The sequence below is a fragment of the Ranitomeya variabilis genome, chromosome 1 (genome assembly GCF_051348905.1).
Source record: "Ranitomeya variabilis isolate aRanVar5 chromosome 1, aRanVar5.hap1, whole genome shotgun sequence".
Taxonomy (NCBI): Eukaryota; Metazoa; Chordata; class Amphibia; order Anura; family Dendrobatidae; genus Ranitomeya; species Ranitomeya variabilis.
Genome location: NC_135232.1, coordinates 43,467,359 through 43,589,254, shown reverse-complemented (window position 1 = coordinate 43,589,254; position 121,896 = coordinate 43,467,359). Strand labels below are relative to the sequence as shown.

At 42.3% G+C, this 121,896-nt stretch overlaps 1 protein-coding gene across 1 annotated transcript; it reads left to right on the top strand.

Annotated features, from left to right (window-relative positions):
• The first annotated feature begins 1,518 nt into the window (after nt 1–1,518).
• ALPK2 (alpha kinase 2) lies at nt 1,519–116,215 on the top strand. The gene is made up of 12 exons (XM_077280479.1): nt 1,519–1,744; nt 2,183–2,312; nt 17,466–18,633; nt 40,525–43,309; nt 53,276–53,423; nt 69,242–69,369; nt 69,609–69,644; nt 77,476–77,750; nt 82,420–82,508; nt 97,059–97,276; nt 102,172–102,220; nt 115,434–116,215. The coding sequence occupies exons 1-12, from the start codon at nt 1,519–1,521 to the stop codon at nt 115,645–115,647; spliced, it is 5,466 nt and encodes a 1,821-aa protein (XP_077136594.1). The 3' UTR covers nt 115,648–116,215.
• Nucleotides 116,216–121,896: the final 5,681 nt, after the last annotated feature.

The window sequence follows — 121,896 nt, the reverse complement described above, 5'->3', positions numbered from 1 at the left end:
CGATAAAAATATTAAGATCAAGAAAATTAATAGATGATGTGCTGGTGGTTCCCATACAATTTAAAAAATATTCATTTTTATTTAAATTAATGATAAAATCGGACAATAAGTCGGGACCACCAGACCAAATAAAAACAATGTCATCTATAAATCTTTGCCAGAGTACCAGGTTCGCACCCCAAGTAGTGGCGTCATGAATGACGTCCTGTTCCCATTTCCCCACATATAGATTTGCGTAACTTGGTGCGAACCTGGTACCCATAGCAGTACCCCATTGCTGGGAGTAATAGTGCGCCTCATATTTAAAATAATTATGGGTCAATATAAAATGTATACAATCCAAAATAAAAGTGACCTGTGCCTCTGGAAGTATACCCTGTTTATCTAAAAAGAATTTTACCGCTTCACAACCTTTATCGTGTTGTATTACGGTGTAAAGGGAGCTAATGTCTAACGTTCCCATAATGTAGTGGTCTTTCCATTCAATTTTTTCCAAGATTCTGAGGATGTGTGTAGTGTCCTTCAGATATGATGGAAGCTTCGGAACCAATTTTTGTAAATGACAATCTATGTATTTAGACAAATTAGCTGTTAGACACCCCACCCCCACCCCGGATATGATAGGTCTTCCAGGGGGATTTGTTGGGTCTTTGTGGATTTTCGGTAAGTAATAAAAATAGGATACTTTTGGATCCTTTATATTAACAAAATCCAGTTCACGTTTGGTAAGGATACCTCGTTGAAAACCATTTTTAGTCAGAAAATTCAGTTCCTGGATAAAGATCTCTGTTGGATCCTTTGGTAGGAGGCTATAGGTATGTTCATCTCCCAATAAACGTAATGCTTCCTTGGTATAGTCTTCAGAGTTTAGAATGACTATACCACCCCCTTTGTCTGCTGGTCTAACTGTAATCATCTTATTAGCTTGAATTTGTTTGATGGCCTTTAATTCTTCATTTGTCAAATTATTTTTAAATTTTGAGCACCTTCTGTCAGATATTTTTCTGATATCTCGTATCACATTTTTCTGGAAAGCCTCAAAGGATTCTGAATATTCCTGAGCCGGGTTAAAATTAGATTTGGCTCTAAGTGAAGTGTGTAGAAAAGGATCGGTTTGTGGAGATGCATTGATTGCCGTAGTAATACCCTTATTTTTTAAAAAATGTTTTTTAACGGCTAATCGTTTCATGAAAAGTTTTATGCCAATAAAGGCCTCGAATTTATCAAATTTAGTATTGGGAGCATATTTTAATCCTTTATTTAATAGGGAGATTTCTTTCTTATCTAGTGTATGTCTGCTCAAATTAAATATTTTTTGTTCTTAATCTTAATATTAATATCGAAAATGGAGTAATTCACACCAAAACATTTCACAAGCCCACGGATGCTATTAACTATATTGCCCTGGACAGCTGTCATCTCCCCAGCTGGCTTTTGAACATTCCGAAGAGCCAGTTTATTCGGGCACATAAAAATTGCTCCCAAGCCCATAACTTTAATAGGGAGGCTGAATCTCTAATGAATAAATTTGCCCAAAAAGGCTATTCTCGGACCACTTTGGCGACAACGAAGCAATTGGTGGATGCTTTACCCAGGTCTAATCTTCTTCAAAATAAAGATAAAACCAATGGGGATCCATCATTTGATGAGGTCCCTATTATTACACGGTTTAGTGCCAACACTTACCTGTTAAGAAAAATAGTAAACAGGCACTGGGATATTTTAAAAGAGGACAAAATTATTGGTGAGAAGCTCCCTGAATGCCCCCGGTTTATCTACAAGAAGGCTAGAAATTTGGGGAACACTATAGCCCCCACTGTCCCACGTTTTAATTTTCCAAAAAAATATTCTTTTATAACCAAACAACCTGGCTTTTATCCTTGCTCAAAATGCAAATCCTGTAAATTGTTGAGAACAAAAAAACAATCCACATTTTCCAATGGTACTATAGACTGGCAAATTAAGGATTTTATATCATGCAACACGAAAGGGGTCATTTATTCTATTAAGTGCCCCTGCGACAAGATATATATTGGGAGGACGAAGCGTTCTCTCCAGATCAGGATTAATGAGCATATGAGGAACATAAATAAAAAATTTCAGGGACATCCACTTTCAAAGCATTTTCTGACCCATCATGGGGGTTCCATTAATGGTATAATTATTACTGGCCTCAAAATAGTGCATGAAAGTTGGAGAATAGGCAACTTTATTCAACAAATGTCTAGAGAAGAAACAAAGATGATTTTTGAACTTGACACTCTAGTTCCAAAAGGCCTCAATAGCGAAATTGAGCTATTTGCCTTCAACATGTAATACAGTCAGGTGATCGCTGCATGCTATATAGGGACATCTTACTCAGTATGGACCATCCCTGAAGAAGGTATACGTTTGATACCGAAACGCGTAGGAATTGGTCCCTCTCTCCCTCTGTAACCTTCCATAAGCCAGTCACGTGTATCTACACGTGACCGTGACGTCACGAAAGGTCCTGCGCATGCAGAGAACCTAACGGCTGATACTAGCAGCGTACCTTACTGCACGGAGGAAGCGGGCGCGGGACAATTTGCTACCGGCCGGGGCAGTGTCCACAGCTCGCTCCTCAGGAGGCATCGTTCACGATCTACTGTGGCCATAAACTAGAAGGATTGCCTGGAGGACTACAGACCTACTACCAGCATTATATCTACATAAGGTATTTGCCTCGCATGCATCTTTCTCATTCCAGCCACAGCACTTCATCACGTTTTGGCAACAGATTTTATAGACATTGGACACGTTCTTATTAGCTTTGTATTGTTTTCTTTGGTCCTCATAGGGGATACTGTATTTTATCTACTTCCAGCGCGAGTTACATTGAATATATCTTCCTCGTATCTCATTGGCACAGACGTGGTACTGTACCCATACTCGCTGCAGGACACATCTGATTTGAAGCGCTACTGGCACGTGCATATTAGTTGTAGAGATGTGTCTGCTGCTAGAACTCTGTGAGGCATTGACCTGGTCTCTAATCTGAGCTGCTGTTAACCTGCGATTTCTGAGGCTGGTGACTCGGATTCTTATCCTCAGAAGCAGAGGTGACTCTTGGTCTTCCTTTCCTGGGGCGGTCCTCATGTGACCCAGTTTCTTTGTAGCGCTTGATGGTTTTTGCAACTGCACTTGGGGACACTTTCAAAGTTTTCCCAATTTTTCGGACTGACTGACCTTCATTTCTTAACGTAATGATGGCCACTCGTTTTTCTTTACTTAGCTGCTTTTTTCTTACCATAATACAAATTCTAACAGTCTATTCAGTAGGACTGTCAGCTGTGTATCCACCTGACTTCTGCACAACACAACTGATGGTCCCAACCCCATTTATAAGGCAAGAAATCCCACTTATTAAACCTGACAGGGCACACCTGTGAAGTGAAAACCATTTCCGGTGACTACCTCTTGAAGCTCATCAAGAGAATGCCAAGAGTGTGCAAAGCAGTCATCAAAGCAAAAGCTGGCTACTTTGAAGAACCCAGAATATAAGACATATTTTCAGTTGTTTCACACTTTTTTGTTAAGTATATAATTCCACATGTGTTAATTCATAGTTTTGATACCTTCAGTGTGAATGTACAATTTTCATAGTCATGAAAATGCATAAAAATCTTTAAATGAGAAGGTGTGTCCAAACTGTATATCAGAAAATTGCCATAGCAAAATATTCTGCATCTTTATATTTTCAAAAATAATAATGTTTCAAAGTACAGAAACCACCGGAGACTAGATGGAGGTGGACATGACTTGGGGATGGGTGGACCGAGAACTCCTGCAGCTTTTGTTTGTATTGCGGTGTAGATTTTAAACAGGAGTGTTGTTGCTTTAAGAGGAAGTTTAGATGTTTGTGCCTGGTGTATTACTGTGAGGAGGGTGGGGCTTATATAGGGGAGGCAACTCTGGCTCTCCCTCTTTCTCAGACAGGATGGACAGGAGGAAACATTACCCGCCCTCCCGCCCTGTTTATAATCTTTGTCCTTAAACTTTTTAATTATTGCTTGTATAATGATAAATGTTTTATTGTATTTTTGAATTTGTCATTGTATATCTTGTACCATGTTCAATTGTATATTGGCTAGAAAGATTTATTATTTGCGGTAACCTTCTAAGCCCAAGGGAAGGGCAATCCTTCAGCCATGGTTCCCTGGAGGTTTCCTCCACAGGGGGTTTTTCCTCTCCTGAGTGCTGTAGGATGACTCTTTGTGAGTCGGGGGTTTGCCAAGTTTAGTCCCATTAATGCTTTTGCAGGGACTTCTAGTTTTTAAGTTTACAAAAATGTTTTAATTATTTAAAAAAAAAAAAAAAGAAAAGAAAAGTGTCAAATGAGACTTGGAATTTATAACCCGTCACGGCTTTGCGGTTTAGGAGTCAGGTGGAAGTTGCAGACAAGTTAAGGTGGACTCATTTTAACTAATAGAGGATGTAAAACCTCATGGTGGTGAGCAGGCTCGGCTTTGGTGGCCAGCCTCAAGGACGTTGTAATGGTAACATCAATCAGGGGCGGGCACAGTGGTTAAGCACAGGAGTGAGGATAATAGGGTCATTGGTGCCCTGAAAGTTTACTGGCTCTGCTTGAATGGCAAGCCAGTGCGTGCCGCCCCTTTATGGCTGTCTGTCCTGGTGCTGTATGTCAAACAGCTGGGGATATCGCAGTACTTGTGAATCCCAATGTACTAGCACTCCACCTGACTCCTACTGTGATTATTTAATCCTGTGATTTGAATAAAAGCTGTGACCATTTTGACAACCAAAATAATGTGTTTTGTGTATTTATTTTAGTACCTAGATTTACAGTAGTTATGGTGGTTTTAAGAAGGAGTGGGGTCCATCCCATATCCAAAAGTCATGAAAGTTTTATGCATTAATTGTATGTAGCAGTAAAAGGAAAACTTTTTGATATCATAGAAACAAGAGCCAACTAAAAATGGTCATTGTCAGATTTGAATTCAGGAAGTGAAAATCATTAAGAAATGGCTCATTTCATAACTGAACCTGACAAATTTTGAAAATATATAGAACATAATAAGACAGTATTTGAGTCCTCTGTTTTTTCCCTCTAACAACATCGAAGCGACTCATGAAATAGAGAAACGTAGACAATAATGTAGAATAAATGTCCAGGAAAGACAAACAAAAATTGTCACGATATCGCATAAAGGAATTTAACCAATTTTGCGTTAATTTTCCATTTTAAGAACAAACTTAACCTTGGCTGACCTCTTTTTGTCCTGCCCATCCTGAACTGACTTTTAATCCCCAATACAGGTTTATGTATACAACACCGTAATTCCGACAGCAATGTCATGCTTTTTCCTAAAGCAGCTTTGCTGGCTATTTTGACGCTGTTTTTTGTGATGGTTTCTGAACCCTGGAGTGGTATGTGATTGGGCAACAAATAACAGGAGACCCACCGTAACCACCGTAAGGAGTAGTGTCATGATCCAGACTGGGTTTTGAGTCCTGTCTACCTGGTCATGTCAAGGGCTAACTTTGCTCTGCCTCATTCTGGGTTCAGGTTTGCTATTTAGCTCCGCTGCACCCTGCAGGCGGTGTCAGTTATAGTTTCTGCATACGGCATTAGTATCTGACTTTAGTGTTACTCTGATTTGTCCTGCTGCCTTAGCTGACTTTGCTTGTGTCTGTTCCTTCCTCTCACCCCGTCTCGACTTAGTGTTTCCTTTTGTATTTGGATTTCACGGTGTTTGACTTGACTTTGGTTCTGACTTAATTTCGTCTCCTGCTTCTGGTACTGACCATCTGGCGCTCCCCTGACTCTGTATTTGTTTTTTTCCTCTGTACTGTTTTACTCTTTAGGTTTTGACCCGGCTTGTTTGACTATTCTGCTGCCACCTGGTGGTAGCCACGCTGCAGTGCTGCAGGTCTGCTTTGGTAGACTTGCTGTCCTCCCACCACTCTATTGCCATCTAGTGGAGCTTGCATCATCCTCCATAGCTGCAACGTGGCAAGTGGCAGAGGATTAAAGAATTGAGCATAGCTGATTTTTTATTTATTTAATTCTTATTTAACCCATTTCCTCTTATTACCTAAATTTGTAAAAACTCCCCCAAAAAAACTTTAAATGATTCCAATGAAAAAATATTTGACGTAATCTAAATATAAAAGAAGGTAATAATAGTATAACAAATAAGAAGCATGATCACTTTGGACAATCCCTTTTTTAGTATAAGGGACCTTCGCAAATAAACTAAATACATAGGGCCTGAATGTTTGCATTTGCACCTTTCATGTATAGCTTTTGGTATTTTTCACCTGCCTTTAACTTGAGCCACATTATTCTTTTAATTTGCATCTTCATTTTTAATTTATTTTATATGCGTTCATGTTTTTTATTCGCCAAAGTGAGCATGTTTTTGGTTTTCCTAGATATTTTCGACTGATTCATAAATTGTGAATATTTTTGCTCAACTGTACTTCCACTCCTTTGCGTGATTTTATGAACACCTCCATTTTTTGCTTCATTTTTTGCCACCTTTTAGCAGACCACACGACTATTTGCTTTAAGAAGGCACAAAAAAATAAAAGGAAAGTAATAAAGAGCAATTTGAATGTGCTTATCTTATTAACTACGTGCGCAAAATTCAAGAATTTAGTGCAATAAAACATTAACGAATACTACAAGACAAAAAATAAACAACACAAATGATGTTATAAATGTAAGAGATCCTGGAAATAAATGTTCAATTAGCCAACAGCTCCCCCGCAGGTGAAATGAAGTATTACATGGTGCTAATTAAAATAATTTAATGGAACGTCATGCCAGGTCCTCCACATCTAGTTCTTGTCTTAGAACTGATTTTTATATTGTGTCTAATATGCCAAAATAAAGTTATTGCCCACTAGTGAGATATTTCCCAAGCTATGTGGCCGAGCTCCATAGTAAAATTCTCCTAATGTTGAAATGTTGCGCGGGTGTGTAAGCTTACACTCCGAGAGCGCGCATGCTGCTAGTCTCAGTTACATTTACTTGGCAAATAGATAAAAATAGATGAAGGGGAGACATTAAAGGTACGAGCGGGCATCACAAGCTTTTCATCAACTCTGTCTTAATATTAAGGTAAGGCATAAATATTCACTCCTTAGATATTCAAGTGTTTGCTGCTGGAGAAATACTTGAATCTTGGCTTGTTAACATGAACCCTGCCAGGCACTTAACGATGAACTTCATTAATGGAGGAATTAAATACTCTCATGTCTGGCTCTAAACATGGAGAATATATAATCATTGCGGACGGGCTCAGTCGAGGGAATAAAATGTTTCGTGCCACACGGGGGTTGTTGCATTATCCAGCGATAACATTTTGTACATTCAGTTGAATTTTATAAGGGCGGAAATAGTCATTTATTGTAGTTAATATCCATGAGAAGAAATACTCCTTCAATGCCTTGATTTTCATTGTTTTTCTTTGCGACATAAATTGTATTTGGTAATGTCATCAATTTTGGGTAATTGTATTAAAATATAAAATAAAACTTATACTGTCTTTTTAATAATCAGGATTGATAACTGTTCAGTGACCAGCCAATTTTGCCTTTCCAGATTTCTTTCTTTTCTTTTTTTTTTTTCCTGCTGTGGATTTATAATATTTTTTGGCTCTGTTCTGTTTTGCATTACTGTGTAACTTAGATAATTATTTTTTTTGTAACTCAAGTATAGAATAAAAAACAATATTTGGTGAGGTTTTTTTTACTGTTCTCATTTCACACTAAATACATTATTATACTCATTTTCTGAATGTCTATGATAGATCTAAAATATAATAATAATTAATATTCTAATATAATAAAAACAATAATAATTATAATATGGAATTTTTCAAGTTTTTTACAGTCGGGTGGATACCTAAATTGTATAAGCTTTTTTGTGATTACTATGTAATAGGCCAGAGTCACCAACTATATTTTCTCTCATCCAAGAGAATGGGGCCAATTTTTACTTACCACAGAACACAGGATACAGATCAGAATTTGAAAGTTGGGCATTTTTCCATGTAATTTGAAAAAATTACTCCTATTAGAAATGAGATGGCACCAGTGCAGGGTTTAGACAGGGTTAACATGCGCAGATCAAGATCTCGAGAGATGAGATTTCAGTGCTGACATCTCATCTCCCGAGATCTTGGTCCCGAGATCACCACCACCAGGAAAAATGTCCAACGTTCCACTTCTGATCTGTGTCCAATGTTCTGCCGTGAAGAAAAAATGGCTATAAAATTTCAAATCATTTGATTCTTGCTTTCTTAACATCTTACACAGTGGCCCAACTTTTTGGGAATCGTGGTTGTGCATGTATGTGTGTGTGTGTATATATATATTTGTATATGGCAGGAGAGTACATAGAAATCACGGGTCCCCATAACGCAAGTCTTATTTGCACCCCCCTCCATTATGATGGCTCAGAGTCCCCCAACACCATATGATGGTTGTTCTCACAGTACCCCAACACCGTCTGATAAAACCCACGGACCGTTAACACCATATAATAGCCCTAACAGTTCCACAACACTGTATGATGGTCCCCACAATCCCCCAACACCGTATGTCGTTCCTCACAGTCTCTGAGCACTTTATGATGGGCCCACATTCTGTGAACACATTATAATATCCCCCTTAGTCATTTGACATTGTATATGTGGCCCCACAATCCCCCAACACTGAATAATGATAGCACTCACAGTTCCCCAATGTAGTATGATGGCCTACACAGCCCTCCAGACAGTATAATGGCCCACACACAGCCCTTCACAAAGTATAATGGCCCAACATACTCCTCCAAACACTATAATGGCCCCCACACAACCCTACATGGTATAATGGCTCAATAATTTTGGCCACTGCAGCCTTTAATTAAACAGACAGATAAAAAAATTAAAGTTTAATATAATAATGGTAGGGTCCATGAAGCTCCGAAAATCTGGTGATTACTAAAAACCGAAACCATAAACCATAACTACTTGGAGCCGTTACCCCACTTGCTCGGGAGCACCATAACCCAAAGGGTTCCATTGTACATTTAGACTTCCAGGGAACCGACAAGTCCTCCCCAAAATCACCATATCAAAAAACACCTTTTCTCAATTGAAGAATCCATATCCTGATGGATCCCCCAGATCAATTTGGAACCAACTTCAAGGACCCCCCAACTGCCAAATTGACACAAAATTGTCCCAGACTATCAGCAATGCCAAATGCTAGCACCTAAGTGAGGGCGGGCGGGACTGTTACTGACCCCTGAGAGCTGGATTATGCTTGACATGTCCCCTTGCTAAAGCCCCTAAATTTGGGCACACCCCTCTCTAACTGATAACTCCCCCAACTCCCTCCATGTCATGGAGTCATGCCGGTGTCTTGCTCGGTGCCATGCTGGCCTCTTCCCATGCTGGGGAAGGGTACAGGTGGGTTCTGGCCTCTCCTGTGTGCATGCATGGTGGGGCAAGGCCCGACGCCGGTACCACCCTTCCCCAACTCATGGGCCCCATAGTGACCTCCTGGCCTGCCGCTATTAGCGCTATGCCACTGGTATATAGTACATATTCTACATCATTCCTCCCCTAAGAGAACAGAAATTATCACTTGGGAGTGTGATTTTTTTTTAAAAACTTATTGTGCTTTTCTTTCTACCGGCATTCAAGTGATCACCGCCGATGTTTCTATTCTGTACATAGTGCTCATTAAGAGCTGTGTAGATAGTCCATGAGCCAAGAACCAAATTTGACGATATCGGTACCAAGCGGAGTGACTAATTCTCTTTGGTATTTTTAGGTAGATGCATGTCTGTAGTTTATTTTTTGATATGATAGCCCTTACATATACGTAGCTTATTAACCCCTTCAGCCCTAGGCCTATTTGTACCCAAGTGCCTAAGCCAATCTGACCTGTGCCACTTCATGGGCTAATAACTTTGGAACGCTTTCACCTATCCAAGCCATTCTGAGATTGTTTTCTCGTGACATATTGTACTTCACGTCAGTGCTAAATGGGAGTCAATATATTTTACCTTTCTATATAAAAAAATGCTAAATATTCGGAAATTTTGGAAAAATCGGCAATTTTTTAACTTTGAAATTCTCTGCTTTTTACAAAAATACTGATACCCCCCATAATAGTTATTAATTTACACTCCCCACATGTTTACTTCATATTGGCATCATTTTGAAAATGAAACCTTATTGTTTTACGACGTAATAGGGCTTATAGTTTTATGCGCAATTTTTCACATTTACAGCAAAACCCACTTTTCAAAGGACCAAGTCACTTCTGAAGTCACTTTAAGGGGCTTACATAACAGAAACCACCCATAAATTACCCCATTTTGCAAACTACACCCCTCAAGCTGTTCAAAACTCATTTTTAAAAACTGTTAACCCTTTAGGTGTTCCACAGGAATTTTAGCATGAGCCAAGAACCAAATATGACGATATCGGTACCACCCGGAGTGACTAGATGTAGTATTTGTAACAAAATTTAATCCAAGTTATGTAAATACACACTGAACATGTCATGTGCATATATATATATATATATATATATATATATATATATATATATATATATATATATATATATATATATATATGTTACTCCATAATATCTTCAACATCGGACTCTGAATCTGACTGTTGTTCTACTGGCTCGTCTTCAGTACCCTTGTTCTGGCATGTCTGTAATCTGCACATGTCTGTGCACTTCAGGCCATTGCTGAGGCAAGTACACTGAGGAAGTTCACATGACCGCACACACTTGCAGGACAGTAGCTGTATAATAGCTTCTGGTGCTGGTGCCCCTTGCATCCACTTGACAACAAGCTTTCCGTCGTTATCTATCATCCAACCGCAGTCTGTTGGGTTTGCAACCCATGGCTGGCTCTGCAGACTTCTCCTCCAGATCGCAGCCTGGTAGTTTGCACGCAGTGCATGCATGAAAAGGCAGTCCTGGCAAGGAGGGAGTTGACTTGACTCTACCACTCCACGTCTGGCACAGAACAGCTGATAACGGAGCCTGTTTACCTCAGTTGTTTGGGTAGTTGGCAGGTACATGTGGCAGGTGATTTCCTGTAACTTCTCAAAAAGTTCGGTAGACACTTCCCATGAACGACCAACTTCCTGAAAGGCATCCTGGTATGTCTTGTTCATCTTCAACTGCTTGAGTGTCGTCATCTTCCCACGGCCAGCGAATGCACTGACGGTGTCACAGCCTGTAAATGCATGCATACCAATCAATGAATCACATACGCTGCCTCCCAATGTTCGGCTCAGAGTGGTGATATCCAGGAATCTTGTCCGGTTCTGTGTACCGCATTTCTGGAACAGGTGGGATGGGATTTTGTGGCACATGCCCAGACACAGGACCATGACATCAGTATCCTCCGAAGTGATGATGACCGACTTGTAACCAGATTCTGCTGCATGAAGAGCATGGAGAAGGAGGCGTGTGTCTGCTTCTTCTTGATTTGACTTAAGGTCAGCAGCCTCTTCCCACTGTTCTTTGGTGATCTTAAAGCAGAGCTGCTCACATGTGACATACAGCTCCTTCTCCTCAAGCTTCTCCCTGTGGTGTTTTGCCTTCCATTCTTCTACCAGAAACTTTATGAGACTTGCCTTGTTGGAGGAACTACTTAGAAGCTTTTTCCACTGCTGGATGTTGTGCCCATGTTGAATGTTCTTGAAATGGATCCCTGTGCCTTCATATCTGTTGACTCTTTCTGTATCTTTGATGGATGTCTCCTTGTAGACGTCAAAGACAATATCAATGCGCTTGCTCTTAGCACCCTCATGGATAGCGCGACTCATTGCTGTGCCTGCTAGCTGGCCAAATGTTGCATTGTTTCCCTTCAGTTTCTGAACCAGGCTCATCCCATCAATGATGGTTGCAGAGGGCTCGGGGATCACTTCTGCAGGACGAGCATTCCTCTCCAACTCCCTTGCGAGGGCAGCCTTGTTGGTCTTGCGGATAGACCCATCACCATTGGCAAGTGCCCATGGCAATGGACCCAGGGGATGAGTCAAGACATCACTCATTTGTAGCTTTCTGTTCTCAGCTACAAGTATCATCTGGCCAAATAGGTTTCTGTCAGCCTTCAAAATTACCTCCTTGCCAAGACCTTGTCTGCGTGTCTTCATTTGGATGTTAGAGAACGTTTTAAGTTTGTTCTTCGTCATCTTGTCATGAAACAATGTAGTTGGCTTATCGGTACCCAAACGCTCATCCTTGAATGTTTGATATGCATCCTCTCCTATACTGTATGCCCCTTGAAGGTCTTTGGCTACATCTGGTGGTGCTACAGTCGCTGTTGACAAACTGATAAGTTCACCATTATGCTCTTTGTTGAAGGGGTTCACCCAACCTGTCTCCAGCAGTTGAACGAAAGATTGGACATCGGCTTCATCTCTTCTAATCCTAGACACCTGTAGGTCTGAATGGCTGAAGTCAGTATATTGTTGGCCTACCAGGGCCCTCAGCTGCCTCAAGTACATACTGCGGTACTCTGATGTCAGGTAGAACCTGGAAACAGCTCCAACTTTGAGGCTGAAGCCTTTTGTGCCCCCTGGTGTCTGGGTGTCTTTGTTGATTGTCTCTTCAATGGTCTGGTCCACAGGAATTCGTCCAAAAGGATTCTTGCTACCGATCTGGACCGAAAAGCCACCTTGCATGAAGTATTCATGGACCTCTGGGTGTTCTATGGGCAGCCGAGACATTGTGGCATAGTAATAGGTTAGGTATCGGGCATAGTTGACCTTGTCATAGGCAAAACACCATGGTATCATCTGTCGGATTGCTCCTAGGTGAAGCATCCAGTTGCCTTCTCTTGAAGCTCGAACCAGGGCCAGCATGGTCTCGACCATGTATGTGTCAGTGTGTACGTGTATGTGTCAGTGTGTGTGCGTGTGTTGGGGCACCTCAGGGTGTCTTCAAATGTGACATAGCCCCCTAGATTTCTTCCAGTAAAATTTGCACTCCAAAAGTCATTTGGCGCTCCTTCCCTTCCGAGGCCTGCCGTTCCCCAATACTGCAGTGTACGACAACATATCGGGTGTTGTTGTGTTCGGGAGAGATTGGTGAACAAATAGTGGGGTGCATTTTTTGCTGGTACACCTCTTAAAAATAAAAAAATGAGCCTAAAATGACACCTTCATGTAAAAAATGCACTTTTTCCATTTTCTCAACCAAGTGTTTCCAACTACTGTGAAACACTGGTTGGGTCAAAGTGGTCACTATACCCCCTAAAAGATTCCTTGGGGGTGTAGTTTCCAAAATAGGGTCACTTTTTGGTGTTTCCACTGTGGGGGTACCTCAGGCAGCCTTCAAATGTGACATGGCCCCCTAGATTTCTTCCAGTGAATCCGCCACCCAAAAACCACATAGCGCTCCTTCCGTGTTGAGCTGTGCTGTGTGCCCATACTTTAGTTTACGAGTACATGTGGGGTGTTTCTATAAACTGCAGAATTAGGGTAACCAAGTTTGGGTTTGCCGTTAACCCTTGCTAGGTTGCAGGTAAAATTGGATTACAATGTAATATCTGGAAAAAAAATGAAATTTTGAAATTTCGCCTTCATTCTGCTAAAATTCCTGTGGAACACCTAAAGGGTTAACAGTTTTTAAAAATGAGTTTTGAACAGCTTGAGGGGTGTAGTTTGCAAAATGGGGTAATTTATGGGTGGTTTCTGTTATGTAAGCCCCTTAAAGTGACTTCAGAAGTGACTTGGTCCTTTGAAAAGTGGGTTTTGCTGTAAATGTGAAAAATTGCGCATAAAACTATAAGCCCTATTACGTCGTAAAACAATAAGGTTTCATTTTCAAAATGATGCCAATATGAAGTAAACATGTGGGGAGTGTAAATTAATAACTATTATGGGGGGTATCAGTATTTTTGTAAAAAGCAGAGAATTTCAAAGTTAAAAAATTGCCGATTTTTCCAAAATTTCCGAATATTTAGCATTTTTTTATATAGAAAGGTAAAATATATTGACTCCCATTTAGCACTGACGTGAAGTACAATATGTCACGAGAAAACAATCTCAGAATGGCTTGGATAGGTGAAAGCGTTCCAAAGTTATTAGCCCATGAAGTGGCACAGGTCAGATTGGCTTAGGCACTTGGGTACAAATAGGCCTAGGGCTGAAGGGGTTAATAAGCTACGTATATGTAAGGGCTATCATATCAAAAAATAAACTACAGACATGCATCTACCTAAAAATACCAAAGAAAATTAGTCACTCCGGGTGGTACCGATATCTGGCCCGGCTCATGGACTAAGATGTCAAAAGCAGAGACAAGAGCGGTGCTGAAGTGCTTCTATGTTCTCCTGTCTATGTCCTGCTTGATTTGAGGAGTGTTAATCCTGTCCTGTAAATGTGCGATAGCACAAAGTCTTTGTGACAGTCCAGTGCAGTGAGCCCAGGACTCTGCACGTGAAGGGACTGCCTCTCGGACACTTGTAATTGCTGCGCTAGGGGAATGTAACCTACATGACTATGACATGGTATGTTTTGACTGCTCTACCTATTACAGTATATAGCATTGTCAGCAATTTTGGGAGGGAGGGAAAGACAGACTTTAATTTGTGCACATTTTTTAGGAATTGCATAAATGCTTTTGTTTTTTAGTGTATTATGCCTGTGAATATAACTTTGACGGGCATAAAAAATAGAATAAATAATAATAATAAAAATAATAATATTGAAAGCTATTTTACAGGGCCATTATCTGAATGTCTATAAATAGATTTAAAATAAAAATAAAAATAATATACTAATATAATAAAAATAATAAAAAATAATATTTTATGTGATGTATATACGTCATCCTCAGTGTCTCCTATGTGATATATAAACAGAAGTCCCAATGTCTCCTATGTGATGTATACAACATTCTCGGTGTGTCCTGTGTGATGTATAGAGGAGAGTCTCAGTGTATTCTATGTGTTATATACAGCAGTCTCATTTTATTCTATGTGATGTAATGAGTAGTCTCCATGTATCCTATGTGATGTATACAGTATTTTCTGTGTATCCTATGTGATGTATATACAGCAGTCACAGTGTCTCATGTGTGCTGTATAAACAGCAGTGTCAGTGTCTCCTATGTAATGTATATACAGCAGTATCAGTGTATCATACGCTATGTATATACAGCAGTCTATGTGATGCATATACAGCAGCCTTAGTGTCTCCTATGTGATGTATATACAGAAGTCTCGGTGTCTCCTATGTGATGCATATACTACAGTGTCAGTGTCTCCTATGTGATGTATATACAGCAGTCTCCTTGCATCCAATTTGATGTATGTACAGCAGTCCCAATGTCTCCTATGTGATGTATATACAGCAGTCTGTGCCTCCTATGTGATGTATATACAGCAGTCTCAGTGTCTCCTGTGTGATGTATATACAGCAGTCTCAGTGTCTCCTATGTGATGTATATACAGCAGTCTCAGTGTCTCCTATGTGATGTATATACAGCAGTCTCAGTGTCTCCTATGTGATGTATATACAGCAGTCTCAGTGTCTCCTATGTGATGTATAACAGCAGTTCAATGCCTCCTATATGATGTATACACAGCAATCTCAGTGCATGCTATGTAATACTTTGGATAGAGTCATTAGTGATAGCTAGTGGCCGAACAATTGCTCCAGTGCCCTCTGTTGAGCACTCTATTTCTCTCTCTGAGATAGACAATGTTAAAACCCTTCTGATGGTGGCATAATTCACCAACAGCAAAAGGATCAGAAGTCCAAAAATGAGCAGACTGTCTATTGAGCCCGCTGATATTGGGTTTGGCTGACATTAGTCTAATCTGCGTGGGGACCTTTAGGCCAAATTAAATGGGTTGTACAGTGTCATAGTATAATGAATTAAAAAGCCAAATTATAATAAAAATAGTGCATGCTCACCTCCTGAAGTGGCTCTGTTCCAGAGTGACATGATGTTGTCTTACGTGATGGGACGGCTTTAGCCAGTGATTGGCTGCTCCTCAGCTGCAGCCCATCATTATTTTTTCAGGGCGGACATCTGCTTTGATGAAATAAAGAAAAGATGCAGCTGGCCTGTAACACAACAATGTCACGTCACACTCCGGGAACAGCGGGAAATCATTTGACTGTTCAATAGTGGACGACCCCTTTAATGGAAGCCATAAAATCATGGCCGGTGGTCATTTAGGGGCTAATGTCTCCTTTGACTTTGCTGGTATTTTCTGAAGAATCTTAGTGTGCTGTTACAAGCTAAGAAGCTTAACAATGTGCACAGGAGCTGCGTGTCTGATTGCTTATAATACCACAGTGACTGATTTATGTTGGAAAATACATATCGGTAAAGACGCTGACACGGCGCAGACAAATCCCCGGAATCATATCTGCCCTTTGTTTTATTATTATTTATACTGAGGTCAGAATTTTAGGGCCCAATTCTATATCTGGTACACAGTCCCCACCTCTGCACCTCCACAGCTGAGTCCAGCATTTGCCTTTATAGTGTCAGACAGAGTTGAGTTTGAAATATCATTGACGAGTTAAGTGTTTGCATAGGACTGCAAAATAATGTAACACATTTTCTGTGTCCAAATACGTCCCCGGGATCATGATTATTATTTTCCTCAGCACATGATTTTACAAGAAAAATCAGTTTCTTTCTCCACATATGAGCCACTTCTCCTCCCACCATCTCTTGAACTCACCATTCGCTTTGAAAACCTTGTAAAATTCATATCGGTCCAAACAAATATGTATGCCAGGTCACTGAGGGATCAGATTACGGCTGCACATTGAAAAGGGAGTGAAAAGAGGAAGGACATAGTGAGAGAAAAGATTCATTGTGCTGCAATTTAAAAGCAAGTGTTTTATCTCAGAGCAGTCCTGGATTCACAGCTACACTGCTCAGTACTTCTGTATAATGTAATCCCATGCTGCTGCTTCTTCTGAACATTAGCTACATAGAGACAGTAGAGCAGGAGTCCCTCATAACTGTGTGTTCTGTGTGTGGGAGACATTATAGCAACTAGTCTCCTCCCAGTAGCTCAGAGACAACTGGAAATTAAATGTAGATCCTGAAGAGAGGAAACTGGTGAAAATTGCATAAACTTGTGATTATAGTTTGTATACCTCTGAGCCTACAATTTTTACTTTTTCATACTAAGTTACTATTCTATTTCTAGGTATTCTCACCAGATAGAATATGAAGATCATCAGAAGTGAAACATTTTAGCATTCGAATTCCAAAGATTTACAAATCTTCATCTCCTTATCAAGTTCTAAGCAAAACAAGGACACCTTTGTACGCATACATTTTCCAAACAGGATCCCAAGACTTATTCAAGGGCAACCTTCCATGATTAGTCCATGTGTTAATTAAAAAAAAATCTAAAGATTGACTTTTTATTACATCCCTTCTTGACAGTGAGAGGACTTGCATTTTTACAGATATCAAGGGTTAGGTCCTGGGAAAGACACCAAATCTGACCTCGAAGGAATCAAACTCTATGAACCTGCTATGGGGGCAGATGAAAGTTTATTTATTTTGGAAAAAGATGATCAGGTTTCGGAACATTCCAAAATAGAACCTGGTTCTGAAAAATGTAATACACAAACAAATTCGTATCAAAATGGTGACTTGGAAGGACACGTCAAGCCATCCGATAGGGTTAGGTGCCACACGAGTAGCATTGATCTTGTCTACTGCATGTGGCATGGTTCTAAATATTGTTGCAGAGCCCAAGAGCCAAAGTTGGATAAGCAACGGACCATAAGAGAGGACCTTTTTGATGATTGTCTAAACTATTTGGAATGCTCTGATGTCATGACGGATTACGAGAATGGTATGTGGCAGCATGTTCTTCTAAGCTATGAGCCAGTCTTTTTACTGGAAAGTGACCAGGATCATGAGACAAAAGTAAACCAGGATTGCCTAAATGAGTGGGATAAGTTCCCGAGTGGTGAGACTGGGGCGAATGAAGGATCAAATAACACTTTATCTATGGATGCCTTAACTGGTCTCTGTGTCAGTCACTCACAGCCACCAGGACTAGATGTAAAAGGAGACTTCCCCAGAGACAATCTAAAAGCATTGCAACCAGAGATGGTGATTACAGCCGGACGCCAAGAGGACAATACTTCTAGTTTGAAAAGAAAAGAACAATGTAAACTTCCTCTATCTGCTATCCAGGATGAACGAGCTGGAATTAATGAGGAGGACATCATGGAAAATAATCTTCGAGGAGATATTTCTGCATGTATTAAGCCAAGAGTCAGCAGCCCTTACATGGAACTGTATCTTGTTAATGTATTAGACAATTCGGCCAAGGGGCTCACCACCACGATGGAGGAACCAACAGAAGATCTAATTGATGACTTCTCGAAAGAAAGAGGGGTTTTCGACCAGATTGATATGGAAAGTCCAAGAACGTCAGATGCTATAGAAGAATGGGACGTTGACCCATTTTCTATGAAGGACCTGCCTGAAGATTATGGTCTTGAAGAAGAAGACCTATCCCCCGAGAAGACATCAAGTGATCCATTAGAAAGTTCTCTTTTTGTGATAGAAGACATGGATGAAGAAGATCCCATGGAAAATGGAGGGAAACATAGTCAGGTAATTACTCTGGGAACAAAAGTTGAGTGTGTGAACTTTGAGTAGCGAAGTTCAATTTGTAAATCACTTTTTGGGAACTGTACCATGATAATCACATGCACCCACCCATACTAATGAGCTGGGACACACTCAGCTCGGCTAATTGTTTCTGCTGATGTGTCTCCTGCTCTACAGTTTAGGAATTCCCATGATACCATTTAGTCAGTAGAGTGAGTGGCAGCTACCGCTGTTCAGGGGGGGACCGATTTGTAAAAAGGGCTTTGGATAAACAGTGAGCATTCCTAATTATAGAAAATGGCTGATAATGGCATGATAAACTGGTGGAGGCGCAACAGCTGTATCAAGAAATGTGATCTCCGCATGTGCTCACTTTATGGTGCACACATTTTAACCCCCTCCAGATGGAATAAATGCAGAAACAACAAGAACTATCACTTTTAAAAGTGAAAAAGCAAAATGGATTGCAGCTGCTTAAAAATGGAAATATATAAGGGCCAATCTATAGAAGTGAAGAATTATTATTTATGTATGTAATACATAATAATAATATATAATAATTATACAATGCATTCACTATACACCAAATATTTTCAGGGGTGACACGCTTGGGAATAGAGTGTGCACACAGTCCATATACAATCCATAAACAGTCAACAAACAGTGCACACTCTGTCCGCATTTTGTATACCCTAGGTAAGCTACATTGCGTATGTATACACTGTCCAAATGCATTGAGTACACAGTCCACTTACAGTGCGCAGGTTAAGTGCATACTACAATCACCAGTGGTTTCATGGCTTTCCTCTGGGTTTTCAGATGAGCCCCTGATGAAGCCATTCATTGGGATGAAACAAAAAAAGTTCAGATGGATTCTGTTTCAGCTCTATTTTGTCAGTGTGTCTGTCTTTTCAGAGGTGCACAAAAGTGTAGCTGACCACACTCTTTTGCCCATCTGAAAATATAAGGAGAGCAAATAGAATTAGTGTGATCTTCTTTCCAATGAATGGCTTCATCAGGGGTAAATCTAAACACATACAGAAAATAGAGATCATATGTGGCCCACATACAGTACATGCGCATACAGTGGAAACACCGTCCACATGCTGCACACACTGTGCGTACTTGGTCCAAATTCATTGCACACAGTCTGCTTACAGCGTTTAGGCTATGGGCACGTTGTGTCTGGTCACAGCCAAAAGTATACGCCAGGAAAATATCCTAGTAACATTGTCATAGACTCACTTTCACCAGAAGGAGGCCAAAAGAGATTTTTAGTAAAAACTTCAGTAGATTGCAGAGAGTATATGCTTTGTTTGCATTGTATTCCCAAGGTGGACAAACGCCACCGATGGGCTGGGACTCTTGTACAGCACCAGTAATATTATTATTATTATTATTATTATTATTATTAACAGTCTTTAGCTTGATCATCAACCATGGTGACTTGATGGAGGAAGCCTCTGTAGATAGGTCCACCAGGGTCTTCTCCACCCTTATCTTCATAGAATCGAGCCATTGGGTTTGCCGGTCTTCCTCTTCCATGTTCCTTCTATTCTTCCGACCATGATGTCCTTCTCCAGTGATTGCTTTCTTCATATGATTTGTGCAAAAAGGAAAAAAAAGAGCATGAACCGCACATCCCAAAATCATACGTTGATCTAAAGCCGCTAGGCAAAAATTTAAATACTGAACATGAGGTTTTCAGTTTAACATGCTGGTGCTGGTGCTGTGTGGCGGCCATTGTTGCTGTGGCTTTGTGCTGGTGGGGCGGCGCGGTCTGGAGTCATGGGGGCTCAGTCTCGCAGCATGGGTGCTGTGGGGCAACAGGCCGTCCGCCCTGCTGGTGCATGGCCGCTGCGGCGGTGGTCGCCGCACGGCTCCGCTCCGTTAGGGCGTTAGGACCCACTACGAGGTTTGCCGTGAAGGGGCAGTGGGCTTCATACAGTCTGATCAGAATGTTAAACTGAAAACCTCATGTTCAGTATTTAAATTTTTGCCTAGCGGCTTTAGATCAACATATGATTTTGGGATGTGCGGTTCATGCTCTTTTTTTTCCTTTTTGCACAAAGCTTTCTTCATATGATGTGGCCAAATTGCCCTTCATATATTGATTGGTAGAATAGGTCACCAATGTAGACCCCGGGCACCTCCCCTGATCGTCTGCTTATACTCTCCAGTGAATGTCAGACGTAAAGACTTTGAACATTGCTCCAAAATTCAATTCCGTTCAATGCGTGGTGGTGGCCGCCGCTACTGTGGATCAGCTGCTTTCAAAAGAATACTGGCACTGAACGGGTTACGGCCCAGTCCAAGGAAGACTGCGGGAATGTCTGAAGACAACAGGTGCAAGACTGTAAATGGCAGATGCAGCTTTTATGAGGGTCATCGGTGGCTAAAGTGCTGCCCTGGGAATGCTGGAGATGAAGGTGTTTTTCCATTCTTCAATACAAAGGAAGCACTGATTGCAGAGACCCTTAATTTACTAATCACTAGTTGTCAGGAAATGACCTCTTGTTTAAATCAGGTTTTTGTGTTATATGTTTTTTGTTTAGCTTTTTTTTTTTTAAATATATCATGATTGATTAAAAAAAAACTAAATTAGTAATCTTGTACTTTTCACAGTAGCCACAAGTGCTATTGTAGACTCGTGAGTGTTTTCTGCAGTTTCATTGTCATCAGAGTAAGGATTACAGTGACATGTAACACCTCTATACACCACTGATAACACAGGATACGCCAGTCACAAAAAGTGATGTCAAAGCTCATCTTACTTCACCTGACCTTTTCCCACGCTCATTAGATGCTTTAGTACAAAATATAGGGCCGGGGGTGTGACCATTGTGCCTAATGTGCATGTGCATTTCCTGTAACAACAGGAAGTTAAAGTCTAAACGAGCCCCAGTGGCCGCTGTGAGAATTGCATTTTTTATTTTTAATAAAGATCATTATATAGATAAAAAACATTGCAAACAAAAATAAGTTTAACAGAAAAACTGATTTAAACAATAGGTCATTCATTCTCCAATAAAATATTCCCATTAAAAATGATAATATGTACACCCTTGCATGGGAGAGCGATTTGCTATTTCTAAATAAAAACCTATTGAAACTAAAAATGTAGATATATTGAAAGTATCTTGTCCCCAGGCTTTTGTTAATTGAACTGATGCTGTAGCGCTTGTAAATTTATTTCCAGACGTGCCCCTGTTCTCATCACATTATTATCAGATTGAAAAATAATTAATCAGTCAGCTTGGCAAAATATATAATGGCCCTGGAGTCATCTGGGCAGTGCTGGAGGGATGAGCAGTCATGGAATTTATCATCCATCCTCAGGCCAGAAAACTCATGCAAAAAAGTAACAGAGTTTGTTGGTTTTATAAAATTTTGAGAGTTTTCGCCTATTTTTTACGTCACCCAACACTTTTTTCAAAATCTTCACGTGATGTGGACAAAAGGGCAGCGGCCTAACGCTGCATAATAAATCTACTGTAATGTATGTCAGAAACCTGCTGTATATTATAGTTGACATTTCTGCGGGTTCATGGCCGGCGTAGATGCACACTGTACTACAGGGTGTTAAAGGTTCAAGACTGGCATCATCATTATTGATAAATAGTGTCCTGACTGTGAATGGTGGATCCTGTGTTACCGACTGTATATAGAGGTGTTATCAGTCATTGTACAGGAGGAGGTGAGCTGTGACATCACCTATTGTGAATGGTGGATCCTGTGTTATCTACTGTATATGGAGGTGTTATCAGTCATTGTACAGGAGGAGGTGAGCTGTGACATCACCTATTGTGAATGGTGGATCCTGTGTTATCTACTGTATATAGAGGTGTTAGCAGTCATTGTACAGGAGGAGGAGGGGAGTTGTGACATCACCTATTGTGAATGGTGGATCCTGTGTTATCTACTGTATATAGAGGTGTTATCAGTCATTGTACAGAGGAGGAGGTGAGATGCGATATCATCTATTGTGCATGGTGGTTCCTGTGTTATCTACTGTATATAGAGGTGTTATCAGTCATTGTACAAGAGGAGGAGGTGAGCTGTGACATCACCTATTGTGAATGGTGGTTCCTGTGTTATCTACTGTATATAGAGGTGTTATCAGTCATTGTACAAGAGGAGGAGGTGAGCTGTGACATCACCTATTGTGAATAGTGGATCCTGTGTTATCTACTGTATATAGAGGTGTTATCAGTCATTGTACAGGAGGTGAGCTGTGACATCACCTATTGTGAATGGTGGATCCTGTGTTATCTACTGTATATAGAGGTGTTAGCAGTCATTGTACAGGAGGAGGAGGTGAGTTGTGACATCACCTATTGTGAATGGTGGGCCTGTGTTATCTACTGAATATAGAGGTGTTATCAGTCATAGTACAGGAGGAGGTGAGCTGTGACATCCCCTATTGTGAATGGTGGATCCTGTGCTATCTAGTGTATATAGAGGTGTAATCAGTCATTGTACAGGAGGAGGAGGTGAGCTGTGACATCACCTATTATGAATGGTGGATCCTGTGCTATCTACTGTATATAGCGGTGATATCAGTCATTGTACAGAAGGAGGAGGTGAGCTGTGACATCACCTATTGTGAATGGTAGATCCTGTGTTATCAGCTGTATATAGAGGTGTTATCAGTCATTGTACAGGAGGAGGAGGTGAGCTGTGACATCACCTATTGTGAATGGTGGATCCTGTGTTATCAGCTGTATATAGAGGTGTTATCAGTCATTGTACAGGAGAAGGAGGAGGTGAGCTGTGACATCACCTATTGTGAATGGTGGATCCTGTGTTTTCTACTGTATATAGAGGTGTTATCAGTCATTGTACAGGAGGAGGAGGTGAGCTGTGATGTCACCTATTGTGAATGGTGGTTCCTGTGCTATCTACTGTATAAAGAGGTGTTATCAGTCATTGTACAGAAGGAGGAGGAGGTGAGCTGTGACATCACCTATTGTGAATGGTGGATCCTGTGTTATCTACTGTATATAGAGGTGTGTCAGTCATTGTACAGGAGGGGGAGGTGAGCTGTGACATCACCTATTGTGAATGGTAGATCCTGTGTTATCTACTGTATATAGAGGTGTTGTCAGTCTTTGTACAGGAGGGGGAGGTGAGCTGTGATATCACCTATTGTGAATGGTGGTTCCTGTGTTATCTACTGTATATAGAGGTGTTATCAGTCATTGTACAGGAGAAGGAGGAGGTGAGCTGTGACATCACCTATTGTGAATGGTGGATCCTGTGTTTTCTACTGTATATAGAGGTGTTATCAGTCATTGTACAGGAGGAGGAGGTGAGCTGTGATGTCACCTATTGTGAATGGTGGTTCCTGTCCTATCTACTGTATAAAGAGGTGTTATCAGTCATTGTACAGAAGGAGGAGGAGGTGAGCTGTGACATCACCTATTGTGAATGGTGGATCCTGTGTTATCTACTGTATATAGAGGTGTGTCAGTCATTGTACAGGAGGGGGAGGTGAGCTGTGACATCACCTATTGTGAATGGTAGATCCTGTGTTATCTACTGTATATAGAGGTGTTGTCAGTCTTTGTACAGGAGGGGGAGGTGAGCTGTGATATCACCTATTGTGAATGGTGGTTCCTGTGTTATCTACTGTATATAGAGGTGTTATCAGTCATTGTACAGAGGAGGAGGTGAGCTGTGATATCACCTATTGTGAATGGTGGATCCTGTGTCATCTACTGCATATAGAGGTGTTATCAGTCATTGTACAGGAGGAGGAGGAGGTGAGCTGTGACATCACCTATTGTGAATGGTGGATCCTGTGTTATCTACTATATATAGATGTATTATCAGTCATTGTACAGGAGGAGGAGGTGAGCTGTGACATCACCTATTGTGAATGGTGGATCCTGTGTTATCTACTGTATATAGAGGTGTTATCAGTCATTGTACAGGGGAGGAGGTGAGCTGTGATATTGGATCGCCCCCAGGCACAGGGCAGTGGGGTACTCGGTACCGGGTCCCTCTGTCTCGGTTCTGGGGATGTCACGGTGGCTCGACCCGGTCCGTGGCCCTGCTAAGGTGCGCCCAATTAAAGAATGTAGTTTGTCAAGTGTTCGTGACGCCACCTGTGCTATTCGGTCAGGGTGACCGACGCTGCTTAGGGGTCCGCTGGGGTGATGTGATGGCAGCTAGATGGAATACCTTCCCACAGGTGAAGTATGTCCCCAGGGCTTCCCAGTAAGGCAGATGATGATGGTGTAGGTTGCAGTAAATAACGAGGACACAGGGTTGCAGTCTCTTTACCTTTTACTGTAGACTTCAGCTTCCACAATCCAGAGCACTGCTAACAGGGCTGGCTGAATCCGGCCGGTCCGAAGGCACATCCAGAGTTCCCTTTGCAGGTGGAAATCAGTAGCCTTCCTACTAGCGCCTGTGTGTTGTAGTACCTCCCTGCTGAGCACCACGGGATAGTCCTCACAACTGTCGTGTATGTTTCTGATATTCTCTCTCTCCGTCCCCCCAGATGGTATGGATAGGACGCACCCGTATGACGGGGTAGGCCTGGAGCTATTTTATAGGGACCCCAGAGACGCCCCTCTCCCACAATTTGCCTCCGATGTCTTCATTAGGTTAAAGGTTGGGCAGCCAACTTGGAATTAACTGTCCTGCCGTAGTTTGAAGTAATGCGTAGAGCCTATTACTCCCTCGGTGTTCCGGCCGCCGGCTACGCGCCTCAGAAGGATGTTGCCGATCTTAAGGCAGGACTCCTGGTATTATCTCCTTGTGCTGTGATCTCGTTTCTCACTTCTCCACAATATACTTTGCTTCTTGTCCTTTCTTAGGATGCCGCCGCAATGAGGTACAGGCGCAGCTCCGTAACGTTCTATCTCTTGCTATGTCTCTGTCAGGATCCCACCCCTGACAGAGACCTCTGTCTGCAGCTCAGATGTTCCTCCTACTCTTCCTGTCTGCCTGACAGGTCTTCTCTGGGTCGAACCCAGGTAGCTTTCTCTCTAACTTCCTATTAAGCCCCCAGTTTTACCCGAGTGTGAGGAGTGGCCTAATACATAGAACCCTTTGCTCCCCCTGGAGGCCGGAGTGTGAAGTGTAGTGTGTCTGTGATACCTGGTCAGGTGAACTCCTTTAGTGCCATCAGACGTAACATCACTCCCCCTGGTGGAAGAGCGACAATACTGCAACGACCAGGACTCTGGGGCGCTGTAATATCACCTACCGTATTGTAAATGGTGGCTCCTGTGTTATATACTGTATATAGAGGTGTTATCAGTCATTATACAGGCGGAGGAGGTGAGCTGTGACATCACTTATTGTAAATGGTGGATCCTGTGTTATCTACTGTATATAGAGGTGTTATCAGTCATTGTACAGGCGGAGGAGGTGAGTTGTGACATCACCTATTGTGAATGGTGGATCCTGTGTTATCTACTGTATATAGAGGTGTTATCAGTCATTATACAGGCGGAGGAGGTGAGCTGTGATGTCACCTATTGTGAATGGTGGATCCTGTGTTATTTACTGCACATAGAGATGTTTTCTGTCATTGTACAGGAGGAGGAGGAGGTGAACTGTGACATCACCTATTGTGAATGGTGGATCCTGTGTTATCTACTGTATATAGAGGTGTTATCAGTCATTGTACAGGCGGAGGAGGTGAGCTGTGATGTCACCTATTGTGAATGGTGGATCCTGTGTTATTTACTGCACATAGAGATGTTATCTGTCATTGTAATCTTGTCTGTGATTATAATGAGACTAGTGAAAAGTTATCTGTATAAACTGGAAGTATGAGTCTAGTGTAGTGACAAGTGTGAAAATTGTAAGATTTCTGCTGTTCATACATATATTTATTGTATTATCAACATGTCTGAATTAAGCTGTAATTAGCACACACAGCAAGTGCGAGATTACGTATAGGAGTGAATAGTTTTGCATTACACTATTTCAATTGCCATTATGAAGTTGCTGTCCTAACCAGCCCTTCCTGAGCACCGTTGCACTGTATGTAAAGGGGTCTCCCATAGCTCACACAGACGTACAGCATAAATCCTGACAGGTCCCCTTTAAATTTGTCTCCATCTCTTCTATCGATAATAAAGAAAGGACAATCCTCTTGGAAGGTCGCGGATCCTTTCCATACTCTCGTAACTGTGTACGATGACAAGGAAAAGTTTTGATGAGAAGGGAAACGCCATTAATTGTAGTGTTTGATTTATGCAGTGAGGTGTGCTGTGACATCCAGTGACTGCAGGCGGCAAGTAATCAGTGGAACCCTGGGGATAAATGAGGATATCCTGCACCTAAGACAAGACATGAACAGATACATTAATAAATACCCAGGTATAAACAACACAAAGCAGAAATCCATCCATACACCGGTGTGTGACTCTACATATAAATAGATAAACACACATATACTAAGAATGTATATAAACCAGTACACTGCTATACATCGGCCTCCGCAGGGTTACAGTGTTCTCAGCGCCAAGGATAAGGCGCAGTACCTGGCTGTGGCCACTAAGCAATGTGTGGGGCTGCTGCACTCTGCTTGTGTCCAGCTATCAGCTGACCTGTGGGAGGATGACCCAATATGACCCCAACATGGAAGGCCCCTATAAAGAGGATCTGTCTCCAGGTCACAAGTGGATCGTTTTCACTCTTATTTTATTCCCACAGCGCCCTTGATTAGTTTGCTTTTTTGTTTGTTTTTTAATCCGCCATACGATTCCAGTGCTATGGACCTTTTTTTAGTGTTAATTTTTAGGGGTTTTACCAAGGAGGTGTGTGTGGCTACAAATACTGTACAACAATCTACCTATAATACATGTACTGTACTGCTCTCTGCCTGTACTATATGTACTGTACTGCTCTCTGCCTGTACTACAAGTACCGTACTGCTCTCTGCCTGTACTACATGTACTGTACTGCTCTCTGCCTGTACTACAAGTACCGTACTGCTCTCTGCCTGTACTACATGTACTGTACTAATCTGTACTAATGTACTAATCTGTACTAATCTCTGCCTGTACTACATGTACTGTACTGCTCTCTGCCTGTACTACATGTACTGTACTGCTCTCTGCCTGTACTACAAGTACCGTACTGCTCTCTGCCTGTACTACATGTACTGTACTAATCTCTGCCTGTACTACATGTACTGTACTGCTCTCTGCCTGTACTACATGTACTATACTGCTCTCTGCCTGTACTACATGTACTGTACTGCTCTCTGCCTGTACTACAAGTACCGTACTGCTCTCTGCCTGTACTACATGTACTGTACTAATCTCTGCCTGTACTACATGTACTGTACTGCTCTCTGCCTGTACTACATGTACTGTACTAATCTGTACTAATGTACTAATCTGTACTAATCTCTGCCTGTACTACATGTACTGTACTGCTCTCTGCCTGTACTACATGTACTGTACTGCTCTCCGCCTGTACTACATGTACTGTACTGCTCTCTGCCTGTACTACATGTACTGTACTAATTTCTGCCTGTACTACATGTACTGTACTGCTCTCTGCTTGTACTACATTGTACTGCACTGCTCTCTGCCTGTACTACATGTACTGTACTGCTCTCTGCCTGTACTACAAGTACCGTACTGCTCTCTGCCTGTACTCCATGTACTGTACTGCTCTCTGCCTGTACTACAAGTACCGTACTGCTCTCTGCCTGTACTACATGTACTGTACTGCTCTCTGCCTGTACTACATGTACTGTACTGCTCTCTACCTGTACTACATGTACTGTACTAATTTCTGCCTGTACTACATGTACTGTACTGCTCTCTGCTTGTACTACATGTACTGTACTGCTCTCTGCCTGTACTACATGTACTGTACTGCTCTGCCTGTACTACATGTACTGTACTGCTCTCTGCCTGTACTGCTTGTGCTGTACTGCTCTCTGCCTGTGCTACATGTACTGTAATGCTCTCTGCCTGTACTACATGTACCGTACTGCTGCCTGTACTACATGTACTGTACTGCTCTCTACCTGTACTACAAGTACTGTACTGCTCTCTGGACTTTTTTTAGTGTTAATTTTTAGGGTTTTTACCAAGGAGGTGTGTGTGGCTATAAATGTTGTACAACAATCTACCTATAATACATGTACTGTACTGATCTCTGCCTGTACTGCTTGTACTGTACTGCTCTCTGCCTGTGCTACATGTACTGTATTGCTCTCTGCCTGTACTACATGTACCGTACTGCTGCCTGTACTACATGTACTGTACTGCTCTCTGCCTGTACTACATGTACCGCACTGCTCTCTACCTGTACTACATGTACCGCACTGCTCTCTGCCTGTACTACATGTACTGCACTGCTCTCTGCCTTTACTACATGTACTGTACTGCTCTCTGCCTGTACTTCATGTACCGTACTGCTCTCTGCCTGTACTACATGTACTGTACTGCTCTCTGCCTGAACTACATTACTACATGTACCGTACTGCTCTCTGCCTGTACTACATGTACTGCACTGTTCTCTGCCTGTACTACATGTACTACATGTACTGTATTGCTCTCTGCCTGTACTACATGTACTGTACTACTGTACTGCTCTCTGCCTGTATTATATATACTGTACTGCTCTCTGCCTGTACTTCATGTACTGCACTGCTCTCTGCCTGTACTGCATGTACTGTACTGTTCTCTGCCTGTACTACATGTACTGTACTGTTCTCTGCCTGTACTACATGTACCGTATTACTCTCTGCCTGTACTTCATGTACCGTACTGCTCTCTGCCTGTACTGCATGTACTATACTGCTCTCTGCCTGCACTGCATGTACTGTACTACTCTCTGCCTGTACTACATGTGCCGTACTACTCTCTGCCTGTACTACATGTACTATACTGCTCTCTGACTGTCTACATGTGCTATGTGTACTTTTTGCCCTCCTCCTGTACAACATGTACTGCACTGCTTTCTACGTGTGATATAGACTCCTCAACAACGAAACAACAAAAAGGAAAAGTTGTGGAATTATGAAAATCACAGGATCAATCAGAGACAAGCCCGCAGATGCTGTTAAGACATTTAGGCCACAAATGTTGCTCATAGTAGTAACCTTTTTTATCACAACTCCATGCCTCATGTTGCTCGTGCTCCTGTGAGCAGCCCGTGTGGCCTAAATGTGTTCCCATGGCTGCAGTGTCTCCGGACTTGTCTCCCATTGAGCACATCTGGACGTCATTGGTCTGTGATTAGACAGGAGCTGCCAGCAGCGGATCTTGATGATTTCCCCAAGTATTTTCTGCGGCAGAACCTTTCTCGGACGAACATTAATAAATAATAACCTCACTGATAGCGCCCGAGGATGTCAGTGCCGGGATATCTGTGCTAATATTTGATACTGAATTAATTGAGATGTTTTGAAATTTATTTTTATAATTTTTCATCATTTTCATATCATTAACATGTCTGTTGATCATGTAATTTCCATAACACCATGACTTTTCCTTCTTGGTATTGCAATTTGAATGTTGAGGAGTGTGTGATCTTTAAGGCTTGCTACCTGTGCTAAGTGTACTGTGTAGCTCTCTACCAATACTACATGTACTCGTCTACTCTCTACTTGTACTGTATGTACTGGATTGTTTTATACCCATACTCTATGTAATGTACCACATTTCCTCTACTGCTACAGTATCTATCTATACTAAAATTACTCTACTGCTATCTTCAAGAGATGACCAAATCAATTTGACGCAAATTTAATTTGCATTGAATTTCCGCAAATTTGCTTGTGCAAGTAAGTTGGAACAATCTGCATTTTGACAACTGCAGCACTGAAGAAGATGAATGTAGATGTCTGCGAATAATTAAGACATGTAATTGATAGAGGGAGAGAGAGATAAGAGATAGCAGTGCCAGTGTGATTAATCACACAGTGATATAGTATAGCTAGGCTCAGGGCCGGTTTCAGACAAAGTGGAGCCCTGGGCAAAAGGTTAAACTGGGGCTCCAAATGCTAACATATTGCACATCACACAGAAGCATTTTGTTTGTATTTACATGCACTGAGTTCAGACCGTTAAACGAGCTTGATCAACAATATTGAAGTCGTTCGATGCTTGTTTCCCGGCCTCTTTACACCAGCTGAGGAAGAATGATGGGAAAATAACCATCACTGGTTGATCAATCTGTCCCCATACAGTATCATGTTATCAGCAGCACATCTACAGTTTACATCGGCGATTTGCTGCTGAGAACAAGGATTTCTGTTCCGGCATAAACAATCCAATCACTCACTGAATGGCCAGCATATTGCTTGTTTAGGATAATGCACACCATAGTCCACCACATAGTATACTGCACCCTATAATCATCTGCATAGTATAATACGTATCCCATAGTCTTCCCGATAGTATAATGTGCCCCATAGTCCTCCACATAGTATAATACACTCCCCATAGACCTCCATATAGTACAATACACTCCCAATAGTCCTCCATATAGTATAATACATACCCCATAGTCCACCATATAGTATAATGCACTCGTGATAGTCCTTCATATAGCATAGTGCACACCTCATAATCTACCATATAGTATAATACACTCCCCATATTACTCCATATAGTATAATATAATACACTCGTCATAGTCCTCCCTCTAATAATTACATCCTTCCCATAGTCCTCAATGTTGTATAATGCACCCAGTAGTCTTCCATATAGTATAATGCATTCCCCATAGTCCTTCATACAGTATAATTCAGCCCCCATACAGTACACAGAGTATAATGCTCTCCCCACAGACCTTGATAGAGTATAGCTCAGTCGCCATAGAGTATCGTGCATCACCCATAGAGTATAATCCAGCCCCCATAGAGTATAATGCAGCCCCCATATAGTGAAACCACATATAGTGCAGCAGCCCCCATAAAGGTTAGCAAAGTCCCCATAGTCTGTAGCGCAACCTCCATAGAGTATAATGCAGCCCCATAGAGTATAACTCAACCCCCATAGAGTATAACACAACCCCTAAAGAGTATAATGCTGCCCTCTAGAGTATAATGCATCCCCAGAGTGTATAATGCAGCCTCATAGACAGAGGTGGATTAAGAGAAGCCAGAGTCCCAGACAGTTTAGAAGGCATGGGCCCTCTCAGGTACCCAATGTATCACGTGACATGTCACATGATCCCCTTTGATAAATCATGTGATGTGATACGTTATGCAAGTAACACACAGGTGCTCTGGTGCACATCCTTACATGTAAAATGCCAGAGATAGCGGAGCGGTTAGTGCTCAAATTTTCCCCTTATGTACAACACTATATGGAATGCCCCGCCAGGGCAGCGGGGTACTCGTTACCGGGTCCGGTCTTAAAGGGGATGTCACGGTGGCTGCGACCCAGTCCGTGGCCCTGGGTGCCCAATTAAAGGGAAAGGTCTTTAAAGGGGTTTTTAATGTCTATTGTTCGTGACGCCAACTGTGGTATTCGGTCAGTAGGGACCGACACTGCTTAATGGGGTCCTCTGGGGTGATCTTGTTGCTGCAAGATGGTAACGCTTCCCACAGGTGAAGCGGGGTCCCCAGGGCTCCCAAGGTATGTAGCAAAGATGGTGTATGCCAATGAATAAGTGGAGGACACAGAGTTTGCAGTCTTTTACCTGGTTTACTGATGGTAGCAGTCCTCAGTCCAGGGTGCCAGGTGTAGGGTAGCTGTAGTCCGGCCAGCTTGGAGGCAATAAGGGATCCCACTTCAGGTGACGTCCGTAAGCCTTTCCTACTTGCGCCAGATTGCGAGGTCCCTGCGGCTTAAAGATTGCAGACAGGGTCCCCTCACTCCTGTCCTAAGACAGATGTCTGTACGATAGGCAGTTTGAGCCTGTTTATAGGATCTCTTAGATGACCCAGCTCTTAAGGTCACTGCTTCACCTCAGACTTGTTACAGGCAATTGACATATAGTACTATGCCCTCCGGTTCTGTTGTGCGTCCTGGAGAACAACACGACCTCGGGCTCCCGGTACCCGGCTTCTGCGCTCTGGCTCTGAGGGTGTCCTTCCACTGTTCCCCTCCTGAGCCCTTTCCTCCACTGTTCTTCTTCCCTATAAGCTCCTTCACAATTCAACTCCTCACGTTATCTCTCTTTCCAGAGGCTGCAGCTCCCTCGTGGCTGCTGGGCCTCTACGTCTGCTCCAGACGTCCTTCTCCTCTCCTCACTCCTCTACAACTTGCTGACTCCTCTTCCAGACCAGGAAACATAAAGTCCAAGGAAGCTCCCCTGAATCCGGGTCCTGAGCTTCCCCTCCTGGCCTAGATTCAGATGTGTTGAGTGTAAGTGCCTTACCTGATAGAGAGAATCCCCCTTGCCTCCAAGCGAGACATCACCATCCCCGAAGGGAAGGCAACATCACTGCAGCAACCGGCTACCTGGGGTGCTGCACTATACATAACAGCACTATACAAAATAGAGCAGGGGTGGGAGATAACCGACCATGACTATTGTGGAGGCTGAACCAATAGGCTAAAATTAATTTCGCTCGATATTAATATAATATGAAAACATAACTATTAATAATGGTATGAATTAATATTGAGCAGAATTAAGTATGCTGACATCCCCCTATATGACCCACCATATAGTCCCATACATACAATATGACACAGCCCCCTCAATCAATAACCAAAGCGATCAAACTATAGGGCCCTTATACATGTGAACCATAACAAACAAACCTAAAAAATTCTCTATTTAGTTAGTTTAAAAACCCATAAAATAAAAACATAAAAGCGCACATTACACAGAAAACCAGTGATATAAAAAAGAGCAGAAATTAGGGGAGATAGGGACTAGTTTTGCCCTTCACAATTCTCTTCCATTTTGGCACCCTAAATTGAAATGGTATTGCACCCCCACTCCTCGTCAACTGCCCCTATGTAGCCCTACCACTACTCTGACAGACCAGGCATCCTCTATAGGTGATTAGATAATACGTAGTGGACATATATACAATATAGATACTAGTGGGCTGAGGGGTATATACAGCTCTGGCAAAAATTAAGGGACCACTGCAAAATGTTCAGTTTGTCTGATTCTTCTCTTTATATGTATATTTTTAAGTGAAAAGTAAATTGTTCTTTTATTGTATAAACTACTGACAACATGTCTCTGAATTTCCAAGCGATAAATTTTGTATTTATTTTCTGAAAATGAGAAATGGTCAAAATAACAAAAAAATGCATTGCTTGCAAACCTCAAATAATGCAAAAAAAAAAACAAGTTCATAATCATTTAGAAACAACAATACTAATGTTTTAACTCAGGAAGAGTTCAGAAATCAATATTTTGTGGAATAACCATGATTTTTAATCACAGCTTTCATGAGTCTTGGCATGCTTTCCACCAGTCTTCCACACTGCTTCTGGTGCAAAAAATGTAAGCAGTTCTTTGTTTGATGGCTTGTGACTATCCATCATCCTCTTAATTACATTCCAGAGGTTTTCAATGGGGTTCAGGTCTGGAGATTGGGCTGCCCATGACAGGAATCAACACCTGGTCGTCTAATGGTTAGACGGAGACCTGGAGAAGCGTACAAGCCATAGTGTCTTGCATCCACTGTGAAATTTGCTGGAGGATCGGTGATGATCTGGGCATGCTTCAGCAAGGATGGAATTAGGCAGGTTGTTCTTTGCGAAGGACGTATGAATCAAGCCGCGGACAAGGTTATCCTGGAAAAACAGTTGATTCCTTCTGCTCAGGCAATGTTCCCCAACTCTGAGGACTGGTTTTTCCAGCAGGACAATGCACCATGCCACACAGCTAGGTCAATCATGGTGTGGATGAAGGACCACCACATCAAATCCCTGTCAGGGGCAGCCCAATCTCCAGACCTGAACCCCATTGAAAAGCTCTGGAATGTAATCAAGAGGATGATGGATAGTCACAAGCCATCAAACAAAGAAGAACTGAGTACATTTTTGCGCCAGAAGCGGTGGAAAGCATGCTAAGACGCATGAAAGCTGTGATTAAAAATCATGGTTGTTCCACAAAATATTGATTTCTGAACTCTTCCTGAGATAAAACATTAGTATTGTTGTTTCTAAATGATTAGGAACTTGTTTTTTTTTTTTGCATTATTTGAGGTCTGCAAGCAATGCATTTTGTTGTTATTTTGACCATTTCTCATTTTCAGAAAAATAAATACAAAATTTATTGATTGGAACTTCGGAGACATGTGGTCAGTAGTTTATAGAATAAAAGAACAATTTACATTTTACTCAAAAATATACCTATAAAGAGAAAAATCAGACAAACTGAACAAAACTTCAAATCAGCTTATATCTTGCAATGACCCTGCTGCAGCCCCCCAAACCACTGTCCCTTTCTCCATTATCCTGCAGACTGTAAGCCCGCATTGCAGGGCCCTCTCATCTCTGTACTAGTCTGTCATTGTTAGTTCATTCATTGTAATTTATATTTTCATTTTGTACATAACCCATTTTCACATGTAGATGTTAACATGTAATATAATTGAAATAGAATCAATGGTGCTCCAAAAAAACAAAAAATAAATAAATAGTAATGTACTTGTGTATTTATTCCTTTATACCAATATAATCTATTTTTATATTTGTCCATTTTGGACACATCATCCCCCTCCCCAAGACTGATTGTCCAGGCTCTATTTGCCCTCCAGTTTCCATTGGAACCATCCCTTTCAATTCAAGATCATGCACCTTAATGTGCGGTCATGCGTGGTGCAGTATCTCTCTCATGGATTCCTGCTTAGATAGTTTTATTGTGCCTAGAAAGGAGCTTGTACTGTGATTTATGATGCCATGGAAAGTGGAGAGAGCTCCTAACAGTGAAGAGGAAAGACATAGTACAGGAAAGATTGTACACAAGGGCTGTGTAGAGATATACTGCAGAAGGGCGATAAAAGTAGCAATGTACTGCAGGATGACTCTCTGTATAGAGGGGCTAAGAACAATATAATGAAGGAGGCGGCTGTATGCAGGGGATAGAGAGGAGCAAAGTATTGTAGGATGGGGTTCTGTATACAGGGGCTAAAAGGAATAATATTCTGCAGGAGGGGGCTTTGTATAGAGGGGCTGATATTAGTTTAGCTACATTTGTTGCCTGCTTCTGAGAGATTAGTGATCTGAAACTGCAAATGTCATGATATCGATGCATATGGCAGATAATTATCTTCTGCTTTATTCATCAATTAAAAGGTATCTTCATTTTCAAAAAACTGATCTGTCAGCAGCAGGTAAATACAGCTCAGCACTATTGTTGTGGAAGAAGGCAAGACAGTTGAGCTCGGCTAGAAGCAGCTAATGAGCTAATGATGTAAAACTGCACTGCAGCTGTAACGCTGTAAATGGCAGAAGATAAAGAATAAGGTGAATTCTACACTTCGATTAAGTTGATGAGCTAGAGTTGGGGCTAGTCAAGAATAAACAGGAGAGCGCAGGAAGGGGTAAGTAGCACTTAGGAGAAGCAGAGTGCTGCTGGGGTATGTAGTTTTAGCAGATTTTGTTATGTGAAGTTGGATGCACAGAAGGGCTGAAATAGATGGGAAAAATACACAAAGGTACAAGAAATAAACTTTATGCAGGACTTAGTCCGTATATTAACAATAAGTATGCATTTACTGCTCTGCTTTGTGAATAATAATTAGATGTAGAATTAACCATTTCATTTTTCTCGTATTGGAAAGCCGCAGCTGCAAGCAAGCACAATAGTTTTCAAAGAAAAAATAATCAGAACTCAGTGTTCGAGAACGTGTGCTGGCCACAAACTAAATACTTTAATGAGTTTTTTTGCATTTCTGGTGCAATCCGTTTGTTAAGGGGGAAATAATTGTGTTTTAAAAATTTTTTAAAAAAATGAAAAATCGGACATTGAACTGCAACTGTGTCCTTCACAAAGTGTGAGTGTCGCAAACAAGGTTTTACTAGTCAAATTTCACATCTATACACCCAAACTAATACAGTGGCCTGACACAGGAGTTCACTTTTTGGATGTGCTTCTACCTCCTTTTTGGTAGGACTGGGGGTGAGAATTGTTTATAAAAAAAAATCACTGAACATTTTTGCAAAATATCCAGATATATAACTGAATATGCCAGTTTTTACATATCTGTTTTACACCTCCAATTTGGCACTCGTACATGCCACACCAATACAATGGCCTGTTGCAGTTGCTAACTTTTTGGCTTGACAGCCAGCTCAAGGAACAGCCAAATCCAACTCTAGGGGGGGCGGCAAAATGCAGTTGCCTCGGAGACAGCTCGCACTGCCACATCAGGTGGCCCTATGGCACCCCCCCTGCTGGTTGCACCCAAGGCAAATGCCTTGCTTGCCTCTCCCTAACAGATACAGCCCTGTACATATACTGACACTGGTTTTCCATTGTGTTCTAGAGCTATAGTGCACTGATTTTTCTGGGGCTGCAAGTCCTGACCTAAACAGCTGTAAATATCCTTGCCTGTCACTGTTTTTGCCACTGCCAATAGACAGCCACACACATCTCCTACTTCTCCACAGTGTCCAATACATTTACTGTACTGCTGCTTGGAATCCTACCCCTTAGAGGGATAATAAATTTGAAACAGCTCCCAAAAGGGCTTCCTTTTGCTTGGCTGTTACTTTCTAAACAGCAAAACAATTACTGCTCCCAAAATAGGGCTAATTTTTGTAAGGCTTAGTAAAAAATGAAATTCCATAGCGTCTTCAATTAAACAAATAACAAAACTGTTGCTATTTCCCAAACAGGGATCATTTTGGGGCTACCACTTGTCAAAAAGCCGTGACTTCTTTAGCTTACACTATCTATGGATAAACACCAGGACAGCAGTCCTCTGCCCCACAAACAGGGATAATTTTTGGGCTACTACCTGTCAAAAAGCCATCACTTTTTTTGTTTCCACCATCTATGGATAAACACCAGAACAGCAGTCCTCTGCCCCACAAACAGGGATAATTTTTGGACTACCACTTGTGAAAAAGCTGTGACTTCTTTTGTTTCCACCATCTATGGATAAACACGAGGACAGCAGTCATCTGCACCCACAAACAGGGATAATTTTTGGGCTACTACTTGTCAAAAAGCCATCACTTTTTTTGTTTCCACCCTCTATGGATAAACACCAGGACAGCAGACATCTGCCCCCCAAAAGGGATAATTTTTTGACCATTAAAAATTCTGTCACTAGTTATCATCCATTTACCCAAAGCCAAATATGTTGAGATCACTTGAACATTACTAAAGTTGTGTTAAAGTTTACAAGGGACTGGATACGGTCCTAGAAGATCTCAGAGTGTTACACATGTCTTTTGGACAATTGGAGTCTTTGCAGTATTTAAAATTTGCAGGGAATCACATTTTTTAGAAAAATTCTACAACGTTGGTGAATTCAAATTTCAAAACATTTGCTCATCTCTATTATTTGACTGCACTAAATTTACTTTTTGCAATGAACTGTTCATATCCTGTAGTTTATCAGCAGGAGCAGAATGTGTTGTGGCCACCCAGTGTTATAGGATCTCATTGAAATACCCTTTTACCCTTGTCTTCAATATCATTTTGACCTTTTATACATGAGCCAGGAAGGTAAGGAAGACATTTACAGTACAGACCACGGTGTCACATTTTTAGCAGAGGTGCCAATTAAAAATTGCTACAAGCCATACTTTCTACTTTTCATAAAATTATTTAATGCAAAATGGCAAATAAGTCATTTCAGGCATCGGTGAATGTCAAGAAAATGTAATAACACCGAATGTCTCCTCTCAGCCAAAACTGATGAGAATCTCTGTGGATGATGAATTACATTGTGATAATAAACAGACATGGATAAAAGTTTTAACTTGGTGCATGACTTTGACAAAACATTTCTATTTTTTTGTTTTTGTTTCACAATGCGAAATTTTGCAGAGTGTGAACCAAATATTGAGGCTTCTTAAAGAGGGTTATCTACAGGATAGATTTCTGATATATCTTCCTATCCCAGGTGTTGATAGACCTCATTATTCATGTAAGAGGTGGGAGTCCCACTCAAAAAGAATCTATTAGTACGATCAACCTTCCTGAACCGTCTATATGGGCTCATTGCTGATAGAAGGTTGAATAAAAGGATACCTTGATATCTGTGATTTGATGTCTCATTCCAGAGAAATCCACATTTTTCTTAATATGTAATGAGCTATTGAGATCTATTGTTCGGACATAGATCTCCCCGAGAATCTGCCTCCAGAGTTTATATTAAATGAAAGGAGGCGTTACCAGTGTGAGATATTTAACGACTGACAGTCTGCTCTAATCTATTGTTTATGAATTTTAAGTTGCTTGAAGCAAAAGTAAATCTTACATAAACTGACAATTTATTTAAGATGAAAGTATTCCAAAATAGGTAAACACTTTACTATTCTACTCTAAAATGGTCTCTTTGTTTTCATCTCTTACCATGGAGGTAAATGTAGTAAAATTTAAAGTGTGAAATAAAGGCCACAGTTCATCAAGACCATCTTGATGAGGGGGCATGTTGGCGTCAGACACATTGAGAAGGACTAGGGTAAGATTTCTGGTGCAAGAAACTTGTCACTAATTAGATGGCTTGTGGTGTAATTACCGCTCCATACCCCGCCCCACCCCAGCCAAAAGTCCCAACATTTTTGCGCAACTCTGAGTAGAACAAACATTTTGCAACTTGTCCAAGCACATATAGATATTCTAGATATGTACAGTACTGGTCAGAAGTTTAATTGAAATGTGCACATTGTAGATTCGGACTGAAGACAAGGAGTAAAGAAACGCATGTGGAACAAACCAAAATGTTTGTTAAGCCTTAGATTCTTCAATGGGCCCCCTTTGCAACTTTACACACCTTAGATTCTTTTTCAAGCCGCTTCATCCAGTTGTCACTTGGCCATGATGAGTCAAAGTTTGGGAATTTTGGTACCTACCTCCATGTCTTTGTCAGGTGCACAACAGATAAGCAGATGGTTTCTAAAAGAGTGGTGCCCACCATGAAGCACAGAGTTGGTGTTGTGATGGTGAGGAGTGTATTGCTGGTGAATTTTACTAAATCAAGGCACACTTACCCAGCATTCTGGTTTGCATTTAGTAGGACCTTCATTTGTGTTGCAAGACGACAATGATCCAAAAATATTTTTTTCAAGCAGCTTCATCAGGTGATCACTTGGCCTGATGAGTCAAAGTTTGGGATTTTTGGTGCCTACCTCCATGTCTTTGTGAGGTGCACAACAGATGAGCGGATGGTTTCTACAAGAGTGGTGACCACCATGGTGTGATGCTGAGGAGTGTATTGCTGGTGATTTTTACTAAATCAAGACACACACATACCCAGCATTCTGGTTTACATTTAGTAGGACCTTCATTTGTGTTGCAACAGGACAATGACCCAAAACACATCTCCAGGCTATGTAAGGGCTGTGTGTCCAAGAATGAGAGGAATGGAGGCTGTGTTAGATGATATGTATCCACAATAACCTGACTTCAACCCAATTGAGATGGTTTGGGATGAGTTGAACTCAGAGTGAAGGCAAAGTAGCCAACAAGTGCTTCACACTTCTGGGATCTCCTTCAAGACTGTTGAAAGCAATTCCACGTTAGGACCTGATGAAGCCAAAGTGGTGTAAAACTGTCAACAGAGTAAAAGAGGTTAAGTGAGGAATCTAAGGCTTAACACATATTCTGGTTTATTTCACACAAGCTTCTTTACTCCTTGCTTCCTTGTGTGTTCCTTCATGCTGCCGTCAGTCTGAATCTACAATGTGCACAATACAATAGGAACAAGGAAAGATGCATCCAAACTCTAGACTTTTGCTTATTTGCAATGTTCAATATGCCAAAATGACTATGTGCTAATATTATTTTTTTGTATTTACCTTATAGCTAATTGAATTTTTGAAGGAAAACATCCAAAATTCTGAAAGTTGCGAAATAAAAGACAAAGAAAGCTCAAAAATTGATGCAAATATAGACAGCCATCAATTAGAAGACACCAAGTTATGCCTTTTAGAAACTGAAGATATCAATGAGTGTAATAGTGGTGCTAATGAAGACAATGGAGCAACTGAAGCTCTTTTGTCTTTTGAATATAATGAGGAAAATGAAATTTTGAGTTGTAGATCCCAAATTCTGAATAGTGAACTTGAAATAAATTCTGTATTGGAGTTTGAGGATAACGGACATGATACTGATATTGGGTCACAAGCTGTGCGAAATGAATCACATATTTTGGACAATGAACTACAAATTGTGGATAATAAGTCACAAACTATAGAAAAAGAGTTACTGGAAGGAAATGAATCAGAAATATTTCACTTTGAAGCAGAAATTATGGGAAATGAATCAAACATTTTAGACAATGAATCACAAATTGTAGAAAATAAATCAGAAATTTTAGAAAGTGAATCACTAATAGCAAAAAATGAACCACTGGATGGAAATGAATCACAAATTATGGAATTTGAGACAGAATTTCTGGGAAATGAATTAAACATTTTGGATACGGAATCACAATTTGTTGGAACTGAATTGCAATTTTTAGGCAGTGAATCCCAAATTAAGGGAAGTGAATTGCAAATTCTGAAAAATGAATCACAAATTTTGGAGGATGAATCACAAATGGGGGACAATCGATCAGAAATTTCAGAGAATCAGTCACAAATTGTGGAAAATGAATTACAAAGCGCGGCGAGAGTTTTGCAAATTTTGTACAATGAATCCCAAATTAAGGAAAACGAACAACTAACTGTGACCAACGAATCACAAATTTGGGATGATGAATCACAAATTTTGGGAAATGAATTACAAATTTCAGATGATAGATTAAAAATTGTGGAAAATTTGTCTCAAACTCTCCACAATGAGTCAAGAATTGTAGATTACGCGTTACAAAATGAGGAAAATGGATCACCGATTGGGGAAAATATATTACAAATTTTGCACAATGAATCCCATATTAAAGAAAATGAATCGGTGATTTTGAAGAATGAATCAGAAATTTTAAATGATAAATCTGAAATTGTGAGAAACGAATTGCAAATTTTGGAGAATGAATCACAAATTGCAGAGAACGAATCACAAGTTGATGAAAATGCATCACAAATTTTTCACAATGGATTACAAACTCTGGGAAACAAATTGAACATTTTCAACATCGAATCACAAATTGTGGATCATGGATCACAAAGTACGGAAACCGAGTTACTAACTTCTGATAATGAATCGCAAATTGTGAAAAATGAATCACAAATTCTGGATTATGAATCACAAAGTACGGAAACAGAATTTCGAATTTCTGATAATGAATCGAAAGTTATTAAAAATGAATCACAAATTCTGGATTATGAATCACAAAGTACGGAAACAGAATTTCTTATTTCTGATAATGAATCGCAAATTGTGAAAAATGAATCACAAATTCTGGATTATGAATCACAAAGTACGGAAACAGAATTTCGAATTTCTGATAATGAATCGCCAGTTATGAAAAATGAGTCAAAAATTCTGGAGAGTGGACCCTACATTTTAGATAATGGATCACAACTTGAGAGCAATGGATCAGAAACTGCAAATTTCACATCACAAATAGAGGATGATGCATCCCAAATATTAGATATGGTTTCAAAATCAGTGATTACTGGAGCTCAAACTGTAGATAGTGAATTATTCTATGATGCTCTTGAATCCCCAGCTGTTATTATTGATGCGCATTTTATTGATGAGAGATTACCAAATGAAGATGTCACACCAGAAAAAATGGACATCGAATTACAAACTCAGATTGTAGATAGCTGTAATTTTTGTATCACCGACAACAAGAAGTTTAATGACTATGAGCAAGAATGTGAAATCCTACATATTAATGGTGGCACTCATTTAGTTGACCTCAGCATTACACAATCATCAGGAGAAAATCAATTGCTCTTGGATAAAATGTATGATGGCTTCGCTAATTCCAGGATACTTAAGGAACAATCCAGTGATTCCATTCTTGATAGTAATACAACAATAGAAGACTTCAAAGGAGCCAGTGGAGATCAAAATGAGTTGGGTCATCAAGTTAAGGAGGTATTTAATATCACGAAGGAAGCCAAAGAGCATTCCTCTGTCCCAAAAAAGAATAAAGGAGATCAAGAAATCGATGATACATTTCATATGGAAAATTACCAAGGAAATGTTGCCGAAAGAGCTTTGGCTGGTTGTGTTGAGAAGATCGAAAGCCCTGAGAAGACAACATCAAACATACACAATAATATAACTAAAATAGAAAAAGCACATTCACTGCATGTCAAGGATTACATTCCAAATTCCAATGAACTGTCACAAGTGTGCAGAGATCCTCATACAATTAGAGCAGGAGAGGGAGGAGGAGGAGGAGGAGGTGGTGGTGCTGGTGGGCCTGGCCAAACTCACACGAGAACCCTTGACCAGACTAGTAGAGGAGTCAGCTGCTCAATACATTTCGTGGGCTCTACAAACCTGTGGGAAAAGAGCACAGAAGGCAAAATGGTCAAGAAAAAATTTAAATCTGCTGGAAAAGAAGCGAGCAAACAAACTAAAAAAGAGCAGGAGTCATTAGATGTCAATGAGGTCTTCACCCCTGATGAGGAGAAGAGACTTAAAAGGGAAAACAGCATTGAGGGAACTGTCCCCAAGGATAGCAAAAAAGGTAAGAAAACTTAAACTTGTGTTCACTTGAAGACAACCTGCGTGTATGTGTGGTCAAGTATGAAAGTCGTTATAACCTTAAGTGTCACACCGAGTTTTTTGATGTGGGTAGAAGTAGACTTGTAGGAACATTAAAGGAACTAGATTAGCCTTAGGGACTCTGCTGGCTATAGATAGATGTTCTATGCAATATTGTAACATGGGTAATGCTATATATCTTTAGGAACATTATGTCTCTTAAGTTTGTACAGTAGATGACTAATTTTTACCACCATGGAATTGTCAAAGGATCTATTTCATGCCTACACCAAGACATCACACGCAAAAGAATTTTAGGAATTTAAGAAGATCATGTTATCTGGATCTTTAATGCAATGTCCAAAGCCTAGCTGGGCTCCTTTTGTAAATCAGTATTAATATGGAGGTACATGGAGACTTTTTGTCATTATCTTCATGAATAAAACACCTTGGTATACTTATGCGACGTGTTGTGGGCTCAACCTGCACAAGATTATTATTGCTAAATCGTTATTGATATGGTTCCAACATATCCAGCAGCGCTGTACATAGATTGTCAGTGATCACATGGGCCCTTATTGGTATTAGAAATCACAAAGAAAATTCCAAATAAACCTATTAGAGACCGGTTTAAGACTGATTGATACTTGCCTAGAATCGTACAAAAAAAAGATTCGCCTGGATCCAAATGTTTTTTTTTATTTGCTTTCTACGAATCTAGCAAAATGGCTGCCATTTTGCTGGATTGTAGAGGATTGGGCAAGGGGTTAAAAGATTTAAAAATAATAGTATAGTCACTTCGCCACTCACCTGTCCTGAAGCAGCAAGTCCCCACCTGATCCTTCAGCTACTGCATTCTTAGGAAGCAATATCTTCTTTTTTTCACTGTGTGCCAGGGCTTCCTACACTGAGTAGGCTTGAAGCAACGCACGTCGTGATATTATGACACTGTGACATCATGACGTACGTTGCTGCATCACGAACTATATTGCTCGTGGATGATTCAGAGGAGAAAGCTCAAGCACACAGTAATGAAAGGCTCAGAATGATATGTTTCCTGCCATAGAGAGTTGAACAAGACAGATGAGCAGTGACATAAGTTTGCTATTTTTACATTTTTTAACTCCTACATTAATTATGCATTGGGGCCCGGAAAGTACGAGCATAATAAACCTAATAATAAGGCACATTTAATGCCAATCTGATTTCTTGACAAAATTTGAGTAAATTGCTAAATTTGAATTTCGTAAAATTTGCTCATCACTGAAACCTACTTTTTTTTCTTTGTCAAGTGGGTGGAAAAAATGGAAGATACCAACTCAAATACATGTAAATTATATAAAATCCATGTGGTTGTTGTCCTTGATTTATACTCAGATCCCCAATGCTGCATCCAAACAGTGCAGACCATCATGATCTAAGGAAGACTCCATTGTCCATTCAAGGACTCCATTGTAAGACTTGATCATTAATGACACCACTCTAGTAATCCCACAACAATCTGGTATATGGCTAAAGATTTATTTACATGGGAGATGGTTCAGCTTGTGGGATATATATATTTTAAGGCGTTGTCCAGTACTTCCATATTGATGACCTGTGCTTAAAGAGGTTGTCCATCACTTTTACATTGATGACCTATCCTTAGGATAGGTGGTCAATATCTGCTCGGCCGGGGTCCGACACCTGGCACCGCTGCTGATCAGCTGTTCTGGGTGTCCACGCCAGCCTCCGGTGCTCACTTGCCCAGCTGCTCCATCTACTTGTAGTGGCCTGGGCTTGTTACTGCACATCCACCTCCTATTGATAGGTCATCAATGTAAAAGTAGTGGACAACTTCTTTAAGATAGGCCAATATCGGATTGGTGCAGGTCTCACAATTGGCACCCCCACCAAAAATCTGTTACTGGTGGCAGCCAGTGCACAGAGTCGTAACAGCACAGCTCCTTATGTAGTTCTCGGCCCCTGTTGTCACAATCAGAAATGAAGGGTTACAGTACTTAGCTGAATGCTTTTGCCCCTTCATTGTCCGATTGTTACTGTGTTTAATATATAATGTATATTCTGATTCCTAGTTCTGTATAACCTTAAAGAAAAACCTCTACCAAATGTATACACAGACATAAGTATGGATTCTATTTTCAGATGTGCAACTGAAAGGTAATATGAAGCTCTGTCCTTGTAGTCTCTGGAGCTTTCTCTTGCCCCTCCAGTACTTCAGACACAGAAGTTTATTACAGAGTTGGAGAAAATTATCTTTTTCAAGGAAATCTGGGTGTCATTATGACCAATGGTCATCACAGCTCCCATTGGGGGTTTAGAGGATGCCAATGAAATTTCACCATCTGCTGAACGACGGATGAGGCCTTTGGAGACTTGAGAAATGTGTTATTAAACCCCTAGGAAGGAAGATTTGTAATTCATGAGTTTGGGTGATTGACAACCACAGTGAGAAATGTAAGGACGGCCACTCAACTTTCCGACCCTGATAAGAATAGTGACATGAGGACCTAGGGATCTAATTATCTTAGAATTGTTTTTTTTCCTTTTGTGGCAAATCCCTATTGAATGGGAAGGTCAGAAGAGTAAAAATCTATCCAGGTCATAAGCAGCTCACATGGGTGCACGGTTCATTACTAAACAGAGTTCCGACAGCTGCACCTGTGTGACCAATATGAATATAGACAACAAGAGTATGTATGTTTTTTGGAGCTGGTCTGCTCCATGAACACGCTTGAAAAATCACTTAAAAATACTTGAAAGACTCTTAAATTCAATTATAAAACCACTTTGCCACTCATATGTTTAATGATTTACATTTTTTTTTCCTGGTGGAAAAAAAAAGAATTAATTGAAGCTGGTTCCATCTAAATTTGATCCAAAAGAGGTACTGTCCAATCAAAAGGCTGCAAAAAAGGAGTAGAAAAACCCCTCCAAAAACTTCCCAATAAAGGAGCGTTTCCTGAAACAATTTCTGCTTACTTTTTTCAAAATCTCAAAAAACTGCAATTAGCCTTAGGGCTAGTAGATTTTAAAGGACAGACAAGATGAAGACAGTTGCAATCAGGCCCACGTAGAAGTTTCCGTACCGTGTTGGGTCATGACAGTGAATTAGTGAGGACCATCTGACCGGCTGGTTTAGGGTCTGTATAACACAAGGCAGCGACAGCTTTATGATATGCTATGAAACAAGATGCCATAAGCAGTCTTAGAAGATACATCAAGAAGTAAGGTTAGCTACATGGATCGACACTTTCCACTGAAGAGCAAGAATACGAGAACATGAAAGATGCTAACTTCTACTGGGGTTTGAGCCGGTCTGGATGATAAAATTGCAAAAATTAGATTGTAATTTTATAAAATGAATATGAATTAAATGAAATTAATTTTATAATTTTTTTTTTCCTAAACTACAATATTTGGGAGCACTTTGTAAAAGCAAGGTGTAAATTTCATCAGCTACAAGATGCAGCATTGTGGGTAGCAGTAGGGAGAGGCGATTGAATAGTAGTGGACTAGTAGATACTACACGGTGCCAAAGATGTGTGGGCACCAAACCTTATTGAAATTAGTTATAGCTGAAAAAGGTCTTCATGGTGATCTGGGCCAAGTGGAGGATGCAATATAATGCTGGACATTACAACATAGATGGCCAAAAGGTAGTACAACAAAGAAACAACATCTTTCGTGTCGAGGGGCTGAGTCTGGTACTGCAGCTCAGCTACATTCAAGTACATAGGGTTTAGTTGCAAGACAAAACACATTCCATGGACAGGATGGATATAGTAAGTCTAGAAGGATTCTCACTGATGGATATTTATTAATACAGGACTATCATGGAACCGGTAAATTTGTAAGGCCTCATTCAGACATCTTTTTTTTTTCTTGCACGTGAAATAGTGAATTTCATGAGTGTGCTTGATAACATTTTCATCAGTGTCCGGTCAGTGTGTTAGGTTTTACCATCAGTAATTTTCTAGGATGGAGAAAAAAAAATGTTAACGCTTGTATTACCCAATGCAATGTTAAAAATGAAAATCACAGATGGAACACAGTGTTTTCAAAGGACCCTGTGACTCGGATCAAAAATGGACATCTCTGTGATTTTTTGGTGGACACGTGATCCACAAAAAAGTGGACATGAACACCCCGATAGATTATAACAGCCTTGGGTATGTGTTCGACCCTCGAAAAACATGGATAGAACATATACGTGAAAAACGGATGTCTGAATGAGGCCTAGTTCTCTCAGTGCAACATCTGCCAAATTCATCAACAAGATGCTGGACATCAATCTGGCATGGGATAAAATAATAACTAGGATGCAGAATTCTGCTTACCAGAGAGCAAAGCATTGAGGGAGCTCAGAAGACAATCACACCTAAAGAGATGGTCCGTGAGTAAAATAAAAGCTTCCTTCAACAAATATTGTGCAATAAGAAAACACCTGTTAAAGGTCAACTATTTCATTGAATTTAATATGTAATCTGTGGGCAGAAAGTGATACAGCAGGACGACCTGAGCAGAATAATTATATATCGCTTTGAGCAAAAAAAAAAAATCAGTGCAACTTGTACTTTATTCATTGAAATCCCTGCTCTTTCTGTTCTTAGGAGTCCAGTGGGTGGCCCAAATAAATGATTGACAAACGTCCGTATAGGACGCCCACTGGGCTCCCAAAGGTAGTGAAAGTAAATATTTAAAGAGAATCAGTCAGTAAGATCAACCATGCAGGTCATGGAAAGTTGAATAATATGATACCTTGGCATCTGTGACTCTATGTCCGAGAAATCCATGTTTTTCTTAATATGTAAATGAGCTGTTAAGATCTATGGGCCGGACATAGATCTCCCTGAGAATCTGCCTCCAGAGCTTATTGTAAATGAAAGAGGGCATTATTAGTGTGAGACATGTAATGACTGACAGTCTGTTCTCCAGATCTACTGTACATGTCTCACACTGGTAATAAGCTGTGGAGGCAAATTCTCAGGGAGATCTTTGTCCGTCACATAGATATTAACCGCTAATTTACATTAGACATAGGATCACACACATCAAGTTCTTATTTAATTCAGCTTCCTATGACCTGCGTGCCCATATGGACGACTTAGGAGGGTTGAACCTACCAACAGATTCCCTTTAAAGGAGTATTCTCAAGTTGTCTCTTGAGCAGTTCAGAACAACGCATTCTCCTTAGCTCCTTACTTTCTGGTTTCTCACAGGGTGGGGTCTCCTCTTTGAATGGCAGTTCTGATGAATACTAATATTGTTGTATTAGTAGAACTATAAAGCTCATCACAATTCTGCTGTAAGACATTTAGCTATCAGTGGTTTGTTCTGAAATGTACACTTATGATTATATTTACACAAAGAGCAAACAGGGCATTTGAGTGATCCAAAATGAGCAAGTGTGAAGGATCATTGGCTGGTGATTTATAACTACATCTCTTCAGAAGAGGAAAAGGAGGGGGAGGAGTGTGAGCAACTAACTGCTAAATCGAAATAAATGGGCTGGAGAGAGCTGTGATGTTAAAAGTTAACCACTTTCCTAGAATGTAACTAGTACACCGCAAAGGTTTGGAGGATGGGCTCCTTGGAAACCAGCTGTATACTATAAAAGATAAAAGCTTTTATTGCAGCACAATAACAGCAGATAGAAAAAGCAAGTCAATTGCAAACTTGCTTATTTCGTGCTGTGTAACTAATTAAAGCAATTTCAAAACATGAGAATACCCATTTAAGTGAACGAAATACAAGATACATCATATACTTTCCTGCAAAACTGTATATTAATTTGCTCAGCTCCTCCAGCTCTATAATATGCAGAACACAGATAGGACTGCAAGTAGAACATGATAGGTTTCCTTTAAATCCTTTGCTGATGCTGCGGTGGTTCTCAGAGCTTTTGTCTCAGTGGTCACGTGCAGACCTGATTTCTGGCATCACCACCGCCCACTAACGTCACTAACTTCGACATCTCTGGCAGGGACGGAGGTACCGGCACATAGTGTGAATGGTAATCAGGTCATTATAGGACAGAATAACAAGTGATGACTAATTAGCGTTGGGTAATTTTACTACAGCGACCCACGGCAGGATGCCAGACTGCGGTGTGCTCTTACTAATTGACCAGTATGTAAGAGGAATGCCCGTTACCTCATGCTGAAGACCAAATGGAAGAACATGGCCACCTCATGACCACTGTATGCTATTGTGTGCAGATATTTAGCTACAGACTGAATACAGATTTGTCTATAGGTGCTTTTACACTGCGCTATTAACAGGAGCGAGTGCAGGAACCTCGTAAGAACATTCATTTCCCGATAATTGTGCAAACTAAACAGCTGCCTTTCATGAGCAAAAAGCTAATTTCTTAAGGTGTAATAATTTTTAAGCGTGCCTAAAAATAATTGTTCTCGCCAGCACATTGTCTAGCGCTGCAGAGAACAATGACCATCTAAATTCATAGAATGATTACTTATCGTTCTGTACACATTCTAAATGCGTTCTGTCTGTCTTAACAGGCTATTAAGTGACCTCCAATTGGCAAACATGTAGTCGATCAACAGTAGTGTTGAGCGATACCTTCCGATATTTGAAAGTATCGGTATCGGATTGGATCGGCCGATATCCAAAAAATATCGGATATCGCCAATACCGATACCCGATACCAATACAAGTCAATGGGACACAAATATCGGAAGTGATCCTGGATGGTTCCCAGGGTCTGAAGGAGAGGAAACTCTCCTTCAGGCCCTGGGATCCATATTCATGTGAAAAATAAAGAATAAAAATAAAAAATATGGATATACTCACCCTCGGACGAGCCCTGGCTGTCACCGCTGCAAGCGTCTGCCTTCGTTCCTAAGAATGCAGAGTGAAGGACCTTCGATGACGTCGCGGCTTGTGATTGGTCGCGTGACCGCTCATGTGACCGCTCACGCGACCAATCACAAGCCGCAACGTCATCGCAGGTCCTACACTCACTGCATTCTTAGGAACGGAGGCTGCCGGTTGCACCACTGAGGTCCAGGGTCTGTCGGAGGGGTGAGTATATCCATATTATTTATTTTTATTCTTTATTTTTTACATGAATATGGATCCCAGGGCCTGAAGGAGAGTCTCCTCTCCTCCAGACCCTGGGAATCATACGCACCGCACACACCTGGGAACTTATAGGAACTTCCGATTCCGATTTCCGATATCACAAAAGTATCGGAACTCGGTATCGGAATTCCGATACAGCGAATATTGGCCGATACCCGATATTTGCAGTATCGGAATGCTCAACACTAATCAACAGTTATATAATGCTTCAGTGTAATTGCACCAATAAGGTGAGACCATATGCAAAAGTTGAAAAAATCTAAGAAAGAAAGAAAATGAACATATACCCTGCTATAAGTAAAAAGCAATGGTGCATATCAATAACATTGGATACTTAGTAAATACTGCTTTTGAACAAAAAAAGGGTGAAAACCATCCCACCAGCGACGAGGTGACCCAATCGGGATGGTCCTAACCTCTAGTATTAAAACCTTACCATGTGTCAAAGTGATGTCAATGTGAATAAGGGCCGAGCAGGATGGGGGTCCGACTAAGCATACCCAGCAATGGGAAGCTTTATAAATGTAGTGCCCAGCTCAAACAAAGGGAGGCCAAGACCTACCTTGCACTGGGTGCAAATGCAACAGCTAGCAGCATGTGGCTGAAACTTCGGCAGCAACGATGCAATTGACCCGCCAGAGGTGGGAGGAAGCTCCGCTGTGCACCAACCGTAAGGTGTGGTCACACCTTGATTCTGAATAATTATATAGTAACCCACAGGTAACGGTGAAAGGACATAAGATAACAGCAAGCAGAAATATTACAAACAATGATGAATTGAATCATAACATATAACAGGCTGAATAAACTTTATTTGCTAAAACCGATATAGGAAAAATAGCCTTTAAAGAGAACCTGTGAACCCACCAAAAGAATGTAGTGTTTGCACTTAGTTTATTCCTGCTGCTCCCCTGAGTATTCTGCTTTTTTCTTTTTTTTAAATCTACCATATGGTTCCAGAGATATGTGCCATTTTATTTTGCCATACTGTTTATGGTTTTTAAAAAGGGGGCGTGCATACAGGGTAACAAGGCGGAGCAGCCTAAAGGCAGCCCCCAAAGTCCTGTAAGACATGCCCCTGCAGTACTGAACATAAAAATTTGAACAAAACAAAAGGCCAATATCTCTGGAACCATAACACTGGGATACTCAGGAGAGCAACAGCAATAACAAAAACTGTTCCAAAGACAGGTCCTCCTTAAGTCCTCCCGGGCATGAGGGCAAGCTCTACACCCCCTACACACCATTAACCAGCTGTACCTTATAGGGGCCATTAATGTAAACAGTGGAAGACACATCATAATTTGGACTCACTACTAACTATATGATATAAAATTGTGATGTTCTTCAGTTGTTTCAACACATGACTTCATGGCCCCATCTGCCACTGGCAGGAGGTAGACAAAGACAATTGGAGATATGTACTATGCATCTGAACTCATAATGAAGCAGCCAACAGTATGTGTGCTGTTGGGAAAGGGTTGACTCAGCAACACTTGCTCAGATGAGTAATTCTGTAACAGAAAGTATTACACATCCCATAAGCACAGCAGCTACCCAAGACTCGGCAGTAGACAGATTAGAGCCAGTCTCAATGACAGTATATCATGCAATCTATGACTGTTCAGTGTGAGTCATCCTGTTCTGTCAAGTTGTTAAATTTGAACAGTGCAGGAACCTTTTGACCATCAAAATAGAGTAAAAAATAATGTAATACTGCCCCCCATGTACAGCAACATAAACTATGATAATACTGCTTGTAGGTTCAATAATTTAACTACTATAATACTGCCCCTATGTACAAGAATATAACTACTATAATACTGTCCCTATGTACAAGAATATAACTACTATAATACTGCTCCTATGTACAAGAATATAACTACTATAATACTGCTCCTATGTACAAGAATATAAGTACTATAATACTGCTCCTATGTACAAGAATATAAGTACTATAATATTGCCTCCTATGTACAAGAATATAATTACTATAATACTGCCCACTATGTACAAGAAAATTACTACTATAATACTGCTTATATGTGCAAGAATATAACTACTATAATACTGCCCCTATGTACAAGAATATAACTACTATAATACTGCTCATATGTGCAAGAATATAACTACAATACTGCCCCTATGCACAAGAATATAACTACTATAATACTGCTCCTATGTGCAAGAATATAACTACTATAAAACTGCTCCTATGTTGAAGAATATAACTACTATAATACTGCCCAATGTGTAAGAATATGACTACTATAATACTGTCCCCTATGTACAAGAATATAACTACTATAATACTGCCTCCTATGTACAAGAATATAAATACTATAATAATGCCTGCTATGTACAAGAATATGTCTACTATAATACTGCCTTCTATGTACAAGAATATGACTACTATAATACTGCCCCTATGTACAAGAATATAACTACTATAATAATGCCCGCTATGTACAAGAATATGTCTACTATAATACTGCCCCCTATGTACAAGAATATAACTACTATAATACTGCCTTCTATGTACAAGAATATGTCTACTATAATACTGCCCACTATGTACAAGAATATAACTACTATAATACTGCCCCTATGTACAAGAATATAATTACTATAATACTGCCCACTATGTACAAGAATATAACTACTATAATACTGCCTGCTATGTACAAGAATATAACTACTATAATACTGCCCCTATGTACAAGAATATAACTTCTATAATACTTCCCCCTATGTATAATAATATGATACTATGTTGAGATGTACAGATGTATAATAAATAATTCAGCTGCTGACTTTGATAACTTATTCATTCTGTCTACAGCTCCCCAGTTGTTAAATGGCATCCAGGCAGAGCTGTTCCCTGATTGCTCGGAAAACTTGAAATTATTCTGTCATTTTGGGGATATTCACGCTGACTCCACCATTACATGGACTAAGGATTCCAAGTTATTGGCCCGGCTGCACAGAAGGTAAGAGTCACTCTCAGAGGTTAGAGGGTAATAGGATTTGGTACATATTCTATAGTTTCATTTTGTTAAAAACTCTAATTAGTGAATTCTAAGTTATGTACTTCTCTTTGAGTGACTCGTAGAGGTTAGTGTTCCTAGTAATGCAGTGATATCTTCCATTCTTCCATACTGTCACATAACTAATCCATAACTACCAACTTTGAAAGATAAGAAAGGGGTCCATTAGTATTCCCATACAGTAGGGTTCTCCTTTCATGGTCCACAGTCCCTCACACAGTTTTATGCCCCAGAATTATGTCCTCTATACAGTTTGATGCCCTCACCTTATATTTCCCCACACATATTATGATACCTCTCACAAACTCTCTCTAACAGTATGATGGCCCCACACCCTCCACACACAGTATGATGTCCCCAATGTCCCCACAGCTGCCACACATAGTATGATGTCCCCAATGTCCCCACAGTCGCCACACATAGTATGTCTCCAATATCACCACAGCCCCTTCACACAGTATGATGTCCCCAATGTCCCCACAGCCTCCACACATAGTATGATGTCCCCAAAGCCTCCACACATAGTATGATGTCCCCAATGTCCCCACAGCCGCCACACATAGTATGATGTCCCCTATATCACCACAGCCCCCTTCACACAGTATGATGTCCCCAATGTCCCCACAGCCTCCACACATAGTATGATGATCATGTCCCCAAAGTCCCCTTCACACAGTATTATGTCCCCAAAGCCTCCACACACAGTATGATGTCCCCAATGTCCCCACAGCCGCCACACATAGTATGATGTCCCCAATGTCCCCACAGACGCCACACGTAGTATGATGTCCCCAATGTCCCCACAGCCTCCACATATAGTATGATGTCCCCAATGTCCCCACAGTCGCCACACATAGTATGTCTCCAATATCACCACAGCCCCCTTCACACAGTATGATGTCCCCAATGTCCCCACAGCCTCCACATATAGTATGATGTCCACAATGTCCCCACAGCCCCCTTCACACAGTATGATGTCCCCAATGTCCCCACAGCCTCCACACATAGTATGATGTCCCCAAAGCCTCCACACATAGTATGATGTCCCCAATGTCCCCACAGTCGCCACACATAGTATGATGTCCCCTATATCACCACAGCCCCCTTCACACAGTATGATGTCCCCAATGTCCCCACAGCCTCCACACATAGTATGATGATCATGTCCCCAAAGTCCCCTTCACACAGTATTATGTCCCCAATGTCCCCACAGCCTCCACACACAGTATGATGTCCCCAATGTCCCCACAGCCGTCACACATAGTATGATGTCCCCAATGTCCCCACAGACGCCACACATAGTATGATGTCCCCAATGTCCCCACAGCCTCCACATATAGTATGATGTCCCCAATGTCCCCACAGTCGCCACACATAGTATGTCTCCAATATCACCACAGCCCCCTTCACACAGTATGATGTCCCCAATGTCCCCACAGTCTCCACATATAGTATGATGTCCACAATGTCCCCACAGCCCCCTTCACACAGTATGATGTCCCCAATGTCCCCACAGCCTCCACACATAGTATGATGTCCCCAATGTCCCCACAGCCTCCACACACAGTATGATGTCCCCAATGTCCCCTCAGCCGCCACACATAGTATGATGTCCCCAATGTCCCCACAGTCGCCACACATAGTATGATGTCTCCAATATCACCACAGCCCCCTTCACACAGTATGATGTCCCCAATGTCCCCACAGCCTCCACATATAGTATGATGTCCCCAATGTCCCCACAGCCCCCTTCACACAGTATGATGTCCCCAATGTCCCCACAGCCTCCACACATAGTATGATGTCCCCTATATCACCACAGCCACCACACATAGTATGATGTCCCCTATATCACCACAGCCCCCTTCACACAGTATGATGTCCCCACAGCCTCCACACATAGTATGATGTCCCCTATATCACCACAGCCACCACACATAGTATGATGTCCCCTATATCACCACAGCCCCCTTCACACAGTATTATGTCCCCAATGTCCCCACAGCTTCCACACATAGTATGATGCCCCCAATGTCCCCACAGCCCCCACACATAGTATGATGTCCCCAATATCACCACAGTCCCCTTCACACAGTATTATGTCCCCAATGTCCCCACAGCTTCCACACATAGTATGATGTCCCCGATGTCCCCACAGCCCCCTTCACACAGTATAATGTCCCCAGTGTCGCCTACATGGAGTATGATGCCTCATACAGTATATTCCCCCACAGTCCCCCACATAGTTTGATGTCCCCAGTGTCAACCACATAGTATGATGCCCCTATATAAGCTTCCCTCTTGCTTCTCTGTCGATCTCTGCTGCCGGTCACTTGACCTGGGAATGTCATAAGACTTGAAGGTTTATACAGGTCCTTCAGTCCCTTCCCAGACTGAATGGTGGAGTAGGGATCTGACGGTTCCTTGTTTCACCATTGAATTCAGCTGTATCTGTCTCGCTGACCTTCCGGGACAGTGGGACAGCTCCCCAAATACAAGACTATCCCTCTGGCTCTGGGATGGTTGGAAGATATAACTAAACTCTAAAAAATTTCTACAGATGGTGGTGGAAATCATCTATTAGATTTGCAAGACCAGCAATATTGGTATATTACCGTAGTTAGTACCCGGAAATAGTAAAATTCCTTCTTTCTGGCATCCGATAAAGCAAAAAAAATTCTCGGGACAGTGATCTAATATGGAAATTTACAAGACCTATCCACTATCTCCTGTGACCACTGTTGTCCTCTGTAGACCTGGATGTGGACAGTGTACGAGTACTGACAGCTGCATGTGAACATGAGCTTCATCTTCAGGGTGGGGGTAGCATTTCTGAGACCACCCTGTCATCAGCTATACATAGGTTAACCTGTGCATTCATCCTAGGCCTCATTTAGAGTATGTCTGTATGTGAAGCAGAGCTTTTGTGTACTAATAACATTTTACCTGTGACAACTACTGAATTACTGAAATGGATTACCCACTACCTGGACATTCAATATATTAGGGATTTTAGCTCGTCCGAGCACTGTAGAGAAATCTGCTGCGGAAAATCTGCAGGTTAAGTCCCAATAGACGTGCCGTTAGTGTTCTGCTTTCTTGGTGACATGGCTTATATGAATTCTGCCCTAGAATAGTTTATAGTCTGCATGCTGTAATGTTATAAAGCAAACAGGAAGACTGTGTAGCTCCACCTGCTGGTCATATGATTAATTGTAATGCTTGGTTTACTATTAGGGTCTGTGGCAAATACAGAATAATGATCATCATGTACCACTTTACTTCAAAATAAGTATGGATTATGCTGGCTGGAAAGACCGCACTGTGTGTGGTGGGCTGTAGGGACCTCATACTTTGTGTAGGTGACTGTAAGGGCATCACACTGTCTGAGGGGGACAGTGGAGGCATCATATTATGGGTTGAGGCAGCATACAATATGTAGGGGCATCATGCTGTATGTGGGGGATGTGGGAGAATCATGCTATGTGTGGGGGCTGTAGGGGCATTATACTTTATGTTGGCTGTGGCAGTAGATGGAAACCGGTCGTCATCATAATGCACCCACAGCCCCCCACACACAGTATGATGGTTCCCACAGCCCCCCATACATTAGGATGCCTCCACACAAAGGATGATGGCACTACAGCCACTAGCACACAGCATAATTCCCCTCAGCCACCAACACACAGTATGATGCCCCCTGAACCCACACAGAGCATCATGCCCTCACACATACTATGATGCACCGACATCACTCACACATAGTATTATGCCCCCACAATCCCCCTCACCCATTATTATGCTCTAACATCCTCCTACACAACGTATGATGCCCCTATAGCCACCAAACACAGTATAATGTAACCCACAGTCGCCCCTCAAACATTACCCTGTGTGTCAACGGTTGTGGGAATGTCATAATGGGTGATGGACTGTGGTGTGCATCATACTGTGTGAGTGTGGACTGTATGTGGCATCATGTTGTGCATCAGGGCTGTAGGGGCATCAAACTTTGTGTAGGTAGCTGTAAGGGTATCAAAATTATGAGGGGGACTGTGGGGGTATCTTGCTTATGTTTGAGGGCTGTGTGGGAATCACACTGTGTGGCGACTGTGGGGGCATCATACTGTATGGGGGTAGTGTGGGTGCATGATACTGTGTGTGGGGCTCAGTGGAGGCATCATACAGTGTAGGGTACACTATGGGGGATCATAATGTGTGATGGGTACTGTGAGTGTCTAGTAGAGATTATCACACTGTGTGGAACTGCTAATGGGTTTCAATAGGAGCAATATGTCTGTGTAGGCTGAGGAGAGATTAGCTAAGTGGCTTAGCATAACCTAAAAATTGCCAGTGTGTGTCCTTCTTTGTTAAAGCTCACATTTGAGAGCAATAGCCAAAGGGATCTTTTTGGCCCCCAGGAGTCCAGGTGTGAAGGCAACTATAGTAATGCTCCTGTCTCAGCTCTTAGATGCCTAGTACTAAGATAAAGGGTAACTTCACTTTCAGGCTGGATTCCCACACACTAGGCCTCATTTATCAAAACTATCTGGGTCGCCTATAGCAACTAATTAGAGCTCAGCTTTCATTTCTTTCATTTCTCAGGAAAAATGAACGCTGTATTGTGAATAGTCATTATGGGAGGCAAAATCAGTTTATCTTTTAGCCAATTTGGGAAACTTGCCGCACCTCTTTGTGAAAGCCAACAAAAAAGCAATTTAAACAGCTTTTTTAGGCTGCTGAAAATACTGCTTCAAGGTCTATATCGAACAACAGGCCTCATTTATTATTGAATCCATAAAAGAAAAGAGAGAGCACTCACCATCCGTGTGTTCAAGTCCGGTCTTTATTAAAGTGGCTTTACGATAAAAAACAGAGCATGGCAGGGAGATGCAGTGGAGGGACGACAGCTGTTTCGCGCTCCTGCGCTTCAACAGGTCCGATGGTGACTGCAGGTGGGTGATACCTTTACTTATACACTTCCGCTCTGGGAGTGCAAACCCAGCTGGAGTCATCACCACTAACCATACTCCTACTAATGGATAAAAACAATTAAAAACAACTTAAATAGAGCAACACTGAGATTGAATCCTTAGTGAATACAGAACACACCATAAATGATTATAAAAAGACAGACAAGTCGGTTCTCTCATTGAGCCCCAAGGGACCCGTAGCATTAACCCTTAATATCCACCTTCCTTCACTTCTTAGCAATAGTCTATTGTGGTCTCCTCCCTGTTCCGGTAACTCGATTTTTTCTATTCCCGCAAATCGCATGCAAGTCGCGTCACCGTCATGAACAGAACGTATATGGTTAATGAGTCTTGGGACTCCTTTACCGGTACTAATAGATCTAAAGTGTTCCCTGAATCGGACAAATAAGGGGCGAATGGTTTTCCCTATGTAATAGAGACCACAAGGGCAAAACAATACGTATACCACATATGTGGTCCTGCAACAAAATGAAATCTTTCACTACTTTGCGTATGGGGCCAATTTGTAGAATTTTACCTGTAAGATGATATTTGCAGAAATTACAATGGCCACACTTTATATTGCCCTGTGGAATCCCCCGGGATAGCCAATTTTCACGATTAGTTTTAACCCTATTGTGCACCAGAATATCTTTTAAGTTTGTGCCCCGACGACAGGCAAACAGAGGACCTGCATTTACCGGATCATTTAATACCGGATCACTTTCTAGGATATGCCAGTGCTTGCGTATAGCCGTTCTGATACATTTGTCCATAGGGCCATATTTAAAGCTGAAAACAAATTTTCTAGATTTGGCTTCTGGTGCAGTGTCCTGTTTCCTTTCCCTGTTTGCCCCAGTATTAGCTCCTTCTGTTCTCGCCAAAGCCTGGTCTAAAACGGGGGGAGGATAACCTCTGGCTCTAAATCTAAAATTAGGTTTTATGGTAGATCCGGTGGAAGACATAGAGGCGCATAATGATGCTCTCTTGTTACTTAGTCTCACAGATTTGGATATGTCTAAAACGAACACAGCCCGTATAGCCGATATTCCTTTCACAGGAGGCGTATCATCCACCTTCATGCCACCTATTACACCGGGTAATGCCATAGACATCTTTGAAAGACAAGTAACGAAAGAGGTGGAAGCTCTGATATACCGGCAATCCCCTCCGAATCTCACACAAACAGAAAAACGTGCACTGAAAGAAATCAGTAGTTGGGATGATGTCGTAATTCGTGCAGCAGATAAGGGGGGCAATTTAGTACTTCTATCTAAAGATTATTACATGTTGGAAGCGCACCGACAGTTAAGTAAAATAGAAACGTACTCCCCGTTGAGATCGGATCCCACAGTCAAATTTAAGAATGAGTTGCGATCATTCCTAAGACCTGTCATTGAAAAAGGGATACTGTCGGTGAGACAGGCAGAAAAACTTTTTCCTGCCTTCCCACAAAAACCACATTGGTACCACGTACCTAAGGTACATAAATCACAATCAGCCCCACCGGGCCGCCCAATAGTGTCGGGGGTGGGAGCAGTAACGGAACCCCTGTCGCGTTACCTGGACTGGCTTTTACATCCTCTCCTTCCTGACATTCCCTCTTATATACGAGACACCAAACATTTCTTAAAAACACTGAGAGGTTTTAATTGGCAGGAGGGGTTTTGCCTTACATCTATAGATGTAGAAAGCCTCTACACGCGCATCCCTCAACAACAGGGTGTAGAGGCAGTAAGAAACGTCCTTTCTTCTACCCCCACGGACGAAAAAACGGTAGCGTTCATATGTGATGGCCTGCGGTTTGTCCTCACGCACAACGCTTTAAAATTTGATTCCTCATGGTTTCTTCAAACCGAAGGTACAGCAATGGGTACGCCCGTAGCTTGTACCTTCGCCAATCTGTACCTAGCGGTCTTTGAAAAGCGTTACGTATATACAGAGGACAACCCTTTCTTAAAACACATAAAACTTTACATAAGATTTGTGGATGACATCCTCATTGTATGGGATGGAGACCAATTGGCCTTTCAATCATTTGTAATGCACCTAGAGTCGACGAACGATATGAACATGAAATTTACATCAGTATTTGGGGGTTCTAGTTTAGAATTTCTAGACGTTAAAGTTTGGATTAGCGAAGGCACCATCCAAATGGAGATATTTCGAAAACCTTCAGCAACAAACTCTCTCTTACATTTTAAAAGTGCGCATCCCCATTACACCAAGACATCACTCCCTTATAGCCAGTTTCTCAGGGTGAAAAGAGTCAATAGCAGTCAGGAAGGTTTTACACGTCAGTCACGCGAATTATATAACCGATTTAGAGCCAGAGGTTATCCTCCCCCCGTTTTAGACCAGGCTTTGGCGAGAACAGAAGGAGCTAATACTGGGGCAAACAGGGAAAGGAAACAGGACACTGCACCAGAAGCCAAATCTAGAAAATTTGTTTTCAGCTTTAAATATGGCCCTATGGACAAATGTATCAGAACGGCTATACGCAAGCACTGGCATATCCTAGAAAGTGATCCGGTATTAAATGATCCGGTAAATGCAGGTCCTCTGTTTGCCTGTCGTCGGGGCACAAACTTAAAAGATATTCTGGTGCACAATAGGGTTAAAACTAATCGTGAAAATTGGCTATCCCGGGGGATTCCACAGGGCAATATAAAGTGTGGCCATTGTAATTTCTGCAAATATCATCTTACAGGTAAAATTCTACAAATTGGCCCCATACGCAAAGTAGTGAAAGATTTCATTTCTTGCAGGACCACATATGTGGTATACGTATTGTTTTGCCCTTGTGGTCTCTATTACATAGGGAAAACCATTCGCCCCTTATTTGTCCGATTCAGGGAACACTTTAGATCTATTAGTACCGGTAAAGGAGTCCCAAGACTCATTAACCATATACGTTCTGTTCATGACGGTGACGCGACTTGCATGCGATTTGCGGGAATAGAAAAAATCGAGTTACCGGAACAGGGAGGAGACCACAATAGACTATTGCTAAGAAGTGAAGGAAGGTGGATATTAAGGGTTAATGCTACGGGTCCCTTGGGGCTCAATGAGAGAACCGACTTGTCTGTCTTTTTATAATCATTTATGGTGTGTTCTGTATTCACTAAGGATTCAATCTCAGTGTTGCTCTATTTAAGTTGTTTTTAATTGTTTTTATCCATTAGTAGGAGTATGGTTAGTGGTGATGACTCCAGCTGGGTTTGCACTCCCAGAGCGGAAGTGTATAAGTAAAGGTATCACCCACCTGCAGTCACCATCGGACCTGTTGAAGCGCAGGAGCGCGAAACAGCTGTCGTCCCTCCACTGCATCTCCCTGCCATGCTCTGTTTTTTATCGTAAAGCCACTTTAATAAAGACCGGACTTGAACACACGGATGGTGAGTGCTCTCTCTTTTCTTTTATGGATTCATGTGGATTAGCTTTTTTTCTGTATGAGCACCCTTGGTCCGTAGTGGTAGTGAAACGTTCCTAAGCCAAAGGGAGGTGAAACAGGAAGCTCAGGCTGAACAGTGCGCACGTCTTTTGTTTTACTGAGTTTATCTCATTTATTATTGTTTCTCATAGCAACCAATCAGAGCTCAGCTTTCATTTTTGAAACTGCGCTGGAAATATGAAAGCCATGCTATGATTGGTAGTTACGGGCAACAATGACTGTCTCACTTTTAGGGCTCATTTCCACATGCGAGGCACACGTCCGTATCTCGCATGTGGAAACCAAGCTCTGGCGCCGGCACTTTGGAGCGGAGCTGTGCAGCTCCATGTGTTCCTATGCGGCCGCACGCTCCGCTCCTGAGTGCCGGCTCCACAGCTTGGTTTCCACATGCGAGATACGGACGTGTGCCTCGCATGTGGAAATGAGCCCTTAGACAGACTGTTTTTTATAAGGGAGGCCTATTTTGCTTTTCAGTAGTATGATTGGGGTTTGTATGGTCTGGGGTTTTTCTTTGAGTTTCTTCCATAATCTTCTCTGTAGGTGGTGGAAAATGCACGTCTCTAAGTAAAAAGAAAAACGCTAGCGTAAATGCTTATACATATATATAAAAAAAACTCATGTGAAATTCATTCTCTGAAATGAAGTGTTAAAAAAGTGTGAAGAAGGCGTAAATATATACTGTATATACCGTATATATTTATGTATATATATTATATATATACAGTATATATATATATATATATATATATATATATATATATATATATATATATATATTTGATTTTCTTTTCATGAAGCAGTGCTATTTATGTCATTATGTTGTGTCTGGTATTGCCTGGTATTGTGTCTGGTAGTGGATTGGACACCATCCACTTTGCAGTCATTGTATTTAGTCCATATGTGGCCGCCTGCTTACCCCATGAGGTCAGGAAAGAAAATAGAGTCCTGATTATCCAGCTCACTGCCAGCTGCTCATGGGCTTCTACCTCTGCTTCCTTTCCGTAATAGCCTGTCAATGTAAACATGTGAGGGAAAGAGGAGGTTGTATTCTCATAGGTGGTGTATACAATCATGGCCAAAGTGTTGGCAGCCTTGAAATTGTTCCAGAAAATGAAGTATTTCTGCCAGAAAATTATTGCAATGACACCTTTTCTTATACACGTGATTATTTACCTTTCCAAAAATGGGCCAAACAAAATTGTTGGTACCCTCAACTTAATATTTGGTTGCACATCCCTTGTAATAAATAAGTGCAATCAATCACTTCCTATAACCATGAACAAGCTTCTTACACCGTTCATGTGGAATTTTGGACCACCCTTCCATTGCAAACTGCTCCAGGTCTCTCATATTTGAAGGCGCCTTCTCCCAACAGATCTCTTCACAGATGTTCAATGGGATTTAGATCTGGACTCATTGCTGCCACTTCAGATCTCTTCAGTGCTTTGTTTCCATCCATTTCTGGCTGCTTCTTGAGTATGTTTGGGGTCATTTTACAGCTGGAAGACTCATGACCTAGGATGCAAACCGAGCTTTCTGACACTGGGCACTACATTGCCACCTAAAATTCTTTGGTAGTCTTCAGATTTCATGATGCCTTGCACACAGTCAAGCCACCCAGTGCCACAGGCAGCAAAGCAACCCCAAAACATCTTTGAACTTCTACCATACTTAACTGTTCTTTTCTTTGTGGGCCTCGATCTGTTTTCGGTAAGCAGTAGAATGATGTGCTTTACTAAAAAGCTCTACCTTGATCTCATCTGTCCACAAGACACTTTCCCAGAAGGATTTTGACTTATGTTCATTTTGGCAAACTGCAGTCTAACTTTTTTATGTCTCTGTGTCAGCAGTGGGGTCCTTCTGGGTCTCCTGTCATGGTGTTTCATTTCATTCAAATGTCGGACCGCCACAAGACATGCAGCCACGGCGACTCAAACATAGTATTCAAGCACACCAAAAACACTCTATTAATGCACGAGCATGCTCGGATAACACCTTTATGATGAGCGAGTATACTCGTTGCTCGGGTTTTCCCGAGCACGCTCGGGTGACCTCCGAGTATTTATGACTGCTCGGAGATTTAGTTTTCATCGCGGCAGCTGAATGATTTAAACCTACTAGTCAGGCTGAGTACATGTGGGATTCCCTAGCAACCAGGCAACCCCCACATGTATTCAGCCTGGCTAGTAGCTGTAAATCATTCAGCTGCCATGATGAAAAGTAAATCTCCGAGAACTAACAAATACTCGGAGACCACCCGAGCGTGCTCGGGAAAACCCGAGCAACGAGTACACTCGCCCATCACTAGTAGATATATTACAGAATAGACATTGCTCTGTGAAATAAATACTGTGAACCCCACACTGATACATTTTGGTACATTGTAAGAAATGATCACAATGCTGTTGATGTATTTAGATCACAGATTTGTGCAGACTGGATACAATTGAATTAAAATGTAGACTATAATGTTTTAATTTAATTCCAATAAGCAGAAATCTTGAAAAATGTTGCATAATTAAAAAACAATTTATCATTTGCATCTTTTTTCCCCCCCAAGTCATTTTTCTTTATTTGTTTTGTGTTTGCTTCGCTGACAAAATTATTCAAAATGATGCACATGGTTCATGAATTTTGCGCAAAAACAAACATGTTATTTATTTTTGTCTTTAACCTCTTGTTGCAGCTTTTTAAAGTAAAGTCACGTGTTCCGTTAAAATGTTGAATAATGTCCGCAAAATGTCAAGAGTACATAAAATCACTCCTTGGGGGAATGGAATATATTTGCAAACAAATATGTGACTTTATAAAATGTTGCAATTAACGATTCAGCCAAAAACATCTAGCCACAATGACACACAAAAAAAACCACAGGTGGACACATAAAATAGACTTTAAAAACGTCCCAAATTAAAAGAAGAGTAAGGCTCAAATGAGCAACAAGCGAAACACCCCCAAAGTCTATTGGAAAGTTGCAGTAGGTATTATACAGAAATTAAAGGAGTTATCTGTGAAAAGAAGTTATCATCTATCTGCAGGATAAGTGATAACTTACTGATCTGTGGGGGTCCGACCATTGGAAATAGCAAATATAATTTTCAATAACCAGAATATGTCTCTAACAGCAGCGGCTGGAGCTCAGCTCCGGTCGCGGCTGTTACCCAATTAATGCCACTGTTAATCTGGTGCTTTTCAGCTCCCATCAGCCCCTTGTGATGTGATCATGGGGGAATCACTGGGTTACTCATAAAGCTGGGGGCCTGCTGTAGGCCCCCTTCACTGCTTGCTTGGTCCTGCCCCTACACACTGAGGTTCAGAGGAGGACAAAAATTTTATACTAATATTGTATATTAACTCTATACAAGTTTGGTATCGCCATAATAGTAATTTTTACGCTGTACAAAACCCCAAAAAAACAGACTGACAGACTGCTAGATCAGCTGCTGAGCTGTTAATGGTAGTGTCTGGCAGAGAGGGGTGAAAGCACGTCTATATAAACGCCTAGTTGGTCTGCAAGCAGATTTTTCACACACTGTGATCCAAAACTAACCAATGTGAATATCTCTGTAATGGAGTGCTGTAGCCCAAAATGGAAATGGAAGGCAGAATAAAGGTAGATCAAGTATGTTTTGCATGGTATTTAATTCAATTTCTAAGCGCAAGGTCTTCTTAAAGCCCTCCTTAGATGCCATATTCGGTATTCCATCTACTATGATGATTACTGCATCTAGAATGTTAAAATGCTTGTATCAGAGCTAGCACCATCGCTGCCGATACAAGTGTGCGTCACCATGCTAGGATTGGGCTCCGCTCTTGAGCTCACTCATTATAACTCCTTCCAACTTTAGCCATACATACACAATATGTTGGATATCGGGAAGGGATTGAGGTGTTGCCCAAATGGATAATCCGTCCTAAAGGGAATTTGATAGAAGATTAATGCTTTCTAATCCATAGGCAGCATAAATCAGACATTGGCTGCGTTCTTGCAGACAATGTCTTGAAAAGCTGGCTGGGGGCCATGACTCTTGGATGACTAGTCCAAAATCAGTCCCCAACTCCAGTCCTCAAGAGCCACCAATAGGTCATAGGATTTCCTTAGTATTGCCCAGGTGATAAAATGCAGTATTTGGACAGGCAGGATTTCCATTACCTGGACAATACTAAGGAAATCTTGAAAACATGACCTGTTGGTTGCTCTTGAGGACCGGATTTGGGGAACACCGATAAGGGAATGGGGAGAAGTCAATGTGGCCTGGCCTTGGACTAGTCATCCAAGATTGGAGTTGTGGATCACTGCCTTAGATGGACAGGTCTCTTCTTATGTACATACATAGAGAGAGACCTGTCAATTGAGATTTTGGAGCGTTGAAGCCACTGGGAACTTGCCTGACCACATATTCCTAGCCAGCTTTCAAAGTATTATTTATTATGCTTTGCTTATATTGCAGAAACATATTTGGCAGCTCTATACAGACACCGTCATCACTGTCCCCATCTACGTTCCCTATCAGTATGTCTTTGAACTGTCAGCCGAAATCGAAAACCCAGAGGAAGGCTACGCAAAGACCATTAAACTCTTTGCAGATGTTGTCCTTGGTGGGATTTACTTGAACCCAGGATCCCAACATTGCAAAGTAACAATGCTACCCACTGAGCCACCGTTCTGCCCATGCCCATACACATGCCCATACAGAGCAATGTTTCAGAGTAAAGCATATAAATGAGGGAAGCTGCAGGTGAATGGTGGAACCACTAATTTCAGCAGCTCTCCACGGGAAGGTTGTCCCTAGTCAGATGGCCTCTGTTATGGGGTTCTCCATTCAGATTGTGTAGTTTGGATGGCATATCAAGGACTCTTATTTCTGGGGGATTTCATGGTTTTAGGGTGTATTTCCTCTTTACACTCTGCTTTCTAACTCTGAATGACCTCTGGAAGTTAAAATAGACAGTGACTGATGGGATATTATAGATTCCACAGAGTTAGCTGTGATTACTAGTCATGCATGCTCAGTTGGACTCACATACCAGGCAGCAGAAAGTAATAGCAGTGACAGTAATGACTGTCGGAGATTACATCAACCCACGTAATTAAAGTGCTCACACTCCATTCACCATTTGTCAGCGGGGGTTGGGTTGGGAGTGGCCTATCAAATGGCTTGTGATTGACAGATAAGTAGGATGCTAATGAAACCCAATAGTCAGGACTGAAGATGGGTTATCCATCTGCTGGAAGGGTTCTCGGGGACATCCAATGCACTCAGGACTCAGTCTCCTCAGATCATCACATGTGCCGCCAGAAGTCACTCATGTAATTAGGCAAACCCATCCCAAAGACTTTGTTTTCTGACACCAGCATTCAGACTAGACTGAATATTGAGAAATTGCTGAAATGATGAAACATCTGTCAATGCTCCTGTTGGACTATTGCCTCAGTCTTACTTATCATATGGAGCCATTTACAGTACAGTGAAGTATGGGGTAAAAGTTTTAGGCAGTCATGGAAATGATGCTGCAAAGTAGAAAAAACTTTTTGAAATCAGAAGTGTTAGTTTACTTGTATTAATTAACAAAATGCAAAATGAATCAACCAAAAAGAGATATAAGTCACATCAATATTTTGGTGACCGCCATTTGCCTTGATCTATTCTTCTAGGTACCTACAAAAAATTCAGGGAGTTTTCAGGATTATAGTCAGGTGAAATGAGTAACCAATTAAATCAAATATGGGACAACAATTATCATTTTCATGTATGAACTGAAATAGAAACAGCTGTGTAGAAGGCCACTCCAGCGTTTTTTTTTTTCTTTTCAGTGCTGGAGTGGTGCTTCTACTACTTCATATTAGCTATGCATTTGTACTGGTTCTCTCTAGATCATGGGCGCACAATATTTTTTTGTCCAAGTGCAACATTGTCATACTGAACCAATCCCAAGAGCCACAATTTTTGTAAAAGTGGTAATCACATGAGTACATTACCAGAACCACTGTTAGTACATTTATACATTGCCAGAACCAAGTTTTGAGTATTCGAGGATTTGGAGTTAAGCATGTTAAGGATTGCTACATGTATACAAAATCAGAACCACCATCAGCACATGAGTGTGGTGCTGGAACTGCCATTAGTACATAAATGCAGTGCCAGAATCATCGTCAGTACATGAATGCAATGCCAAAACTATCATCAGTACATGAATGCAGCACCAGAACCACGGTCAGTATACAAATTCAGTGCCAGAACCAGCATCAGTAAATGAATGGAGGACCAGAAGCACCATCAGTACATCTATGCAGCAGTAGTTTAGTATATCAATTAATTGCAACATCAGGACAGCCCCATATACAATTGCATAACATGAACCTGCAACCCCCAGTATGTCCTTATCAGTGGTAAGGAGATGCTGGGAGTTGCTGTTACCAGTCATCATCAGACTGTAAACCATAGAGACACCACAGTACTAAAGAGATGGAAGCACTATCACAAATATTTACATCAATGTATGTTATAGGTGACATCTGTTCTTATTGAAGTTGTTCTTCTTTTCTTCTCCATTTTGTCCAAACGCCCTGGTGAGATTTCATGCCCAAAGCTCATCTTTGCAGACTTCCCTCTTCTCCATATTCAGCAGCACTTCTCCATATTCAGCAGCACTTCCCAACATTGTGCCCTTAAATATATAAGTATCATTATACTGCCCCATACATATAAATATCTCCTATTCTGTGCCCCTCAACAAATAATTGCCCCTCCTTGTGCTTCCTACACAAAATATCCCCCCATACTGCCCTTTTCCATAATAACCCCCCACGCTTCCCTTCTCCATAATACCTCCCTAATCTGCCCCTTTCTATATCTCCCCCACAATGCCTCTCTGCATATTGTCCACACTGCCCATCTATATACTATGCCCCCTTTCACAATCTGCCAATTGCCCAATTACGTACCTCATACTGTGCCTCATAATGTCCTCCATTGCCCCTTTATGTGCCCTCTCAGTAAACCTAACCCTTCCCTCCCCTGGTTCCTTGATCAACTCTTCGATGGAGCGCTTACCAGTACCCGACGTCTCCTCTGCCTGTACCTCCCCGGCAGTGTCGTGATGACATCAGCAGAGTGCTGACCTCATCACGTTGCTGCGCGTCGGGGCCGGGGTTGACAGGCACTGCTCTGTCTAAGTCCCGACACTGCACTGTTCAAATGTACTGGATCAATAAGAAGGGAGCGGCATCTCCCGGACAGCTGCGTGGGCCGCACAACATGTGGGCCGCATATTGCGCAGGCCTGCTCTAGATAAAGTTTTAGAAACCATTATAAATTATTCTCTCATTCCAGTTCTAAAGATGACTCTCCGGTATCTCTCGCTATAGTGCAGACCAGCAAGAAAGACCAAGGCTTGTATAACTGCACCCTGAAGAACGTCCATGGAAAAGTGGTCACTGAATTCCACTTAACAGCAGAAGGTAATCGTCCTACGAAATAGACTCCTATAGGAAGAAGTCATGGGATTGAGGTTACACATCCCAATATCATTGTGACACAAAAAGAATGGTTCTGTTATATGAGTCCAACTGACTGTAGTGAAACTAAAACTCAGATCATGTAGATAGATCCACAGGTTGCTAACTACTGTCATCATGTAGACTACTGCATGCCATAGGAGGGCTGCATTCAATCACTAACCTGTATTCTCTCTTTATAGTGTTGGACCAGCTGACTCACAGTCAGGATTCGGAGGGTAAGGCAATCACTTAATGACATATCTATGTATCATGAGACAACTAGTGTATAGATTTATACTTGATGGCAATTTTTGTAATGTTAGGGTGAATAATATCAAATATATGGAGAAAAGTATTGGGACGCACGTATTAATCATTGTATTCTGGTCTCAAACATCCGGCCCCATTGTCCCCAATGTATAACAGTCAATCCCATTGCCCCTTGGTATATAACATCCAATCCCATTACCTCCAGTGTATAACATCTAGCTCCATTACCTCCAGTGTATAACATCTGGCCTTATTACCTCCAGTGTAAAACATCTGGCCTTATTACCTCCAGTGTATAACATCTGGCCCCATTTCCTCCAGTGTATAACATCTGGCCTTATTACCTCCAGTGTAAAACATCTGGCCTTATTACCTCCAGTGTATAACATCTGGCCCCATTTCCTCCAGTGTATAACATCTGGCCCCATTTCCTCCAGTGTATTACATCTGGCCCCATTACCTCCAGTGTAAAACATCTGGCCCCATTTCCTCCAGTGTATTACATCTGGCCCCATTACCTCCAGTGTATAACATCTGGCCCCTTTACCTCCAGTGTATAACATCTGGCCCCATTTCCTCCAGTGTATAACATCTGGCCCCATTTCCTCCAGTGTATTACATCTGGCCCCATTACCTCCAGTGTAAAACATCTGGCCCCATTTCCTCCAGTGTATTACATCTGGCCCCATTACCTCCAGTGTATAACATCTGGCCCCTTTACCTCCAGTGTATAACATCTGGCCCCATTTCCTCCAGTGTATAACATCTGGCCCCATTTCCTCCAGTGTATTACATCTGGCCCCATTACCTCCAGTGTAAAACATCTGGCCCCATTTCCTCCAGTGTATTACATCTGGCCCCATTACCTCCAGTGTAAAACATCTGGCCCCATTTCCTCCAGTGTATTACATCTGGCCCCATTACCTCCAGTGTAAAACATCTGGCCCCATTACCTCCAGTGTAAAACATCTGGCCCCATTACCTCCAGTGTAAAACATCTGGCCCCATTACCTCCAGTGTATAACATCTGGCCCCATTTTCTCCAGTGTATTACATCTGGCCCCATTACCTCCAGTGTATAACATCTGACCCCATTACCTCCAGTGTAAAACATCTGGCCCCATTACCTCCAGTGTATAACATCTGGCCCCATTACCTCCAGTGTATTACATCTGGCCCCATTACCTCCAGTGTATAACATCTGGCCCCATTACCCCCAGTGTATAACATCTGGCCCCATTTCCTCCAGTGTATAACATCTGGCCCCATTTCCTCCAGTGTATAACATCTGGCCCCATTACTTCCAGTGTATAACATCTGGCCCCATTACCTCCAGTGTATAACATCTGGCCCCTTTACCTACAGTGTATAACATCTGGCCCCATTACCTCCAGTGTATAACATCTGGCCCCATTACCTCCAGTGTATAACATCTGGCCCCATTTCCTCCAGTGTATAACATCTGGCCCCATTTCCTCCAGTGTATAACATCTGGCCCCATTTCCTCCAGTGTATAACATCTGGCCCCATTTCCTCCAGTGTATAACATCTGGCCCCATTTCCTCCAGTGTATAACATCTGGCCCCATTACCTCCAGTGTATAACATCTGGCCCCATTACCTCCGGTGTATTACATCTGGCCCAATTTCCTCCGGTGTATAACATCTGGCCCCATTACCTCCGGTGTATTACATCTGGCCCCATTGCCTCCGGTGTATAACATCTGGCCCCATTACCTCCGGTGTATTACATCTGGCCCCATTACCTCCGGTGTATAACATCTGGCCCCATTACCTCCAGTGTATAACATCTGGCCCCATTACCTCCAGTGTATAACATCTGGCCCCATTACCTCCAGTGTATAACATCTGGCCCCATTACCTCCAGTGTATAACATCTGGCCCCATTACCTCCAGTGTATAACATCTGGCCCCATTACCTCCAGTGTATAACCATTATTTACAGCTTTATGTAAGCAGCTTCTTTAGACTATGTTCACAGTGGGCATTTTTTCAACGTTTTTTTCGGCAGCAAAACCTCTTTTCTTAGCAGAAAAAAAAACAGGTTTTGCTTGCTTTTTCCTGTGTTTTTGTTATGCTACATTTATTTCTTGTGGATGCTGATAAATTTTAGTGCCCAAAAAAGAAATCTCATTCTTTTTTAATCAGGTTATGGCACAATAAATGCTGCAAAACCTGATACCTGCGTTTTTTGGTGTGGATTTTCAGCATTTTTTCACCACCTATTACTTTCAATGGGTGAAAAACGCTGAAAAGGTGGTGGAAAAACGCTGAAAGAAGTGACATGCTCCAGTTTGCAAAAAACCATGCAAAGCACAAAAGACCGATGATAAAAAAAAACAGTGTGTGCATGAGATTTCTGAGATATCATAGACTTTGCTGGTACTGTAAAATGCTGCTGAAAATTTGCATTGAAAAAATACATTAAAAAAAGCCTAGTGCGAACTTAACCTTACTGCCAAGAGAGCCGGTTTTGCAACATGTGAACATAGCCTTAGAGGATTTTATCTCCAGTGAAGCTATAAAAGTAGCAAAAATTCTGTTTAAACAGAAAGTCACTGATTGTTCCTTCCAAACATGAACCTATAAATTCCCAAAGAATTAAGATCATTGCAGAGAAATGAGGGAGATGTGTTGTCGCCTGATTTCGTCACGGTGGCAGTGATTTGGGATAATAATTTGGACAGTATTTCTAAAACATCCACCTATCCATAAAATCTGATACTCCGGTGTTAACCCAGAGCATGCACGATTTACTGGAACATTAGCGAGTGTATATGTCAGCCACCGGAAAATGCAGAATAGATGTTTGGAGAGACGTAGGAAAGGACATTTTACAAGGTGACAGATATCTCTGCCAAACAAGTCTCATAACCTCTCCAAGAACATAATTTCTCCATAAGACGAGCGTGATCGCTCCGTCCAGATATATGATTAGCTTTCATCTTCCAGTCTCCGCAGTGAAGCGACTCCTAAATATAGACAGCCCTCACGTCTTCGGTAGTGGACAGAATGTTCTCCTGAGACACCTCAAGTATCTGCTTCATTTCATTTTCCGAAAATTAGTCATTCACCATAAGTGCGATTAACAGAATCACTGGATACAGCGGCATCATCCTGGGGATGATCAGACAAGTATAAATAATGGTTGACGGAGAGGTCTTCTGTTTAGAGACTTTCCTTCAGATTCTATGATGGTGCTGAAGGGTTCGCCCAGATAGGTCTGCTTGTTTTCCCAGAAATCGCACCACTTGTGTCAGTAAGGCTATATTTGCTATTTCAACTCTAAAGCCGGAGTCAAGCTACCGTGGAATACTGGCGAGTGCTATGCGAGAAAACATCGCATAGCACTCAGCCCAGTGTTTTTTTTCTCAGCCGTATTCAGTGTGCGTGTAAAATCGCAGCATGCTGTGATTGACACCGAGACTGGTCCGAGACTCACGAAAGCAAGCATATGGGTATGAGAAAAAAAGTCGTGGAGCACTCAGACCATGCAAGTGCTGTCCAATTTTTACGCACCAGTGTTCTGTGAAAAGCGAGTGACAGGTTAGAATAGAATAGATAGAATAGATATATACACATAGAATAGATAGCTATATAGATGTCAGTGACACACACATACATATATGTATACATATATTAGATAGATAGATAGATAGATAGATAGATAGATAGATAGATAGATAGATAGATAGATAGATAGAAAAGCCAGCAATTCAGCAGCCATATACAGTAAAACCACAGCAGGAGCCAACAGGATAGAATAGATGGATTACACATAGTATATACACATAGAATAGATAGATATATAAATGTCAGTGACGTATACAATCAGTACAGTGTGTGTACAGTTTACTGTACATGTATTTAATTCATTAAAGATTATTTTTCTGAAAAAAAAGGCATGAGCTCCTGCATAATTTTTTTAACCAGCAGAGGGAAAGCTGATGGCTGGGGGACGATGTTTCTAGCCTGGTAAGGGGGTAACACTCATGGAGCTCCGCAGGCTATTATTAAGAGCTCCCAGCTGTATATTTACTGGCTATTAAAATTGGGGACCCTAAAATGACGTAAGGTCCATCTATAATTAATAACCAGCAAAGGCTATGTTGACAGCTGTGGGATAATATTAATAGCCTAGGAAGGGGCCATGGAAACTGCCCCCCAAACTAAAAACATCAGCTCTCAGCCACCCCAGAAAAGGCGCATCTCTAAGATATGCCAATTCTGGCACTTAACCTCGCTCTTCCCATTTGCCCTGTAGAGGTGGCAAGTGGGGTGATAGTTGGGGGGGTTGATGTGACTTTTGTATTATCAGGTGACATCAAGCCAAGAGGTTAGTAATGTAGAGGCTAGTGATGAGCGAATATACTCGTTACTCGAGATTTCTCGAGCATGCTTGTGTGTCCTCTGTGTATTTTTTAGTGCTCGGAGATTTAGTTTTCTTCACCTCAGCTGAATGATTTAAATCTCTTAGCCAGCTTGATTACATTTGGGGATTCCCTAACAACCCGGCAACCCCCACATGTACTTATGCTGGCTAACAAATGTAAACAATTCAGCTGCCGCGATGAAAACTAAATTTCTGAGCACTAAAAAATACTCGTAGGACCCCCGAACATGCTCGAGAAATCTTGAGTAATGAGTATATTCGCTCATCACTAGTAGAGGCATCAATAAGATGCCCCCATTACTAACCCCTTTGAAAACAATGTGTAAATGGAGAACTGCTGTATGTAAAAGCCCATGTTAAAATCACGTTGCAATCGGATGTAAATCAGATGCTAGGTGTGAAAAATCAGATTGTACTCACATGACACTTGCATTACACTCTCGGCAGTGAGAATCGGATCTATATGTTTAGTGTGACTCTAGCCTAACTTTCAAGATTTTTTTTTTCGCAGTCCCGCATGATTAATGGATAGTCATAAAGAAGCCTAAATGAATTTCCGGGCACTAAAATATTGGTGACCTTTCCTTAGGACAGTCCATCAATATCTGATCAATACTGATCACCATCACCCCCATTGCTCAACCGTTAGCGCAGGTCCCACGGCCGATGGAAGTGTACGGAAACAGAACACCGAGTTGTGATTGTTCTCGTGTTATGCAGGTGACCAGATGCAAGTACGATGGCACGAGGCGGACACAGACAACAAACTATTTATTTCCTTCCGATATGGCAGGAACTTACCGTGGTTAGGAAACAGTTAAACAATATGAAACAGCGTAAGCACAAGTAAATTATACAATACGGAACATATAATAGATCTTGAAGTTCAACTTGAATGACAGGTAAGTCTCTTAGGGATTATACTTGTATCCCTTCGAGAGGGGTGGTACTCCCATTAATGGGAGAGCTACCACATTAGCCCTCCAGCAGCAGTGGCCCTACCGAGGGTCACCAGGTTTTCCCACTAGGCCGCAAGTCCTTCTAACAAAGTCTATCAAGGAATGTTGAGCCTCCTTTGCTCCAGCCGGCCACCACCCCACCTATTGTGCTAGCCCAGTCCGACTCCTGTACTATACGTCAATGCTGAAAGCAAGTGCCCAGATCACTCGTGTCTTCCTGCTATCACCACAGGCGTCATCCTCTGGTCGAAGTCACCTCATGGATCTTCAATGCTTGACCAACAGCGGGTATCTCCTGAGTGTGAGGAAAAGAGGGCTGGGCTACGGCTCTTGACTGTTTTCATTTGGGCTCCGGATCTTGACTGGCATAGGAGGGAGAGTCGGGCTTTGACCGGCGCACTCCGGGCTCTGGGTCTTGACTTGCGTACTTGGGTCTTTGGATCCTATCGGGCACTATCTGGGCTCTGCCTGACAGTGGCCAGCACCCTGCTGGCACACACTTCTCGCTGAGCTTATCACTCTGGCTATAGTGTCATCTCTGGTCCACATCTGCACCTCTTGTTCCCTTGGTTTGGAGTGCAGAATCTTTACATTCGTGAACTTTGTCATCCGGGGGAACCTTACTGGGTGACGCATTTGAACTCGTCCCCCCTGCAACTCTTCCTGTTCCAGTTGGTTCCGCCGCATGGTCCGGTCTGGATTGTAGGTGGCAGCCTTATTGCAAAAATGATACATCCCTCCGGGGTTCTTCAGGAGTATCATCACCTCCTCTTACACTCGAGTACACATTAGCACAGACCCCACTAAAGTGCAAGACTCCTCTCTCCGGAGGGGGCAAACATAGGGATGAGGAATGGGCCAAAGTGACATGGAACAGAATAAACAAACAGCAGGGCAGCTCAGTCCTGGCTGGCAAAACATAATGCTATCATTTTAATCTTCGCTAAGCAACCCTCTGTGCACGTAGAAAAGCTGAAGCATAAACTCAGGTTGGTAGATCATGAAGAGTACAGATTGGGGCAATTCAAAAAAGGCATTTTACCAAATATATCAAGGTATAAATGTATCTAACATGAAAAGTGAGCTTTATACTAGTCTGTGTGCATAGATATGAGTAATTGGCACAATCTTTGCCAACATATTAAAAGGATTATTGCCAACATTAAAAAGTTATCTTCTATTCCGGGCGGGTTCACGTAACTGAGCTCTGAAGGCTCTGTCAAAATAAAGTGGTGTCTGCGCATGTGTAGCCACCACTACATATATTCTCTATGGGAATACTGAGAAAAGCTCAGTGGTGAGCTCCACTACATCCCAATCCTTTAGAAGATGGATATAGTGATGGTGTGCATATGCGGCTACGGCTCCATTCTTAAGGAGCATTTCAGGGCCTTGTTCTCGAGATCGGACAGGGTCCCAAGAGTTACAACCCCACTGATTCACAGAGCCAGGTGATAAGTGATCAATTTTAATATAGGAACAATCCTTTAATTTAAAGATCCTGTAACACTATTGATGTTCCTCCTCCAATTGGTACAATGACTGTGTAAAGTATAGATTTGGATGCCTATAGGGTAATACCCAAAATTCTGGTTTGCAAAGATTTATAGTGGTATTAAACTAGGATTAAGGGTACATGCTGAAAATTTATTTGCTTTTGCTGCTGCTGTCTGACATTGAGTGCTGGTGCTTTATCTTTCTTGTAATACACAAGTCCTTGATGATGCTATTCTCCCTGGTTTTATTCCATTTCTTAAAATGAAGTAATATGATTGCTATGGCATAGATTTGAAATATTAAGTCATAGAAGGACACAGGGGGTGCTGAGTTCATATTGGGCACAGTTGGGTTAAAGATTACAAATGAGAGATAGTTGGTAAATTCAGACGTGTAGCTGTGGGCATAACTAATATAGGTGCAGGGGTTGCAATGGCACCAGAGCCATGGAGCCCAAGGGGCCCAAAAAGTCCCTTTGACCTATATGAAAAGACTTGCAATAATTGGGGGCCTCAATGGAGCTTTGGTATTGGGGCCCATGAGCTTCAAGTTAAGCCAGTGGGGGAATGCATGGGTGCACTCATCAACAGGCTTGGCAGAATTAGGGAGTCTAAAAAGATTCAGCTGACCGTTTGGATGTTCGACTGTCAATAATTATTATGACGCTTTTGTAGGATCTTTGACCGATTTTGCATTGGTTCTGAGATTTCAGGCTTTACCTGTCTTGTCTCTGGACAGGTACATAATAAAACTAGTGAATATTTGGTGTTACAAGAGTAAAAAACACACAGTGGGGAGCCATAAGAAATCCCATGTACAAAAATATAAATGAAAAACTTGCAAGACCCCTGGCACCATATGTAGCAAGGTATTGACATTTCCAGAAAATTCCTTCTATTGTTTTATGGATAATTCTCTGTTTTTCAAGGTGGAGAAGAGATTGAGTTTAACCAGCTCTTCTTCAGGGAGGATTTCATCTCTGACATGTACTTTGGAGGAAATCTTCATGGGCGGATCGCTACAGAAGACCTGCACTTTGGAGAAGGAGTCCACCGAAAAGCCTTTCGGAGCAAAGTCATGTGTGGACTGCTCCCCGTCTTTAACCCAGGTCACTTGTGTGTACTCAAAGTGCACAACGCTATAGCGTATGGGACGAAAAACAATGACGAACTGGTGCAAAAGAACTACAAGCTTGCCGTGCAGGTAATTTATATGTCTCACTTATAAGCTGAACTGTGTATGTACACAAAGAATAACATTATTTTTGGCCATTGTATTACATGTACCCTGCACTGTCACCAATTTTCCCTTTTTCAGACTCTATTTCGAATTTTCAATTGTCTCTGAGCTAGTGGGTGCAGACTGGCTGCTATGATGTCTCCAGCTAGGGTTTTGGTTCAGGGGGGCAAAGCTTCTGAGTGGGCCCCTAACCAGGTGTCCTTAATTACAATTCGGTTACGCACCCTAATAGTGGAGGAGAACCTCAGCAGATGACCGCGCTGTTACTGAAGATAATCTCTATATAAAGACCAACATGGATATTACCGCCATATGGTCAGTGGTAAATACCAGTCCCACAGAACATATAAGAGACAGGGGGTGATGGGAGAAGGAGCGCAGCGCTCCGATACAGTTACAGAAGCATAGCTCTGGGTGGGCCCCCTCTGAGCACCGGGCCCGGGGCGATGGCCCCCTCTGCCCCCCCCCCGGTAGCTACGCTACTGGATGTCTGCCATACACAGCACACAGACATGAGGGATTCCTGCTCCCATCTCTCTGTAGCTCATGTTCAGGAGCAGCAGCAGCATGGAGGACTTTATACAGCAGTACTGAGCAGTGTAGATGTGAATCTAGCTTTGGTATAAGATAAATGATTAGTAGAAAGCTTCGGCACCATCTCTCTGTGTCTTCCTCTGCCTATTTTTTTCACTTTACCTCTACATGGACTTTAATAAGCTGCTGTAATCTCCTGCTTCAGTTAGCTTGTGGTCAGCCTTGTTTTGACTTAGACACATTTTGACAGTTTCTAAATTGAATGATGAGTTGACATAGTGGTTGGTTGGGGAGAAGTGGTTCATAAATGAAGAACGCAACACATTTTCACAGGGAAAAAGAAGCATCACCAATCGCTCATTAGTGGACCATTTCATCCAAAACAAGTCGGCCACTCTCTGCCTTGTAGATAAAGCATATTTGCATGTCAATGTCTGTCTGGGCACTTGCCAACTTTTTTCCTAATCAGTTCTCCTTTCAGGTCATACCACCTCTCCTCTTTACGCACACCTTAAATTTGCAGGAAACTTTATGGGGAAGTGTTGGAAAAGCTATAGTGGCATCTGCGAGAATTGCTAAGCCTTCTTCATCAGACGTTCCAAACATTTTGAAAGGGTTTGCAAGTATGAGATAAGAACCGCAGTTGTCATCTTAAATGAGGAAGCCCAAACTCTTATGAGGCTAAAACCAATTGCTCATATTAGGTAACAACATGGTGCAACTGCTAAAGCTTTGCAGGCCTTGGAGAAAAAAAACTTCTTTCTTTATCTCCCACTAGTAGGAGCTCACTGTATACAACAATGATTATAAAGGGTTTGTCTCATCTTCTGTCTTCAGGAGCACACAGCTCCTCTGCCACATGGCTTCCTGCTCCCTGGGGGCAGTGTGCTCTTGATGAATGACAGTTCGGACCAGTGGCATACTAGAGACACTGGTACAAACTGTGCGTACTTGAATGCTTTGAGCAGAGGCAACTTTGTCTTTGTAGCATTAGAGGAATGCAGGGGGACTGAAGATGGCCAGATCCAGCATGCTCGTGCACCTTGCTTAGGAAACCGGCCACCTCTGAAACACTGCCGATATGGCTATTACTCTAGGCCAGGAATGGGGAACCTTTTTTCTGCCAAGGGCCATTTGGAATTTTATAATAGCGTTTGGGGGCCGTATAAAAATATTAACTTAAAAATTAACAAACTATATTGATTCAAAGATTTAAATAAATTGCAGCTCCCCCCCACACACAGTATAGTGCAACTCCCTCCAACACACAGTATAGTGCAACTCCCCCCACACACACTATAGTGCAGCTCCCACACACACACATAGTTTAGTGCAGTTCTCCCACACACAGTATAGTGCAGCTCCCCTCAACACACAGTATAGTGCAGCTCTCCCCAACACAGTATAGTGCAGCTCCCCAATACACAATATAGTGCAGCTACCCCCTAACACACAGTACAGTGCAGGTCCTCCAACACACAGTACAGTGCAGCCTCCCACCACACACAGTATAGTGCAGCTCCCCCACACACACACAGTATAGTGCAGCTCCCCCAACACACCATACAGTGCAGCTCCCCACCAACACACAGTATAGTGCAACTCCCCCCACACACAGTATAGTGCAGCTCCTCTCAACACAGTATAGTGCAGCTCTCCCCAACACAGTATAGTGCAGCTCTCCAATACACAACATAGTGCAGCTCCCCCAGCACACAGCATAGTGCAGCTCCCCCTAACACACAGTACAGTGCAGGTCCCACAACACACAGTATAATGCAGCTCCCCTCAACACACAGTACAGTGCAGATCCCCCAACGCACAGTACAGTGCAGCTTTCCCACACACACACTACAGTGCAGCTCCGCCCAACACACAGTACAGTGCAGCTCCCCCCAACACACCGTACAGTGCAGCTCCCCACCAACACACAGTATAGTGCAGGCGCAGCTCCCCCAATACACAGTATAGTGCAGCTCCCCCAACATACAGTACAGTGCAGGCGCAGCTCCTCCAATACACAGTACACTGCAGCTCCCCCCAACACACAGTACAGTGCAGCTCCCCCAACACACCGTACAGTGCAGCTCCCCACCAACACACAGTATAGTGCAGGCGCAGCTTCCCCAATACACAGTACAGGCAGCTCCCCCAACACACACTACAATGCAACTCCCCCTAACACCCAGCACAGTGCAGCTCCCCCCAACACACAGTACAGTGCGGCTCCCAACCAACACACAGTATAGTGCAGGCGCAGCTCCCCCAATACACAGTATAGTGCAGCTCCCCCACACACAGTATAGTGCAGCTCCCCACCACACAGTATAGTGCAGCTCGCCCAAACACACAGTATAGTGCAGCTACCCCAACACAGTATAGTTTAGCCCCCCCAATACACAGTATAGTGCAGCTCCCCAACACTCAGTACAGTGCAGCTCCCCCACACATATGGTACAGTGCAGCTCCCCCAACACACAGTACAATGCAGCTCCCCAAAATAGTACAGTGCAGCTCCCCCCCAACAAACAGTACAGTGCAGCTCCCCCAACACATAGTACAGTGCAGCTCCCCCAACACACAGTACAGTGCAGCTCCCCACCAACACACAGTATAGTGCAGGCGCAGCTCCCCCAATACACAGTATAGTGCAGACACACACAATATAGTGAAGCCCCTGCACACACACAGTATAGTGAAGCCCCTGCATTCACACGCAGTATAGTGCAGCTCCTCCCCACACACAGTATAGTGCAGACACACACACAGTATTGTGAAGCCCCTGCACTCACACACACACACAATAATGCATACACACATGTGCACAATACTCACCCCTCCTCCATGTTCCCTCCCTGTTCCAGGCTCTGCTGCTCCGGTCTCATCGGCTCCACTGCAGGGCACGATGAAGTGACGTCATCGCGTTCCCTCTGAGTCACAGAGGGGGATTGATGGGAGAGGCAGCGTCTGACACTATCTCCTCCATCACTGCTTTCAACTGTATCAGCGTCTATGATGCCGATAAGTTGAATGAGTGATGGGGGTGGCACCGGGCCACAGAGCAGCCGTCCGTGCGCATCTCTGCAGAATTAAAGGGCCCGGGGGCAATAACAGGCAAAGTGACTGCGGGCCGCAGCAGATGATATCGCGGGCCGTATACGTCCGGCTGGCCGGACTTACTCCACCCCTGCTCTAGGCAATGAATAGTAAGAATGAAAGGATGTTTAATTTTTTAATTTGAGAATAGAGAAGATTTTTAAAAAGAGGTAAATTACAAAGTTGCTTGTTTTTACAAGAGCTTTGCAATTTTACCCATGTTAGAAGATGAGAAAAATACCTTATAAGTTTTATTAGTCCATATGTAGGCAGCTCCATCTGGTGGAGACTGTAGATAATCTCAAAGTTATCATTTCAAAAGTAACTTAAAGAGAACCTGATAGCTGATACATGCTACCTGATCTACAGGGAGCAAGTCTCAGACACTGCCAACACGATTTTAGCCGTAAATGTTTATCTACGAAACACTGTGGTGTTTGAGAGAAAAACATGGTTTATAAGCCACAGATGATTGGTGGAAGATGGAGCCAGCGGCCCCATCCTCCCCCAGTGTATTCACCGCTGTCTGCATCCTGAGGTGGGGGCGACGGAGGGCATGGTGCGGCCCATGGGTCACTGTTTCAGCCCTTCTGCTGTCTCAGTCCGCAGACCTGACCGAAACAGGCAGAGGGCCGGATGTGGCCCGCGGGCCGCAGTTTGCCCAGGTCTGCTCTAAGTGCATAAAGAAGGCGGCTGAAACAGCTTTTTCAATGTGGAGTTTGGGAGAAACAGCTAAAGAAGATAAATTCATGGAGTATAACAAAAATTCATAACTTTGCAAAGACTGGTTAATAAATACCAAAAAAAGTTCAGCTCCTACTTTAACTCCTTATTAATATAAAGCAGAGAATTTACAGCTTTTTGTAAAGAATAAAAGAAGAGCACCACCACTCATAGGGATATATTTTAGACTTCTTTGCTCTTTATTGTCCCCTATTCTGAGATCTGTCGTGAGATCATATTCCTTCTGTATTAAATGAACATATGCTACTTTACTTTACAGGAATGTTATGTACAAAATACGGCTCGGGAATATGCCAAGATTTACGCGGCAGAAGCTGAACAGCTGGAGGAGTTTGGGAAAGTTCCAGAGTAAGTGATATCCTAATCTTGAATATAATGACAGCGGGCGTGTGTGCAAACCAAGCATTTCTGATCTCCGCCCAGCGCTAAAGTACCAATACCACCCCGCGGCGTCCAGATAATGAGCGGATACGTGCAATGTCAGAACAAGAGGGTGCCTCAAAGGTAACCACAAAACGGTATGTGAACACGGACGCTGAATAATAAAAATGAAAAAACCTGGGACTGATATTCATGGCACGTCATGTTCACATAAACTGTTTGCAAAATGTTGCAGACAAGATATACAGTGTCCAGAAAAGGAAGAAAACTGAACGGAGAGACGATTCACGTACTACAGAAATCAGGGAACTGCGAGAAAGAAGTGCAGCTTGTGAATACACAATATGATCAGTAATGGATCATACACAGATTCAGTCTGGATTCAGGGTCAACCATCCAAAATGCCTCTCTAGATTACCACCTAGGGGGGTCTTAACCCCTTCACCCCCAAGGGTGGTTTGCACGTTAATGACCGGGCCAATTTTTACAATTCTGACCACTGTCCCTTTATGAGGTTATAACTCTGGAACGCTTCAACGGATCTTGGCGATTCTGACATTGTTTTCTCGTGACATATTGTACTTCATGTTAGTGGTAAAATTTATTTGATATAACTTGCGTTTATTTGTGAAAAAAACAGAAATTTGACGAAAATTTTGAAAATTTCGCAATTTTTCAACTTTGAATTTTTATGCCCTTAAATCACAGACATATGTCACGCAAAATACTTAATAAGTAACATTTCCCACATGTCTACTTTACATCAGCACAATTTTGGAACCAAAATTTTTTTTTGTTAGGGAGTTACAAGGGTTAAAATTTGACCAGAAATTTCTCATTTTTACAACACCATTTTTTTTTAGGGACCACATCTCATTTGAAGTCATTTTGAGGGGTCTATATGATAGAAAATACCCAAGTGTGACACCATTCTAAAAACTGCACCCCTCAAGGTGCTCAAAACCACATTCAAGAAGTTTATTAACCCTTCAGGTGTTTCACAGGAATTTTTGGAATGTTTAAATAAAAATTAACATTTAATTTTTTTTCACACAAAATTTATTTCAGCTCCAATTTGTTTTATTTTACCAAGGGTAACAGGAGAAAATGGACCCCCAAAGTTGTTGTACAATTTGTCCTGAGTACACTGATACCCCATATGTGGGGGTAAACCACTGTTTGGGCGCATGGCAGAGCTCGGAATGAAAGGAGCGCCATTTGACTTTTCAATGCAAAATTGACTGGAATTGAGATGGGACGCCATGTTGCGTTTGGAGAGCCCCTGATGTGCCTAAACATTGAAACCCCCTACAAGTGACACCATTTTGGAAAGTAGACCCCCTAAGGAACTTATCTAGATGTGTGGTGAGCACTTTGACCCACCAAGTGCTTCACAGAAGTTTATAATGCAGAGCCGTAAAAATAAAAAATCATATTTTTTCACAAAAATGATCTTTTCGCCCCAAATTTTTTATTTTCCCAAGGGTAAGAGAAGAAATTGGATGCCAAAAAATGTTGTGCAATTTGTCCTGAGTACGCTGATACCCCATATGTGGGGGTAAACCACTGTTTGGGCGCATGGCAGAGCTCGGAAGGAAAGGAGCGCCATTTGACTTTTCAATGCAAAATTGACTGGAATTGAGATGGGACGCCATGTTGCGTTTGGAGAGCCCCTGATGTACCTAAACATTGAAACCCCCTACAAGTGACACCATATTGGAAAGTAGACCCCCTAAGGAACTTATCTAGATGTGTGGTGAGCACTTTGACCCACCAAGTGCTTCACAGAAGTTTATAATGCAGAGCCGTAAAAATAAAAAATCATATTTTTTCACAAAAATGATCTTTTCGCCCCAAATTTTTTATTTTCCCAAGAGTAAGAGAAGAAATTGGACCCCAAAAAATGTTGTGCAATTTGTCCTGAGTACGCTGATACCCCATATGTGGGTGTAAACCATTGTTTGGGCGCATGGCAGAGCTTGGAAGGGAAGGAGCGCCATTTGACTTTTCAATGCAAAATTGACTGGAATTGAGATGGGACGCCATGTTGCGTTTGGAGAGCCCCTGATGTGCCTAAACATTGAAACCCCCACAAGTGACACCATTTTGGAAATTAGACCCCCTAAGGAACTTATCTAGATGTGTTTTGAGAGCTTTGAACCCCCAAGTGTTTCACTACAGATTAGAACGCAGAGCCGTGAAAATAAAAAGTCTTTTTTTTTTTTCACAAAAATGATTTTTTAGCCCCCAGCTTTTGTATTTTTACAAGGGTAACAGAATAAACTGGACCCCAAAAGTTGTCCAATTTGTCCTGAGTACGCTGATACCTTATATGTGGGGGGGAACCACTGTTTGGGCGCATGACAGAGCTCGGAAGGGAAGGAGCACCATTTGGAATGCAGACTTAAATGGATTGGTCTGCAGGCGTCATGTTGCATTTGCAGAGCCCCTGATGTACCCAAACAGTACAAACCCCCCACAAGTGACCCCATATTGGAAACTAGACCTCCCAAGGAACTTATCTAGATGTGTTGTGAGAACTTTGAACCCCCAAGTGTTTCACTACAGTTTATAACGCAAAGCCATGAAAATAAAAATTATTTTTTTTTTCACAAAAATGATTTTTTAGCCCCCAGCTTTGTATTTTTACAAGGGTTACAGAATAAATTGGACCCTAAAAGTTGTTGTTCAATTTGTCCTGAGTACGCTGATACCCCCTATGTGGGGGGGAACCACTGTTTGGGCGCATGACAGAGCTCGGAAGGGAAGGAGCGCCATTTGGAATGCAGACTTAAATGGATTGGTCTGCAGGCGTCACGTTGCATTTGCAGAGCCCCTGATGTACCCAAACAGTACAAACCCCACACAAGTGACCCCATATTGGAAACTAGACCTCCCAAGGAACTTATCTAGATGTGTTGTGAGAACTTTGAACCCCCAAGTGTTTCACTACAGTTTATAACGCAAAGCCGTGAAAATAAAAATTATTATTTTTTCACAAAAATGATTTTTTAGCCCCCAGCTTTGTATTTTTACAAGGGTTACAGAATAAATTGGACCCTAAAAGTTGTTGTTCAATTTGTCCTGAGTATGCTGATACCCCCTATGTGGGGGGGAACCACTGTTTGGGCGCATGACAGAGCTCGGAAGGGAAGGAGCGCCATTTGGAATGCAGACTTAAATGGATTGGTCTGCAGGCGTCACGTTGCATTTGCAGAGCCCCTGATGTACCCAAACAGTACAAACCCCACACAAGTGACCCCATATTGGAAACTAGACCTCCCAAGGAACTTATCTAGATGTGTTGTGAGAACTTTGAACCCCCAAGTGTTTCACTACAGTTTACAACGCAGAGCCGTGAAAGTAAAAAATCTTTTTTTCCCACAAAAATGATTTTTAGCCCCCCAAATTTTTATTTTCCCAAGGATAACAAGAGAACTTGGACCCCAGAAGTTGTTGTTCAATTTGTCCCGAGTACGCTGATAACCCATATGTTGGGGTAAACCCCTTTTTGGACGCACAGGAGAGCTCGGAAGGGAAGGAGCACTGTTTTACTTTTTCAATGCAGAATTGGCTGGAATTGAGATTGGACGCCATGTCGCGTTTGGAGAGCCCCTGATGTGCCTGAACAGTGGAAACTCCCCAATTCTACCTGAAACCCTAACCCAAACACACCCCTAACCCTAATCCCAACGGTAACCCTAACCACACCCCTAACCCTGACACACCCATAATTCTAATCCCAACCCTAATCCCAACCGTAAATGTAATCCAAACCCTAACCCTAACTTTACCTCCAACCCTAACCCTAGCCCTAACCCTAGCCCTAACCCTAACTTTAGCCCAAACCCTAACCCTAGCCCTAACCCTAACCCTAGCCCTAATGGGAAAATGGAAATAAATACATTTTTTAAATTTTATTATTTTTCCCTAACTAAGGGGGTGATGAAAGGGGGTTTGATTTACTTTTATAGCGTTTTTTATATCGGATTTTTATGATTGGCAGCCATCGCACAATAAAAGACGCTTTTTATAGCAAAAACGTTTTTGCGTCTCCACATTTTGAGACCTATAATTTTTCCACATTTTGGTCCACAGAGTCATGTGAGGTCTTGTTTTTTGCGGGACGAGTTGACGTTTTTATTGGTAACATTTTCGGACACGTGACCATTTTTGATCACTTTTTATTCTGATTTTTGTGAGGCAGAATGACCAAAAACCAGCTATTCATGAATTTCTTTTGGGGGAGGCGTTTATACTGTTCCGCGTTTGGTAAAATTGATAAAGCAGTTTTCTTCTACGGGTCAGTACGATTACAGCGATATCTCATTTATATCATTTTTTTATGTTTTGGCGCTTTTATACGATAAAAACTTTAATAGAAAAAATAATTATTTTGGTATCGCTTTATTCTCAGGACTATAACTTTTTTATTTTTTTGCTGATGATGCTGTGTGGTGGCTTGTTTTTTGCGGGACAAGATGACGTTTTCAGCGGTACCATGATTATTTATATCCGTCTTTTTGATCGTGTGTTATTCCACTTTTTGTTCGGCGGTATGGTAATAAAGCGTTGTTTTTTGCCTCGTTTTTTTTTTTTTTCTTACGGTGTTTACTGAAGGGGTTAACTAGTGGGGCAGTTTTATAGGTTGGGTCGTTACGGACGCGGCGATACTAAATATGTGTACTTTTATTGTTTTGTTTTTTTTATTTAGATAAAGAAATGTGTTTATGGGAATAATATTTTTTTTTTTATTATTATTTATTTAGGAATTTATTTATTTATTTTTTTTACACATGTGGAAATTTTTTTTTTTACTTTTTTACTTTGTCCCAGGGGGGGACATTGCAGATCGATGATCTGATAGTGTGCACAGCACTCTATCAGATCACCGATCTCACTTACATCGGTGCAGGCTTACCAGTGTCTGCTCTGAGCAGGCGCTAGGTAAGCCACCTTTCTCCCTGCAGGACCCGGATGCCGCGGCCATCTTGGATCCGGGACCTGCAGCGAGGAAGGAGGTAGGAGACCCTCGGAGCAACGCGATCACATCGCGTTGCTCCGGGGGTCTCAGGGAAGCCCGCAGGGAGCCCACCTCCCTGCGCGATGCTTCCCTATACCGCCGGTACACTGCGATCATGTTTGATCGCGGTGTGCCGGGGGTTAATGTGCCGGATGTCAGCTGCGATATGCAGCCGACACCCGGCCGCGATCGTCCGCGCTCCCCGCGTGAGCGCGGCCGATCGCGTATGACGTACTATCCCGTCGGTGGTCATACGGGCCCACCCCACCTCGACGGGATAGTACGTCAGATGTCAGGAAGGGGTTAAACATTAAGCTTAATTTTAATTTTTATCTCCTAAATCAATAGTGCGTGCGAGAATAAGAAACTTTGTAATATACAGTGTCTTGCGAAAGTATTCGGCCCCCCTGGAACTTTTCAACCTTTTCCCACATATCATGCTTCAAACATAAAGATCCAAATGTAAATTTTTGGTGAAGAATCAACAACAAGTGGAACACAATTGTGAAGCTGAACAAAATTTATTGGTTATTTTAAAGTTTTTGTGGAAAATCAAAAACTGAAAAGTGGGGCGTGCGATATTATTCGGCCCCTCTAACTTAATACTTTGTTTCGCCACCTTTTGCTGCGATTACAGCTGCAAGTCGCTTGGGGTATGTCTCTATCAGTTTTGTACATCGAGAGACTGAAATTCTTGCCCATTCTTCCTTGCAAAACAGCTCGAGCTCAGTGAGGTTTGATGGAGATCGTTTGTGAACAGCAGTTTTCAGCTCTTTCCACAGATTCTCGATTGGATTGAGGTCTGGACTCTGACTTGGCCATTCCTAACACCTGGATACATTTATTTGTGAACCATTCCATTGTAGATTTTGCTTTATGTTTGGGATCATTGTCTTGTTGGAAGACAAATCTCCGTCCCAGTCTCAGGTCTTTTGCAGACTCCAACAGGTTTTCTTCAAGAATGGTCCTGTATTTGGCTCCATCCATCTTCCCATCAATTTTAACCATCTTCCCTGTCCCTGCTGAAGAAAAGCAGGCCCAAACCATGATGCTGCCACCACCATGTTTGACAGTGGGGATGGTGTATTCAGGGTGATGAGCTGTGTTGCCTTTACACCAAACATATCGTTTGGCATAGTTGCCAAAAAGTTCGATTTTGGTTTCATCTGACCAGAGCACCTTCTCCCACATGTTTGGTGTCTCCCAGGTGGCTTGTTGCAAACTTTAAACAACACTTTTTATGGATATCTTTGAGAAATGGCTTTCTTCTTGCCACTCTTCCATAAAGGCCAGATTTGTGCAGTGTACGACTGATTGTTGTCCTATGGACAGACTGTCCCACCTCAGCTGTAGATCTCTGCAGTTCATCCAGAGTGATCATGGGCCTCTTGGCTGCATCTCTGATCAGTCTTCTCCTTGTTTGAGATGAAAGTTTAGAGGGACGGCCGGGTCTTGGTAGATTTGCAGTGGTGTGATACTCCTTCCATTTCAATATGATCGCTTACACAGTGCTCCTTGGGATGTTTAAAGTTTTGGAAATCATTTTGTATCCAAATCCGGCTTTAAACTTCTCCACAACAGTATCACGGACCTGCCTGTTGTGTTCCTTGGTCTTCATGATGCTCTCGGTGCTTCAAACAGAACCCTGAGACTATCACAGAGCAGGTGCATTTATACGGAGACTTGATTACACACAGGCAGATTATATTTATCATCATTAGGCATTTAGGACAACATTGGATCATTCAGAGATCCACAATGAACTTCTGGAGTGAGTTTGCTGCACTGAAAGTAAAGGGGCCGAATAATATTGCACGCCCCACTTTTCAGTTTTTGAATTTCCACAAAAATTTAAAATAACCAATAAATTTAGTTCAACTTCATAATTGTGTTCCACTTGTTATTGATTCTTCACCAAAAATTTACATTTGGTATCTTTATGTTTGAAGCATGATATGTGGAAAAAGGTTGAAAAGTTCCAGGGAGTCGAATAGTTTCGCAAGGCACTGTATCTTATCAGACTGATCTTTCATTCTCAAAATGCTCAATTTAGGAGTAAAATCTGCATTCAGTGAAAGCAAAATGTTACATTACTGAGAAAGAAGATGACAATACTCTGTGTAGTGGTAAAGGGGAGGAGCTCTATCTCCATCCTCCTCCACCGTTCCTTGTAAAATCTTATCAGCACCAACCAAAGTTTTTACCTCTGGTCACAAGTTTCGTTGATGGGAGGATTACTGCCATCAGCCTACGCATACTGTCGCTGATGAACTGCTTTAGCTTGGCTGGTTGTCAAAAATGGGGGGGCCCAATGCTGTTTTTTTAAATTATTTATTGAAATTATTTTTATAAAATTGCGTGGAGACCCTTCTATTCTTCATAACCAGCCATAATAAAGCTGAAAGCTGAGGTTTGCAGCCCGCAGCGGTCAGTTTTGCCATGCTGGTTATCAAAAAAGAAAGGGAACCCACTCCATTTTTTTCATTTATTTATTTATAGCACAAGTAGTGGCTGATGAATACTCCCATCAGCCGACGCCTGTGACCGGAGGTAAACATCTGACAGCGGGAGAGCTGCAGTGATCTGACCGGGGGTAATAATCTTACCGCCAATTGGAGCCTCTGGTGTTTCTTATGCTGTCATGCACATGACAGCATGGGAAACACCTGATGTTCGGTTTGCCGAATCTGAACAATAGCACGGACTTCCTGGAGAACTTCGTGTTCGGGGTCCAGTCCAAACAGTTGGTGTTCGGTATGGACCCCAAACTTTACTGTTTGGGTTCGCCCATCTCTATAGGTGACGTCTCTATACACAGCTGATAGGCGTAGGCATCTTAAGAAGCCTCAGTGACCAGTGTAAAATTTGCAAGATTTCTATTACTGATACTGATCATTATATACAGTGGGGAAAAAAGTATTTGCGGTAGTCAGCCACCAATTGTGCAAGTTCTCCCACTTAAAAAGATGAGAAAGGCATGTAATTGACATAATAGGTAGACCACAACTATGAGAGTCACAATGAGAAAACAAATCCAGAAAATCACTTTTATATATATATAAACTGGGTATCACCATGATACAAAGTAACCCAAGTCATTTTTACCAAAACAAGAGAAACAATAGAAATAGGTTTTTTTTTCATTATTTCACCCCAAAAATAATTTTTTTACGTCTTTCAGTACATTAAAAAAGAAAATTAAACAAGCTTGATAGAAATGTAAAAATATATGGCTTTTGAAAATATGGGGCAAAGTAAAAAAAAAACTTGCCTGCTTTCTTTTAGTCTGTGGGGTGTGCCCGGTATTGCAGCTTACTTCTATCGGAGTGATTGGGGCTGACCTGCAATAACACATACAGCCTGTGGGCAAGGGTGGCGCTGTTATTTGAAAAAAAAAAAAAAAGCAGTGCATGTTTTTTGTGATGTCGTGGAGCCATGTTCGTAGCTAATCTGACATGTGAACATTAATGCAAAGGGATTGTGATGGCGCCTTGAATGAAGGATGATTATACAGGGAAGCTCCAGTCGTATATCAGAGCCCCCATTTAATGTTGCAGCCCTTTGATCTGTTTTCACAGTAGCCTTGTTTTCATTCCCCGATGTCCCGGGTAAGGACTCTCTAAAGTAGAAGGAGTTGTTTTTTTTTTTGCTGAGGGATCATGGAAGATTTGCTGTTCTTAGATATCAGATGTGTAAAGGTTGGTTGTAACCCAGTCTGTGTGTGACTCGCCTGCGGGCCCTGCACCTGCGCCCGTCCGTCAGCAACTCAAAGCCACTTGAAATGGCCGCGAAGCGTCGGAACACATTTCTGACATTTCACTGAGTGATCTGGAGGACGAAGGGTGCAGTATCCTCCGCCAGCAGGGGATTTGGCATCCGCAGGCGGGCACTTTGGCAACAGAGCCTCCTCTTAGCTTCCGATTTTCCCTCCTCGCCTTTGGAGAACTATTATGTTTTGTTTTTTTAGTAATTATGAGCTGCATCAAGGCTTTTTTATTGGTACCATTTTGGGATCCATACAGCTTTCTGATCTCCTTTTAATCTGTATTTTGGGGGAGGCAAAGTGACCATAAGGCTACTGTCACACGGTCAGTATTTGGTCAGTATTTTACATCAGTATTTGTAAGCCAAAACCAGGAGTGGGTGATAAATACAGAAGTGGTGACGAGTTTCTATTACTAGATGGTGGCCCGATTCTAACGCATCGGGTAGTCTAGATATAGCACAGGCCACATAGTATATAGGAGCCATGTAGTATATAGCAGACAAATACTACGTGGCCTGTGCTATATACTACAGTATGTGGCTGCTATATACATAGATACATACATATTGTAGAATACCCGCTGCATTAATACAGGCCACGCAGTATATAACAGTGGCCATGCAGTATATAACACAGCCCACGTACTATATAACACAGCCCACGCAGTATATAGCAGCCACACACTACATAGCACAGCCCCCGCAGTATATAACACTGGCCACGTAATATATAGCACAGCCCACGCAGTATGTAGCAGCCACACACTATATAGCACAGCCCCCACAGTACATAACACTGGCCACGTAATATATAACACAGCCCACGCAGTATATAACACTGGCCACGTAATATATAGCACAGCCCCCGCAGTATATAACACTGGCCACGTAATATAAAGCACAGCCCATGCAGTATATAGCAGCCACGCAGTATATAGCACAGCCCCCGCAGTATATAACACTGGCCACGTAATATATAACACAGCCCACGCACAGCCCACGCAGTACATAGCAGCCATGCAGTATATAGCACAGCCCCCGCAGTATATAACACTGGCCACGTAATATATAACACAGCCCACACAGTACATAGCAGCCATGCAGTATATAGCACAGCCCCCGCAGTATATAACACTGGCCACTTAATATATAACAGCCCACGCAGTATATAGCAGCCACACAGTATATAACATAGCCACGTTAGTATATAGCACAGAGATGTAGTATATAACAGAGCTCACGCAGTATGTAACACAGCCCACGTAGTATATAGCAATGTGGGCACTATATGCGTGGTTAAAAAAGACTTAAAATAAAAAATAAACATATCCTCACCTTCCGAAGGCCCCTTGAAGTCCTGGCGCCGTTGTGCGGTGCACGCGGCAGCTTCCGGTCCCAGGTTTAGTATGAGCGCAGGACCTGTGATGACATCGCGGTCACATGACCGTGACGTCATGGAAGGTCCTTCTCGCATAGCATCCTTGGTACCGGAACCTGCCGCTTTCACTGCCGAGGACAGCGCGCCACGTCGGAGGGTGAGAATAACCTTTTTTTATTATTATTCTTATTTGTAACATTAGATCTGTTTACTATTGATGCTGCATACGCAGCATCAATAGTAAAAAGTTGGTCACACAGGGTTAATAGCTGCGTAACCGGAGTGCGTTTCACCGCGCTCGGTAACGCTGGCATTAACCCTGTGTGAGCGCTGACTGGAGGGGAGTATGGAGCGGGCACTGACTGCGGGAAGGAAAGAGCGGCCATTTTGCCACCGGACTGTGTCCGTCGCTGATTGGTCGTGGGCGTTTTGCCACGACCAATCAGCGACTTGGATTTCCATGACAGACAGAGGCTGCGACCAATGAATATCCGCGACAGACAGAAAGAAAGACAGAAGAACAGACGGAAGTGACCCTTAGACAACTATATAGTAGATACTTTTCCTCTGAATGTTCCACTCCTGATTTTGGCTACAAATACTGATGTAAAATACTGACCAAATACTGACCGTGTGAACGTGGCCTTACAAGGATTCCGCTATTTAAGCTTTTTTATGCTCGCTCATCACTAATTATAACATTTTATGAGTTTGGAAATCAAATCTATCTTTTGTTTGGTTTGTTTTGTTTTGTTTTTTGCTGTTTTTTTTTTTTTTAATTCTGGAAATTCTTGTTAATTTTATATTTGTTTATTTATTTATTTTTAATATTTGTTCTCGCTTTCATTATCTTAGGGGCATGGAACCTGTGATCGCTCGCACAATATTCTGCAATACTTTAGTAATGCATTGTATTGTAAAATGATTGATCTATAAAGCTCCTGGCTGCCGTGACAGCCTGCATTTTCTCAAACGCCTTAACGGCATCTTAGGGGTTAAACTGCTGCCTCATCCTAAGCGCAACATTTTTTGCTTATCAGTACGACTTTTTAATTGGGGGCCTCATTAAACCCTAAAATTTGGGCTGACTACCTCGGTTGTGACCAACCAAAATAAAATATTCCTGCATATAGATGGAGATATAAAAATATAAAATTATTTAATGTGTACAATAAACAAAATAAACAAATAAGTAAATAAATTAAAACAATTCCAGGATTGCCATTTTGAGGGGGGTGGGTTGCACTAACTTCCCTAAAAAAATGCAATAGAGGGCAATCAAAACATCATAGACATGCAAAAATAGCACAAAAAAAAGGCAGGTAACCACACGAAAATCAAGCCTTCATGCATTCATGTAGCTCAATCAACTTTTGGGATTTTGCGTTTTTTACAAATTCAGTATTTTTTTTTTTTTTACATCACTATTGAGAAAATAAGGGTCATTGAATAAAGGGAACAAAAAACGAACGCGCAAACACAGTAGTTGAGTGTTGTGGGAAGGGGTTAAGTCCAATGAGTAGTAAGAACCAACCAGAGGATCCTGGACCGATGTGATTTCGGTTTCTTCCATTGCCACGGTCCTTTATGTTATCATGGAGGGAAGTACCTCATTGCATCCTGCAGATGTCACAGTTGTCATATTGTATCATAGATATTCATTTAATTATCCTGAAAACGTTTTAAAAAAAATGCAATCATGAATATAATTCTACACCGTGTATTATTCTGCAAATCTAACCAGACAAGCTGTCAATCAACCGTGCACTGAAATCACAGAGATGCATGCATGGTGAAATCTACTGGTTACTTTATAGAAGGCTACATGGAAAATAATCTTAATCATTGTGTGATGAAAAGCTCTGCAATGTTCCAATATTTTGTGTCTCAAGTTCTTACTATTTTCAACATTTCTGATTACTGTACAAGACTAATACTGAAGTATTTCCTACACTTGAATCCTATCTAGACAATCCTCTGTGAGTTATATTACCTGTGTGTATATATTGTAGCTTGTGTGTCCCTCCAGGTGTTATATTCTGAATGTGAGGCTTGTGTGTCTCTCCCAGTAATATAGGCTGGATGTGAGGTCTGTGTGTCTCTCCCAGTAATATAGACTGGATGTGAGGTCTGTGTGTCTCTCCCAGTAATATAGGCTGGATGTGAGGTCTGTGTGCCTCTCCCAGTAATATAGACTGGATGTGAGGTCTGTGTGTCTCTCCCAGTAATATAGGCTGGATGTGAGGTCTGTGTGTCTCTCCCAGTAATATAGGCTGGATGTGAGGCTTGTGTTTCCCTCCCAGTAATAGAGGCTGGATGTGAGGTCTGTGTGCCTCTCCTAGTAATATAGGCTGGATGTGAGGTCTATGTGTCTCTCCTAGTAATAGAGGCTGGATGTGAGGTCTGGGTGTCTCTCCCAGTAATATAGACTGGATGTGAGGTCTGTGTTCCTCTCCCAGTAATATAGGCTGGATGTGAGGTCTGTGTGTCTCTCCCAGTAATATAGGCTGGATGTGAGGTCTGTGTGTCTCTCCCAGTAATATAGGCTGGATGTGAGGTCTGTGTGTCTCTCCCAGTAATATAGGCTGGATGTGAGGTCTGTGTGTCTCTCCCAGTGATATAGGATGGATGTGAGGTCTGTGTGTCTCTCCCAGTAATATAGGCTGGATGTGAGGTCTCTGTGTCTCTCCCAGTAATATAGGCTGGATCTGAGCTCTGTGTCTCTCTCAGTAACATAGGCTGGATCTGAGCTCTGTGTGTCTCTCCCAGTAATATAGGCAGGATGTGAGCTCTGTGTTCCTCTCCCAGTAATATAGGCTGGATGTGAGGTCTGTGTGTCTCTCCCAGTAATATAGGCTGGATGTGAGCTCTGTGTGTCTCTCCCAGTAATATAGGCTGGATGTGAGGTCTGTGTGTCTCTCCCAGTGATATAGGCTGGATGTGAGGTCTGTGTGTCTCTCCCAGTGATATAGGCTGGATGTGAGGTCTGTGTGTCTCTCCCAGTAATAAAGGCTGGATGTGAGGTCTGTGTGTCTCTCCCAGTAATATAGGCTGGATGTGATGTCTGTGTGTCTCTCCCAGTAATATAGGCTGGATGAGAGGTCTGTGTGTCTCTCCCAGTAATATAGGCTGGATGTGAGCTCTGTGTGTCTCTCCCAGTAATATAGGCTGGATGGGAGGTCTGTGTCTCTCTCCCAGTAATATAGGCTGGATGTGAGGTCTGTGTCTCTCTCCCAGTAATATAGGCTGGATGTGAGCTCTGTGTCTCTCTCCCAGTAATATAGACTGGATGTGAGGTCTGTGTGTCTCCTAGTAATATAGGCTGGATGTGAGGTCTGTGTGTCTCTCCCAGTGATATAGGCTGGATGTGAGGTCTGTGTGTCTCTCCCAGTGATATAGGCTGGATGTGAGGTCTGTGTGTCTCTCCCAGTAATATAGGCTGGATGTGAGGTCTGTGTGTCTCTCCCAGTAATATAGGCTGGATGTGATGTCTGTGTGTCTCTCCCAGTAATATAGGCTGGATGAGAGGTCTGTGTGTCTCTCCCAGTAATATAGGCTGGATGTGAGCTCTGTGTGTCTCTCCCAGTAATATAGGCTGGATGGGAGGTCTGTGTCTCTCTCCCAGTAATATAGGCTGGATGTGAGGTCTGTGTGTCTCTCCCAGTAATATAGGCTGGATTGGAGGTCTGTGTCTCTCTCCCAGTAATATAGGCTGGATGTGAGGTCTGTGTCTCTCCCAGTAATATAGGCTGGATGTGAGCTCTGTGTCTCTCTCCCAGTAATATAGGCTGGATGTGAGGTCTGTGTGTCTCCTAGTAATATAGGCTGGATGTGAGGTCTGTGTGTCTCTCCCAGTAATATAGGCTGGATGTGAGCTCTGTGTGTCTCTCCCAGTAATATAGGCTGGATGTGAGATCTGTGTGTCTCTCCCAGTAATATAGGCTGGATGTGAGGTCTGTGTCTCTCTCCCAGTAATATAGGCTGGATGTGAGGTCTGTGTGTCTCCTAGTAATATAGGCTGGATGTGAGGTCTGTGTGTCTCCTAGTAATATAGGTTGGATGTGAGGTCTGGGTGTCTCTCCCAGTAATGTAGGTTGGATGTGAGTAGTGATGAGCGAATATACTTGTTGCTCAGGTTTTCCCAAGCACGCTCGGGTGGTCTCCAAGTATTTGTGACTGCTCGGAGATTTAGTTTTCATCTCGGCAGCTGGATGATTTACAGCTACTAGCCTGCTTGATTACATGTGGGGATTACATGTAAGTCACTAGTGAAGTCACATAAAAAAAGTCCTATTTCTGGTAAACTACTGAGTCACCGTCCAATAAAATTCCCTATTTTTTTTTTTTTTAGAGTAATCCCTATTTTCCTCATTCATCGCCCAGCCAACAACATCCCGTACGCCACAGTGGAGGAGGAGCTTATAGGAGACTTTGTGAAATATTCCATCAAAGACGGGAAAGAGATTAATGTGTTGAGAAAAGATTCGGAAGCTGGACAGAAGTGCTGCACCTTTCAGCACTGGGTATATGAAAGGACCAATGGAAACTTGCTCATCACGGATATGCAAGGTGAGACGAGACCACGTGATCCTCTAGACCATCTGATCATTTTTTTATATCCTACTGATCAATTTATGTTATCGAGATAACAACATACAGTTTTACTGCCGACAGTAAAACGAGACGCTTTTGCAGAATAAAATGTATTATGCTGACATCTAGTGGACAGTATGAGAACTGCTCTAATTTATTATATATTTTTATACAAAAAGATAAAAAAGTAAAAATTACTAGTTTATCCATATAAATTAATACTTTTTATTTATAAAGTGACAACATATTCTGTAGTGTATGACCCCCTTTGGCACAACTCAGAGTTGTCTATAGAAAGTGGAACACAGATCCTTCCAGCACAAGTTACATGTCTGTTACTTCTCAGCTGATTTAAGGTGTGATTGCCCTTTAAGAAGTAACCATTTCTACTGCTAGAAGTGATATGATATGTACCCCCACATTGGGGCGTATTTTTGGCTTAATTCTTGGAATTTGCCTGTCCTGGACGGACTATATCTGCATTGCAGCAAGTGATATGACAGCCAGGGAAGAGGATTGGGGTATATAAAATTCACAGCAGGGGAACATTGTGATATCAGTAGAAGAAGCCACTGGCACCAGGCACGTCGTAACCAGTCAGCCATCTGTCTGCTGTTACATGTGAATAGCAGAATCGATTTAATAAATTACAGAATGATTAGGTCTGCTGCCAGACAGACAGATCGTCATCCTCATTTCCATGTACAGTCACAATCAAAAGTATTCAATCCTCATTAAAAATTAGGTGAATTAGCAAAATTTACAAACTTTATATTTACAATAAAACAATGAAACAAGAGCAATTTAAAGAGGATTTGTCAGTTTGTAAGTGGCCTGTTTTTGTTCTAATATTATATCCATTGCTCTATTGAGCTTTTTTTTTTTCTGAAGGGGAGGTGTTTGTTTTTCTTGTACAACCATAATTTATCATTTATCTTTATTCTTATTGCACTGGAATGCAGCAGCAAGTCAGCACAATACTTTTTTACAGAGAGAACAATCTGTGTCAGTCAGAGACCGAGTGCTTGATTGTAACAAGTGACGTTACTGAGTTGTTGTTTTTTTATTTCTTGGGCAATCCTTTGTGTGAAGAGGGAAACAATTGTTGTTTTTTTTTGTTTTTTTAGTACAAAAGAAAATTACCCTCAAATCCAAACATTTAACTGTGACTGTTTACATAAAGTGTGCATGTCACAAACAAATTTTTTTTTTTCTTTTTTGCACCTCTTTTTACAAATTTTATATGTGTTCATGCCACAATAATAAAGTACCCTGTTATTGACGCTAGCTTTTTGGACATATACTCACCTAGCGTTCCTTATTATGTCATTTTTAGAAAAAGAGTTTACATTTGTCAAATAGAAATGTATTTATTTTTTTAAGTAAAAAAAAAAAAAATAGTCCAGTTTGACAACTTTACATGCCACACCTATACTGTCAGCTGCTACCCCATTTTGATATCTGTACCTTTGCTTACCTAACATTTTTTGTTACATCACTTTTGGCAAAGACTGAATAACTGGAGTTGAAAAAATTGTCAACAGTTAATTAAAGTGTATGGTAAAACAAAGAATGGCAATGGGTGGGTGGTGTAAAAGGAAAAAAACATACCATGTCAAAGAAAGTGGCAGCGGCTAACAGCACCAAAAGCACCACAATCACCACTGGCAGCAGTAGAATATATCAAACGTAACCACAATTGTCCTCCTTTGCCTCTGACAAGCATATTAGTGGGATGAAGTGGAAGTCGTCGGGTTAGTATATGGCACATCACTCCTGCTATGACTTAGGCTAGTTTCACACTAGCGTTTAGCCTGGTTGCAGAGGGATGCGGACTTCCTCCGTGAAGCCCCGCCCACTACCGTGCCTCTTCATTCAGCTCCGCCTACGGCTGCCGCCGCAAGCGTCGTTTTGATGGTGCAACGACCTACGTCGAACGCAACAAGTTGCAATTTCATGCAGATACCGCACCGTCAAAACGATGCATGCGGCGGCATCCGCATACAGCGGCATGGCCTGCGTACCCAATGTTAAAGATAGGGTGCGCACACCGCATGTAGCCGAAGGCAGAGCTGAATGAAGAGGCGCGGTAGTGGGCGGGGCTTCACGGAGGAAGTCTGCATCCCTCCGCAACCAGGCTAAACGCTAGTGTGAAACTAGCCTAAGTCATAGCAGGATGATGTTACCTCTGACAGCGACACTGTCAGTTGGAGCCACTACTCTTCACAGAACAGTCTGCCTGATCACAAATAACTAAAAGCAAATTTTTAGAATTTTGTTTTATGTAAAAAAAGAAAGGTTGTCAGTGCGCTGTGGTAATACATGAACTGTTGGTTACTACCGAGTTGTCATCTACTTTTTATGCTGTTACTTTGTGTTTGTGTTATAGAGCTTCAAAGGAGTTGGATAAAGTCGTAGAAGACCTCAAAGTGTTAGGGTATGTGCATAAGCTGCAGATTTTGCTGCGGATTGGCCGCTGCAGATTCGCAGCAGTTTTCCATGAGTTTACAGTACCATGTAAACCTATGGAAAACAAAATCCGCAGTGCACATGCTGCAGAAAATACCACGCGGAAGCGCTACGTTGTTTATTCCGCAGCATGTCAATTCTTTGTGCAGATTCCGCAGTGGTTTACACCTACTCCATAAGGCCGGTTTCACACGTCAGTGATTCCGGTACGTGAGGTGTCAGTTTTCTCACGTACCGGAGCCACTGACACACGTAGACCCATTAAAATCAATGCATCTGTGCAGATGTCATTGATTTTTTGCGGACCGTGTCTCCATGTGCCAAACACGGAGACATGTCAGTGTTCGTGGGAGCGCACGGATTACACAGACCCAATAAAGTCAATGGGTCCGTGTAAAACAGGTACCAGACACGGACGTTCTCCGTGTGCAGTCCCTGTGCCGTGCCGGAGACAGCGCTACAGTAAGCGCTGTCCCCCCCACATGGTGCTGAAGCCGCCATTCATATCTTCCCTGCAGCAGCGTTTGCTGCATAGAAGATATGAATAATAGTGTTATCTACCTGTCCGCCGCCCTCCCACACCCTGTGAGCCCCCCCGCTGTTCTGAAAATACCCCTCCTTGGCTGTCGCTGCTTCCTGTCCTGGCCGCACCTTCTACTGTATGCAGTCACGTGGGGCCGCAGATTAGAGTCATGAATATGCGGCTCCACCTCCCATAGGGGTGGAGCCGCCTATTCATGACTGTAAATGAGCGGCCCCACGTGACCGCATACAGTAAGGTGCGGCCAGACCAGGAAGCAGCGACAGCCAACGATGGGTGTGGTACCTAGTGGGCACACGGGCGGCACAAGTGTGCCGCACGTGTGCCACACTGATGTACACCAGAAACGTAGGGGCACATGGACACGGATAATTCTGGTACCGATTGTTTCCGGTACCGGAATTATCTGGACGTGTGGGACAGCCCTAATTGGAATCCGCAGGTGTAAAACCGCAGGTGGAATCTGCACAAAAAACTGTGAAAAAACTGCGGTAAATCCGCGGTAATTCACTGCGGATTTACCAAAATCAGTGCGGAAAAATACACACACCTTTCCGCAACGAGTGCACATTCCCTAACACACATCTTTTCAGGGCAATTTGGAGGCTTTTCAGTATTGCTATTTAAGGCAAATTGATTAGCCAAGTGGCATGAGGGCTCTATAAAGCAAGTCAAGCTCCTTGAGACTATTGAAACTAATTTTTGGAAAATCATTAATGTTATTTTTATAGACATCACTGCCTTCTTGGTGCCACTATTTACTGAAACAGGAACAAATCTTTTCCAAATATCACAATAAAATAGAAAAAAAAATATTAACATTTTGCAAATCCAAAATAAGCAATAACTAATAGAGGAGTCTGGCGTGCAGGGAGAAAGTTAACCAGAGAAAGCAGTAGAGGATACAGCTAAGGGCTCATTTCCACATGCGAGGCACATGTCCGTAGCTCGCATGTGGAAACCAAGCTCTGGCACCGGCACTTTGGAGCGGAGCTGTGCAGCTCCATGTGTTCCTATGCGGCCGCACGCTCCGCTCTGGAGTGCCGGCTCCACAGCTTGGTTTCCACATGCGAGATACGGACGTGTGCCTCGCATGTGGAAATGAGCCCTTACATGGGTCATTGGCCACTGCAAATCTTGGGCCATTAACCTCTTAGGCTATGTGCACACGTTGCGGAAATTGCTGCGGATACGCAGCTGTTGGTCCGCAGCAGTTTCCCATGAGTTTACAGTACAATGTAAACCTATGGGAAACCGAAAACGCTGTGCCCATGCTGCGGAAAAAAACGTACGGAAACGCAGCGGTTTACATTCTGCAGCATGTCACTTCTTTGTGCGGAATCCGCAGCGGTTTTACACCTGCTCCATAATAGAAAACCGCAGGTGTAAAACCGCAGGTGGAATCCGCACAAAATCCGCGGTAAATCCGCTATAAATCCGCAGGAAAAACACGGTGTTTTTGCCCTGCGGATTTATCAAATCGGCTGCGGAAACATCCGCAGGGGACCATTCTACGTGTGTACAAAGCCTTAAAGAGAACCTGTTAGCACATTATTACCTAAGTGGTTTAGTGTCTGACAGTTTATCCACAACCCTATGAATAATGATGACGGACCCAGCGTCTTAGTTGTACCACATATACAGTATCCTTGTCATTATACTGCTATTTTGAGGTCCTATGTAAAAACACTACTGCAACAAGTATGAAATGATAAAGTAACAAAATCATTGTATATAATGCAAATTACATTGCATCTGGGAAGCACTGCTTACATTTCATGTCAGTATATTGATAGACAATGCATAGATTGCGTAGAGAATTGGAATAAGTTTAAACTAATTATTTTTTTTTACCCCTCAGGTGTCGGAATGAAGCTGACAGATGTTGGCATAGCAACAATGGGCAAAGGGTGAGTGCGTAATCACTGGTAATCTTTCTGCTCCCCTGAGCACCTCCGTCCTTTACCTGCATCATTTACATACATGAATATTATGGCCACCATGTAACCAGCAGAAACATGCGTGACGTCAATAACAAGGGCCCCCTTTCTTCTGCTCACTGGGCCCCAGGATTCTGCAGGTTCAGTAACTGAACGAGTGTCCTCGGACGTTCTAAACAATACCACTACATAGTACCAAAACAATACCACTACATAGTACTAAAACAATACCACAACATAGTACCAAAACAATACCAATACATAGTACCAAAACAATACCACTACATAGTACCAAAGCAATACCACTACATAGTTCCAAAGCAATACCACTACATAGTACCTAAACAATAAAACTACATAGTACCAAAACAATGCAACTACATAGTACCTAAACAATACCACTACATAGTACCAAAACAATACCACTACATAGTACCAAAGCAATACCACTACATAGTACCTAAACAATACCACTACATAGTACCCAAATAATGCAGCTACATAGTACCTAAACACTACCACTACATAGTACCAAAACAATGCAACTACATAGTGCCTAAACAATACCACTACATAGTACCAAAACAATGCAACTACATAGTACCTAAACAATACCACTACATAGTACCCAAATAATGCAACTACAGAGTACCTAAACAATACCACTACATAGTACCAAAGCAATAGGACTACATAGTACCTAAACAATACCACCACATAGTACCAAAACAATGCAACTACATAGTACATAAACAATACCACTACATAGTACCTAAACAATACCACTACATTGTACCTAAATAATACAACTACAAAGTACCTAAACAATACCACTACATAGTAACAAAACCATACCACTACATAGTACCAGACAATGCAACTACATAGTACCTAAACAATACCACTACATAGTGCCAGAGCAATACCACTACATAGTACTTAAACAATGCCACTACATAGCACCAAAGCAATACCACTACATAGTACCTAAACAATACCACAACTAAGTACCTAAATAATACAACTACATAGTACCTAAACAATACCACTACATAGTAACAAAACCATACCACTACATAGTACCAAAACAATACAACTACATAGTGCCAAAACAATACCACTACATAGTACCTAAACAATACAACTACATAGTATCTAAACAATACCACTACATAGTACCTAAACAATACCACTACATAGTACCAAAGCAATACCACTACATAGTTCCAAAGCAATACCACTACATAGTACCTAAACAATAAAACTACATAGTACCAAAACAATGCAACTACATAGTACCTAAACAATACCACTACATAGTACCAAAACAATACCACTACATAGTACCAAAGCAATACCACTACATAGTAACAAAACCATATCACTACATAGTACCTAAACAATGCCACTACATAGTACCCAAATAATGCAGCTACATAGTACCTAAACACTACCACTACATAGTACCAAAACAATGCAACTACATAGTGCCTAAACAATACTACTACATAGTACCCAAATAATGCAACTACAGAGTACCTAAACAATACCACTACATAGTACCAAAGCAATAGCACTACATAGTACCTAAACAATACCACCACATAGTACCAAAACAATGCAACTACATAGTATATAAACAATACCACTACATAGTACCTAAACAATACCACTACATTGTACCTAAATAATACAACTACATAGTACCTAAACAATACCACTACATAGTAACAAAACCATATCACTACATAGTACCAAAACAATGCAACTACATAGTACCTAAACAATACCACTACATAGTAACAGAGCAATACCACTACATAGTACCTAAACAATGCCACTACATAGCACCAAAGCAATACCACTACATAGTACCTAAACAATACCACAACTTAGTACCTAAATAATACAACTACATAGTACCTAAACAATACCACTACATAGTACCAAAACAATACAACTACATAGTGCCAAATCAATACCACTACATAGTACCTAAACAATACAACTACATAGTATCTAAACAATACCACTACATAGTACCTAAACAATACCACTACATAGTACCAAAGTAATACCACTACATAGTACCTAAATAATACCACTACATAGTACCAAAGCAATACCACTACATAGTACCTAAACAATACAACTACATAGTATCTAAACAATACCACTACATAGTACCTAAACAATACCACTACATAGTACCTAAACAATACCACTACATAGTACCAAAACAATGCAACTACATAGTACCAAAGCAATACCACTACATAGTACCTAAACAATACAACTACATAGTATCTAAACAATACCACTACATAGTACCTAAACAATACTACTACATAGTACCTAAACAATACCACTACATAGTACCAAAACAATGCAACTACAAAGTACCAAAGCAATACCACTACATAGTACCTAAACAATACAACTACATAGTATCTAAACAATACCACTACATAGTACCTAAACAATACCACTACATAGTACCAAAGTAATTCCACTACATAGTACCTAAATAATACCACTACATAGTACCAAAGCAATACCACTACATAGTACCTAAACAATACAACTACATAGTATCTAAACAATACCACTACATAGTACCTAAACAATACCACTACATAGTACCTAAACAATACCACTACATAGTACCAAAACAATGCAACTACATAGTACCTAAACAATATCACTACATAGTACCAGAGCAATACCACTACATAGTACCTAAACAATGCCACTACATAGTACTAAAGCAATACCACTACATAGTACCTAAACAATACCACTACATAGTACCTAAATAATACCGCTACATAGTAGCAAAACCATACCACTACATAGTACCAAAACAATACAACTACATATTACCAAAACAATACCAATACATAGTACCAAAACAATGCAACTACATAGTAGCTAAACAATGCCACTACATAGTACCAAAACAATACCACTACATAGTACCAAAGTAATACCACTACACAGGACCTAAATAATACAACTACATAGTACCTAAACAATACCACCATAAAGATCCCAAACAATACCACCATACAGTGCCTAAAGAAAACAATATACATTGCCTAAACAATACCTCTGTACAGTACTTCAAAAATTCCAGATCAGAGTACCTAACCAATACCACCATACAATGCCTAAAAATACCACTATACAGTGCCTCTATAATATTTCCATGCACTGCTTAAACAGTACCACAATACAGTACCTAAATAATTCCATCATACTGTACCCAAAAAATATAACCATATAGTACCTACACCCAACCACTCTGCTATGCTTAAATACTACCATGCACTTCTCAAGTAATAAGACCACCCAAATTATACCACGTAAAAATACCACTGTCAGTGCCGAAATAGAACTACTCTACTGATGCGACCATACAGTGACTAACTAATATGACCATACAGTGCCTAAAAAAAACACCATACAGTGACTAAATAATGCGACCATATGCTGCCTAATTATTATCATCGTACAGTTCCTAAGCAATAACACCAAACAGTGCCTAAATAATGCAGTGCCAAAATGGTGCCACCTTGCTGTGAAACAGTATTACCTAATATATTGCCTAAATCTGACCACTCTGCTTTGCCTAATACCACCATGCACTGCCCACCAGTAGCCCAAGTCCCCACGTGCTGTAAGGGTCTCCACTTCCTAGAGAATTTCTATCTTTCTATCGTAATTACCAGTATTGCAGTAAGGAAAGTTCAGCTCCTTGCAAAATATCTCGCGTCTTTATTGAGACATCACTCACTGCGCCTTCATTATGTTCTCATCCTCTCTGTCAGGATGTTAGATGCACTTTTACAATCCGAGATGCATCATTCTAAATCTGGAAATCGTGACTCTCCCAACCGTTCATTAATGCAAGTAACATTTCTTCTATAAACGACCAGGGAATTTTTCACAAATCATCACAGCACATAATAGAGGAAACTTATTAAAAGTTACTCTCGATAACATCCAGGAGATGAATCATCGATGCTGCTCGGGGGGGGGGGGGGGGGGGGGTTCCATTTGGAAATTGCATTCGAGTCTAAAGATCTAATGTCTGGTGCTGGTACTTGGTGTCTGTTGTAGGAGAGGTCTAGTTAGAGGAGTAACAAAGTTCCAGGCCTGGTCTAGTGCTATTCACAATACCGGTGTCTTCCTTTTAGGGCAAATGGGCAGCTGGACAACCTCAATTTCTAGTGCCTGAGTACAGTAGTTGGGTGCCAGAATTGACAACACTGGCACCCAGGGATGTGACAAAAAGTTATATGGGTCCCAGTGTAAATTTTGGACCCACCATCACCACATTACCACCAAGCAGTGACCATATGAAGGAAGATACTCATTATGCATCATAAAGGCGGGCACCAGAAATTTCAAGGCCCCATACTGGCAACATTTTCAGGTCCCCTTGAGGCTCCACCCCAGCTCCACTTCCGTACCTTAAAATTTCCACAGTCCCACCGCCCACTCTTGGGAAAGCTCCACTTCTACACCACATCCTCACCATTCAATACATCATCATTTTCTCTCCCCTCCCACCCTCAATTCATCATCATTTGCTCTCCCCTTCCATCCATAATTTATCATCATCTGCTCTCCCCCAACCCTCAATTTATTATCATTTGCTTTACCCCACCCTCAATTCATTTTTTTCTCTCCCCACTTTTAATTCATTATTCATCGCCCACTCTCAATCCATCATGATTTGCTGTTCCCCACTCCCAATCCATCATTTTCTGTCCCCCATACCCCACCCCCAATCTATCATCATTTGCTGTCCCCCACCCTCACCCTCAATTCATCATCATTTTCTGTCCCCCATTCCCCACCCTCAATCCATCATTTGCTGTCCCTCACCCCCAATCTATCATCATTTGCTGTCCGCCACCCTCACCCTCAATCCATCATTCTTTTCTGTGTCACCGGGTCCCATACAGCAGTAAGGGCAGTAATGCCCTGATGGCGGCTCTGTGCACTGTTTCTCTGTAGACATTATAACTGTATAATGTACAGACAAATCCAGTGACTCATCGATGACATTTTATTTGATTAAAGTTATTCATTTTCTCTTTTCTTCTTCATAACGTCATGATGACATCTTCTATCCATGACTCGTCTCTGCAGAATGTAACGCACAGACATCAATGGCTGGATGCTTTTCCAGCACCCTCCCTACTTTTTCCCCCACTTCCTTATAATCCCCTTGGTGCCCTACACTATACCAGTATCCCCAATGATAAATTACATCGGATCAGAGTAATGGTGCTTCCATACAAAAGTGATACACACCTTTTGTGCCCCCAGAATATTAATAATGTCCTTCTTTTGTGTCCAATATCTCCATTCCCAGTTTGACTCGTTACCCCCAAGAATTAAAAGATCGATTATTTTTAGGGATGCTATCTCCACTTGGAAGTCAGTAAGGAAAAAATGTGGTTTATCTTTTAGAGTCTCAAAAGACCTCCCTTTATGGCGTAATCCTGAATTCCTTCAAGGTAGTGACAATAAATTTTTCTTGGAATGGCAGCAGGCAGGGGTTGATAACATCTCGCACCTTCTTCACCCAGCAGAGCAGAGGTGGCGGACATACACAGAGTGTCTGGAGAGATATCATCTGCCTCTCCAACATTAATTTCAGTTTGAACAAATCAGACTGTCCATTATGGTCGACTTGAAGGACGTTACCTTTGAGGTTGCCCAGAACGAGTTGGGTGTCATTCTGCTGTCTTCGATGGGTACTCCCTCAATATCGGTCCTGTACTCTGTAATGAGGTCCAAATTATTGGGGGTCCACAGTTGGACGATGTGGAGATTCATAATAAGATCAGTACAGGGTGGAGTGTGTTCAGGAAACACATTATAAATGAAGTATAGAGAGAAACCCAATATAAAATTATGCACGGGGCCATCTATGCTTTCAGTATACCTAAAAAAGATCCTCTATCAAATAGACTAACAGCATGTCCTAAATGTCACCTTACTAATTCTGATCTCATGCATGGCCTTTGGTCTCGCTCCGCATCAGTTTCATTTTGGGGACTAGTTTCAAACTTGGTTAATACTATGTGGGTTTCGAGTTACACCCTGTCTCCTTATTTAGCCTTATTACACTTCTGGAATGGAACGGATAATCCTGGCAAGAGGATGGGTGGTCCTCCTATTCTAATGTATACTTTGCTTGAACTAGCAAAAAAATTACTTCTTAAATATTGGCTTGATCGAGACAAGCCATACAATCTGGCATCTTATTGTATTTTTCAAAAATTTCAATAAAAATTAGGTTAAAAAAAAAAGTTACAATATTTTCATCGCACTTTTTTAAAGGGCTGTTCGGCTACTGAAAAACAATATTTCTTTCTTTTTGCATTTTTCTTGCTTGCCTTTACTGTAATGATATATTTAGATGGATAAGACTTTTCTGGATACAGCTATAAAGAATATGTTTATTTTATTTTTATGCCTTTATTTTTATTGGGGTTATTTCAATGTTTATGAGTTTTATTTATTTGTTATATTTTACTTTAATTTTTTTTTAAATCCTCCTTGGGGACTTGAATCTGTGATCATCTGATAACTTGTTCTACATGCAGCGGTATTGAATAAATAGCTAAAATAATTTTTTAAATGAAGCCAAGTCTATGATTGGGCTTCAAAAAATAACCATCATGGCAGCCATGGGAACCTTCACCAGGCCCCCAGCTGCTATGACATCTCATCGGCCCCCCATGATTGGGTCGAAAGGTTTTTGAAATGGTGTGGTCCTGTGGCCTTCAATGCTATATTGCCAGCAGAGTGAAAAGGGGTGAAATTCATCAACTGGAGCTTAGCTCTGGTCACTGGTGTTACATTCAGATTCTGACTGTATAACATTTATGGATGATGTTAAAGAGGTGCAATTTTTTACTTAAACCCAATTGCAAAAAAACATTTTTAGTGCTGAATATATGCATTTAAAAAAAAATGTCCCCAAAAGAAGAAAACCCCTGCAAGAATAAAACTGTATGCAGTAAGCTCCCGAGCTCCCCCTAGTGGTGTCTGTAAATATCATATAACTCAACGCATTGAATTTGGAGCTCTGTAATAGAAAGAACTTTCTATTTAAAGTTCAGATGATTTCTCAATTTTGTTTTTGTGCTCAGTGGGTATGAAACATTCAGAGACATTTGCTAACATCACTTTTTAGCGTGGTGCACCTTGCGATTCCCAGCTGTGCAATCGCTTGAGAGAAATGTTCCAATCTCCTATTACTGAGCTGTTATGACGGTCTGATGAACCCCCTCTGATAATTAGCACAGAAGCACTAAACCGCAATGGTGTCTATTCCCAGGCCTTGTAGCTGGAGCGCTGAAGATCTAACATAGTTAGAAACATAGTTAGAAAGGCCGAAAAAAGACATTTGTCCATCCAGTTCAGCCTATATTCCATCATAATAAATCCCCAGATCTACGTCCTTCTACAGAACCTAATAATTGTATGATACAATATTGTTCTGCTCCAGGAAGACATCCAGGCCTCTCTTGAACCCCTCGACTGAGTTCGCCATCACCACCTCCTCAGGCAAGCAATTCCAGATTCTCACTGCCCTAACAGTAAAGAATCCTCTTCTATGTTGGTGGAAAAACCTTCTCTCCTCCAGACGCAAAGAATGCCCCCTTGTGCCCGTCACCTTCCTTGGTATAAACAGATCCTCAGCGAGATATTTGTATTGTCCCCTTATATACTTATACATGGTTATTAGATCGCCCCTCAGTCGTCTTTTTTCTAGACTAAATAATCCTAATTTCGCTAATCTATCTGGGTATTGTAGTTCTCCCATCCCCTTTATTAATTTTGTTGCCCTCCTTTGTACTCTCTCTAGTTCCATTATATCCTTCCTGAGCACCGGTGCCCAAAACTGGACACAGTACTCCATGTGCGGTCTAACTAGGGATTGGTACAGAGGCAGTATAATGCTCTCATCATGTGTATCCAGACCTCTTTTAATGCACCCCATGATCCTGTTTGCCTTGGCAGCTGCTGCCTGGCACTGGCTGCTCCAGGTAAGTTTATCATTAACTAGGATCCCCAAGTCCTTCTCCATGTGAGATTTACCCAGTGGTTTCCCGTTCAGTGTGTAATGGTGATATTGATTCCTTCTTCCCATGTGTATAACCTTACATTTATCATTGTTAAACCTCATCTGCCACCTTTCAGCCCAAGTTTCCAACTTATCCAGATCCATCTGTAGCAGAATACTATCTTCTCTTGTATTAACTGCTTTACATAGTTTTGTATCATCTGCAAATATCAATATTTTACTGTGTAAACCTTCTACCAGATCATTAATGAATATGTTGAAGAGAACAGGTCCCAATACCGACCCCTGCGGTACCCCACTGGTCACAGCGACCCAGTTAGAGACTATACCATTTATAACCACCCTCTGCTTTCTATCACTAAGCCAGTTACTAACCCATTTACACACATTTTCCCCCAGACCAAGCATTCTCATTTTGTGTACCAACCTCTTGTGCGGTACGGTATCAAACGCTTTGGAAAAATCGAGATATACCACGTCCAATGACTCACCGTGGTCCAGCCTATAGCTTACCTCTTCATAAAAACTGATTAGATTGGTTTGACAGGAGCGATTTCTCATAAACCCATGCTGATATGGAGTTAAACAGTTATTCTCATTGAGATAATCCAGAATAACATCCTTCAGAAACCCTTCAAATATTTTACCAACAGTAGAGGTTAGACTTACTGGCCTATAATTTCCAGGTTCACTTTTAGAGCCCTTTTTGAATATTGGCACCACATTTGCTATGCGCCAGTCCTGCGGAACAGACCCCGTCGCTATAGAGTCCCTAAAAATAAGAAATAATGGTTTATCTATTACATTACTTAGTTCTCTTAGTACTCGTGGGTGTATGCCATCCGGACCCGGAGATTTATCTATTTTAATCTTATTTAGCCGGTTTCGCACCTCTTCTTGGGTTAGATTGGTGACCCTTAATATAGGGTTTTCATTGTTTCTTGGGATTTCACCTAGCATTTCATTTTCCACCGTGAATACCGTGGAGAAGAAGGTGTTTAATATGTTAGCCTTTTCCTCGTCATCTACAACCATTCTTTCCTCACTATTTTTTAAGGGGCCTACATTTTCAGTTTTTATTCTTTTACTATTGATATAGTTGAAGAACAGTTTGGGATTAGTTTTACTCTCCTTAGCAATGTGCTTCTCTGTTTCCTTTTTGGCAGCTTTAATTAGTTTTTTAGATAAAGTATTTTTCTCCCTATAGTTTTTTAGAGCTTCAATGGTGCCATCCTGCTTTAGTAGTGCAAATGCTTTCTTTTTACTGTTAATTGCCTGTCTTACTTCTTTGTTTAGCCACATTGGGTTTTTCCTATTTCTAGTCCTTTTATTCCCACAAGGTATAAACCGCTTACAGTGCCTATTTAGGATGTTCTTAAACATTTCCCATTTATTATCTGTATTCTTATTTCTGAGGATATTGTCCCAGTCTACCAGATTAAGGGCATCTCTAAGCTGGTCAAACTTTGCCTTCCTAAAGTTCAGTGTTTTTGTGACTCCCTGACAAGTCCCCCTAGTGAAAGACAGGTGAAACTGTACAATATTGTGGTCACTATTTCCTAGATGCCCGACCACCTGCAGATTTGTTATTCTGTCAGGTCTATTAGATAGTATTAGGTCTAAAAGTGCTGCTCCTCTGGTTGGATTCTGCACCAATTGTGAAAGATAATTTTTCTTGGTTATTAGCAGAAACCTGTTGCCTTTATGGGTTTCACAGGTTTCTGTTTCCCAGTTAATATCCGGGTAGTTAAAGTCCCCCATAACCAGGACCTCATTATGGGTTGCAGCTTCATCTATCTGCTTTAGAAGTAGACTTTCCATGATTTCTGTTATATTTGGGGGTTTGTAACAGACCCCAATGAGAATTTTGTTACCATTTTTCCCTCCATGAATTTCGACCCATATGGACTCGACATCCTCATTCCCTTCGCTAATATCCTCCCTTAAAGTGGACTTTAGACAAGACTTTACATAGAGACAAACCCCTCCTCCTCTTCGATTTTTACGATCCTTTCTAAACAGACTGTAACCCTGTAAGTTAACTGCCCAGTCATAGCTTTCATCTAACCATGTCTCGGTTATTCCCACTATGTCAAAGTTACCTGTAGATATTTCTGCTTCTAGTTCTTCCATCTTGTTTGTCAGGCTTCTGGCGTTTGCGAGCATGCAGTTTAGAGGATTTTGTTTTGTTCCAATCTCCTCACTGTGGATTGTTTTAGAAATGTTCTTACCTCCCTTCTGAGTATGTTTTCCTGGGTCTTCTTTGTTCGAGTCTAATGTTTTTCTTCCCGTCCCCTCTTCTTCTAGTTTAACGCCCTCCTGATGAGTGTAGTGAGTCTTCTGGCGAATGTGTGTTTCTGATTGTTGCCCAATTATATTCATCTTTTGTTTTACAGAAACACTTAAACTACAATCCCATCCTCCGCAAGATGCCATCTGAGACCTTATGAATTCTATTCCACACAATTAAGTTCTAAGCATAAGTAGGAGATGGCAGCTTGATAAGTTATTCACTAAGATTTTAACACCAACTTATGAAACATACCTATTCCTTCTCAAAATGTCCAGAAATGCACTTACACCATAAGAGGAAAAACCTCCACTATTCTAGACAAAAAAAACACCAGTACACAGGCAGAGATGCTTACCTGTCCAAGGCCTCCAACAATTGCACTAACCAAGGTGCAGCGGACCCAAGTTAAGATGGCAAATACACAGGTGCAATAATACCGATAAGGCAGCCACCCTACAATCAGGAATTGGCAGCTTGGTGCACCTGTGCAGACAAATAGTCTGTATATGGCATGTTCACACAGGAATGCAAAGTATATGGCTCAAAGCCTATTAATGACACCATGTAGCGGGCTCACCATGATGCATCCTGTGTGAACAGAGGCCACAGTGTACAGAGCCATCAAGGGCCGAGCCGCACCCTGGAAAAATATAGTGCACAGAAACATAACAATGTATGCAAGGTATTGGTCGATATTATGGCCACAATATTTAAGCTGTCAACCAGTGTCAAGGGTCCTTACATATTGGCAGTCCTAATCTAAAAAAACACCATAAGAGGAAAAACCTCCACTATTCTAGACAAAAAAACACCAGTATACAGGCAGAGATGCTTACTAGGGTTGAGCGAAACGGATCGGTCAATTCATAAGTCGCCGACTTTCGGCAAAGTCGGGTTTCGTGAAACCCGAGCCGATCCCAGTGTGGGATCGGCCATGTGGTCGGCGATCTTCGCGCCAAAGTCGCGTTTCGTATGACGCTTTAACCGCCATTTTTTTCAGCCAATGAAGGAGTGTGGGCAGCGTGATGACATAGGTCTCGTCTTGCTTTCTGCGGTGTCACAGAGGGTGGAGGTATAAACGCCATCTTACCCTTTTGGATGTAGCGATTTACACAGTCCGAGGAGAGAGAGAGAGAAAAAAAAATATCCCCATTGACTTGCATTGGGTTTCGTGTTTCGGTCGGCCCCCCGACTTTTCACAATAATCGGCCGATTTCACACGATCCGACTTTTGAGAAAGTCAGGTTTCACGAAACCCGACTCGATCCTAAAAAAGTAGAAGTCGCTCAACCCTAATGCTTATCTGTCCAAGGCCTCCAACAATTTCACTAACCAAGGTGCAGCGGACCCAAGTTAAGATGGAAAATACACAGGTGCAATAATACCGATAAGAAATGCACTTACAAATATACTGCATAAATAATGCTTTTTCTGACTTAATTCATATGACTGCCCCATTAAAAAACAAGACTAGTAATAAGTATGTAATAATAGAGTTTGGAATATTCCCTACACTTGCACTGTATACCAATTGTATCCCTTTCAATCACTCTGGACCCTACTTTCCTATATATACACTAAACTGTTGGTGGTGTTTTTTCCTCCTCTTCTTCCAAAAACAAGAAACTTTTATTTCAAACAGCATTGAAATATACCATTAACTTTACCATACAATATAATTAAAAATGTAGCAAAATTCCACAAGGGGTGAAGCGAGAAAAAAAAATACAATTCCACCATCATTTGGGGTTTGTTATTGTGTAGTAAAAAATGACTTGGTAACATGATTCTCAAGGTCAGTACAATTACAGCGATGTAGAACTTATATCGTTTTTCATTATTATTCTAGAAGCTTAAAGAATTTCCAAACTTTGTAAAAAAAAATTAATAAATAAATTCTTTTGGTTTCTGTTACCATTTCCTGTAGTACTTTTTTTTTTTTAAGCCATCGGAGCTGCATGAGTAGTTCTTGTCCTGTCCCTGTTTGGGCGCCAAATTTAATGTGAACACAACTGCCCACCAGAGTTTATGTGCAAGGCCGAATTAGAGGTATTGTGATGAACAAGCTCGGACAATCAAAACAACGCACAGATGGTTTTATTCAGTTTCCCAGGCACTTGGAATGCCTGAGAAACTGGGAATTGGTGGGATTTTTGTGTAGAGATACTATGAGATAGATTTAGAGCATAAAATTTGGACTGAGAAGACTAAATGGATCCTGATTTCTCACACAGATTGCTAGTTATCATTTTTGGGGAACATACAAAGTTTTAATAGTTTTATATTATATTTTTTGGGGTGGTAGAACAAGCAAAAAAACATCAATTCGGGTATTTCTTTTTCTTTTCTTTACATTGGTTAACTCATTTTTTATTTGATAGATCTGACTTTTATGGACATTGCACTACCAAATATGCTTTTTTTATTTAAAAATTTGACTCACTCCTATTTTCTCCACCCAAAATAACATAATAGTTTAAAAAAAACAGGCATATTTGGTATCGATGTGGAACGAACAAAGATCGTTGCTACATCACCCCATAATAAATGCGGTCATGTTGTGAATGACAAGTTGCAATGACACTCCTTGCCAAAAAATTTCTGGCTTTTGTCACTTTTGTGTCATGTCAATGTGCATCGCAACCACATTCGCTTTCATTGTCGTACGATGTTGGCCATGTGATGCATCGTAAAATAAGTCACCATGAATAACCAGCTTATTTATTGTCCAATGTTCTTTAACCCTAGAGTAAGCATTTCCTTTCTATATGTTTCAGATACAAAGGATTTAAAGGAAATTGTGCAGTGTCCTTCATTGATCAATTCAAGGCCTTGCACCAGTGCAACAAGTATTGTGAGATACTCGGTTTACAATCCCTAAGACCTAATACTTCAAAGCAGAAGAAACCCAATCCCGTCAAAGAGAAAGTCCAGCCGAACCCGTCCAGCTCTCGAAAAAATCGCCAAAGTACAAAAGCGAAAAAGACATAGCACTGCCTCTCCGTGGACGTGGCTGTCCATCTGAACTGTCCTGTACTACGTGACTTTCCATTCCCTGCAGGACTCTGAAGAAGTGGAGAGGACACTTACAAATCTCTTATACAGTAACTGCATGGATGTAGCATTGTCTGCTGTACTATTATAATAAGTATCATGCACTGATCTCTGTCATGTGTAGAATAAGGCGATACGGACGTGTTTGTCCCTATACACATTGTTGCCTTAGGCTAGTGACTGTATGGTGAGTAGTGCTCTGAGTATACTGATGTATAGCTGTGATGATTGTTGGCGGGTGACTGCAAATTCCATATTATTTTCATGTTAAGGTACATTTCAAGGCTGTTATAGCGTAAAACTATAGATCGTAAAAGACAATGCAGTGATAGACCTCTTATTTACATATAACTGCAGTGATAATGCTCCCATATACCTGTTGCTGCTGTAATAGAGCTCCCATATACCTGTAACTGGAGTGATAGAGCTCCCTCATACCTAGTGCTGCAGGAACAGAGCTCCCTCATACCTGGTGCTGCAGTAACAGAGCTCCCTCATACCTGGTGCTGCAGTAACAGACCTCCCTCATACCAGGTGCTGCAGTAACAGAGCTCCCTCATACCTAGTGCTGCAGGAACAGAGCTCCCTCATACCTGGTGCTGCAGTAACAGAGCTCCCTCATACCTAGTGCTGCAGTAACAGAGCTCCCTCATACCTGGTGCTGCAGTAACAGAGCTCCCTCATACCTAGTGCTGCAGTAACAGAGCTCCCTCATACCTAGTGCTGCAGTAACAGAGCTCCCTCATACCTAGTGCTGCAGTAACAGGGCTTCCTCATACCTGGTGCTGCAGTAACAGAGCTCCCTCATATATGGTGCTGCAGTAACAGAGCTCCCTCATACCTGGTGCTGCAGTAACAGAGCTCCCTCATACCTAGTGCTGCAGTAACAGAGCTCCCTCATACCTGGTGCTGCAGTAACAGAGCTCCCTCATACCTAGTGCTGCAGTAACAGAGCTCCCTCATACCTAGTGCTGCAGTAACAGGGCTTCCTCATACCTGGTGCTGCAGTAACAGAGCTCCCTCATATATGGTGCTGCAGTAACAGAGCTCCCTCATACCTGGTGCTGCAGTAACAGAGCTCCCTCATACCTGGTGCTGCAGTAACAGAGCTCCCTCATACCTAGTGCTGCAGTAACAGAGCTCCCTCATACCTAGTGCTGCAGTAACAGAGCTCCCTCATACCTGGTGCTGCAGTAACAGAGCTCCCTCATACCTGGTGCTGCAGTAACAGAGCTCCCTCATACCTAGTGCTGCAGTAACAGAGCTCCGTCATACCTAGTGCTGCAGTAACAGAGCTCCCTCGTACCTGGTGCTGCAGTAACATAACTCCCTCATACCTGGTGCTGCAGTAACAGAGCTCCCTCATACCTAGTGCTGCAGTAACAGAGCTCCCTCATACCTAGTGCTGCAGTAACAGAGCTCCCTCATACCTAGTGCTGCAGTAACAGAGCTCCCTCATACCTAGTGCTGCAGTAACAGAGCTCCCTCATACCTAGTGCTGCAGTGATAGAGCTCCCTCATACCTAGTGCTGCAGTAACAGAGCTCCCTCATACCTAGTGCTGCAGTGATAGAGCTCCCTCATACCTAGTGCTGCAGTAACAGAGCTCCCTCATACCTGGTGCTGCAGTAACAGAGCTCCCTCATACCTGGTGCTGCAGTAACAGAGCTCCCTCGTACCTGGTGCTGCAGTATCAGACCTCCCTCATACCTGGTGCTGCAGTAACAGAGCTCCCTCATACCTAGTGCTGCAGTAACAGAGCTCCCTCATACCTGGTGCTGCAGTAACAGAGCTCCCTCATACCTGGTGCTGCAGTAACAGAGCTCCCTCGTACCTGGTGCTGCAGTATCAGACCTCCCTCATACCTGGTGCTGCAGTAACAGAGCTCCCTCATATCTAGTGCTGCAGTAACAGAGCTCCCTCATACCTGGTGCTGCAGTATCAGACCTCCCTCATACCTGGTGCTGCAGTAACAGAGCTCCCTCATACCTGGTGCTGCAGTATCAGACCTCCCTCATACCTGGTGCTGCAGTAACAGAGCTCCCTCATACCTAGTGCTGCAGTAACAGAGCTCCCTCATACCTGGTGCTGCAGTATCAGACCTCCCTCATACCTGGTGCTGCAGTAACAGAGCTCCCTCATACCTGGTGCTGCAGTATCAGACCTCCCTCATACCTTGTGCTGCAGTAGCAGAACTCCCTCATACCAGGTGCTGCAGTAACAGAGCTCCCTCATACCTAGTGCTGGAGTAACAGAGCTCCCTCATACCTGGTGCTGCAGTAACAGAGCTCCCTCATACCTAGTGCTGCAGTAACAGAGCTCCCTCATACCTAGTGTTGCAGTAACAGGGCTCCCTCATACCTAGTGCTGCAGTAACAGAGCTCCCTCATACCTGGTGCTGCAGTATCAGACCTCCCTCATACCTGGTGCTGCAGTAACAGAGCTCCCTCATACCTGGTGCTGCAGTATCAGACCTCCCTCATACCAGGTGCTGCAGTAACAGAGCTCCCTCATACCTGGTGCTGCAGTAACAGAGCTCCCTCATACCTGGTGCTGCAGTATCAGACCTCCCTCATACCTGGTGCTGCAGTAACAGAGCTCCCTCATACCTGGTGCTGCAGTAACAGAACTCCCTCATACCTGGTGCTGCAGTAACAGAGCTCCCTCATACCTGGTGCTGCAGTAACAGAACTCCCTCATACCTGGTGCTGCAGTAACAGAGCTCCCTCATACCTAGTGCTGCAGTAACAGAGCTCCGTCATACCTAGTGCTGCAGTAACAGAGCTCCCTCATACCTGGTGCTGCAGTAACAGAACTCCCTCATACCTGGTGCTGCAGTAACAGAGCTCCCTCATACCTAGTGCTGCAGTAACAGAACTCCCTCATACCTGGTCCTGCAGTAACAGAGCTCCCTCATACCTAGTGCTGCAGTAACAGAGCTCCCTCATACCTAGTGCTGCAGTAACAGAGCTCCCTCATACCTGGTGCTGCAGTAACAGAGCTCCCTCATACCTGGTGCTGCAGTAACAGAGCTCCCTCATACCTAGTGCTGCAGTAACAGAGCTCCCTCATACCTAGAGCGGCAGTAACAGAGCTCCCTCATACCTGGTGCTGCAGTGATAGAGCTCCCTCATACCTAGTGCTGCAGTAACAGAGCTCCCTCATACCTAGTGCTGCAGTAACAGAGCTCCCTCATACCTAGTGCTGCAGTAACAGAGCTCCCTCATACCTAGTGCGGCAGTAACAGAGCTCCCTCATACCTGGTGCTGCAGTGATAGAGCTCCCTCATACCTAGTGCTGCAGTAACAGAGCTCCCTCATACCTAGTGCTGCAGTAACAGAGCTCCCTCATACCTAGTGCTGCAGTAACAGAGCTCCCTCATACCTAGTGCTGCAGTGATAGAGCTCCCTCATACCTAGTGCTGCAGTAACAGAGCTCCCTCGTACCTAGTGCTGCAGTGATAGAGCTCCCTCATACCTAGTGCTGCAGTAACAGAGCTCCCTCGTACCTGGTGCTGCAGTAACAGAGCTCCCTCGTACCTAGTGCTGCAGTAACAGAGCTCCCTCATACCTAGTGCTGCAGTAACAGAGCTCCCTCATACCTAGTGCTGCAGTAACAGAGCTCCCTCATACCTGGTGCTGCAGTAACAGAGCTCCCTCATACCTGGTGCTGCAGTAACAGAGCTCCCTCATACCTAGTGCTGCAGTAACAGAGCTCCCTCATACCTGGTGCTGCAGTAACAGAGCTCCCTCGTACCTAGTGCTGCAGTAACAGAGCTCCCTCATACCTGGTGCTGCAGTATCAGACCTCCCTCATACCTGGTGCTGCAGTAACAGAGCTCCCTCATACCTGGTGCTGCAGTAACAGAGCTCCCTCATACCTAGTGCTGCAGTAACAGAGCTCCCTCATACCTAGTGCTGCAGTAACAGAGCTCCCTCATACCTAGTGCTGCAGTAACAGAGATCCCTCATACCTAGTGCTGCAGTAACAGAGCTCCCTCGTACCTAGTGCTGCAGTAACAGAGCTCCCTCATACCTGGTGCTGCAGTAACAGAGCTCCGTCATACCTAGTGCTGCAGTAACAGAGCTCCCTCATACCTGGTGCTGCAGTAACAGAACTCCCTCATACCTGGTGCTGCAGTAACAGAGCTCCCTCATACCTAGTGCTGCAGTAACAGAACTCCCTCATACCTGGTCCTGCAGTAACAGAGCTCCCTCATACCTAGTGCTGCAGTAACAGAGCTCCCTCATACCTAGTGCTGCAGTAACAGAGCTCCCTCATACCTGGTGCTGCAGTAACAGAGCTCCCTCATACCTGGTGCTGCAGTAACAGAGCTCCCTCATACCTAGTGCTGCAGTAACAGAGCTCCCTCATACCTAGAGCGGCAGTAACAGAGCTCCCTCATACCTGGTGCTGCAGTGATAGAGCTCCCTCATACCTAGTGCTGCAGTAACAGAGCTCCCTCATACCTAGTGCTGCAGTAACAGAGCTCCCTCATACCTAGTGCTGCAGTAACAGAGCTCCCTCATACCTAGTGCGGCAGTAACAGAGCTCCCTCATACCTGGTGCTGCAGTGATAGAGCTCCCTCATACCTAGTGCTGCAGTAACAGAGCTCCCTCATACCTAGTGCTGCAGTAACAGAGCTCCCTCATACCTAGTGCTGCAGTAACAGAGCTCCCTCATACCTAGTGCTGCAGTGATAGAGCTCCCTCATACCTAGTGCTGCAGTAACAGAGCTCCCTCGTACCTAGTGCTGCAGTGATAGAGCTCCCTCATACCTAGTGCTGCAGTAACAGAGCTCCCTCATACCTGGTGCTGCAGTAACAGAGCTCCCTCATACCTGGTGCTGCAGTAACAGAGCTCCCTCATACCTAGTGCTGCAGTAACAGAGCTCCCTCATACCTGGTGCTGCAGTAACAGAGCTCCCTCGTACCTAGTGCTGCAGTAACAGAGCTCCCTCATACCTGGTGCTGCAGTATCAGACCTCCCTCATACCTGGTGCTGCAGTAACAGAGCTCCCTCATACCTGGTGCTGCAGTAACAGAGCTCCCTCATACCTAGTGCTGCAGTAACAGAGCTCCCTCATACCTAGTGCTGCAGTAACAGAGCTCCCTCATACCTAGTGCTGCAGTAACAGAGCTCCCTCATACCTAGTGCTGCAGTAACAGAGATCCCTCGTACCTAGTGCTGCAGTAACAGAGCTCCCTCATACCTAGTGCTGCAGTAACAGAGCTCCCTCATACCTGGTGCTGCAGTAACAGAGCTCCCTCGTACCTAGTGCTGCAGTAACAGAGCTCCCTCATACCTAGTGCTGCAGTAACAGAGCTCCCTCATACCTGGTGCTGCAGTAACAGAGCTCCCTCGTACCTAGTGCTGCAGTAACAGAGCTCCCTCATACCTAGTGCTGCAGTAACAGAGCTCCCTCATACCTGGTGCTGCAGTAACAGAGCTCCCTCATACCTAGTGCTGCAGTAACAGAGCTCCCTCATACCTGGTGCTGCAGTGATAGAGCTCCCTCATACCTGGTGCTGCAGTAACAGAGCTCCCTCATACCTGGTGCTGCAGTAACAGAGCTCCCTCATACCTAGTGCTGCAGTGACAGAGCTCCCTCATACCTGGTGCTGCAGTAACAGAGCTCCCTCGTACCTGGTGCTGCAGTAACAGAGCTCCCTCATACCTAGTGCTGCAGTAACAGAGCTCCCTCATACCTAGTGCTGCAGTAACAGAGCTCCCTCATACCTGGTGCTGCAGTAACAGAGCTCCCTCATACCTAGTGCTGCAGTAACAGAGCTCCCTCATACCTGGTGCTGCAGTGATAGAGCTCCCTCATACCTGGTGCTGCAGTAACAGAGCTCCCTCATACCTAGTGCTGCAGTAACAGAGCTCCCTCATACCTGGTGCTGCAGTAACAGAGCTCCCTCATACCTAGTGCTGCAGTAACAGAGCTCCCTCATACCTAGTGCTGCAGTAACAGAGCTCCCTTATACCTAGTGCTGCAGTAACAGAGCTCCCTCATACCTAGTGCTGCAGTAACAGAGCTCCCTCATACCTAGTGCTGCAGTAACAGAGCTCCCTCATACCTAGTGCTGCAGTAACAGAGCTCCCTCATACCTAGTGCTGCAGTAACAGAGCTCCCTCATACCTGGTGCTGCAGTAACAGAGCTCCCTCATACCTGGTGCTGCAGT

What these genes read in the sequence shown, in the direction of transcription:
- ALPK2 (XM_077280479.1), top strand. Translation starts at nt 1,519, where the DNA reads ATGAATAAATTTGCCCAAAAAGGCTATTCTCGGACCACTTTGGCGACA. An exon ending in GAGCTATTTGCCTTCAACAT is followed by an intron (nt 2,313 to 17,465) that starts GTAATACAGTCA and finishes GCATTTTTACAG; the next exon opens with ATATCAAGGGTTAGGTCCTG. An exon ending in TCACAGTCAGGATTCGGAGG is followed by an intron (nt 69,645 to 77,475) that starts GTAAGGCAATCA and finishes CTGTTTTTCAAG; the next exon opens with GTGGAGAAGAGATTGAGTTT.